This window comes from Mizuhopecten yessoensis, unplaced genomic scaffold (genome assembly GCF_002113885.1).
Source record: "Mizuhopecten yessoensis strain PY_sf001 unplaced genomic scaffold, ASM211388v2 scaffold917, whole genome shotgun sequence".
Taxonomy (NCBI): Eukaryota; Metazoa; Mollusca; class Bivalvia; order Pectinida; family Pectinidae; genus Mizuhopecten; species Mizuhopecten yessoensis.
In genome coordinates, this window is record NW_018403786.1 from 730,776 (window position 1) to 874,924 (window position 144,149).

Consider the following 144,149-nt stretch of genomic DNA (forward strand, 5'->3'; position numbering starts at 1 on the left):
GGGGGGGAGGGGGCTATAACTTTGCAGAAAAAAGTAATAAAAGATTGTCAGGGTGTGACAAATATCTCTGGGTTAGGAGGGGTCTACTGGCTTAAAGACCCCTTTGGATTTTATAGAAATAACAGAGATAACTAATAGAATGGAATAAACTTATAACGCAGACTAACACGTTAAAGCGGGAAACAAATAAGGCATTTAAGAATTATGCCGAGATTGTGACAGACGAGTTATCTCTTCCTCAAGAACGAGTATCCTTTCATACGGATAGTAAGGTCGTACTTGGCTACGTCACCGACACAACTCGACGCTTTTACGTCTACTTAGCGAACAGAGTGTGCAGGATTCATACAAACCAGATCAGTGGTTCTACATCTCTACTGAGAACAACCCCGCAGACATTGGTACTCGATAGATTGCTCCCGCTATCTTGGAAGAGAGCACGTGGATTCAAGGACCTAAGTCAGGTTTTCTGGAAATTGTATCATCAGCTGGATGCTCAAGCTTCCCCTTGGTTGCACCGGACGAGGATACGGAAATTCGACCAGAAGTCGTCAATGTGGCCGAAACAGACGTAGTGGACGTTGACAAACCTCCTCGGACTTGGTCAGATCCATTTGAGAAATTCTCAAGTTGGAAAAAACTACTGCTGTCCATATCTCTTATCAGACACCTCACTAAGTAATTCAAGTCAAAACACGGTGAATGCTTTGGATGGCACAAACGTGACACTTATCGGTCGGTTAATAGTTGTGCAGTGGCAGAAGCGTTCATAATCAGAGAACTACAAATGGGGTTCTATGGGGACATCAGGAAGTGTCCAAAGGAACTGTCGCCCTACCTGGATGAAAAGGGCATAATTTGTGTTGGAGGAAGGCTACAAAGGTCAGAGTAACCGAGAGGTGAAAAAAAGCTATTTTGAACCCCGGCCGACATCATGTCGCAACGCTGCTAGCTCGCCATTTCCATAACTCTGTCCAACATCAAGGAACCCATCTAACAGAAGGCGTCAAAAGATCTGCAGGCTTTTGGGCCACTGGGGGCAAAAGACTGGTGTCATTCGTGATTCCTCAATGCGTGAGGTGTCGTAAACTTAGAGGAACGTGTTCTCAGCAGAAGATGGCAGATCTTCCAATGGATCGTGTGTCACCTATCACACCATTTACGCATGTCGGTGTCGACGTATTCGAGCATTGGGACATTGTTAACCGCAGGACCAGGGCCGGTACAGCTGGAAGCAAGCGCTGGACGGTGCTATTTACTTGCCAGTCATGTAGGGCTATCCACATCAAGTTGCTTGAGGAAATGAGTTCCTCATCGTTTATAAACGCAGTTAGAAGGTTCTATGCTATTCGAGGGAAAGCTGCTTTTTGTTCCGACCGAAGGACTAATTTTGTTGGTGCCACCACAGATCTGGGAGTTACAGCAATCTTTATAGAGGACCGAAATGTCAAGGAATTTCTCCGTGAATCTGGCACCATCTGGGGATTTAACCCGCCTCATGCGTCACACTTTGGAGGCTCTTGGGAACGCATGATTGGTGTTGCAAGACGCATACTAGACTCAATGTTGCTCAACAACAATCGTAATCTAACGCACAGAGTTTTATCTACTTTCATTGCCGAAGTTATAGCAATAATCAACGCACGACCATTGGTTCCTGTTTCGACAGATGCAGATGACCCATTTGTCCCGTCTCCAGTGACCATTTTGACACAGAAAACAGGAAGTCGGGTTGAGTCTTTCGGACACTTGGACCAGAAGAACATAATTTGATCACAGTGGAAACACGTACAAGTGTTGGCTGAGAAATTTTGGAGTCGATGGCGGGAGGATGTCGGGAGGATGTCGAACCGTGAATCCTGCAACCTACAGGAAGGATATATTGTCCTTATGAAGTACGAACAGGCAGCGCACAATGATTGGCCCCTCGGCGTAATCACTCGTACCTTTCCAATTGAGGATGTACTTGTGAGGAAAGGTGAAATTCAAATATCCCGAGAAAGAAAAAAGTAAAAATTCGTCCGCTCAGTCACTCAGGTTGTGGTTCTTTTTTCCAGAGATTAGGACTCTTAGTGATAGAGACTATGTTGTGCATACGTTGTAACTGTGCATGTGATATGAACATCACCTCATCCATGGACATCAGATCGAACATACTCAATTTGACATGTGTCTTCTTCGTAGCCAAAGGAACTAGCAAATTTGAACATACGTTTTATTTCATACTTAATTTGTGTGTATCGATATTAAGACCTTTGAGTTTTGCTAGGAAATTTAGTTAGGGATATTATTCATATCAGGCGGGGAGTGTAATGGATCCAGGAAATCTCTCCCTTTACACATGTGATCGGCACTAGTTAGCGTTATAATAGAGTTACCGGCCTTTGTTATTGTTTTATTTCCCTCCGAAAGCAGCATGGTTTTCTGCGATTGCGGTATTTGTAAATTGTAGCTATGATATGGCCCAACACGTTGTAAGTGAATATTTTCATGTTCTATGTAAATACTCTAGAACTGTGGTGAAGCTATTTGCACGGGTTGTGTTCGTTATTTTAGGTATATAAACAAAAAATAGACGTAATTATGATTTGAATGGTCATTTCACTACTGCATTGATTAATTTTATGCTCTTGTTTAATTGTCGAGCTTTTATACAAATTGCTAATTATTTGTGTTAGTGCAATACAACTTTATTTACCAGGTATAAGTAGATAATTCAGTGAGTAGAATAAATATCTATTTTGTAACAAACAAAACCAGAACACCAAATTAATTTTGTTTGTTATTTCAGGATTTACTATATACTTACATCTGTCAATAAACAACTGTGGAATCAGAACGATGTACTTTGCTGTGTTTGTACAACTTAAGGCGGAACATGAATATCGGCGTCGCGTGCCGAGTGGACAATTCAGAATGGGTAATTACGCATATAATGATTATCTTATCAGATGAAATTGAGAAAATGAATTCATCAGCTAAACTCAGAAGACTATCTCATCGGACAGCAACACAGACGTTTTTCACAGTAAATGGTTTCAAATTATTATTCTCTTGTCTTATATTTCTTAGCTGTTTGCAACAAAATTGAACGTGCATCAAATTAGTACACGTTTCCTTTGAGCATTGCCCTTGTTTCTGGTTAGCTCTGTCTCGTCAATGACAGGCGGGGTTTGGTTCGCTACAAGTGGTAAGGCATTGCTGTAATTGTTTTTCTTCTTTATTTCCGAATAAATTTGAACAAAGTAGTGTCACAAATTATTTCAACTTACCGTAAAAGTTAAACGTTGATGCAAGTATCCATTCACATGATAAATTATTAATCATCTTGAAAAATCTACGCCAAGTCAACGACAGCTAATCGAAGTACAACGTTGCTCATCGCAGTCAGTTGCACATATTTTTAGAATCTTTATCAATAAAAAAACCCTTATCCAATCAAGTCTGGAGAAAAATCAGTAATGACATCATAATTCACCTAAATAGGCAAAACCCGGGACTTACATACATGTTGTTGTAATATTTTATGTTGGGAATTAGATATTACTCCTGCACGGGATTGGATAAAGTTGACTTCCTACTTAACAGCAGGAATGCGTCATTTTGAATCAGCTTCGGATTGCAGTTGTACACTTTTTCTGTTAGTTATTGAAGGTCTCGTAAGACTAGTTTACAATGTATTACCCGTTGTATAGCTAAATACAAAATATCATTGTGTGACCGCTCCATGCACCATAAAATAGCGTGCGCACATCGTGCATACATCGTGCGCACATGGTGCGAACAACTGTGCGATTTTACAATCGTTTGCATACCGTGCGCACATCGGTCGCACACCATACATCGTTACGCTGTGCGACCCCACAACTGTACATGCAAATATTTCCATTACACCGCATGGTATTTGCTGTATCATATCCAGCACAGAGACATAATTACCGTGAAGTGTGTACATCCGGATGCTATTAAGCATACTTCCGGTACAACGCATATACACAAAGGGCGGCCAAACCGTGTGCAAGCCGCGAGAAGACATACGGCTATATATTACTTTAGTGGTTATATGTCACTGTCCTCCATGAACCCCTATTAAATTTGCTACATGTTTCACGGTGTTTCCAATTATGTTGTAATTACGAGAAATAAGTAACTCTTAGTTTCGAGATAACTGATTCGTTACTAAGATATATGACAAGGTAAATACAAATTTGTCGCAATTACAATATAACTCTGTCATGATTATGAGGCGATTTACACGTAATTACGAAAACGTTTACATGTAATTACGAGAAAACAAACGTATTTACGAGAATTGATTATTGCTCTTGTGAAACTTTCGTAGAGTACACATTTATACAGGCATTTTCTTTTAAGGCTAGTTTCCATTAATGGTCTAGTGTTATTTGGAATATACAGTTTGGAGCAAACAGAACTTGGTAGCCTAGTGTACCGGAGTTAACAAGAAAAGTGAATTCTAGTTCAGTAGCCTGTGCATTGGAGTTCACATCCCTGTGCACTGGAGTTAACTCTGAAGTGAACTGAGTTCACATCGATATGCACTGGACATCATCATATTATGTCTGGCCTTTTCATCGTTTATACATACCATGATTTTCTCCACTCCCGTCTGCTCAATAAATCAATAGATAAACAAAATATTAGATGTTACCTATTTACATACTTAAAATGATTTAAGTAGTATCTTTTCATAAAAATATATATAATAACTATGAAGTATGATGCCCTATTAAATTATTAGTGCAAGCATTAACTTGGATCCGTGGTACATGTATATATATAAGTTTTCAATACTTTGTCTTAGTGACATAATCACCATTAAAGTTCATTTATATTGATATATGTATAACGTCTTCATAAACTATATAAATATATCGTTTTATTAATTAGTACGTCAATCATAGGTCCTGCAGGAAACTACGTGTATTGTGACTAAGAAAAGATTATTTATAATTTGATGAAAATATTTATTATGGTACCTTTTGTGATGTGTTAGAATAAATAATTCAAGTGGCTAGAATACTAACTTACACTGTTAGGTTAAAGTCACTGTTTTGAAGTAGAATTGTTCCCGAGGCTGTTATTTCCTGACAAAGGGACAACCACAGTATCTTACTTGTAAACGTGTACTGATTTACATGTGTATTAACTGGACAAACAATGGGCTGGATTAATTGACAGGATCGAATGCCTTCACACAAGGTGTTCAAGATTAGGTACAGTCCATAAAAATACCATGTGACCATAAGTGAATGGTCAGTGGGTGATTACTGCCCATAAACTCTCAGATAGATATCGTATTGAACATGAAAATATGTGTCAGGGAGTGGTTACATTGTCCTCGCATCTTTCAATCTCCCACTGAAGTGAAGTTGTAGCTGTATGATTAAAACTTGAGGTTCACTATGATGTAACAAACACGCTATCTACAGTGATCTGTACTTTAACTTAGGTACACGAAGGGGAAATTAACATGAATCAAAACATCGTTACACTATCAATGACGGCATAGGTGATGAGGACAAAACAGTTCATTTTCAGATAAATAGGTCTGTCAGGGGAACATTATTATCAAAAACAGATTTATAATCTGCCTTCAGAATTGTACCTGCGCGACCTTATGACTATGAATAGTTATGGATGAAAATAGGGGATCCTATTATTATGATAAGTGTCTACATATTGGATGTTCAATTTCTTGTCAGCTCTTCAAAATGGCTCTGCTCTCCACTGGGTTATGCAAAATTATTTTCAAGCTCCAGGGGTCTTTCAGGTGCTAGATGATTTTTCATTTATAGATCCAGCCAGTACTTACCAGTGACAAGTAGCTTTAAAAAAAATTCCTGAACACGTGTAAGCTGGTGGGGGTCCCTATCAAGCAGCAATAACTGTTACACCTACCACATGCCTTATCGTTTTGGGTATATAACTCGACACACAGGACATGGTGGCTAGATTGCCAAGTGACATTGCGGAAAAGATATCTGCAGCTTTGTCAGAATTTTTACAAAGGCAAAAGGTTACCCTTAAAGAGCTCCAATCTTTTCAACTTTGCTTGTCGGGTTCTAGTTCCGGGGAGGACCTGGTTAAGGCGACTGATTGATTTAACAAGAGGGCTGACAAAGCCTCACCATCATGTCACCATCCCACTTTATAGACGACAACTTAATCTACACGGACACGTGGGAGGAGCGCTTGGAAATTGTTCACAAGTTGTTTGACCGTCTCAGGAAGGCAGGACTGACAGCAGGACCCAGTAAGTGTTCTATTGGATGCAAGAGTCTTTCTTGTTTGGGACATATAGTGGGAGATTAGAAACTTCAATTGGAAAACTCAAATATGAAAGCCGTTGGGAATGCGCCTATGCCGTCAACGAAGAAGCAAGTGAGGTCTTTTCTTGGTTTGGCAAGTTTTTATAGAAAGTTCATTCCCAACTTCTCTGCAATAGCTGTCCCGCTTACCGACCTTAACAAGAACGTGTGTACTAACAAAGTTGTTTGGGAAGATGTTCACACCAGAGCATTATCTACGTTGAAGAAGTTGTTGACGGCAAGACCAGATTTAAAACTTCAATCTAATAAAATTAGATTTAATAAAATCTTCAAAGGAATTCATTTTGCATACGGATGCATCTGACACATGATTGGGAGCAGTTCTTCAGAAATTTGAGCCATACTTTTATTGAAGAGAATTTGTGCTGGAGACGGATCATCACCCACTCACATACCTACACAAATCCAAGACAATCAACGCAAGACTCATGAAATGGGCGTTGCTTCTACAACCTAACAGATTGAAGATTTGTGCCATTAAGGATGTAGAGAACGTCGGAGCAGATTACCTTAGCAGAATTTAGAACACATTTGCTCCATAAATTGTACAACGTGTACCACGTTCTTCGGAAGCGGGGGGATTGTGTCACGTACGCATAGATATATTTGATATTTTGTTAGGAATTTTCTTATAGTATTTATCTTTAAAAGTAAAAACCTGTAAACCACTACCAAACACACATCTCGCTAAGAAATACATCAGGTTTAGTCATCACACAGGCTTGTGTCTCGGAAGTCGACGATGTGTGAAACTACCGTTCGTGCTTCGGGAGAACATCTGTACCTCATTCGTAATCAGAGGTGCAGTGTTGTGGACACTACGGTACTACTGTACCTCATTCTTTGCTTGGTATAGAAAAGAGTACTTCATGTAACGTTTTGCTTGAGGTGGATAGCTTGTGTAGCTTTTGTGTAGCTCTGGATTGAGCTGTGTCACATTGTTAGTAACCTCTTACAGAACTTTTATATAGACAAAATACAAATGAAAGCAAAAACCTGGTATACACGCAGTAACTTGTTCAAACAACTAATGTTTTCAAACTTCATTGCTGTGGTTATACTTTCAGTTAATGTACCGGTCCTGAAAGGCTGCAGATTGACACAGGCCTTATGTCAGAACAACTTTGGGCCAACATCCATAGGTTGACCAAATACTTGGAGGAATATTATTTTAACGTTAGAAAGACATCATTGACATCAGACAAATGTACTTGCCCATATCAGGCCGACACCGAAACGTGTTGCAAACGGAAGTTGGCCCGATGTCGGCCAGCCGTTTAAACTAACATTGGGCAGATATTGAAGACTGCAGATTTGATATCGAGCCTACAATGTATGTCGGGCCAACACAGATTGTCCGAATACTGGGAGATATATGGATAGACGTCGGATAGATATCGGGCCGACATCAAAACGTGCTGCAAATGGAGCTGGCTTGATGTCGTTCTGCCTTTAAAACCAACATTGGGACGATATGGATTTCGAAATCGGCCCGATATGTGTGTGCTGGCTGGGAAACTAACTCGTTATTACAAAACAACAGATGCGTATTAACAATATAATTTTGTTGATATTTATATTTTTTCTTATTGGACTTCACGGCTTTCGTATTAATACACAACCTGACCGAAAGTATTTGCACGAATTTCTCATGCTTCCGGCTTTCCGGGATTTCGCCTACACAGTCAGTGACTGTTATACTAAACTGAAATCTGTATATCATCATTACTTGTGTGGCTCTTAGTTAAACGAAGATCATCTCTCAGCTCAAACATGAAGGTGGGGTGTAGTTTAGCATGGTCAGTTTTGCTAGTCACTGTTCTGTCTGCACAGTGTTGCCTTGTAGAAAAAGACTGGACAAGGAGGTCTACTTACGACCTACTGGACATGGCAGATGTCGTAGTGTACGGCCGAGACACTGGTCACGTTGAGCGGTCAGGTGTTCACTTTCAAACACGTGTTATCAACGTAACAGACTGTCTATTCAACGTGTATTGTGTTCTGAAAGGCAACGTCACTATGAAGAATATCACCATTGAACACATCAACCCACTATCAAGCTGTTCTGGGTCGAGAAACAAGCTCAATGTGGGAATGGAAATGATTGTTACTCTAAAAATGACAGAATCTGGGAATTTTAAATACTACGAAGGAAACGCTTTGCAATCTTCAGTTTACGAAAGCAGCGCCGAAAATTTCAGAACGATGGATAACGTCACTAAGACTAGCGAATGGCAAGTTCCATCAGATGTGGATGAAGATACATGTCAATCTGCGCTAGAAAAAGTGACCACGACAACAAAAGGCATCTCTGAACTTCCTAACAATACCACTTTTATACCGTCAACTCAAGCAAAGGACACTGGGACCAAAGTTGGAGCCAACCAGGAAAACCAAGAAAACAGCGCCGGGACGGCAGAACCACCTAACAATACCACTCTTACACCGTCAACTCAAGCAAAGGACACTGGGGCCAAAGTTGGAGCCAACTTGGAAAACCAAGAAAACAGCGCCGGGACGGTAGAACTTCCTAGGCATTCGTTCTTTCTGACTCTAACGGTTTTGCCAATATGCTACATGTGTTTGTGCTAAATGTAGCGTTTGCCAAATTTGAGTTATCAAATGTTAGTCTGCACAAACTGCTCAGTGTTCCTTGTTACCTCCGTTTCATTTGATGTGAATGATGGAGATTGAGTAGAATACATCAACTACAAGCTGTGTTTCCGTTATTCCGTGACTTTACTTCGGTAACAAAACATGACTATATAGCGATAATTTGGAAAACTTGTTTTCCTTGGCATTTTTCACCATTCAAACATAATTTTCGTAACAGATACGGCTGTTGGTCGCACAACGTTACACGATATGCTGTGTGCGCACGAGTGAAAACTGTGTGATAGCTATTGCAAGTTGTTTTCGGTAGGTATCGTGGTTGATATATATTGAGGAATGGACTGTGAATTAATACAATTTCGAAAGCAAGTTTATATCTTTCCTCCTTTAAGTATGTTGCCAATGTTCACCAAGATTTGTATGGTTATCTATTTATCTAACAGAAATGAACACATCGCGTATTAAAATTGTTTTAAACGACCTTAGTCGTGAGTATTGTAGATATACGGTCAAAAACATGTACGTACTGTAAACGCAGATGAAATGTAAATATGTTGCTAGTTACCTGTTAAGGACCAGGTTACAAGTAACATGTTTCGTATCACGAGACAACCATGAAGGAGGTGTGACATTTCCACACAAAGCGTAACAGACACAATTAACATGGTATGTTCAATTGTGTTTTGATAATTGTCAATAATCGATTAACCCTCATCTGCTCGTTAAATTCATTCCATATTTGTTCTAAAACTGTGTCTTACAGTACAACCCCATTATTAGTAATGGACAGTCATTTTAATAATATGTAACGAAGAGTAAGATAAAGTACCAAATATACCGATCGGATAACAAACACGTATAAAATGTACTAATTTTGGTCGAGTCTACCAATCTTCTCATATCGCACACACGTGTCCGTTTTATCGCACAGCGGGGCGATCGTTCGTTAAATTGTGCAAGGTGCACGCTGTGCGCACTGTAATTTCGGGGCGTTGTTTGGTCCTACAACTGTATCTTACGTCACAGTATACTTTCTACCAATCAAAAGATAGCTTTATTAAGTTTAGCTTCACCTTGTCTTTAGCATTGTAAATAGCTATGATTTGTGGTTGTACATGAGCATGGAGATTAAAACATCGTTCTGGAATTGTTATTGTTGTTGTATTATCGAAGCATGATGCTACATTCTGCATTTAGAATCAATGACCTAACTTTGAATATATTCAACAGAATAAATCTGACCCATGCAATCGTTTTGCAGTTAATTGTTTATTCGGTAAGGATGGAAATATTTTTACATTTTGATTTTTTTTACGATGATTTCATAGTTACTTGCTTAACACACTAAGATCAACGTACCTATTAATTAGGCTTCTAGATTAATTTCTATAGGGGTCATTCAGATATATTATCTAACAGTTTACGGAAGCCTCTTTTCTTTTATAAAAGCGTGCAATTACACGTTTCCGGTTGAGCTCATATTGCATATAATTCAAAAGGCTAGGGATAAGGGGCCTTTAATTAATAAACAAAAAATGTAACGATCAAGTGAAATATATTACCATTTGCTTCTACTTGCAACTCGTGTAACTAAAATATGTTCCTATCATCAAAAGCTAGGAAAAATTTGAACTTATGTGAAAACAAAAGAAATTATTACCTATAAAAGACAACCAACATTTTGAAAGGTGGTTGTGCACTTCCATGCTTATTGTTCCAAATAGGATGCACATGTGTCAAAATGTAATAAATCCAAGATGTGGTGCTTGTAGTTTTAATTGTGGGTTGAGAAGAATTTATATTAAAAATGAACTAAAGTTTAAGTGAAAGTAAATATAAAGTGTAAATCTTGGAATATTGTTTATGCAATGATCTGTGCTAATTGTTCTTAATTTCCCATCTCACAAACTGGTTGTGAATTAAGAAAACATATTACATGTCCATTGAAATTTCAACTGTACATTTACATTCTTGTTCAATTGGTATTTTAAAACCTGTTCAAAACATATGATTATTTGTGTATTAAGAAGGCATTTTTGTTCATATTTATTCGTCATTGACAAGAATGCATAGGCTACAGAAAATTTAGCATGAAGAAATGGCTGCAAACATTCAAGGGTGAAACATATGCTGTGGAAAAAATAATTTATTTGCATTACTATTCAATGTTGATGATTTAGGTACGGGAATGTTCATATAAACGAGATGTATGCATTACAATGTTAGGGACCTCTTGACTACACAGGTCGATACTGTAAGGACACATCGGACGTATAATGTTGCTGCTAAGCAACGTGTCTTTCTGACTTAGATATATACAGTGCATAATGTAGTCACAGCCTCTTCGTTTTGGTTTCCGCTCAACAAGGATTATGAAATCAAAGTAAACTCTGCCACTTGACTTGTTTAATATGTAATGCATTTCAGAATGTGTCATGTTAGATTTAGTTATACGATCAGTACATCGCCGGTGTAACGTGGAAATATGATCCCTGTGGAAAATGTTCCACAGGTTAAAATTTTAATTTTTCTTTTCATAATGGGCTGCAGTTAAGAGCTAAGAGCTCAGGCATGTTTTTATTCCATTAAAATCAATAGATTAAATAAAATTAAAAAACAAAAATAAAAAATAAATTCTTCGATAAATTTCAAGATGGACAGTAATTGTTACTTATATATTGTGATAAACTTACATTTGGTTCAAGTTTGCAGTATAAATAACTGAGTGAGATAAATTATGAAGAATTTGAAATTGTCCCCTTTCCCAGTCCGGCAAATCTGACCTTCGATAAGCTTACTACTCCTAGATTATAGCATACGGCATCAGCACGTGCTGCAGCACATGGTAAGGATAAACACATACAGAACGTCTCACTTACCTTATAAAATAAACAGCAATTCGTCAAAGAAAATATTCCAAAATGTGCACTTTAACTTAAAACACAAATCTTTTTCATTTAGTATATTATAAGTTTAGGAGCCAATATATGTGTATGCAGCCTCATATCATATGGTTTACTGATCGATGTGTCTCAAACCCATTTATGGCTCATGTATAATTTTTTATCAAGATTTGGCTAAGCAAGGTACATGTATTCTCTGATCTAACCATGCCCTTCACCATGGAACAGTCCTTTTTATATATTTGTACTTGTGTAATCCTGAGTTTCTGACATGTTGGCTGCCACCAGGAGTTAGCCATGATTGTGTGGAATTGATAACTCAAAGTGTTCAAAAACAATGCACACATTTACCGAGTCCTAAACCTCCGTAGGATCCACCAAAGGGCTAACATCATTAGCACTTGCTGCCAAACCCTCAAAAATCGGAGTGACAGTTTCACTGTCCAGAGTTGTGAGTATAATCTGACCTGTTGTGGAGAGGGATGGTGTTGTCTAGCACAATCAGGAATTTAAAGTGTCTTTTTTTTATAAATATTTACTATAAAATAAAATAAAATGCAACTAAGTTATACGAATGCGTGCAAATACATGATAATACAAAATAATGTTAAGGTGTATTTGTCCTTATGTAAGAAATTATGAGAGACAAAAGGACCACCCTTATGGAACTGGTTCCATTGGCTTTAACTTAGAATCGACGACAAAACTGCAGTTTTTGATAAGATAGACTCAGATAAGCGTCTGTTGAAGATTTCCAGCACAAGCAACAGGAAACTATTAGATGAAGTACTTTAACAGCACCAGCAACAGGAAACTATTAGATGAAGTACTTTAACAGCACCAGCAACAGGAAACTATAAGATGAAGTATTTGACATCTACGTCCATACTCATCAATCAACAGAGGGTAATGCTGACAATAACCCAGTCACATATTCACCATTTGCGTATTGTACCAACGATGACGCACGGGCAAAACAAACCGTTAAACGTAGCACAATCTCTGGTTTGAGAAATATGTGTTGTGCTATACAAACACAGCGACAGCGCCGTGACAATTTTCTTGGTCTCAGTGACATCAAACATGTAGCACATGCCGGTAAAATCACTTTAATGTGTGTAAGTAATCATACCTGGAAATGAGACACCTCTCCTCACATGACAGGGGATTAAATGCTGGTGAATTTAAAGATGATACCTGCTTTGATCTCAATGGGTACTCGCCATGGTCAATATGACATGATTTATCATGCTGCGAAGATCGGTCCTTGTGCAGAATGCCATCATTGATAAGATTACAGCAGCGCACTTTGAGGCTGCCGAGGAAACGGAGGAGGAGATGGAGAGGGAAAATGAAGAGGAGTTAAACAAAAAGTGACATCATTGCATTAGAACTGAAAACCCACAAGGTTGTTGGTTCTGTGACAGTTACCCGTATGAACAGTATTTGGCTGAGCAGCATGTATACAATGTCTGGCAATCATGCAGACCATATTTTTAGTAAACTGTATACAAAATTTCTTAAGTAAAAATGATCCTTCAAAGAGTAGCTCGTGTATTCTTAAAGACAATTTTTGAAAAGACTACTTATATGTGTTTGTGTTTAAAAAATAATATGAAAAGGCAAAGCCTAAAAAGAGCGTTGCTTTTGAAATGAGATATTTAAAGTCGGAAAGTCGACGAATAACAATAAAACAAAAGCTAATGAGATGTTTGGACCGACATAACAATTAGGGGAGACCGGAGCAAGTTTGGCCCATTTTTTAACGTCCGTTCTGGAAGGTTTGACAGCACGCCCGGTTTTGAAGAATTATTGAACTTTTCCTGTTGAAAGATTGGATGGCTATTTGAGCAGGAAGGCTTATACAAAAAACGTGGAAAGGGATCATCTGTATGTCGTCCGTGTTTGACACATCTTCCAACCTTAATGATTTCATCTCGCAAACAATTGATTAACATGTGGTTTATAGATTCGCATAAAACGTCCATGAAATAACGAAAACATTGATGTTTAATGGAATGCTTAGAAACCCGTACATAGTTTTAGAAGATTATTTCCACGTCCATGAAAAATTGTATGACTTTTTTTGTTATACAATCCCGAAAGCGTCCCGATTCTCCCGAACGCGATCCGACAGAGACCAGATAGTGACCTGACGGTGAACCGATGCATTCGGCAAGATCTGGACGCAATCTGGACGTAATCGGAAAGAAACGGCAATGAAAAATGTCACCAAATCTTGCCCGTTCATCAAGACAGCGTCCCGATCCACAGGACACCGTCAAGACACCGTCCAGACGACACAGGATATTGTTCCGATTTTGATCCGATACAGTAGATTCTGTCATTGTAATCCGACTAGACAAAATCGGCTGAGTTTCCCGAATGTTACGGGACGCACCTAACTGTCGGGAGTGCTTGGCCGACCTCTTAGGACCTTTCCCGATCCGTAGGACTCTTCAGACAATGGTAGGACATTACAGATCATTGAGGATAGCAATCCGACTTTTTTACTTTTCGTGTCGTAGCGGTGTCTGATCTCAAACGGGAGTCATAATCGGCACTGTGTGAACGCCGCATTACTTGAAAGAAACAATTTACTGACAAAGATAAACATGCCATCTTGAAATTATGTATTATATTATAATGTAGGGAAAGGGCTTAGTATAAGTTGTATAACCTTACAATAAATATGTTTAAGTAAAAATGTAGTGGGCAGAAAAATTAAGCTTATCTATACCATAATGAAAAGCGAAAATGCCAATTGGAATACATAAGGAAAACATTGGTATGCTCATTTGATGACAAATACTTTGTATGTAAAATGTCCGATACAAGAAATCTAGTTTTGTCAAAAATTTCAGAATTTTATAAATCCATCATATGTAGCTGTATGGTCAGAGTTAAAACATTGAGTCGGCCAACGACCAAAAGTGAAATTTTTCAGCAGTTCCTTTTCGGAAACCACTTATTTCAGTTTGATAAAAAGCCAAATTTCTTTTGTTCATTTACGAATAATCAAGAAGGTCAGTTAATGTTATTTAACTTCATGATAGTGCTCAACATTATCATATGGAAAAATGGTGGTCACTTTGCTAATTTGCATAATCTGCAATCTTTTATAAAATGGCGGACATTTCGCCTATTGGGCTAACACTATGGGACGAAATGTCAAATTTCCCTTCACACCGTCTTAATATGGAATAAAGTTATTTTGCGCGATCCATTAAAAACTCCGGTTTAGATCAGGAGAATTTGTAACAACAATACAGGACCAGTAAGTCGAATATTTTAATAGAATGTATTGTTTTTAAACGACAACTTTTATGTACAAAGTGTATACATGGGGATAGAATCTTGATTTTTCCAATGTTCATTCAAAACATAAACGGGTTTTGTTCTTATTTACGTATCGCATGAGCGGTCGTAACGATGCGTTTGGTTTATGCAAATGTCAATGGGAAACAAGCAACACGACAATGGTTTATTGAAAACGAGGATTTGGAAAATCTTTAAAGAAGTTCCATGAAAAAAACCAGCCGTTCTGTCATCAGCTGTTTTTATGGATTAATATAATGAAAAACTAATGATCAAAAGGCAGAATATTTTTCATTTTATCCTTATATTCTAAAATGAAATATAACGTGTATAAAACAACATTTAACCACATCTAGACAATACATTAGTTTCAGCCTATTTTTAACACACTCTTTAAAAGTTATTTGGCTTAAACCTGAGTGTATTTTGCAGATATTAACACAGCCATTAACACAAAAACGTCGAAATACAAGCATTAATCCATTCCAAGCTCCAATGCGTCTTCACATTAACATGTTGTTATCTTGACAAATAATTATAACGAGAAAAAAGTATCTTAAAAGAAAATAACGTCAACAGTAACGGTCACGATACGTTTTTAACGTTATGACCACATTCGGAAGATCCAACAGGAGAATCCCTCCGAATATCACGGCCAGAAGAGCTATACCCAGGTACCCTACATAGGCCGAGGAGAGACGAGGGTCACTGGCACTGGTTTTCGCCCTAATCGTCGACGATAACATCTCTTCATTTACTTCAGTTTCCTTTTTCAGAGTGTCAAGTTTAGCCTGTAGCTCCTCATTGATGTTGACAGGGTAGATGACTATACTGCTGCTAGCATCACAATAACAATAACACGTAGTAGTGTTTGTGACGTTGACAGCATCAACGGTGACGTCAGTAGTGACGTCATTAATGCTGTCTGTAGACCAATAATTGTTGGTATCGGTAGAGACTTCTGTTGTGATTTCTGTTGTTATAAAAAACAGAAAATATCAAATAGTTTGTTTATAAAGCATGCATGCTGCAACTTATAAAGATGCTGGAAAACAATAAAAACTCATAGATGAAATCGTGAACGTAACAAGATTAATTACTTAAGCTTTTTATTTCTCTCAGAATATATTTCAGTGTTATTTCAACTGATACCAAAAATGTCATGCATGTTAACATTGCTGAATCTTTTTTTTTATTTCATTCCTCATTTTCGAAATAAAATGAAATTAAAAAGCATAATACAATGTCTATTTCATCGCGTTAATGAATAAATTAGCAACACTTTAGGTATGTATAGGAACATGGCTACTATCCTTACGCTTAAGGAAAGCGCAAAACAAACATACTATTTTACCTTTAGTTTCTCTTAGAATTTAAAAGTCATGTGTTAATATACAATGCCTCTGAATTAAATTGAACATGGCACATATCCTGTTTTATACCTACTTTTAAGTAAGATAGATATATGAAAACAGCACATTACATTTTCCATATCAAATTTTATTTTTAGAAAATATCCCTCCGATTTTTTTGATATTTGTTTTACAGATGATGACAAATGTTAAACAATTCACCATTTATTAATTCGATGTCGCGCTGTGTAAGGCATTTCAAAATATAAATTGAAAGGATTTAACAGGTGCATTAGATGATATTCTGCCTATATAATTATGTACCTGGTTTATATTGTGTCGAGCACAGTGCGTAGAGGTCATCCGAGCAGTTGGTACCATATAACTTCCCTGTTAAAGCGTAAATCGCAATACATTCCTCATGGCCGTTTGGTTGTCCATAAGCTGTATCCCAAGGTACCCACGTTTGTTCTGTCCCCTGTATTGTGACACCTCCCTGCGCGGTTTGTGTGTATCCCACATATGAATAACTCTCACTGGAAGGAAATAACGCAACAACTTCTAGAACATCGACTCCAGCATATACAGTCTGTTACTGCGTTTTGATAAAGGAAAATACATTTATTAGTTTTTTAATCAGTTCATTTACATTCAGATCTATTAATAATATTCTGAACTTCAAAAAAATGAAATGATCTCATTTGTCGAAGATTAATTGAAATAAAATACACAGACTCTTTACATGACAACGCAACTGATAACAAACTATTAAGGTAAGTTTTCGGAAAACCTAAAAAAATATTTTTATTCCGATTACCGAAATAATATTTACTGCGTATACCTGCAAACCATGTCTTGGTATCGTTATAGTTATTTATCTAGTATGCCATTTTACCTTCATATTCTAAATTACAATTTTTCTCATGTTGTTGAATGCATTAAAATAAATGTCTTACATAAATTGATAGGGACTTTTATTATTATTTTAATATTATTTTATGAGATATTAAATTAGCAAGGCAAAGTAATTTCATAAACTTAGAATGTCAAACTCTACGGTCAAATATACTGCATCAAGATTTGTCAAAATTTGTAATTTAAAAATTCCACAATACAATTCATTTAGGTCAGTTATATATTGAGTTTTATCAACTTAATAAAACTGGTATCTTTCCACTGCGACAAGTATCAACAGTGATATTTGTCACAGTGTGAAAATAACACTACAGTTATCGATCAATCAAAACTGTTCTCCTTGTTCACTGCATACAAGATTAAAGCCACATATATTCTGGTCGAATGCCGATGAAGCGTGTTTTCACTTCGTCTATGATACATATATTAAACTGTTTATCTTACTGCACAATTGACAATAATAATCAAATGTTATCAATATTAACCGAAAACGGTAGGATTGTGTCGAGCAGTCCATCCAAAATGTCGTTCAGCCTTTTAGTCAAGTATGATATCATTTGAATATGGCACAAATTATTACGATATTAGATCCAAAACCGTTTAATGCAGGTATTGACGTGAACATAGCCTGTCAGTAGAACTAACATAATAGTTATCTAACGATGAGAGTGGCATAACAGTATCAAGACTTATTTGGAATAATCGTTTTGTAAACAAATATTTGTTTCCTTAGATACCGTCAATACAATGCAAAAACAATACCAACACATACCTACACAAATTCTGGACAATAGCTAGACGATTGAAGTGACGATATCTAGCTTCCATATATATTATTATATTATGAGTTTATACACAAATATAAGATATACGATACATACGTTCCAAGCTGTTGTTTTACAAACGCCGTGGTCCTCGAGAGCACATCCTCGTTAGGAATGTACGCCAATCTACCGTCATCTAGATTGCATTTCGCTTCGCTAGATGTTGCGTCTTGTTGTGTGGGTACTAACCAGTAGCAGACATTTGTACCACTAACGTCGACAGACACAACACATAGAGGATCGGGAACTTCAGCTTAGCAATCAAGAAAAGAATATAACACATCAAAAATATACTTAATAAGATATCGGCCAATGAATGAAAATAAATTCATATGCCAACTGAATGCTTTTTGTTTTTGTTTCTCAATGTTGTAAGTTGGTTAAAAAATACTTGAAAATTAAAATTTGTCAATATTATAGTGCAATCATTTAAACATAGGTGTATTACTCTAGGTGTATGCCAAATATATTCGGACAATATTACAAATTCTTTTGAGGTCTTCATTATTTACCTGAATGGCCTATGCACACACTTGGAAACTGCATACCACACCATACCAAGAGAAGTGGTATCAAAATCATGACGTCTCCTTCTTTCAAAAATGACGGCCTGTCTGTCTATATGTCGGGGGTAGCTCTGTCATAAATTACATTTTTCTTTTAAAATGGTCCCTAAGGTTAACATGTTTTTAACATATTTGTTTACGTACAAATTACACATCCTGCTTCACTGCCAGTAATGATGAATCATTTATACTTTGCATCGGTTATCTATAATTTACAAACAAATGACAATGGCCAATACCCCGAACAGCACTTAATTTCGCTTTTACTATTTAAGTATTAAAGATGACAAAGTAATTCGTTGTATTGCTTTTATCGCTTTGCAAATTGATCAATTTAAACATACTGCTGGTTTTTGTTCCCAAGAGTAGTGTAAACATAATCTAACGGAAACTGGTGGGAAAGTTCTTACTGTAAACACAGTAAAAAATGGTCTGATATATTTTTTTCAAATTAAATCAATTTCACGTGAAAGGTTACACATGCACGCTGTGTTGAAATCTGCCTTACAGCAAACCAGATTTAAAAAAAGGTTTCCTTCAGCCTAATTGTACTTTTGATGAGATTTATACCAAATACAGTATTGTTGTTTTCATTTGTTTATCAAGTGTGTCTTTCAGTTAATGACTTATTATACTATGGGATCGGCAAAGAAGGAAAAATATGAATTTGAAATGATCTTCGTTCACATTTTAAACAGCATCGTCCGATGAAGGTTCTTTTTAAATAAACATTTTCCAGCTGTACAGAAATACTTTTTTTTCTAGCTGATTAACACTTGAACTGAGGCAATAGTTTTGTCAGGTTTCGTCACGAAATTTTATTTTCATACATATACTAGCGAAAAACAGAAACTGTGCATGCCTAAAATGTGTTATAAAAAATAAATTTGTATGACGTAGACAACAAGGTTTTCAGGGACAATTTATTTGCTATTTATTAACAGTTGCATTCCATTTTCCACGTTATGGAATCAATAAGTTCCGCTCATGAGTGACGTAAACACAGCAGGGGTCAATACTGAGTTCACAAAGTTAATAACTCGTATGTCCACCGTTTGCCTGAATGCAAGCCTGGCATTCCAGATCTGTACCAACGCTGCAGCCAAATCAGCCAACGTCAACGGTTGATTAGGTAATGACCGTAATCTGCACTTCATTTCATCGTTCTCCCGTTGGCTGTGATGCCGCCCCAAATCATAACGCTGCCTCCGCCGAAAGAACGTCGTTGTACCACACACGCGTCACGGAAACGTTCTCCAACGCGACGATACACTCTGGAACGGCCGTCACTGCTATCCAGGTGGACTCGCGACTCGTCCGTAAACAAAATGCCTGCCCAATCCCCTTGAGTAAATCGCAGATGCCTTCTGCATCAGTCAAGACGTGCTACACGATGACGTGGCAGAAGAACTGGGCGGATTGCAGAACGTCGCGGACGGATAGCTCGTTCACGCAATCGGTTCCATACAGTTCTCGGGCTTATTGTTAGCAACCCAGGGATTGTCCGTGCAGTCAAACTTGCCGTTTGGAAGCGACTTCTCAAATGGACAAGCCGAATATGGTTGTCCTTTTGACGTGACGTCACACGTGGACGTCCCGCACGAGGTCGATCGCCGACGTGATCAAACTGTTGATGTCGTCTCCACAAATCCCGGATTGTGTTTCGATGGACATGAAAACGTGTAGAGACAACGGCTTGGCTCATAACACCTTGAAGCATACCAATAATCCGGAGGCGGTCATTTTCATTTAGCCTCGGCATAGCATTAATCACAAATTATAACGTTATAATGCTGTTTTTACTGTTTACTGGTCTCAACAGAGTGACCCAACAGTTGAAAAATAAACTTTCATTGTCGAATTGGATGACTGGACGAGAAAAATGTGCAAACTGGTCAACGCCTATAGTGAGCAAACTGCACGGGAAAAACTGTCAATGACACACGGAAAGTGTGTATGTGTCATACTCGGTAATGTGTGTTAATTTTCATGTATATACAGTTAGTAATACATGTTCTATAACACTTCTCCGCATGCACAGTTTCATTTTTCCGCTAGTACATTTTATATGTTGAAACACATTCCATACGATTGCACAATAGAAAAAAATACATCACGTTCTACGTATGGTTCCTTATCCTTTTCTTTTTTTATAATTGCCCTGATTTTATCTATTTTGAGTAATAATTATGGTTTTGTTGACACTTCGGTATTCTCTTGTTTTGTTGTGGTTATGCAGTGTGTTATTTATTCATTTAAATACTGCTATTATCAAGCTCAATTTATTAGCTTATTAGTGAATACAAAATGATACGGCATAACGGTCAGGATTAGAATTACCATACATACCTCCAATTACTCTATGACTATTTTTTTGCCTATTTCTTACCAATATGGAACAAGTATATGTTAAATAGTTTAAGAGAAAATGTTATTGACTTCATAAACAAATACGACGTACACACCAATTGACATGAAAATCACAGAAAGCTTAAATGTTATATCACCAATGACAAAAATCATGCTACATTGTATATGATTGTTACTAGCGCTATTGCCTGCATCATAGTAATTGCATACTGCCTCATATCGAACTTCAAATTTTAGATTATTTTAAATGAATTTGTAATGCTGACCATTCGAGTTTTAACATTTTAACATTTTTAGTTTTATCGAAGTTAACTGAATCTGTCCGTGGTGAACACACATAAAAAAATGATTTTATGTTTTTGTAATAAGACATTGCTGGTCATAATTATATCTCGAAAAAGGATTGGGTTTGTGATGGTTATAAAAATGAAAAAATGGAAATATTTGGATATTGCTAATAAGAAATTAAGACCAGAAAAATGTGAATTCTTCGATTCATTGTTTATTTTATTTTTCAAATGTTTCTTGATTCTAAATATGTACAAAAGGCAAAAGTAGTGACTATCAATCGTTAGTTTGATACATTCGAGAGTTACTTTAGGCAAATAATTATATTTATGCATACGTTATTTTATTATGTTGAATTATGTTTGCATAAATTTATGAAATTAATGTAAACGTATAAACAAAAGCACCTTTATTACATCATTTTGATATAAAAGTAAAGACAAGTCACACGTACAGGTATTTTTAATGAAAATTTGCTGATAAGAAGTTATTGACAATACCAACTCTATCAAAAGAAGAACATATATAAAACATTTTGAAACTAACAACCTCCAGCAAAACAAACGTTCCCAAAATGTGTTTTTTGATACATATGTATTTGTCAAAAATGTCAGATCGTATATCTATTTTCTGGCTTATAAACGTAAGTATTTTATTTTACTATCTCGTGGTCTCAACAAATACTTCCCGATCAATAAAATATGTTTGACTATTATCTGTCATAGAGTTTCATTGGTTTCGTCATCAATATTATTTTAGTGTAGCATACTCTTAATTACTCCTAAGAAAGCATACTTATTTCAACCCATGTTTTCGCTCTCATAGTTTCTGTCAAGATTCGCTTCTTATAATATATAAATGTGTGTGAAATATTTGCATAAACATTGTCTTTTATGTTGCCTTTAACACTGACCTCGATACATCTGTACATTTATTAGACATTTCGAAATGTTTGATCTCGATTTTAGCACATCTATGTTTGTTTTAACTGTCTATAAACCCCTTATAGTGGAAATATTCAAAAAAATAAAGGGTTCATGCGTTTCGAAATCATGCGTTTCGAAATCAATGTCAATATTATCAACCATAGGAACATTGATTAGGAAAACATAAAACAAAAACAAAATAGACACAGACACGTTATCAAGGGAGACAATAAATGATGATTATTCAAGAAATAAAAGGTATATGTGTTTCGAAATCAATGTCAATATTATCAACCATAGGAACATTGATTAGGAAACATAAAACAAACACAAAATAGACAGAGACACGTTATCAAGGGAGACAATAAATGATGAGCATTCAAGAAATAAAAGGTATATGTGTTTCGAAATCAATGTCAATATTATCAACCATAGGAACATTGATTAGGAAAACATAAAACAAAAACAAAATAGACACAGACACGTTATCAAGGGAGACAATGAATAACAAGATCACACGCCAATAGACACAACATAACCGTTGTATATACTGGCCCCCAAAAAGGTAAATTACTTAAAATATGTCATGTTCATTTTATTTGAAATGATGAAGACATAATTACCTCTTTAAAATTCAACCGTGTTATTTGCTTGAGGTAAGTCAAGCGTAGCATTGTGCTCGATTTATGCGCAGCAGGTTTGCACCTGTACCGTGTATATTCGTTTTTTCTATCGGGTCACATAATAAGTCAGTACAAGGAAAAGTGTATCGTTATTTTGATTTAGCATGATTCAAGGTGCTTAGGTCGCCCGGCGATTTGGTGTGGTCAGATAAGCGATATCAAGGCTTCGAAGAAGGTTGACAGCCAGGAATTCGACGATCGATTGTCCAAGGTCGGGGAGGTCAAACATTACGCCACGGGTTCTTGCCGACCGTCTTATGAACCTGACGTCAGTGTTGGCACGGCAACATACGATGGTCTCTATGACAGCAAGGTCTATTCACGGACTTGTGAATGGTCCCGATATCTACTCTGTCGCTCAGAAGGCAGAACGCGAGTTTATCGTATGCGTGGTGATCGTAATCAGGACGCCTGCATGTTATTTCAGGATTTGTTTTGCGATGAAAGCGTTATGTTGTTAGGTGAGATATAGTGCAATGGGCGTACAGACCTAGTGACATTAGCCTTACCGCTCAACGTTATAGGGAGCAGACTTTTGTTACACATGTTTTTCCATTCATTGTGACAAATGGAGGCACGTTTCATAAAGTAACGCACGTGCTCAAGTTGCACGCGTCAACATGGACTTTCTTCTTTAACAGAATATCAATGTGCTTGATTGGCCATGCCTTCTCCAGATTAGCACCTCATGGATCATTTGAAAAGAAGAGTGAGAAATCGACGTCAGCGGTCTCAAACGTAGGACCAGTTGCGGACGGCCTTACAGGAAAATTGCATATCATTCGATATTGATTCTGCGAACTTGATTTTTAAGACCGATGGCTAAACACTAGTGACGTCGTTTCACAGAGATAATTCAATGAAACTGAATTTAATTAATTGATACATAACTTATTAACATATTTCGATAGTGTGAATTTACATCATTTCCAATACATTAATGAAATACTATCAATACAAATTGTATCTTATCTTTAAGGGCCAGTATATAACTTATTGTTAGTTTTGCCATCTATCTATTAAAAAATCAATTGGCTTAAACTACAATTTTGCAGACAATATACCTGCAACTTAACTGGAAAAAATGTCTAAGCATGACCATTAGGTTGTTTTTGTTGCAATGCATCTTATTGAAATACACATAGGAGTATAGCTTTAACGTGCATTTTTTTCAATGGTCTCAATGTGAATCTTTCCTATGTTATTATCTTACGTCAGTTATATCGATTTTGAAAAATTATTTGACACTTCGTCCAATATCTGAGCAAAGCAAAATCCGTTTACCTCCTTTAATGATAATATAAGGAGATCATATTAACAATAGCGTTAACAAAACGTTTTAAATGTCATGATCACTCTCGGTAAGTCCGCCAGGAGAATTCCCCCGAATATCACGGTCAGAAGAGTTATCCCCAGGTACCCGACGTAAGTCGAGGAGAGGCGAGGGTCACTGGCACTGGTCTTCGTTCTTATCGTCGACGATAACATCTCTTCATTTACTTAGTTTCCTTCTTTATAGTGTCAAGTTTGGCCTGAAGCTCTTTAATGATGTTGACGACAGGAGAGATGAATACACTACGTCTGGCATAACAATCACAATGACATGCAGTCTTGTTTGTAACATTGACATCATCATTGTTGTCAACGGTGACATCAGTCGTGACGTCAGTGGTGATTTCTGTTGTCGAATAATTTTTGGTGTCAGAAGAAACAGCTGTTGTGTTTTCTGTTGTAATAAAACACAACAAGATGAAATGTTTATATCACATGGTTTTTTTCCCGAATGATTAAGTCCCTGGAGTTTAATAAAGACTTGATTTTGAAAAGAGTGAGAGTAAAACTCCAAAAATTCAATGTGATACTTGGCTTCGTAAGCCATTGATAATATAATATCTTCAGACGTATAATAAAATTTACCAATATGCCATACATGTTTTTATTGCTTATTCTGATTATCGCTTTTATTCTAAATTTGCAAAAGAGATACAAACAATGGATATGTGAAGTAAAATTGATATGTGAAGTAAAATTGATATGTGAAGTAAAATTGATATGTGCATTAAAATGTATTATATACACCATGAGGAATATAAAGCAACATTCGACGAATATATCAGAGCTAGCCCCCTGCCGTGATCAGGGGAACCCATATCATTGACGATTTACACTAGTAACATGTTAATATGCAAAACACTTAAATAAAACAGAACCGGGTATTTGTACTGAAATTATGGCCTTAATGTGTTGTTTTTTCCAATCTCGAAGCGTATTGATTTGAAGTGAAGTAGGTTTATAAAAACAGATCATTTTACATTAAATCTGCTCTATTTAAGAAGTTAAAAAGTGTATGATATTGACCCATGAATAGATATCCCATATAATGGGTTGACATTTGTATCCGTGGATAGTTACTCAGTGTGCTTACCTGTGCTATTTAGTGTCGAACATAATGCATAGAATTTCTCTGTGCAAAGGATATCATGGAATTTCCCTGTTTCCGTGAATATCGCTACGCATTCCCCACCGTTGTTTTGGCTGTCCAAAAGCTGCATCCCATGCTACCCAAGATTGTAGGTGGTATGTTCCACGTATTTTGAAAAGTGTCAGGATAGTTCTAGTGTATCCAATATAAACAAATTTTCCACTGGAAGGAAATAACATAATTTCCAGTATATACAGTCTAAAATGTGTAGTCTAATCATAAACGATTTATTAAAGAAAAGAAGATTAAGTTTGACGATTTATTAATTTCATATTCAGATTTGTTTATGAGAATTTGACCGTAAATAACAAAGACTTTTGGGATGTCCTTTCATCTCACATATCACAACTTGAAATTAGATCTCACTAGCTGAGCATACGACTTAGTGAATCCTGATGTACGTTATACACAAAAATTATCAGATTATATATGTTTCGTAAAACAGAAATAAATTCCTATACCACGATCGTCGAAATACATATTTTTATTATATTAATACATTCTCATATCATGTCTTGAATACTGAATTGTATCGTCCTAGTTAATCACGTTGTTTTACTTTCATATTGTGAATTACAAGTTTTCTCATCATGCAGATTGTTGACAACAAAGGAAATGTCCTTAAAAATTGCTAAGAACGAAATTAGTATATACTGAAGGGAAAAAGAAACAAAGGGTAAATATTTGTGTATGATTTTAAAAAAGGTATAGGGTATACACGACGTCAACCGTCGGGAGAAAAAAGCATGGACCAGTTCTCATCTGTGACAAAATCGTATCCGCAGTCTCATTTGCAATGTTCCATGTTACCAATCAAGCCATACGATAGTTTTGGGATGAATGGGAAATTATGAGTGCCTACTTTGTAACGAGCGGTTTCAGCTACAGTTAGATGACGATAACGCAAATGCACGAGACGACTGGTCATGTCGAAGGTTTAAGACGTCACATGCGGACGTCCAGTTCCGGGTCGGTCGGTAATGCTTCCCAACTCCTGGAACTTTAGTCAAAGCACTCTATGGTGTAAACGTTTGCACGAAAAATCCTGACAATCTCTTGTTGCCTTTAGCCATGACCCCTCCGATCTTCTTTCAGTCGAAACCATAATTAAAAGACAAAAGAATTGATTGCAATAGCGAAGAGCGATGTGTATCTTTCAATACAAGTGGTGTGACGAGATGTATTGGCGTAGTTTCAACAATGTTCTGCAATAAAAACTGGATTTAGTGCACACTGATCAAGATAGTCGTCTGACACAGTTATTTAAATGTTGTCCATTGCCGACAAAGAGCATTTATTTTACCTAGCGTTTCTTTTCCCCTTCAGTATATGTTGAAATAGAATAAAACAACTATACAAAGACATTGCATTCAATTTGGATCACAGTCTTTTCAAACAAAGTGAAACTAATGTATTGCATTAAGTCTAGTCAATATATTTGTAAGTTGAAAGCAATAAAAAAAAAATCCATTACCTTTTTTTTCTTTTCTTTTTATTAATCTCTGTTTTTGACCACTGGGACAAATAACAAAATTCAGATTTATCCTCATAACAACCGCAACAAGTAATGATAAATGATAATTGTTTTTATTCTATTTATAAAGCAATCATTTGGCTTCAGTTAAAAGCTTGTAATAACTTTGAAGATGCACTTTTCTATAAATCCGTAAACGCAACAACAATAGAAACAAATACCAAAGCAACACTGGACACAAGCTTGGCAATCAATGGAATGAAATCGACTCGTAATATTTCATTGTCTAGCTAATAGTGCATGAAATGTCATTTCTATATCCATTAGGACAACGGTATATCTAATATAGAATATGAGTTTATTGAAAAAAACAATGTGATACTTACATTCCAAGTTGTTGTGTTACAAAAGCCGAAGCCTCCAAGAGGACATCCTCGTTTGGATTGTACGCCAGTGAACCATTATCTAGCTTACATTTCGCCTCGCTAGATGTTGCGTCTTGTTGTGTGAGTATTACCCAGTAGCAGATATGTGTACCGTTAACGTCGACAGACAATTCACATAGAGCATTGGAACCTTCAAATAAATGAATATGATCATACATCATATATGCCAATAAAATTTCTATTTTGAAAAATAAATTGTCTCAATTTTACTATTGAACTCAGATGTAACTTTAAATTTAAATATTGAATATTGTCATGAATTTAACCATTTGTTTTATTCCATTAAACAAAAATAGTTTTTACCCGAGGGTTGTGCCACGGTTACGCGATTTTCGTATAAGTATTTCTTATCTTTTTATCATAGAGCTCATATGAGCTCAAATAATCTAGCACATATGTGAAGAAAGATGGGCAAGAAACAACAGCCACTGCCGCAGGAAAGGGATATTTTCACAAATATCAACAACGTAGATTCCACATACAGCATCAAATTCACATGTGAATATAAATCAACGGCACGATGCCCTTTCTTGACAACCTATCGGTAAAGAACGATGACAGAACCATGAGGGTCATGGTTTATAGGTAAACGAAGCATACGGAACAACGATGGTCACAGAAGAGTGGGACAAAATACTTAGATACTGATAATTGTGTGTTTAACGTATCCTTAATATATCCATCTTTTGCCACATCTGACTTCCAACGGCCATGGGCCTTCAACAGACGTACAGAAACCGCTTGATTCTTCGACGCCTCGCTAACGCGTCGGGTATCTCAGATATGCCGGCCAGCTTTAAATTTTAAATACCTAGACATCCACAGTACTGGACAAGTTACCTCCCCTGTCCTAGCAATAACAATACTATTCCCCCTTCTGTAAATGTCAGTTTTGCTACGCTCAATGTCTATCTTCATGTAATCCTTAAACATATTTACATGCTTCACCTTCAATTGTGCTATCTCATTGTATCTATGGAAACCTGCAAATCCTGTCAAAAACATGTTACACAAAACTCAAGTTTGACAAATTGGAAATGTCCGATCCATATTTGTGAATTATTTTCTTAATAATATCCGAAGAAATTGGTTCTTTCCTTTTGAATTTCCTTGTACATCATACGCCTGGCGCCTTCCATCAACATCACGAATAGTTTGTCCTCACACGGGTTACACAACAAGTTCACATCGTGATATCTTTTTATAGTGTAATAATAGGCGTTTACAACCGATTCAGACACATTCATTTGAACTTGAGCACTGATGAAGACTGCTACTGTAGAAACTGCGGCAGGTAAGAAAGTTAAATGCTTTGATACGCACCAATTCTTGAAATTCTTGAAATACGTGTCGTACTTGGTATTAGTATTGTCACTTCTGCCTTTCCGTATTATCGAGGGAATCTGTTCGACCGCCGCTCTGAATACCGGAACTCCCAACCTAATCCCATATCGCACACCTCTGCGAGCGGATTCATTATGGCCCTCTGTAATAAACAATTAGTATCTTTCAAGGTTTGTAACAAAACCTAACCTTTTATAAAATTAGTATGCGTAACCATATTTCCCATACAGCATGGCTGTTAGTTAATTAACCAATTACATGATTAATTAGCCATTTACATGACACTCGATACCAGCATGGCTGTATGTTACCTATTTCAGTAACGTGACCGTTAACGTTTTTACCAACCTCCTCGAAATATTATATCCGAAAACATGTAAATCTATGTTTGTATTAAGTGTATTAAAATCCTTCATAGTATTAATATTTAATTAATAAAAGTACCAACGTTTCGAATCATTTACAACATTATGAATCATTGGGATAAAGCTGGTAAACAAATAAAAAATAAAAACAACAGCAAAAAACAAAAACAAAGACACCGCCGTACCAAGGTGACATTTCATAACAAGATCACACGCTAGTAGACACAACATTACCAGTTAATATAACGGGATAAGTACCTGCGGATTTTGACAATCCAAACCACATAACTTTGACTATGATATCGTATGTATATAACATGACAAAATAATTAACAGCAGAAATGATATTTTACGTTTTATACGAACAGCACAAGATAATGTATATAATATCGTAACACACCATTAAAAAATTCTTTTCCATATATAAGTAATTGTTTACCATTTTTTTCTTTCTATTTATTGAAAAGTCTGTAATCTTAACCTATATCACTTATTTAACACTATAGCGGCAGCTGAATTAGCTTGCACATAGACTGCCCTGCAGGTAGGGCGTAAGAATTGTACCTGCTGCCCCCAATTGCATGATCGTAAGAGGCGACTAAATTTGGGACCTTATATCTCTTCTCTCCTTTCTAAATAACTTTCTTTTTCCTAATGTCTCCCTTGACAATGCCTCACTTTTGGCCATTTGTTGAGCGTTCGCCCCTGTGAGGAAGGCTTTGGGTTCTGTCCCCTGGCCGAGACATACCAAAGTCTTTAAAAATGGCAGTTTCTACTCCTGCTTAACGCTCAGCAAATTAGGAGTGGGACGACTGGTTCGCCCGTTGTCAGTATAATGTGACCGGGTGGGGCGTCCTGCTGGGTGTCTTCGGCAGTATGTTTCAGTGAGGTAGCACTATAAAGTCGGCATCAGTTCCGCGCTATTACAAGAAGACAAACACGAACATATCGCAGCCTCCCAAAATACACACACATACACTACACGCATGCATCTTGCACACAGNTAGATGTCTAAGCTTGAATTTTAGATTTTTTCAGTGCATTTTAATGTTAAATGTTGCTAGCTCTTCCGAAACACCTGTTTCATATTGTTCAATGGTCTACATGAAACGTTTTCCTTTCTTTATTGTATAAACCCCCGCAACCCTCACGGTTTTAATTATCAATATTTAATGCAATAGTTGACAATAAAAGGGGGGACATATCAATTACCGATAACAAAACGGTTTTAATATCATGATCACTCTTGGCAAGTCCATCAGGAAAACTCCCCGAATATCACGGTCAGAAGAAATATCCCCAGGTACCCGACGTAAGCCGACGAGAGACGAGGGTCACTGGCACAGGTCTTCGTTCTTATCTTCGACGATAACATCTCTTCATTTACTTTGGTTTCCTTCTTTAGGGTGTCGAGTTTGGCCTGTAGCTCTTTAGTGATTTTGACGTTAGGATAGATGACTATACTACTACTAGCAGCACAATTGCAATGACAGGTATTGTTGTTGGTAGTGACGTCAGTGGTGACGTCATTGGTGATGTCTGTAGGCAAATACTTGATTGCATTAGTAGATACATCTGTTGTGATCTCTGTTGTTATAAAACAAACAAACAAATAAAAAAGTTATTCCACTAAATATGTTTTTTAATATGAAAACTTTTGGAAGTAATGTTATATTATAAACTGAAAAAGAGTGAGAGTAAAAATCCAAATATTCAATATATGCCTAACCTTCGTACAGTATTTCATATCTTTTGCCAGAAAAAGCCATTCATTTTTACATTGCTTATTCTGATCTTTTTGGCTCCAAACTTTTTAAAAGAAATAAAAACAATTTATGAGCAAAGTAAAACGTCTTACTTATAGCATCGAAAAACAGAGGAATATTCGACTACTATATCCGGACATCCTTCCAGACGTTAATTGTTCATGGAAATACATATCAAGTAGGATTTTGATCCTGATGTTTCTAAAATAATTTCAAAGCCATGTTTGAAACTGTTCTTACTTTGAACAATTGAACAGGGTTATACTCTCTCAATTAACTTTTTTCATTGACGTTGAATAGCAGTAAAACGTATAAATAAACAAACCAAGACGGTTATTAAAACGGCTTTTGAGAACATTACTATATGTAAAAGTATCCTATGGAAAAATAATCTAGAAAAACGGAAGTGTGAATTCTTTGTTAAAACTATTTTATAGACAATGAAAACGTGCCATGGTTTTTGGTGAATATCCGACTGTGGGAAAGGCAGTTTTGAATGGGAACTGAATGTATTTAACGAGTTTATTCATATTCTACCTGTATGCATACCTGTTATATATGATGTCGAACACAGTGCATACATTTCCAAATAACAAAGTGCATCATGGAATTTCCCTGTGAGAGTAAATAGTCCAACACATTTCCCTACGTACTGTGGCTGTCCGTCTACTGTATCCCATGGTACCCACGACTGTACATGATCTGTTCCCTGTGTTGTGATACCTCCCTGTGGGGTTCTGGTGTATCCCACGTATGAATAACTCCAGCTTAAAAGAAATAACAATTTACAATATGTTTTTTAGAAGTTGCAGCCTGATTATATTTTGTCGATTTATTCAACTCAAATTTAGATGTATGCGTGGATGACAACTTTTCTCGCATTAATGTTTGTTATATAACGGAAGAGTGTAAGCTAAATTTCATTTAATAAAGTAATAAGATAAAATTTGAGAAACCTCAATATCAAACTTCACTGTATAAAAACTCCATCTTACTCAAAACGTTTGCAATTAAAAACCATACACAGATGTATTCTGTCCTGTAGCATAGTTTGATGTATGCCGTTACTATGTATACTATTGTGGATTTTGTATTGGAAGACAATTGGCAAAGCATTGCTATTATTAAGATATATTTATACATCACACATATAAGGTGTGACACGGAATATCGACCCGCAATGGGAGTGACGTCACAACAGCAAAACATGTTTGGTTTGGCCATGTTAAAGTTTTATTTTCTCCAATGATGCCGTCAACTCAACAAAGTTAAATGAAGAATTTCCAAAGCGATGTTTGGACATTAGCTTGCCAATCATGATGATGAATACGAAGATAAATATTAGTTTGTCTTGGTAATCGTACATGTAATGCTTTAATCCGAACTTTTCTTCGCCCAAATATCCTTTAGCATAGAAAAGTCGTCACAGACATCAACATAATATCCAATATTCATATGTTTTATAAGTTGATATGGAAATTTAAGATAATAAGATACTTACGTATCGGGAAGTTGCTGTGTTACCAAAGCCGTGGTCTTCAAAAGTGCATCCTCGTTTGGAATGTACGCCAGTGTACCATTGTCTAGCTTACATTTGGCTTCGCTAGATGCTGCGTTTTGTCGTGTGTGTATTACCCAGTAGCAGAAATGTGTACCATTAACGTTGACAGGCAGCTCACATAGAGGATTTGAACCTTCAGTTAAGTAGTAAAAATTATGTAACCATACAGAACCAAAAATACAGAAAAGCACTTTTTAACAAATCACAATGAATTCATATACAAACTGAATGTTTATTTTGAAAATCTTTCTTAATATTGCTAGCGGAATAAAAGGTTTCTTGGAATAGATGTTTTGAATAGAGTGAAACATTTAAACTTAAACTTATGTATTCCACTTTTCAGAAAGACATTTTATTACTTCAAGTTTGTGTTACAAAAACGCTGATTACATTGCTATTTATGATGAAGTACATTGTATATATAGAATATTTAAAAGCTTCACGTTGCAAACCATATATATTTTACTCGTATGGAAGAAAAGCGATATTTTTACTCCTGATGATCACGTATGAAAATATCCCTATACTCTGCCATAGTAGTAAAATATAAATGATATACAAGGGAACAACTGTTTTTTTTCTAATTTTTACATTTTCAAACTACCTACAATGACATAAAGGTTACTGCATTAAAACAGTTTGAATTTAATAAAGTAACACTCAGCGCCATATTCTAATGACATCACGCTTGAAAATTAGGTTACGAACCATTTTGAATGGGCTATGTAATTCTACCGTGCTCTGCTAGTATTCGTTAGGACTTGTCGACGTAAATATATACAATGTTGTATTTTGCTAATTTCTTTATTGTTTGCAAGTAGCAAAGACTTACTTAAACAATTACGTATTCTCAAGTCGCCATAATTCATTATTTACGTTTGAGACATAAAACATTTGGCTTCAAATGATGCGATTAGAAAATTCCGTCCCGGATGTCAATATAAGAAGTGATATTTTCACACTGTAAATGATCATTTTTAATATCTGTCACATTGTGAAAGACGTCAGTTTTATCACGTTAACAGAATGGGATATCTCAAAACGGTTAAATGTGATAAAACGTACTTACCTGAATGGCATATAGACAAAAAAATAGATTTATACCACACCATACTGGAAATTGTATCATCAACTCCATAACGTCTCCTCTAAATTGGCGGCCTGTTTGACTACATGTTGGGTGTGCCTGGGTCTTAAATTAGCCTTTTGAAATGGTCCAAGACATAAATGTCTTTTCTACGTTATTAGTCTTACTTGCAAATAACTAAGTCTACTTTCCTGACTGTAGTGTTAACTCACGTGCAATTTTTATCTGTTATCTGTTTTATTTTTTGTCAAAATTAATGGCCCTGGCCCTGACCAACACTTTCGTATGCTTCTATGACCTATATGTATATATCAAATTAGGCATCAGCACTCATTCTAATGTTCTCCTCGCTAGGCAAGGAGATACACTTATCTATAACGCTTGGTTTTGTTCTCTGAAGTACAATATATTATACCAGAACAAAATGGTATGTGTTTACCTTACACAAACCGAAACAGTGGTATGATTCTCTTCACAAGGTAACAATGTTAATGGTACATAAACATGCTGCATTGAAATATGAACAACAGCAAAGGAAATTGATATCAAAGGGTATTCTTTCATTGTAAATGTATTTTTCGTTTGACTAACACCAAAGGAAATTGATATCAAAGGGTATTATTTCATTGTAAATGTAATTTCCGTTGAGACTAACACCAAAGGAAATATATCAAAGGGTATTCTTTCATTGTAAATGTAATTTTCGTTGAGACTAACACCAAAGGAAATTTATATTAAAGGGTATTCTTTCATTCTTAATGTATTTTTCGTTGAGACTATCACCAAATATACTTTTGTCGTTTTCGTTTGATAATCAAGTGTTTCATTCAGTTGATGGTTTATTTCCCATGTTAAAAAGCAAATATGATGAAAAAAGAAGTATATTCTGGCGAGCAAAAAGGAAATAAGGAAAATAAATATGTTTTAAAGATTACGTCAGCTTAAATAGAATGGTTTTCGAGTTTTCTTACCAATTTTTAATTGTCACATGAAAATGGGAATACTTTATATGTGTTGTATAGTTTCTATTTGATACCGTTTTCTCCTTCTGTTTTCTACAACGGGAAAATTATATTAAATCCGATCAGACCGCTCAATACATGTATTATCTCATGTGTTGCAATAAAATTAATATAGACATTTTGCCTGATAAAGATTATTAGAAAATTAGAAAACAAATTATATGATATTTTGATTATGATCTACTTATCCAAAGGATAAGTTATTTATAACAAATGAATGTTAAAATAAAAGGCATAACGATTCAGATTAGAATTGCCATACCTCCCATACATCCATGGTTATCATATGTCTTACCAATATGAGACATGTGTGTGCAAATTATTTATTATGCATATGCAGCGATAAAGAGCAAATGATATTTACTCGTGACATACGAGGTTCATTGTGTATGCTATTTCAGTGGCTACTGTGTTTGGTTGGAACATTTATTTCTTTCAATTAAAATGAAACATGTGTGAAATATGCCGATCAGCATTCAGTTCAAAAAAAATAATTTACACGGTAGTACGAACACCAATACCAAATGATTAGAGGCTGGTATTTTTTTTATTTTTTTTTTTAGAAAGTTTTAGTATCTTTTTCAGTTTTTTTAGTGGGTTTTACTCATTTCTGAGTTGAGTTCAGATATTTTCCTGATGTACTGATGCTATAAAACATTTTTTTGCTTGAGATTCCTAAAACTTTATAAAAAAAAAAAATAAAAAAAAAATAGCGAAGTTACAACAAACCCACAATTCTTCTTCATCGATGACAAAATCGAAACCAAATAATGTCACGTCATTGCTTCGAGAACGCGGATAGTAACAACAAAACCCACAGGCACTCTAGTAAACATAATTTAATACAACGACCTTATATAACTCAAAACAATTGTATAAATCGCTGAGGTAAAACACATTATACCCTAAAGACTTACGCTTACATGTTCATACCCAAGTTAGAAATTAATCAATAATAAAATTTCTCTATGAAGCTTTGCATGAAAAACTGGAGTACTTATTGATTTCGCCAATAGAATTTGTCTAATTGGAGTAACCTCATAATTAAAACAGGCTCTGTACTAGCGAAACAACTGAAATATATATATATATTATACGTGTTCACTATAAATCCTGAAACTTAAAACGGATTCCTATGTCAGTGGAACAAAAGCAGTATCAAAAAATAAATCTGAGACTTAAAACGGATACTGGAGTAGCAACAAACTGCAAAATATTAACCCTAAACGTCCTGATATTTAAAAGGTGATGAAGTCGCACAACAACTGCGATATATAAACCATACAAGTCTTGATGCTTAAAGGGCTACGGAGTAGAACAACAACTGCGATATATAAGCCATACACGTCTTGAAACTTAAAGGGTTTTGGAGTATATTGATAATGTACTCAAGGGACAAAAACCAGCATTATGTTTAATATATCTCTTTGTCTAGCATGGAAAACATAACAACGAAAACTGCTGTCTCTTTTGATATTTAGGTCATAAAGTGTTGAGGTAGGCCAGGATCATTGATGCTTATTTGCTAAGGAAGGAAAATAGATAGGAACCATACAAAATATATTATTGTAGGCAGTTAAACAGGATTTTTGTTTATTCAGGAAAGCAAATATTGTGTGACATATAAAAGGCATGGATAATTTCAATAAGGTAGATAATGACATAAAAACATCGAACTTGTCGTAAAAAAGCCGGCATTTTAATGGAAACGTCATGATTGTGATTATACTTCTTCGAGTATTCTGAATACCATTCAGGTATTTACTTTCAGTCTCATGCAAAGTCATAATATATTTAATGGACATGTCATGGATTCGTTCACACTAATTTCAGTATTGTTTGGTACATAGTTTATGAAGTTCGATCTTTACCCACAATATTACCAACATGTATGGCTTACTATTAATCTGTACGATAAGCGAGAAGATTTCGACTTTCCGAGCGTGAACGTTCCCTTTCTTTATAGCATACTTCATCCTTCCCCTACAAAGGTGTGTACTTGTCTCAGTTGTTTTAGTACTTAAAGAGATTGCTTAGAATAAAGTAACCTCCATGATAGATGACGACTGCTGACGGACTAGCTAGCATACAACACATTATGTAGGTTGATGAAGGTTATTGACAAAGTTTACAATCGCCATTAATAGTAGAAAAATATGCTTATTCTTTGTGGAATATGACGGTCATTGAGGTTTTATCGTTGTCACTTGATGTATCTACAGGTTACGATCCGATATGAGAATTATCTATCGAGTTTGCTGGAACAAAAATATGCTACTGGTTAAAAACACACTACAAGACTTAGCTAGCGAAGCCAAATGACGGCTAGATAACGGTACACTGGCGTACATTCCTAACGAGGATGCTCTTTTGGAAACAACGGCATTGGTTACAGAAAACTTGAAGCGTATGCTTCGTATTTTCGTATTTTTTTGTATGAAAAACAGAATAGGAAGTGTTAACGTAAATGAATTTTTCGGTAAACTTGTACATTACACTGAATATAACAGGTTCTAAAGCATATACGCAGCAAGGGAACAAATGAGATATTTGGAATTTTGCTCCCGCTATATGTGTGTTAACATTTGCTTACCCTCCAAAATTTATTAAGATTCAAACCTTTTTTTTTCTCCAACAAATGTGCTTCTGAAAGACTAAGCACTGACATTTTTTCCTGTAAAACGATTAAATGTATATGTATTTAATCCCATATAAATTATTTTGCAGTGTTAGTCTGAAATGAAAAAATATGTGTTGAACAATGAATTGTCTTTATATATGTATAAGTTATTAAAGGCGAGATTATGACACTAAAATCGAAACAAGTAAGTTTCGATTCGTAAAAATCTGGAATTGATCGTAATATGTACTTAGCACCTTATATAAACTAGTCATGATAGTGTTTAAAAGCGTGTTAACTTCAATGCCTCCCTTGTTACTGTACAGTTCGGTCTCATTTTGGGTTTCATTGAATCGATGTCCTTTTGGTTTAGAATGCTTTGTACCAATTTTGAAGAGACCGTACTTTTAATTACTTGGACGTTGCTACTATTGATAATTTATAAACGAGTTAACGAACATGGATGTACAGAAATCGATTGTGAGATAAAACATTATGAAGAGGCTAGGTAATTTAACAATGGTAGAGTTTTCGGTCAATATCTAGCCCTCATTTCGCTTTAGTGGAGGATGTGCCTTCCGATGGTGTCATTGATGTTAAACCTAAGCCATTAAGATTGTCAATGTATACTCAAACGTTCAACACAATTTAACACAAAGGAATATGACTTGTTTGTGTCAGATTAAAATCGAAAACTAAATCTTTAAAAACGTTAAGGGAACATTGGTGGTTTTAATATCGTTTCTGTCTGAGGTTTCTTTTAGGATTATTTATAATATGCTACCCTGAAATGTATTTAATAAAGAACATCAGAATGATATAATTAAAACGATATAGCATGCTATCCACCTAGTTTCGGGAGGTGTGGCAATCGAAATTTAAATTGCTCTGCTCACCTCCACTTTTGCTCTTTAAACTAGTAAATCGAACGTGCAAACGAGGGTCCACATTAAGACCCTCTTAGCATTATCATCCACACAAAAAATTGATATCAGTAAGAAACCTTGCCTCTTAATGCTTGTAAAAAACAAAGTTTACATTCATAAAACGTGCAAACAATAGCATATGTGTGCATTGGTGACCATTTGGATTGGTAAGCGATATGTTGAAGGTCATATAATTGTTCTATCATGCCATCAAATTAGTTTTTGAAACAAAACGAATGTTTTAATTTTGTTCCAACAAATGTGTCAATGTTTGAAACTATCGATCTTATCATTTTTTGCATCATTTTTATGCATTGTGAAGTAAAAGAGGAGAAGATGCTCTTAAATTCAAATGGGAGATCGCATATAACGTATTCCATTAGGACAACTTGACAGTATAATGTCTTCAGTTTAAGGGGTTGTTTTTAACAAAGACTGATGAATTTCGTTATTTTCTTTCCATTTATTAAACCAGAATCTTCTTAAAACGAAATTTACACTTACATGCGGACTCATAGTATATCTAATAGTTCTGCTTGGTTACCAAATAAAGAGGGGAGAAATATTTTGTGCAAGTATCGCTGGAAATCAGTTAGGATGAAAGAATACCATTTTCTATGCACTTGCTTGCTGAATCCAATGTTGCATGTACCCTTAAAAGTGAAGCTTTTTGAAAGAAGTTAGGACAGTATTTGATGTTTGTAAGGTAAACACATTCAATAGCTGCTATTTCGATGGACTATTGACAATATACTTCAGGCATCAAAACCAAAAAGTATGTTTCAAATTCGTCTGTTTACACAGCAAAGAGAATATTTCAACAAACACTTATGTTTTCTCTCCTATATTGCATGTAACACAATGAGTCAGATTTGTTCAGCTCCAGGACAGTTGAAGTATGTTTGCAAAAAAAAAACAAAAAAAACCCAGATATAAATCATACCAGATTTACCAATTCAGGTAATAGAGCAGGATGCGTTTTTTGTAAAGAAAATCTGTAAATGACGTATACACATATAAAGGCAATGAATAATTTTAATTTATGACAGACGTACAGCAGAAATGTGGTCAGAACGGTCTTCATTTTAGAGGAAACAACATGGATGTGACGACACTGCTTCTATTATGGTGTGGAATACAGTTACTCAGTTTGTCCATTTGCCATTTAGGTAGGTAAAATATACATGTATTTTACGAAACATTATATAGTTCTAGTATACATAGCACAAACCGTACAAAACTTCGAATGATGACTTGCTACAATATTCAATATTTACATTTCTCTCAAAATTTTGGGACAAAATATCAAACTCATAAATCAGTTGGCATTAGAATTGCTTTCTTTTTGACGGCCTTTGCTTTTTTGGTGTTAACAATCTTTTTGAACATAAATATTTCCTCCCGTTAACATAATTGTAGGTACTGTTCCTCTGTGTGAAGTGTCTGTCGACGTTGGCGGTACAAAAATATGCTACTGGTTAAAAAGCACACGACAAGATGCTACATCTAGTGAAGCCAAATGCAAGCTAGATAATGGTGCACTGGCGTACATTCCGAACGAGAATGCTCTCTTGGTGGCCTCGGATTTTCTAAAACAACAGCTTGGGGAGTATGTATTTTATTATCTCATATTCTTGTTTAGTATCACAATATAAATAGGGGATAACCCTTAAGTATTTGAAGATTTGCGGATAAATACATCTTGATTATTCTGTCGTAAAGAGTTTTGCTATCGACGCGTTGCGGAGCCAGTAAAACTGATTTTGACGGTTATATAATCACAGTATACAGACTCAAACATCAAAATACAATAGGATTATCCCAATACTCATTCATATCAGTTGTAAATAATAACCATCGAACGAAGCAATGACTTTCAGATAGTTTTGTGCCTTTTCTCAAGAACTCAGTCATGGATTGGTGACGTCAGTAATATTCAAAATGAGGCGGAATTACACTAATTCTTTTAATAATCAAACGCTTACACGTACGGTCGCATTACATGTTACGTCACTCTTATTCGGGTTCGCTTCTTACATAATATGTTTACGTCAGACCTATCATGTATGATAAATGATAGATTTTTGGCTGATTTGTCATTATTTTCCTAATCAATTAATATTAATGGAACACATCTAATTATAATGCATGCATGGCAACAATTGAATTACCGCTCTATCTGTTAAGAGATATAATGTATTCGAATAAGGAAAATATTTAGAAGGTTTGAGAGAGGATGAGCTATAAAGACCATTAAGATTGGTATTCACTTCACTGTTCTTCGTAGTTCAAGATATACAATGTTAATAAAGTTCATATCATTTTATGTAGGGCATTTTCTTTGTTGCCAAAGTGTAAGATAGAGCTGTCCAGGGTAAGAAAGGGGTGTAGGAAATTTCTATCGTACACCCCATTTCACATGACGTGACGTCACAATGGTTCAACAATGACGTGACGTCATCAATTTAGAACTCTCCGGTGCCACAATGCGGAAAAGGCGACGTGATGAAAATACAACCTGTTATTATATATTTACCGTACGTTAGAGACATGTGATTATTTTTTCTGCGCAAACACTATTTGCAAATATGGGGTATGCTTAATATGGCTGGCTAATTCGTTTTCGTCTAAAAAGCTTTAGGGAAAAATTGATATTTTCAAAATAGTGGCCAGTCCATACGCATTTTCATGGTTTCTGAGCTTATTCTGGTGATTGGAATGAGAGAAAAATACTCTTTCATGCCCAAGGGTGTAGGATTGGGAAATTACACCCTCGGGATTATCAAATTTGACAAAAAACCTCGGTACAGCCTCGGGTTTTACCAAATTTGAAAATCCCTCTGGTGGAACTTCCCTATCGTACACCCGTGGGCATGAAGGAGTCTTATAATATTGTATAGTTTATAATCTATTAAACACATTTGTATGACGTATTTCAATATTCATAAGAACGTACATGTATGAAGATTGATAAGAGGAGTCTGTGTTGTCTTTAACATATTAAATTTGTTGTTTTTCAGAGACAAAAACTCTTTAATAGATCTCTAAGTGAAACGAAAAGATCCGAAAGCAAATTATCATCTTTTACTTGAATAACAATGCATACATGTATGTTTATACTGCATATTATAAAATATGTAATTCCAATTGCTCATTCCTTTAAGTTGGATGTTTGCATATGTCGGATACACGATAACTTCACAAGGAGATATCACAATACAGGGAACAGGTAGCGTACAATCCTGGGTAGAATGGGATACTGAACACCAGCAGCCAAATAACAATGAAGAATGCATGGCGATATTCACTGACACAGGAAAATTCCATAATAGTCTTTGCTCAGTGGAGTTGCACGCACTGTGTTCGACACCCTATATACCAGGTACATACATAGAATAAAATATCAAATGCATAGTTGATGCATTCCATTTACTTTTTAAAAATTCCTTACACAGCGTAGCATTTTAATATTCAAAGATGGAGATTCAAGTCAAACATTTTTATTGTTTTTGAACGTTGATAAATAATAGTATCTGAATTTTTAACTATTAGTTACTTGAATAAAGATAGATTGACTAAGGATTTTTTATTTACATCAGAGCAGATATATATAATATTAATCTTGCTTTGTAGTGTTTTCATTAACATTTTGTGAATTTGGAATGGATTCAATTGTTTTAAAAGACTGAAAAAGAGCATTAAGACCAGAATTTCATTTAAGATTGCCTGCTTTATATGGACAAAAATATCACCTTTCAAACCATGATGATAAAACTCACACAGGACACTACAGGATAATTAATTGACTTGTTATGCGTCACTCGGTACAAGTAACGGTGGCTGACCAGCCCATATTCCATCTTTGCGTATTGCAGAGTTATCTTCTCTTGGGAGCAGGTATTGATTGTTACGTCATTGTTCTGTATGAGAAAATTACGTCGTTTTCTCAAACATTGATGACGTTTCTCTCACAAACAAGTGACGTACCTATCAATACCTGCTCCCAAGAGAAGATAACTCTGCAATACGCAAAGACGGAATACATTCCAGGAATGTAGCTTTATTCTTCATCCGACAAAAGATACAATTTTTTTCGTGCGTGCTTGAATTTTTTGTATTTCTTTCGAAAATATAGACTAAAAAATTGTAGAATGAGTAATGTAAACAATGAAGTGCAGTATTCGTTCGATTTAACATATGACCGAAGAAAATAAAATTTGAATGAAATACAAAACTCATCCGAAGATACATATTAAAATATAACCATTTGGCTTTTTAATCTCACATTATCGTTTCTATTGAGTTTCAGCAACTTTATAAATCGATGTTTTTTTGGTGAATAACATATTTTCTGGTGTTTTAAAATAACAGAAACCACAACAAGTGTTCCTACAACAGAAATCACTACAGATGTCTCAGCTGATGCCATCAATTTGCGGACAACAGACATCACCGGAGACACCACTACATGTCCTTGTGATTGTGATGTCAGCCGTACTGAAGTTATATACCCTATCGTCAACATCACTAAGGAACTCCAGGCCAAACTGGACAACCTAAAAAAGGAAACCGAAGTAAATGAAGAGACGTTATCCTCGACGATAAGAGCGAGGACAAGTGCCAGTGATCCTCGTCCCTCCTCGGCTTACGTTGGGTATCTAGGAGTAACGTTTCTGACCGTGATACTCGGCGGAATTCTCCTGATGGACCTGCCGAGATTGATCATGACGTTAAAACCTTATTTCTGTAGCAACAGTTGATATTATCGCAGTTTCATACTTTTTTTTATGTGACAGGTGATAATTCACTTTCGTTTTATTCTATAATAAATACTTAATTCTGTTGAGAAATTATGAATATTTGTTTGCACTGAAATTAAAACAAAATGGTAGTTGAAATGTTTCAACATTTTATGCAAGTAAAGTTGCTGTGATGGTGTCTCATTTACTTAGATTGAAGCAAAAATAATTTTTTTAATAGATGTGTCGCAAAAAAACTTAAAGTTGACAAATGGTGAAACGAGTTACAAATTATCAATTTCACAATTGACCAAATGAACACATCAGATACTATTGCAAGAGAGTTAAAAGAGAACATGTTTATTAAAATTCTAAAACCGGGCTTGAACGCGGGAAATTTCGAGCACCTCTTATAAATTTTAAATTTACAAATACCGTATGTTTAATATGTTCGGATGAACTAAGTATTGTGCTTTGAAATTCATTTTTACTATCAGATGTTTTTTCACTTTTACTATTGAACAATGTTTTCATTTGAGCATTTGTAATATGCTCCGTTTCTTTTTCCATATATTTCATTGACGCATTTAATGCAAGTACATTCATGTAATCTTTTTAAAACGTCGCAATTTCTAGACATCCGCATTATGTGTACTTTGTTTATGATGTCATTATTTTTGACGTCTTAAGTATGTGTACTCCATTTATGACGTCACAAAAAAAAACAATCGCCTGAAGAGTCCCAAGATGGGCGAAAGCGCTAGCTGATTATGCTAGTCTTCGTGTTTTGCTTTGTTTATATTTTTACCGTCACATGGACATTTAAAACTACTTATCGCAAAGAATGATAGGTATGAATGTATGTTTATGTAAATACAGAAAAATATAAATAGTCAGCTGAGATATGAATACACGTACACAGAGATTAAGTATTAGTATACAGATATTTTAACAGAGCGGGTCCAGTGTTTGGTTAGAGGCACACCAAAGTCACTGTCACTACACACAGTGTCATTCTAACCGATTACATCAGATATGACACACCAAAGACACTGTCACTACACAGTGTCATTCTAACCGATTACATCAGATATGACACACCAAAGTCACTGTCACTACACACAGTGTCATTCTAACCGATTACATCAGATCTGTATAATAAAATAGTAAATACAAATGAGATGATTTGCAGTATAGTTTAATTCCCAGATGTTTAAATATATTCCAGGGCACAAGAGATAATATGTTTATGAGATTCAATGCTAATCCTCATATCTCCCATGGTATTAGTATCGTATATGATATTATCAATTTCGTTAGATAATAAATAAAATAAACTTGCCTATTGAGGCCTACTTAGGCGATTGGTGAACTTGTTAGATGATCCTTCTATTAATCTGAGTTCAGATGACTGGTGGTATTCCAGTTGACACAATATAATATTCAATATCCAGGAGCTACCATATTTAAAAATATTTGTAGAGGCAAATGGTTGTAATATGCATGTGCTTTGCTTAAATAATATCCTGATATAACTGTCTCAGTGAAATGAGTTGTGGAAAAACCGGCATCAGTTGTAATATATACACTGATGTGTATAAAATAACTGTTATACTATGGTATATATAACTCCAAAACATTACGGATACTCGTACGGCCGAATATACCGATATTTTACTCGCGCTCGCAATCGTGAAATATATATTGTATTTTACAGGAAACCATTAGACATTTATCCTATTTACACTGAGTAAAATAAATACCCCTGTTACATGTACATGTATCTCAACTGAACGTGCTTGACTGAACATTACTGATGGAAGTTTCTATATACGTAGATTGCTATCTGAAATAAACATTCAGCTGGTTACAATTGTAACTGGTATTTCATGCTCGTATTACGGTCTTCAATGTTTATAAATACTTCAAAGTTATGTTAATTTGTAACACGCAGTAAGTGCAATTTCAAGGTATGTTTGTGAAATGTGTAAGTTATTCCCTGGGGTTTTTTTTTCAGGAAGTTTGCCAAAACGTAGGAAATAAAAAATAACCATTCACATAAGTGGTAATGGAGGATGGCTGTGTGATTACATAAATTATACGGTTAGGTATGTCAAACATATTTTTTTTCAAATCAACAAATTGTATTGACAGGTGTAATAGTAAAATGGATTGAATAATAGAAAAACCTATATAAATTATTTCCATGAGTGGCTCTAAACTCTATCTAACATATTAACAATGTTGTTTCAATATTGATATAGTAATTTAAGGGTACTTTGAAATGAAAAATTATATACAGAGAGTAATACTATTTTAAAGGATCAGGGGTGATAACTCCAACATGATAAACACCGTTGGGATGAACTCACTGGATATCACGCAATCAACGTACAACCATACATCTAACACACGTACAGTTATATGGTAAATAAGTATGAAATTGAATAATGTGACAGAAGTGTAATAGTACATATTATTATGTTTATTTTATTGGTTATAGTATACACATTAATCATTCTTTTTCATAAGCAAGGAAAAACAAGTCTTATTTCTACTTTCTATTGCAATCTGCACTCCATCACTTAAAATAGAATACATAACTGATTGTTTTTCGGCTCTTCATGGTGACGTTAACCTTAAGAAGGGCATCATGGTCACCTCATCACCAAACGTTACTTTATTTTCCTTCCTACGTAAAAACAATTGAATTTACATTTCATAGTCGTTCATGTTGTTGTCTGTTGGTTTTGAGAGCTTTTTTGTGCTTGAAAGTTGACAGGTAAAATGAGGTGTACTATAGAAATTTCCTACACCCTCTTAAAACAACTATTTTCTTTCTTTATTCTTCTTTAGTCCTAGATGTATAACCCCCTATGTATCACAAGTGCGTTTTCAATCTCTCCTCAGGGGCTACCCGTGTCATTTTTTCTAATATTTTCAGGCATCCTGTTATTAAAAGTAAGACGGAAGTACTTCACCTTTGACCATGTGATCGTAGTCATTCTCAGAACTGTTCACACCTATGTTGTTAGGTTTGTGAGACAACCTATCATAGTCATCGTTGTTCTCTCCCAGTGTACCCTCCTCCATTGAACTCTCTTGTAGACTGTTGACCACTCTGGCGTGAGCGTAGTCGTCAGTGTTTTCATCCTCTGCCATGTTGTGTAATGTGTTGTATGTATCATCACCAGTATCATCACCAGGGGTATGGTCGTTCCTCTCCGTATCTACCTGTCTGTCAATGAAGATGGCGTTGTCGTATTCGCAGCGCCTTCCTGAACTACCTTCGTCGATACGATTGTAAATGTTGTCAGTGTTATCATTTTCCTGACATGAAGAATACTCCACTTCAGAGTGGTTCCCAATGCACTTACCAGAATTAAATTCATCCATATCGGAATATTTGTTTTCCAAACTTCCACTGAGATTTTGGATTTGTACAGGTGGCTGGAAATGTAATAAAGATTCATTTGTAAGGTGTATTTGAGTGCACATTCGGATAGTAATCTTGTTTATTTTTTATTTATTATTTAAGACATGATTTGTTTGTAGGAATGAGAGTATGTTACTTATTGTTTATATTATGGTTTACGGATATGCATTTAGAAGCAGTTACACATTGTCTTATTATCCTTGGTCCTTTCAGGGTAAATGTTTCTTTATTCGTGTGATATGAAGGTTGATTATACTTATTAGTGTGTTTTGTTGTTTCTCTGTCACTAGCGAAGTTCTCAATATGAGGACGTGACATTACTTGGACTTGACCTGAGGTTCGAATTATGGTTTCATTGACACTTCGGTAATCTCTTGTTGTTTTTCATAGGTTACCCGAATGTCATCATTACTGTTTTGTTTTTACTCTTAATAAATGATAAAGGAAAAAAACCAGCTACGCTCTAACCATATTTCAAAAAGCGTGTACAACTGTTTACTGTCATATATCTTTATTATTATAGTTTCGATATCTGCACTTACAAAGGAACATCCCATTTCACATAACTTTAACATTCCCAACACTCACCTCCAAGTTCGTCTTTGGTTTCTGTGTTCTGTGTAAATAGACAATGAAGATTTATAATTTTTCATTTATTGTATACAGTAATATTCAAGGTTTTCATCAATACAATGTCGAACCCAATTAATCGAGCCATTTTCTTATCCAGTTACGATACTGACCAGTCAATGTTTAAAGGATCTATTGGTCATTTTTTTCCGAATTCGTCTAGGTTTTCTTAGCTTTTTATAATGCAAATCAATTGTAGTGGCAGAATAATTTATATTAACTGGGAACAAATATGAATGGAATTTCGAAGCGGCATTGTGAACTATTCTTTATGCAGACTTCAGTGTAATACGTGCATTTAATTCGATCTTTTTTACATGTTGATATATCAAGATCAACAATTTTAGATATTACTCTAAACTTATTAACAAGTGTTTGAATAATAGTTTGTCAGCTTAAATATAGAGATAAATAAAATAGCACGTCGGATGGTTGACTTGTGAATAAATATTGGCGTTCATTAAATATCCATTGTACCTCATACGTCGATAAATGATAATTCCGAGGACGACAGCTAACAACAGAATACCAATGACCGCTACAACACCAAGGGCGATAACTGTTGCATTGACACCATTCGGCTGAGGTGTAGTTTGTTGTTCATTAGAACTAGAAAGAGAAAGGAAAACGTATTTTCATTTTCAATTCTAACCTTTAAATAGCAATGGATGGTGAAAACAACAGACTCCGATGTGTATTTTATTGAATAAGAATGAATGAGATCATCATTCTTATCTCGAATTGTGATGAATGCACCCGAGACTTACTTATGAATATAGTTCTATTGCTGTATTTAGAGATAATTCGTTCTTTATCAATTACATTTACATTTTAATTGACGGTGATCCTTATAAAAAGTTATTGTGACAATGTTACACAGTTAAGACGTTTAACTTACCATGCACTATCGATAGGTATATTTTATAGACAGAACAGTATTAAATTATAATCCTGTATATACATGGGACATATTTTTTAAACGATATGCAAGATGTTAGTGATACCTTGGTTTGGTAGACGTTCTTGGACACCGTTTGCGCGAATCTGTAATAATATAATATATGTATTAGTTCCGTTCCAGGTTTATTAGTTAATGTGTAATTGTCATGAAACATTTCCACTGTCGTTCTGATAAACGACATGATATCTGAATATTAAAGGTGGCGTAAGCCTAATGTAGAATCCAGTTCAGTACATTGTGGTATTTAGGTATGCATATATTTCTATTTAATGCATATTTTTTTAATTTGTTAATTCAGTAATATTTCACAAAATATAATTTAGATTGATTAATTTCCATGGAACATCATCGAACTAATACCATTACAACATTTCATGAACTTAACCAAATTTTAATTTGACCCGTATAAGTCCAGTTAATATATATGACTTCTGTAAAGTAAAACAAATTAAATCTTTCAAAACCAGTGAAAGATCTCTTCCACTGATAGCAAAAATAAATGATTTTGACGTTTTTCCTAACTCATTTCCATTAAGTCATCACAATGGCAAAAACAGCTTTCCAAAATTAATACCATTTATAGGGTTACATTAATGTGCTATTTAGTACTACTTAAGAGGGAATTTTCCCAAAATGCCACGTATAATGTCTTTCATTTCTGAACTTGGACTACGTGTGTCAATCAAACGCAGTATTGCATAACACATACTATATAACGGAGAAATGTAGTTACTAGTAAACTGGTTATGCTGATTTTTAAGCGTATCACATCGGTCTACTGGGATTTGAAGGTCATTTATAGTTTCTAAAAAGTCCAATACACATTTTATCAAGTGCATTAAAAAGGGAAAATCGTTCGTAGATAAAACAATTGGGCTGGAAGATTTATATCCACCCCCACCCAACCCCCCATACCCAAACTTGTATACAGTCTGGGTGTTTGCCCTACATAAATCACAAAATTTTCCGAACACAATATCTACTCACGGTCTCTGCAGTCGAACATCCTTCAGGTATATCCTCGTGAAGAGATTAAACAAACCGTCCTGGAATGAGCTAGTTAGTGGATATTAAATCACATAAACGTCCGAGTACCTATATCTCATATGATGTCGAAGGGGTATATGGTTATGATACGGAAGTATCCTCGTTGGCTAGTGGTGTGTATTCAGTCGAGGTCACGAGTGCCGATCCAGTTTAAGTTCAGGGAGTAAACTTAGAATGTTATCGTTTCATTAGTTCTCACTGTAAGCTGTCTTCTGTTTTTAAATGCTTCTACTTAGCAATTAGATGTATGCCTTGTACAACTGCAATATCTTCTGATCAAATACACTTGGAATGTCAAGAGAACAAACAGAAAGACTGTCAGACCAAACACGAACAACACGTATTAGCAATAGCATCAAACTTTCAAATCGTGACAAAACGTGTATAAATAGATCGGGAAGTGTCTGTGTAAATGTGTGCTAGGCTTTATGCATTTTTTCACGGTCTATGAGTCAATATCATGTTTATGAAATCAAAAACTACATATGTTTGATCTAAATTTTTATTTTGTTAAACAGGTCGTGTTGATTCGGTCAGACACGATCATTCAAGGTATAAACCATTGTACAATTGCTTGTTAACATTTTACAGTCTGATCTTTTTACAATGAAATATAATTCTCGTATGTTATCATTGATCTGTATTTATAAACAAACTTACATCACTACAAATTACACTTTAAATGAATTTGTATAACGTCAAACATCAATGCAATACAACATACAGAGTCCCCCATGATAATCCCCTACGTCACAAACTTATACACAGGTAAATTAACCTTACAAAGTACTAAAATAGTCAACCGGTATGCTATATAACACACAACTACCGCTGTAAGGTGAAATATAAACCCAGTCTTTTCCGTGATTACAGTTTCTTCAGGTGATTATGCAATCGGTTTTATTTGTTATGTCACATCAACATCACGACTATATCTACACACGGGGTTTACTTCCGAAGATGTTTTAAATATAAACTGCCTTTTCCCGTACCATAGCTTATTTAGCTTCATATCTTCATATGACAATATTGGCTACCACATTCCAAAACTTCTACTTCTATTTCTAAATGGTACTGACCATCTTCAACAATTTGAAGATAAAATGTCAGACGAGGAGTGAAACATGGAAAGAGATTGCTTTTGAAAGATACGAGATGGTCTAATTTGCGTTTGAAAGGTGACGGTAGAGGGCTGATTTGAATAGTTCCGTTGTGGGGCTCGAAATAATGTCAGGTGGAAGTTTATTCCACTCGGGTATAGTTCGAGGGAAGAATGATGCCTTTCTGGTCTGGGTTTTTGAGTGGGGAATTTGATACGAAAACTGGTGGTTTGTTCGGGATTTTCTAACTGTAGGGATTAATCTGTCTGATTTTACAATAGCGACTCTCTGGTTTACAATGTTATGAAGCATGGTCAGACGAGCATCTCTACGTCTATCTGCTAGAGGGCGCAGCTTTAGGTGGTCCAACATTTCTGGCACACTGGAGGTACGATGGTTGTACCAGTGCTTATTGAGCACATTGCGCGCTGCCCTTCGCTGGACCATTTCCAACTTGTCAATATTTGTTTAACTGTAAGACAATTTAATTTCATCATTTTTAACTTTATTTCACTCGACAGCGTTCTACCTATCTCCCCTGCTTATGATATAGCTCAGCTGATTCTATGCATAGTTTCCTGTTAAAACTATTCAAATTGTATGTACATATAACATTGCCTTATACGATATGTTGTATTGAACATTAACATAATCAGATTGAATATGACATATGCTAGTTAAACCTAATTTCAGAGGAAATCTATACCAATTCATTGTCCTTTTCATATTTAGATTAAGCTGTACCTATTTGTACTGATGAATAACATCACAGCAATTTAAATTATGCTATCGATATACCTGTGATTTTGTGCATTATGTTACATTCGATACATCGTCACCATAATAGCCGGTATGTACCTTTGCTGTTTAACGTATTTCATGATTCAAACATGAATTAACAATAAATAAAACTTGAAGTTTAAAGATCTATTCATGTTAACGGGAAATATTACCTTTTTTGTATAGCTAGCATAAGACGATTTCCTTAAGGAATTATCAACAGGAAGTTAAGATATTTGAAGAAATAAAGAAAGACATCAAGCCACTCTTATACGAACAAAGTTAACTAGTATCCGATTCCCGCACATATGCCACTTAGCATAATGCTTTATACGTCTGTATATACACATTTGAAAGACAGCATGTGAAAATTATTTATATATCTAGATTACATTGCATAATATAGGTGTGTGGGAACCTATGTATTTCTATTACGTTTTAAGTGGCACAATATAAATGTATATGCAACGCGTTTGTATGTTATCCAGGGAAAATATTGGCACCTGAGATGCTAAATGAGTATCAGGTTACGGACAACGATACCACAAGACACACAATAAGCACGATGTCAGTAAAATACAAACTTCAAATGAATTGTGTGAGAGACGAATCTCAAAAGCGCCATAATGAATTGTTACGTCAATCTTTGAGGAATATATCGTAGCACGTGCGTTTATAACAGAGTGGCGTGTATCTGTATTTGATGTCTGAGCGATTAACCAAAAATATATTATATTTTATTTTGCAATGTGACGACTTACATTATGTTTGACCAGTGTACGTAGATATCATCGTTCAAGGGAAACATTGTGTGACTTATCTTTTATTAGACGGATATACAGATTCCCTCAACAAAGGAAATAGCAAAGCCTATTTTCCATCAGAGACAAATGACTATGTCAAAAACCAAGTCTTTTACATGAATGTTGTTAGCATCCATTTGAGGGCCATTTTTGTACTAAAGAAATCGGCTGAATATTTCAAACAACTCCTGAGTTATTGACACCATGGTTATGATGTTTTTGACGGACAGTGCTTGCATCAAATATGACTTCATCGAAATTAACTCTTGGTGATGTTTCCAAGTCATCACTCTCACCCGAACTAAGGTGAATCAGGTCAATACGTTCAACTTCATTTCCTTCCGTGTCGCTGATATCGTCATCTAAGGGGACGTCCGAAAACATGGGGTCACCATTAGCTGTTAATGTAGCTGGTTGAACCCTCTGCAAACATAAAATTTACATGTTTAGAACAAAAAAATAACACAAATGTGTTCGTAATATGACCTGTGAAAGATGATTGAGAGAGAAACAGTTCCTATGAGCGGATTATAATCAATCAACACAAAATATAAGATATTCTGTCATTACATGTCTGTATATTATGACGGACACTAGAATCATGAGTGATTTGAGCCAGTTGATAACTCTATCGACAATATAACAAACTCTATCAACAGATAATAACAGTAAGATAACAGCAGACAATATATAGTGGTCAATCAATAATATATAATGATGATTTGGTATTCAATAGCCTGCTCCGAATATCAGTATTGCCTTGAGAGGTAGCGACTGCTGATAAACAAACCTACAACACATGGTTCAAAAAGATGCATGTTAATGAAGAAAGGATTTATATATTTTTTTTCTAATTCCACCTGATTTTTATTAATCAAATGCTAATGAAATGAAATATTATTGTCAAAATCATTGAAAGGTTATGTTTCTCCTATTAAACTACTGAGTGTATTTACGATAAATAATATCATTGTTTATCCTTCTAGATCTACAACTGAAAGTATATGTTATGTACCTGTGTGTCGATAATTTCGAACGGATGAACGTCAAAACTGATGCCACTATCAGGATGCAAATGCTGTCTCTCCTCCGAACTGTTAACAAAGACACAAGTGCATTAAAAAAAATTCTCAATCAATCAATAAATCGATCAATCAATCATAAGTACGAAATTATATTCATATAACTAGATATCATAATTAAACCGCATAAAATCCTACATATTTATTACATGATAATCAGAGTTGATCATGGACATGGAAATCAGTGAGATAAATTTCACAATAATGAAATTGTATAAGTATCATATAAATATAAATCAACTATAAGTAGGTTTTTCATAGAAGAATTGTATATGAGGTGTAATATCTAAAGCAGGACATATACATGTTTCTTAAAGTTTCGGGTAACATAATTCTGTAAACAAGTGTTTTGTCATATAGAAGACATATAAAAAGGGCGGTATAAATATAGAACAGAATAATTTCCCCCAAAAATCGAACCCTGCAATAAATTGTTTTATGAACTTGTCTTAAAATCTTAAATTTGACCAAAAAAATCACCTTTATTCCCTCAAGCCAATTTATCATGTATACAAAACAATTAATGCATTTTTTTATCTTAATTTGTCATACCAAAGTACGAGGATTACATATAGGTAAAATGTCAGTGAAACGTCATGTGAAAAGTAATAAAAGTGATGTTAACAAACATGTCGCGGAACAAAAGCGAGTGGAGAGGGAACTACTTAATCAGTCCTGTTTTATATATGGTAATAAATCACCAAATTCGTTAATGCTGCAACACAATCTAAGAGATATTATCAGGGAGTACATGTTGACATGTTAACATTACTGATGTTCGTTGGTAAAATACCCTCCAAACGAAAAAGGCCATTATTTTAATAAAAATAAAATAGAAAAATCATTTTTGAAGTTTGAAGAAAAACTATATATCAGCGAGTCAGTGATATGTAGAAACCGCCACGGTATAGTCGTTATGTTTACAGCTGAATTATATTTTTAATATAAGACATTTGATGGGGCACTGAGTGACCTTCATTATACTTTATACAATTGCGGTCATAAATTAGTTTCAATAACTATTGAATTTTAAGAATTGAGTTAGCATATACTTTAGTCTTTTCTCATTCAAGCCAGTTTATACATCCAAGGTACAATACTATTTAATAATGGTAATTTATTTAAGCTTACATACCTTCGCCTGCGGTTTCTATGCCGACGTATAACACTAATACTGACGAAGAGGAGGACTATTACACAACCCACAACCGAACACGGTATGTAGATTGACTTTCCACCAGCAGAGTCACCTGGCAGATGTGACGTCCCTTTGTGAGGCATTGGAGGATCTGGCAGTCGACTGTTGTTGGCAGTGGTTGTAACGCTCACACTAGTCGTTACTGTATGTGGTAAGGTCCCAGTGGTCAAAGTTGATATAGAACTTTTTGGTGTAGTCACAACTGTAGGTTTCTGAGAAGATGGGTTTGCCAAAGTTGGTATCTCTGTAGGTACTGTCGTCGTAGATGATCTACCTGGAGATGGTTTTGGTTCAGGTGTAATTGGTGTAGATATAGATGTCAAAGCCGTTGCTGTGCGATGTGATGTCGATAATGGCGCAAGCTGGGTAGTTGGTGTAGGTGTCGTCGTTTTCGAGTACTTTGGGTCGGTAGTACTACAGTTCGAGCTGCCTTCGTCATTGAAAGTACAGTCAAAGGAGAAGCACAAAACATCCATGTTGACTTAATAAATGATTTAACACGGTGTTACCCTGTTAATGACATACCAGTAATAAATATTTCAAAAATATTAACATTTCCAAAATAAACAGACACATTATTCTAGATATCACTGGTCTATAACTTGTCTAAATTTACAATTGTATACATATTCTCAAAAACAAAGTCTATAGGTATTCTCAACAACACAGTTTTATATGTAGTATCAACACCACAGTCTATAGTTATACTAAACAACACAGTTATATAAGTTTTCTCAACAACAAAGTCAGTAGGTATTCTCGACACTACAGTTTATTGATATTCTCAACAACACATTCGGTATGTATTCTAAACAACATAGTTATGTATGTATTCTAAATAAAAAGACATAGTCTATAGATAGTGTCAACAACACAGTCTATAGGTTTTCTAAACACACAGTAATAGAAGAATTCTCAACAACACGGTCTACATGTATTCTAAACATCACAGTCAATAGGTATTCTAAACAACACAGTATATAGGTATTCTAAGCATCACAGTTATATAAGTATTCTCAACAACTGATTTCTTTACGGATTATTAACAACATGTCTCTGTTATCATTAAAAACATGTTTCTATATTGATGTTAAAAAAACTAAGACCAAAACAATAGATGTAATTAACATTACCTTGTGGACTGACGTTGTTGGCTAGGGGTATAAAACTCCACTAAGGCGGCTACCAGGAAGTTGAGGACGAAACTCAATTGGAAGACTTCCAAGTACTATTAATAACATCCGATACACACTATTCAATACGGTCCAATTCTTCATGGGTTTTATAACTGTTTTAACAGCTTTAAAAGTAAGCTCGGTACACCTGTATAAATAGAGGTTCCCCAACGAGTGATGGTTGGTTATCATATTAATCTAACTCGGGTTAGTTAATCTTCAAATTGTATAAAGACACGAGGTTTACCGAGTGTCTTTAACAATTTGAAAATTAACTAACCAAACGAGAGTTAGATAAACGTGATAATAATCATCACGAATTTGGGGACCTGTTTCTCCTAAAATGTTCCTATTTTATATTAAAAACCACATGTTTCCCTTGTGTGTTCTATGAGGAGACAATTACCATGGAGCATGACGTCACAATAGAAAATTACGTAAAAAAGCATTGTTTCGTGACGTCACCAATCAAAGATTGATCAATGGAATCACGTCCAGGGTGTTACCCACTAATGCGAAACTAAAAATGTTTACCAACTACTAGCAGGTTTATTCAATGAGTCATGAGTGAGAAAACCTACAGTGGTTGTTGGAGAAATATATTCCTCAATAAATTCATTATAACGTCCATATGCACAGTTACGTAGTTTAGTATGGCATCAACTCTATGATTATACTGATACCTTAGGTGTGTGTTGTCAGTCTACTTGTTATATTGATATTACTATACCAGAAGTTACTGGTGTGACTTTCTAAAAAAGCTCATAGTACATTGTACCATAATGTAGTCACAATGTGATGAAGTCATAATAATGGATTAACCAAGAGAATCTCGTCTAATGTGTTTTCCACATTTTGGGTAATGTAATAGTTTCAACAAACAAATTAAGGTAACGTGTTCCACAGAATTAGAAGAAAGTGATGAATTGTACAGTTATTTTAGCAAAAATGTCAAAGTGAAAGTTTTAGGATTTCGGTCTTTCTACTAGCCGTTGCTGACACAGTATACGTTCGGCTGCATTTCCTTTTTAAGTCGAATTATTGCATTGAAGTAGATCAGAACGGCCTTCGTTAATTATTTTTTCAGCATTGTCTTAAACTCATTATAAAAACAACCGTAAGAAACGCACATGTGCTGTTTGTTTCTTAAATTATAGCTTACGGATTGAAATACAGAAAGGTTAAGTCTATAATGTTGTAACAATAATTAACATATTTGAATACTGATCATTTGTATAAAAGTAACTTTGACTGTGAAGGAGATGTGAATACTAAATGTATTGTCGCTCAATCATTATCATACAATGAAGACAATTGTCATGCTATTTAAACGGCAGACGTCATGTTTGATCTCGAAACTTTAACATACTTTCTAATCATGACATGTATGTCTATCTCGACATCATGTCTATGAAATATTTTATATGTACTTTGATTTTTTATTATTATCCTCATTTTGATCAAACATTACCTCACACTGTATAACACGAAATGTTCGTGGGTACTTTTCTTCGTAATTTGAAGCCATTTAGTTAGTTTCGTGGTACAAACGTTCGTGGATATATTACGTTTTCAAACAGTAGGCACGTACATCTTTCAAATTCGTTGTATTTGTTTTCGTGGTTCAATAGCAACCACGAAAACAACGAATGTTTATACACAACGAACATTTCACGTTATACAGTAGTGTAAATACGTAAATGATTTTAACAAATATCTGGTTAAAGTTCAGTGTTGTTTTTTATTTGATTGATTTTTTGTTATCTAATTCATTTTTTTCAACTTTTATTAGCATGCTATTTTTCCTGCATTTTTCTAGCTTTGGATATATATACTGTTTGTTTCAAATTTGATGTACGTCTTGTTTCTTATTGCATGTTTTGTTAAATATTTGCCCCCTGTACTTCTTTTCACATGTTCTGTCGTAAGAATAGCTCTTCGCAGCTAATGTTTCATGTAATAAATATACGACAACAAATACAGTTTTCTTGTTTATTGCATCTAGTATGACATTTAGAAAGTCAAAATATTTTGAATCATCTTAAAGAATATGACTTCATGTCTTGTGTCCTTGTTAAATTGTCTCTATGGATGATATTTGATATGGAGCGATATGCAACAATATGATATTGATGCGTTCACGTAAATTAACGAAAAGACATGCATTCAGTTATAATACTTTAATTAATAAATATTTCTTTGATAAAAAAACCTTACAAATGTAAAATTAGTTGCATCAATAACAGAACAGAAGCACTTGGTTAGTATTTGGAGTTAATAATGACGACCATAACGTAGTCTTCACCAACCTATTAAGTCAAATATTTTTAATAAAAGAAAATCAAAATACATAATGTACAAACTTCAATTCAATGGTGTGAGAACGTGTTCTAATTTGCAATGGGATAAACACATTATATCTAGCAAATGTACACAGGTTTCGTCCCAGACAAACGTAGCAAGATCCATAAAACGATTCCATCAAGTAGTTAGCATCGGCTATATTTCCCATCAGAAACAAACATCAAGCTCACGAGTCCTGATCTGATTATATTACCATCTCTTTGCGAGCCAACTTCTGTACTACATAATCGTCTGAGTATTTCAAACAAGCCCTGAGTTATTGCCACCATGTTTTCGTTGTTTTTGACGGACAGTGCTTGCATTAAATTTGACTTCATCGACATCAACTCTTGGTGATGTTTTCAAATCATCACTATCGTTCGAACCTTGCAGACCAAGACGTTCTGAGTCATTGTCTTCTGTGACACTGCTATCGTCGATTGAAAATCTTTGGTCATCGTGTCCTGTAATGGGTTGGACATATCTCGTCTACAAATATAAAAATTAAATGATAAAGAAGAACTAGTGGGTTTTTGTATGATAATTGTGGAAGGTAAAATTTATTGAGCAGGTTACCATCAATCAACAAATTATCAGATAACTTATCGAAAATAAGTCAAACGAACATAATATGTATGGTCATGATATATCATGGAAAATTAAATAAAAAGTGAGGGATAATCGGACGTTATACTAGTGTTGAATTATTTTCTATCCTATTAAACGAATGCGTGTATCTATAACGAATACAATTATATAAGAATTCCGTTTTCATGTCTACTGAAAGCACATGTTACGTACCTGTACGTTAAATTGGAATGAAGCATCTTCAAGAATAAGGTCCCTTTCAGCTTCAGAAAGTAATGGTTGTGTGTCCTCCGAACTGTTACAAAGAAACAAGAACGGGTTTTTTTATTTTGAAATAAATTCAATCAATCAAACAATCAAACAACCTAAAGAAGGTTATGATATGCATTTATCAGTTATAAAACACATGACATCATACATGAGTTGACAATACAAGCCGGTAATATGGTCTAATACAACCCGGTAATATGGTCAAATACAACCCGGAAACAGGGTCCAATACAAGCCGGTAACATGGTCCAATACAAGCCGGTAATATGGTCCAATACAACCCGGTTATATGGTCCAATACAACCCGGCAATATGGTCCAATACAAGCCGTAATATGAGCCAATACAAGCCAGTAATATGGTCCAATACAAGCCGGTAATATGGTCCAATACAAGCCAGTAATATGGTCCAATACAACCCGGTAATATGGTCCGATACAAGCCGGAAACATGGTCCAATACAGGCTGGTAACATGGTCCAATACAAGCCGGTAATATGGTCCAATACAACCCGGTAATATGGTCCAATACAAGCCAGTAATATGGTCCAATACAAGCCAGTAATATGGTCCAATACAAGCCTATCATAGTGTCCATTATAAGGAAGATTATAAATGTAGGACATCCCATATTCAGCTGCAGTATTCCATACCAAGTTCAGGGGGATCTGATCAAGGACGACAAGTTCTCATAACTTCCCCAACTTTTTCTTATGTTAATCGGTAAAATGGTTTATAAATAAATAGAAATACCATCTAAGATAAAAAAAAAAAATCATATAGATAATAAAAAACAAGTATTTTCAACTTTGAGTGTTCAATTCGTATATCAACCATGAGTCACCAGGGTTTAGTCGTTTGGTGACAGGGGAATGTTATTAATTTGCAAATCTGATTATAGTTCATACACATATTTCCGTTATTCATTTATGATTGATATTAATTCTGATGATATTTTTTTTTTATAAGTATGCTTATAAAGTCAAAGTACCATACTAGTTGGTACTAGTTATGTAGTTATGTAGGCTTACTTACCTTCGCCTGCGGTTTCTATGCCGACGTATAACACCAATACTGACGAAGAGGAAGACTACTACACAACCCACCACCAAACACGGTATGTAGATTGACTTTCCACCAGCAGAGTCACCTGGCAGATGTGACGTCCCTTTGTGAGGCAGTGGAGGATCTGGCAGTCGACTGTTGTTGGCAGTGGTTGTAATGATCACAGTAGTAGCCACTGTGGGTTTCGGAGAAGATGTGTGTGACGAAGGGGGTCTCCCTGTAGATAATGGCGTCGAAGATGGTTTACCAGGAGATGGTTTTGGTACTGATGTAATTACAACCGAAGGTTTCTGTGAAGTGACAACCGAAGGTTTCTGTGAAGTGACAACCGAAGGTTTCTGTGAAGTAACAACCGGGTGTGATGTTTGACGTGTTGGTAATGGAGTAGGCTGGGTAGTTGGTGTAGATGTCGTTGATTTCGTTGTTTTCAAATACTTTGGGTCGGTAGTACTACAGTTCGAACTTCCATCGACATTAAAGGTACAGTCAAAGGAGAAACACACAACATCCATGTCGACTTTATAAGGTGATTTAACACGACGTTATCCTGCAAATGGCATACCAGTAATGATTATTGGGATGTTTCAAAGATAATCACATTTACAAAATAAACAGACACATTGTGTCATAATCATAAGTTTTAGAAAACACGGTTTGATAAATAGGCTACGCACACGACACACTTCTAAAATTATACTCAACAATACAATTTTGTAAGTTTTATCGGCAAACACAATTCTGTAGGTAGAACTACCACAGTTCTATAAGTATTATCCCAACACAGTTATGCAAGTATTATCACAACACAGTTCTACAAGTATTATCAACAACACAGTTGTACAAGTATTATTACCCCTTTGAGAAAAATCTAGGAATCTGATTGGTTAAAAACTACAGTGTACCAAACCGCATTCGTAAATCTCAGGGGGTATACGAAAATATCAGGGGGTATACGGTCATGTCACGTGATTCTCAGCAGTAATACGGTGGAATCACGTGATTTTACAAGGGGTATACGGGTCACATGTCTTTGAATCTTGCGACCGGGCTTCGGGAGACAACTCGCATTCGTCGTCTGCTTCGTGTTAACAAAATGGCAAAACGTTTCGCTTCGCATACTGATGAGGAAATACTCGCCAAAAGGCCTAACTATGTGCCACATAACACACAAAAGTCGAACAGACGAGCGGCAAACATGCTAAAGACGTATTTAAAAGAAAAGAAACAGGAAGAACAGTTCGAGGAATTTGATAAAACGAAACTAAATGAGGTACTGTGCCTTTCTTTGTTTTTATTATAAAAGACTCAAAGGGGTAATAAATTCGTTACACGGATTTTTGGCAGGGTATACGGGATGGTATGACCCTACAGGATTTCGTATTTCCTTCGGCCTATCGGCCTCAGGAAATACGAAACCCTTTAGGGTCATACCATCCTGTATACCCTGCCAAAAATCCGTGTAACTAATATTATCACAACACAGTTTTACAAATATTATCACAACACAGTTTTACAAGCATTATTAATAACACAGTTCGACAAGTTTTATCAACAACACAGTTTAACACGTATTATCACAACACAGTTTTACGAGCATTATTAACAACACAGTTTGACAAGTTTTATAAACAACACAATTTTACAAGTAGTAGCAACAACACAGTTCAACACGTATTATCCTAACACAGTTCTACAAGTATTATCACAACACAGTTTGACAAGTTTTATTAACAACACAGTTTTACAAGTAGTATCAACAACACAGTTCATCATGTATTACCAACAACACAGTTATATAAGTTCTACATGAACAGAGTTCTATAAGTATTATCAACAATTACAGTGTAGGAACTATATATTTACAATAAATGATAATTACATTACCTTATTGAATCTCTTCCTTAGTTTGGTCATTACAACTTCACACCAAAGGCAAACAGGAAGTGTTATACGCAACAGAGGTGGAAGGAGGAAAACCCACCAAATGCTATTTATGACAACCAATACACACCATAGTATACGCTTGGTTTAATAGCTGTTTGAATTGGTTCAAATGTTTGTTCGGTACACCTTTATCTATAACCCACAATGAATGTACTTTTACATAGGACTGAAGCTACAATATGTGTTATAGGTTTGCCTTCTTTCACTTCTATCGCGTGAAAATCACACAAAAGTATATGCTTACTATATAGCCAAGTAAATTATATACTATCGTATATGATTTACTTGGCTACATTGCCAAAGTTTAGAAGCAAGATGTTCCTGCTGCTGACATTGTATGTCAGAAAGCAGTTGAAAGAGGTTCCTAGCTGAAAATGATCATATAAAACGGTATTAAAAGATGGTAAATAAATCATATAAAACGGTAAATAGTCATACCAAACTGTTAATAACCATACCAAACTATTATGGTTTGAGAAATAATTATACCAACGGAAAATGAACATACCAAAAGGTAAAATAAGTTTACCAAACGGTAAATAATAATTCCAAACGGCAAAAAATCATACCACATTTATAAATAAGCATTTCAAACTGTACAATAATAAACCAAACGGTAAATATACATACCAGTGGTAAATAATCATCTAAAACGGTAAAAATCATATGAAACTTTAAATAGTCATACCAAACGGCAAATAATCATACAAAACGGTTAATAAACATATAAAACAGTAAATATATAGAGCACATCAAATCTGTAAAGAAGTTTAAAGGGTGCATAGTGTTTATAAACTTAGAAAGTCAAACCTATTCATGAATATAGAAAATCAAAGTTGTAAATTAACAATACCAGTTCAGGCAATAAGAATTATGCAGACTACAGGCGGTTTATTGATAAACATGTAAAAAGCTGTAAATAACCGAGAGCAAAGCTGTAAATAAATATACAGCTGTTAATATATAGTCATCCAACCCGTAAAAAAACCTTGGAACTCAAATATGTGCATGTGTTAATGTAATCCCAGATGTAAAAAAATTAATTCAAGTTTGATTTTTTTTATAGAGAAATCAAGTTGAAAAAGAATATAAAGTGGCCAAGCTGTGAATAGATAAGGAATGCCAAGCTGTAAACAAGTTCACGCAGGCCAAGCTGTTATTAAATAAAGCTCAAGCTGTAAATAAATGTAGAGAGGGGTCAAGCTGTAAATAAATGTAGAGAGGTCAAGCTGTAAATAAAGGTAGAGATGGTAAGCTGTAAATAAATGTAAAGAGGTCAAGCTGTAAATATATATAGAGAGAAACACACTTATACATGTATTTAAAGTATATTTGTGTATGGATACAGAAGGACTAATTCATTTCGACCTTTAAATATGGAAGGTCCAAGTCTTAATAAAATACAGTCCTAGCTGGAGGATTCAGGCGGTAGAGACGTGTGGTTTCAGAGAGGCGTACATATTTCTAAGGCGAAATAAGAGTATCTAGTGAATAAATCGAAATGCTACACAAAGCCCCGAAAGCTACTCAAATGGGTAATGTTGCATTTATAAATGTATAAACCATGGCCGATGTTTTTGTACTTTATCGTTAGAAATTATTTTGTGGTATTTTCCTTCAAATTATTTCAAACGTGATTAGATAAGCCTAGTTGCTATGTTTACCTAATTATTGCTGTGCAATATCAATATGATATGCTTGGTTGATTCTCCCTTTACATCGAGCCCTCATCTATAGCGAGCTCACGTTATGTTAAAGCTTTGTTACCTTACTTATTTCTTTCCTCTAATTATGTTTATAAAGTTTGTTTTCATTAATTAACATCTATATGTATATTTATAGAGCTATAGTCTTGTTTTCAGTAAAGGTTGACATTACGTGCGTGTATTTCAATGTTTTCTTTAATGGTAACATCACATTTGGTTTGTAGGTAACCTAAATAGGCTTATGGAAACACGAGACTGATCGATGTCCCACTCCTCCCCGTTGCGTTGTAACATTGTATGTTTGAGCACAATTCTTTTGTATCGGTCGTGTGGAACCTCACAAAAGTGTAGTAACTGAAGGATAACTTCAGTTACAATGTACCATTGCTCCTGTCGTGATAACAGATGAAAACATGGAGAACTAAAACAACATCCACCGAAAACCAAGGTAAGATAAAATGAGATGATGTATCAAACATCCTTTCATTTGTAATTATCCCCAATACGATAAAGGTCTTACATAGACACATTGCACCGGTTGCTATTTCGACTTTACGATGCATTTTCAATAAAGTTAATGAGCCTGACGTTGTCTAAAAAATAAAACAAAACATGATGTATTTAGAATACATAATACAATACCAACATGGCCGCACATACCTCGATAAATAGTTTAAATCTTGGTTTAATGAAGGGCGTGTTGCTGTGTTTTTGCCGTAACAATTGTTTTTTATCAGGAAAAATTCGATTTTTGAGATAAATTATTAAGCCGGGTTCTCTGTTAAGAATCTTTCAAAATATTCAACAGATCGTTAAAGAATGCCAAATGCATGTGTTGCAAGTCCGATGAGTTAATGTATGATGTCGAGACTTTAGCTTTTGTGTATTGTCAGACAAAAATAGTACAAGTAGATCTGACCTAGTTTCACATCTTGATACACATAGTACATGACTATAACTATAGTCTCACCACTGTCAATTCAACATGAACCCTGTCCGGGTAGTTACAACGAAGAATAGAGCTTTTGTGTTATATGCCGGTTATACCTCGAAGTAAAGTAACCTTACCTTCCATTGTATTTTAGCGTTCATTCGAGAGGTATACGATTCAAGGTACTCCTTTTATTACTGTCCATTAAATCTATACAATTGAGAAATACAGAAACGATCAGGTATCCCTAATTATTTGCACTTTTGACACTCTGATTTATATAACCATGTAAATGGGCGACAACTCGGGTATTATCACCACTAACGATATGACCACGAAACAAGACGAAAATAGACTACAAGGTAAAGTATATATTGTAATGGAACCGTTCACTGTGACTGCAGAACTGTCATGACACACGCTAATGTGTACACGTCATTGCCGTCATATATAAAGACGATAATGTATCTATAATCATCAAACTTTAAAGGTACAATCATCAGTTTGTGTTAAGTTCATTTTTTCAAGACATGAGGTCGTACACTCTGCAGTAACCGTAACATTGATAGCCACAATAATCTCTTCTTTTAGGTAGCGACACGTGTCTCTTTACTTATTAATTTAAAATTAAACAGAGATCGTTTATATTTTGAAATTCATCAATTAAGGGGTTTACGCTCCCCTTCCTTCTGATTCAGCAATGAATTTGACCAATTTGGATTTAAAACTTTTTGGTTCTAGCATCAACATAGCCCTAGAAGGAGGAAACAGCTGTATAATGTAATGTAATTAAAGTTTGGCTTTTGTATCTATTACCAAATTCTAAAGGTGCTTTCACCTGTGTATGTGTATGTGTGGGTGTGTGTGTGTTACGTCTATCTCTCACACATATACATGCAAACGCACACACATGTGAAATAACAGCTAATATCTATTTGACGCCATTTTATATTTGGACACAAATCAAGTTGACGTGCGTATTAAGGTGTTTGCGAACCTACGTTGTGATCCCGCATATAAAAAAAAGATTTATGATATAACCATATAATAATATTAAATTTGCAGTTATCAACGTCACCAATACATACTCCTGATTCAAACCTTACCTTTCTGTCGGACCATGCGACTCCTCCGTTCATTAATTAATTAATCCATTCATTCATTTATTCATCATTCATAGTGATATATATCTTGTTTTGTCTCCTTGATTGGCAAGGTGTTGTCTTCTTGTATCATTATTAAGTAATATTTCCTTGTGCGTCGACAATGTGTTACTTTCTTTCTAGTGTTTTTCCGTTCCAATTATGATCTACCATTGCTTTATGTTAACTTCAATATCGATATTAAAGAATCTGTGTATTCCATCAGATTCCATTAAAGTTTCTTTGTATTTCATCAGATTCCATTAAAGTATCTGTGTATTCCATCAGATTCCATTAAAGTATCTGTGTATTCCATCAGATTCCATTAAAGTATCTGTGTATTCCATCAGATTCCATTTAAGTATCTGTGTATTCCATCAGATTCCATTAAAGTATCTGTGTATTCCATCAGATTCCATTAAAGTATCTGTGTATTTCATCAGACTCCATTTTAAAGTATCTGTGTATTCCATCAGATTCCATTGAAGTATCTGTGTATTTCATCAGAGTCCATTAAAGTATTTGTGTATTCCATCATTTAGAAAATATTTTATAAAAACAAGTTTTAATTCAAGTCTGTCATATTACAGTGACTCGTCATGGATGTGACCCGCATATTATTTTGCATGCTATTGACTTGGACAAACACTGCTACCATACAGGGTAAGTAACTGTTTGGTAACAATACCCTGTATGCTATCAAATCACAATACACATATAAAAATCAAAATATTTACCGAAGAAGGATGGAGATTGGAATACATTGTGTTTTTATTGTACTATTATATCAAAAGAAAATACGACCTTCAGATCGTAAATAATATATTTTGGGAAAAAACACACTCTAATAATAAAATATCCTTAACAATTAACTTAAATAAAATGCCTCATTTCTTCCATAATCCCACAACAAAGGGAAAATGGAACAGCGTGCGATTATTTCACTTTTTCATGTTAAACCAAATTTTATCTTTTATCCCTTGCAAGAAATATTTCTTTTCAGCGGTTTCCATACCTAGCCACCCATCTTCAAATGGCAATGGCTGTAGCAAGAACGTTAAAACCTTTACAAGAATTCAAAATTAACATTGAACAAACATACTATGATTTTCTCAATGTGTATTATAATTAACCTTTTAATAAAATTTCACTGTGTGGTATTATTTTACTGACTGATTTTCTTTGCTTCGTGATATAATATCACATTGTTGTGTTATTCACTGTGTGACGTTTTTTGCTCTGTGATATTATTTCATACTTTGGTGTTACTGTAGAATTGTGCTGTTTTTTAAAATGAGATATTACATCTAACGGGCGTTCGTTGTCAAAGTTTCCTTCCGTTTGAAACAAAATGATATATGATAGAAAAAAAATAAGTCAATTGTTCTGCTATAGATTTATTTATTACCTTTAAATATGTTTGATATTTATGAAATTTTCTACTTGCTATTTTTTGATGGTCATTAATTCATATTACCAATAGTTTATAAAAATGCTCACCTTAATATTATAATACAATTTTGTTTCCCCCTCATTGTTACTGTTTTTCAGGTTATACGATAACCTAAATCACGGAAAACAAAAAAAGTCATGATGTCGTTTAGTTGTAGTTGCTTCGCCATGAAATAACTGCGCATTGTTGTGTTTTGTGCAAAATGATTTACTTTTTAATAAACGAGTTTTCTTTTGCTATCGACTAATGAAATGTTGTGTGTCTGCTAAATTAATTTGTTTTTAGATTATACGGTATGTACTGAAAAACCTGTGTGCACTTTGCAGAAGTCCGCGTAACGGTTTATGAACAAAATAGCACACGGATTTTTCGGTATATACAACATAATCCTAAATATATCCCGGTTATTCCTTAATATCCATAATAATTCACGATTTTGTTCACAGCTCGGGAGGGGCCACCAGTTATTCTTTCCCAGTCTTTTCGCGAGGTCTACTACACGTTCTACACATCAAGCGTCAATCTCTCATGTACAGCAGACGGCTCATTTCCACTGACGTAAGTGAGGTGTAGGATTGATGTTACTGTTTTGTCGTCCTGATAAAAAGGTAGCTACATCCTGGCGATTTGGCTAGGGCGAAAATCTTGGAGCTAAGGTACCAAATGGCAGTTGTTACAATATTGTTAAACACGCTCTCTTGTACATAGTATGTATGCTACTTTATCCAGCAGGATCAATACCCCTTTTGTATATTGTGTAAATGAGCACCTGGTGTATATTCAGTAATGGTAATACATATCAAACCTTGCCTTATCTTCTTATTGTGTATACATTCAATATAGTGTGTATGTTCAATTTTACCACATCATTTTTGCTTTCTCCAGAACAAGTTTAATATATGGTAATGTGACTATATATTTATAAACTCTCTCCAAAACAGGTGGAACTTATGTTAAATGTAACCATATCTTTATTAGTTCTCTCTCAAACAAATGGAATGTATGTAAAATATAAATGTAATTTGTTAAAGCATACATGTATCTTAATACGGTGCGGATGGTTCATAAATTGTGAACATGTATTTATGTGTAGCTATAACGATTGGTAAAAGCTTTCTTCTCTCACAACTCTTTTGGTTGTTTTATTTTGTTTTATTGCAGCTTTGTTTGGGAACATTATGGAGCGGTAATCCAGAATATCACCGTATATAATTATGTATCAAATTTAACACTGAAACCTCAAGAAACATCATGGGTCGCAGGCACATACACTTGCATTGTGGGAAATAGGTATGGCCGTACGTCGAGTGACAGTATGGAGTTAACGGAAGTTACGCTATACCCAAGCACCACTCCTAGTGACGTAGTGTACGAATATCCTCCTCTGAACATGCCATATACGTTACGGTGTGACCATCCGAACAGTAACATAAAACCGGAAGTACAATGGATCAAGACCACAAAAACCGGAAACACGCCACGACGGATACAATATAATGAACGGATCACATACGACACAACTGGTATGTCTTGATGATTACAAATTTCTATAATTTCATAAATATCAACAATCGGTTTCATATTCAAAATGTGGGTGTAAGAGCTTATTTAGTTCGATGTCGTCATTTGCATGATTAATACATTGCAATTGCATACATGACGTCATTATTCCTCCGCCGACTACGTTTTCTTAAAATTAATACGGGGTAAAAAATGAATTGCAGGTAACGCATATGCTGATGCGGAGAACGAATATGTCTGCTATGTCTCACTACATTATTGTATAGGACGACTGATGTGGCCCATCGAAGCATCAGGGGTTTTCTGCTGCTTCTTCTACTCAACATAATTGCCACTGAAACACTAAGGACGCCCATATTTCTTTCTTCTTCCACATTTTTTCTTTTCGGTGTATATGGCAGCGTTTTGTATATTTTCGGTGTATATGTCAAAATAATATAACCGATTGAGGTGACATTCTTAAGTCAATGTTTCAGTGAGATAGCACTTAACTATAGCCCTTGAGCTGCCCTATCATCTTAAGCCGCCGTCTGTGACCTATAAGAGGACACAAAACCCCAAAGCAACGCCTTGTTTACCTTGTTTGCCTTGTGGACCTATTCTTCCGCACAAATCCTCTTGATACCTTACATGTCATATACAGGCTTAAGAATGGTATTGATTGTACATTTATATAAAAACAAAAGTTTAAATTTGATGTATACAAAGACATCGGTTCAATCACTTGTCTAACTGTTTTATTTTTCAACAGGCAGTTTACATTTTGTGTACATCGTTACATCAGACAGAGGAGGGTACATGTGCAACATTTCCTACCCTGTCCTACAGTATTATATGCTTGGACCGACCGTCATTCTTGAACCAGAAGGTAAAGAAAATTAGTTTTTCTATAATCGCCAAATCCGCGAATGATAGTCCCAGCGAAAGCATCCTGTTTTCTAATAATGTAAATGCTTTATTTCGAAACATTATTGCCATATCAAGTTCAAATTAGCATGATTTAGACGCATTTGTATTAACGAGTTTTAAGTTGCTAAAACTATTGATTTTAATGTTCAATGGTAAACCACTGCCTTGACACAATATAGTATAGTTTTTATGATAATACAGTTTGAGCAAGCATACAAAACAGCAAGGTCTGTTGATTTTGATGTCCAATGGTTAACCACTGCCGTGTCACAATATAGTATAGTTTTTATGATAATACAGTTTGAGCAAGCATACAAAACAGCAAGGTCTGTATTTTTTCATCACTTCCATGACCTAGTTAAGTGACATATCCTGTAATATAACAATAAGGATGTGCTGTTAACTGTCCTTGATGATTATTACCCTAGATAAATGATGACACACGTTCACGAACTGTTTGTCACTTGTAGACATGTAACATGGCAGTATAAAACTTATCTATTCGACAAGTGAAGACTAATTTAACTTTCATTGTTATTACATTAGATACTGGATTCCAGCTGTCGACTGAATATCCTATGTGGAATTCCGAGGAGTTCCCCACCGCACTGCGAGGTCAAAACCTAACGCTTAGATGTGTTTCTGGTGGAAAGTAAGCTAAACATGTACATTCACTACCTTAGGCTATTCCCTACCTTACTGTGGCGTGCATTACCTCATAAAGAAATCCTTTAAAAGATGTTATGAATTGCTAATCAAATAATGGCCTGAAAGATACACAGGTGTGTATGCCTTCACAACAATCCTATACTTTACATTGTATAACAAATGCATCAACACTAGAGTCTTATCGAACTGATATATCATAAATCAAGTATGTATATAAATTTACTTACTAGATACTTCTCTAACTAATAAACCAGTAATAAAACATTAGGTTTTCAGCAAACAGTGCTTGTCATAGGTTACCCCGAGTGTTCACATGGGCTTGTCATAAGTTACCCCGAATGTTCACGTGGGCTTGTCATAGGTTACCCCGAGTGTTCACATGGGCTTGTCATAAGTTATCCCGAGTGTCCACATGGGCTTGTCATAGGTAACCCCGTGTGTTTACGTGGGCTTGTCATAGGCTACCCCGAGTGGTAGCATGGGCTTGTCATAGGTTACCCCGAGTGTCCACGTGGGCTTGTCATAGGTTACCCCGGGTGTTAACGTGGGATAGTCATATGTTACCCCGAGTGTTTACGTGGGCTTGTCATAGGTTACCCTGAGTGTTTACGTGGGCTTGTCATAGGCTACCCCGAGTGTTAACGTGGGCTTGTCATAGGTTATCCCGAGTGTTAACGTGGCTTGTCATAGGTCACCCCGAGTGTTCACGTGGACTTGTCATAGGCTATCCTGAGTGTTAACGTGGGCTTGCCAAAGGTTACCCCGAGTGTTTACGTGGGCTTGTCATAGGTTACCCCGAGTGTTTACGTGGGCTTGTCATAGGTTACGTGGTCATGTTAATTTTTATTTCCACTGGTTTCTATTTCACCTTTGTTCCTTTCGTTTATAAATCAAAATACTGATAATCGTATGTTGAAACTCCGTAGGCAAACAAAACCTCTCATTATTATTTCAGCCCGATTCCACAAATTAGATGGCAGAAGATTGAGGAAGATGGTACCGTTTTACCAGCGTTAAATCAGAATATTCAGGACCACGGTCGAAGTCTGACATTTCAGAACCTTAAATTTACAGATCGTGGGGAATATGAATGTACCACGGAAACACAAACTATCCGGTTTGATGTGACAGTAGAGAGTGAGTGGTCTTATTTGCTCTGCTAGAATTTCAATATTATTTATTCAAACGTACGACAGCCCAGATCGTCCGTGAGGTGTAGAACGTGTGAAGCTCCAGTACCCATGAGGTCTATAGTGCGCGATAGAGCAGGTCGGCAATGATATCATCAGTGTGTGAAGTCTCGTTCAACCAGACGCTTGATCACCTGTTTGGCGTTGCTTGTGCAGACAACAAGAGTCTGGTTGAACGAGACTACATTGTGTGACAAGCCTTGCTCGCTGTGAGGTCAAGTTCGTTTGAATGACCTCCAGATTTTGAGTGTTTGACACTCACGATCAATCGTGAGGTTCAGATTCGAGGACAACGTGGTCGGCAATGAAGTATAAAGCATTTGATAATCCTCGGTTGGTTTCAATATAAAAAGTATATATGTGACAGACGACCTTGAGATAAGGAAAATGCAATAACCCCAGTTGCATCAAGAGCATGTGACCGTCCCCGGTCAGCCGTGAATATTAAGAAGTTCTGAACGTACGCCCCGTTTGAACATTTTAAAAGACACTTACCCTTCCAGAACACCTTGCATTATCATTGACTTTTTCAGGGTTTCTTTGTAAATGTTTGATTATTCTGCATTTAGCCTAGATTTAATGTATTAAGTTCGGGTAGTAGTTTTGTTTACATTGAGCGTTTTTCACTGCAATACTGTTTGATTTGCAGAATACGAAAGGGGATTTCACCGATATATGTTGTTATTCGTATAAAAAATCGTTTAAAAGCAAGTACATTTTAGAACTCGCATAATACGAAAACGTTATCATAAGAAACAATTATGTGATTGTCATAAAACATTCCACACCTTCAACGATCTTGATGTAGCGTCTGTCATTTAGACATGTAGCCCTCTTAAGCTGAACTGTTGTTGTGCTATGTAAACATCAAGATGTCCTTATAGATGTCAAATGATATTTTGTTTTCAAAGGTACACCATTTTGGATAGAAAAACCTAAACCAATCATCACTTCAGCAGGTACTGCAAATCCTCTCCCGTTTTTCTGTAGAGCGTACGGGGAACCTGTACCTGATATCTCGTGGTATATCAACACTGTGTCAGCGGCTGGTACGTATGTTCATACCGGAAGGAACATAAGGACTTAACTACATAAAGACTATGATTACAAATGGTTCATAGACAGATGTTAATTGTCTTCAAGCAGATTTCCAAAAGTACAATTTATACTTAAAAACTGAAGAGTTACATTTTTTATTATTCAAACACATACATCAACAGTGTGACATTTTTTATTCAGGAAATACCTCCTCACCTATTTGGAGTGTGGGGGGTGGGGAGTATTAACTGTACATACTACGATGTATATGTTTTTATGACAATATTGCAATAGAACATAAAGATACATTCTGATTTCATCTACAAATATGCCTTCTATCATTCCAGATCAAAATAATAACTTGGCGATTTATCATGTCAACTCTACGCAAACCATCGACATGGCTTATAGTGTACTATACGTTACTACAAACGTCTCATTCTCCCTCAAATGTGTGTGTCACAATAACCACGGAAGTATTTCCTCCTACAGCTACCTATACATAACAGGTAAGCCTACGTGAGCATAACAAGTAAGCCTGCGTAAATATAACAGGTACGCTTACCTATCCATAACATGTAAGCCTACATAAACTAAACAGGTAAGCCTTCTTAAACACAACAAGTTAGCCTACCTTTCCGTAACGGGTAAGCCTATTTAAACAAAACAGGTACACTTACCTGTTCATGTAACAAGCTCGCCTACCTTTACGTAACAGGTAAGCATTTTAAGATAAAACAGGTACACTTATCTGTTCATGTAACAAGCTCGCCTACCTTTTCGTAACAGGTAAGCCTATTTAGATAAAACAGGTACACTTACCTGTTCATGTAACAAGCTCGCCTACCTTTTCGTAATGGGTAAGCCGATTTAGATAAAACATGTACACTTACCTGTTCATGTAACAAGCTCGCCTACCTTTTCGTAACAGGTAAGCATTTTAAGATAAAACAGGCACACTTACCTATTCATGTAACAACATATCAGTAAACCTACTTATACATCACAGATATGATTTTCGGTAAATAACATATATGCATCGTAGTATCGTTCCTTGCTCATTGCACGAATACAAAGAAACAGTACCTTCATGTAATTCTTATATTCCAGAACGGGTTACTCATCCACCAACAATTATACCAACCATTAAAACAACTCATATACCGTCCTCAAAGACAACTCCAGCATCAACCACGGCATCAACCACGGCTTCAACCACGGCATCAACAACGGCATCAACTACGACATCAACCCCATCTCCAACTACACGACCAACTCCGGCACCAACCTCTAAGCAACCTGCAGTGCCAACTCAAGCACCGAGTGAAGTGTCTGACAGCTCAAACACCGCCGTGATAGGTGGGGCGGCGGGAGCTGGTGTTGGTGTCGTCATCATTATAATCGCTGTGGTCTACTGTATCTGGTCTAAACGAAGGTACACTTGATTTTCGGTTATATACTGACATGTTATTTTTCTGTAATTATACAATAGTGTATTCAGAATACGACAACGAGTGATCATGATCAAACTAATAAAAACAAGAATACATGACATATGTTTAATGCTGAATGAATCTTACTATATATTCATCATGACCAAAAGGAATATACATTTTAGCTATATGAAATATATACACCAAAAGTTATAATATATGTATCTATATATTTCCGATAAACTAATTAGTTACTGCATAGACTGTATCAGTAACTGGTAATATGTATTAGTGCGCTCTTTTGACTGTAAACTACTTACCCGGGTGTTGATTTTACCTGTGTGGTTTACAGATTCTCTGATGGAATTTTACGTTCGTCATCGCTTGATTACCAGTTAAGATACTAAAACATTATTTATTAGATATTAATCAGTACTCTAGTTTTTCACATTCAAATTAAATTTTTTTACGAACCCACCACCTCCCGTTTCACAAGTATTTTTTTCTCAATTGGGTTTTCCACCTTTCTGGCCCTTGGCATTATCATGGAGTCCCAGATGGACGAAACAGTTCCATAATGCAGTGTAATGTTTTTGGCATACACTAGTGTACTGTATATTTAAATACATTTTACATGTACAATTATCTGTGTCTTACGTTGCTCTTTCTGTTATGATTTCTGCTGAGTTTACTGATGTCGTTACCGTATCTACACCTGCTATGTCCTCTCGTATCTCTTCTGATGATGTCCTTTTATGATGGCACTTTGATATGTTAAATTTCGTAGATGATAACCATCAAAACCATTCAGGAAGTAACCTAACATTTTATTCCATATCGCCGGCTAGGCAAAGCATGGACCCAGTACAGAAGTATGATGCTAGAATGGGCTATGGTAACAGAGGATACAGCGACGTAGAAATGGACCGTGTGCAAAAACGCGATCATAGGAGGGTGCATAAAAGCGAAATCCTACAAAAGGTATGGCACGATTTCATGTAAAGTAGTAAGATAGGTTATGTCAATAGGATGGACATTTCGTTTAAATTCAAGTAACGACAAAACGTATTTAGTGTGTACGGCATTGGAGCAACCGATGACTTGGAAAATTGAAGTTTTATATAGCCATGTTTTTAGGTTTTTAATCTTGCAACGACTACCTTCAGAGTATTGTGTAACATCGGATTCTTGTTAAGTTAATTGTTTTAAATAGAAAACACATTGGCTCGAGGCTTCCTGTTTAAACTTCATTCAATATGTATAACATACTTATAACAACATAAACGTTGGAGGGATGGGGAAACAAGCGTATAGCTCTGGTTTGATCTTTTCTCAAATATTCGTCAAGAATGAATGTGCAATTTAACAGACATGAGATTTATTATTATTTCATTGAAATTTCACATATTGTATTTACATTTTCAATTGTTTAGCCACACAAGGAAGGAAAGGGAGAGACCTATACTGGTTTAACTAATGAGAGGGAGAACAAAAAGGGAAATGTGTATGAGCAACTTGGTGGTACCAATAATCCAGCCAATGTAGAAAACAAGCCAGAGGAGGCAGAATACTGCTATATTAGTGATGCAGACATTTTGAAGCCTCAGAGACAGTCCCACATTCCTACCTCTGAATCAGCAGCCCCGACAGGCGTTTTCAATAAAGAGGTGCCAAATTCTACCAAAACAAAGACACCGGGTGTTAAAGAAGACCCACGAACATCCATGACGAGACCGAACTCTAAACCCCTACCCGAGGTGCCTCCGACTCAGAATCCGCCATACGGTAAAATTGGTCGTTTCTCCAGTGGCAAGTACTCTGCAGTTGGTAACCCGGCGTATAGCAGTCGGGTCCCTCAACTCACACAACCAAAACAATTTTCCGCCCTTCCAACGTACATGGAACCTATCACAACAAAACTGTCCGGTCCAACTACCAACCAGGAACCTGTACCAATAACGCCTGACGATGGTTATTTTAAACTGGAACTCAGGCACGTGAAGATGTGAGGTACAATGAACATGTTTCACATACAGTGATTACGACAATATAATTACTTAACCTTATATAAGATATATAATTGTTTTCAAAATTACTGGTTATGGTAAACGGTTGGATAATAACCGTGTGTGCGATGTCGCAAGTTTTATTGGACAGATCGGTAGCTGATGCTATCAATTTAATGTGTTTGTATATGTATCCTTAGTGAAAACTGTTCTTAAGATGATTGCTATCGCAAAACTTGTGTATTAGGTAATACTAAATAAAGTGTGGAGGCGAGTACCCCTGAATAGAGACAATTTTTATTGTAATCAATTTATTCCAAATATATAACTGTATGCTTTGTATCGTATTTAAGAAATCAAACACATGTATTGTCTTGGTATCTGTTAACAGCTTTACATAACGTCATTCACAAGACACACTGAATGAATATATAGGCATATGAGTAGGATAACTATTATTACAAGGTGATCCTACGACACTAGATAACACTATAAAAATGTTCCTCTCGTTGTTTTCTCTGTAACAGTTATATTATTATAATTGTGAAGTGGAAGCATATGTCACATACTCGATACTTCAAACAGTACTTAATGAGTATTATTTTGTTCAATGCATTTGTCCTGTTTGTTATTAAATCTGTTTGTACTCTGAATATTGTGTCATTGTTTGATCTATGTTAGAAAATATGTAAGTATGTGAGATGGGTACCGGTTATTAAAACCATGTGATATGATCAATGTTTTATATGAATGTGATTAACTTTAGAAAATATTGTTTCTTCAAAGCCAAAGGCAATTTATATAAAAATATATTTTGAAATATAGGTTGTATACGTTTTTTTCTTCACTGTGTTAAAAAGTTGAAGAAATATTTCGCATGTGTTAACTTTGCAAATCAAAATTAAGATATAATTTGCATATAAATTACTATATAAGTGTCGTTGTTCTAATTAGGTTTAAATAGTTTGATTTGTCTGTGCTTTACGTTCAATTAACAGTTTTGGTCATCTAAGGGACGGGCTTTTACGGTGGATGGAAAAAACACCCACCTTCGGCGGGTACCTAACAAGGTAGCCAACAATCACTCATTATGAAATCTTTATTACTGGAATTATAACTATTTATCAAAAAATGTTAATGTATCAGACAAAGTAATGTTGACCTGAAAGAACAATAGACACTACTCGTCTCGGTCAACAGAGTTGGGTTTTTTAACTGGTACAAAATTATTATTTGGTTTTAGTTTGGACTGAATGCATAACGGCTTTGGAAACATTATGGACGACAAACCCTTTAATAGTTAGCTATAGAGGTACCGTTATCATGCAATCATAGAACGCTAACCATTGGAATATATTTGTATGTACCTGACACATAGTCTTTTCATCTTCACAGTCCTGCCCTTATATAATTGAGCATCTCCTGCAAATTACCAACACGACGGGTGTATTTCGCCTGGTTTTATTTTGTTATGAAACTATGATAGATTCATGATGACACCAAGCTAAGTGTGCTAAGCGAAAATGTTGAAATATGAACGAAACATATTTTTGAATATTGACAACACAAAGGGGGTTATTTAAATTCAAATTGTTGTAAAATGCAAAAAAAAAAAAAAAAAAAAAAAAAAAAGNAAAAAAAAAAAAAAAAAAAACCAACGTGTGTACGGAAACATCTAATTTTTTAAACTGAAAGAGATTACGATGTATTACCTTGCAGTTATCTAAGAGTTGTGTCCCTTACTTTCAAAACTATAAATGCTTGATTAACCTGCGAACAATATATTTGGAGTTTAAAAAGATATCAAACATGTGCATTGCTGGAAATATGTTATAACTTTTTAAAATTGCACTTCAGACAGGTTTTATATTTTGCTTGTATTCATTGATAGACTTCTCAAAAGTAGTACATGAATATAACAAATCTGTTAATTATGCACGCTAAAATGGTATTTCATAGATGTGTATATCTATATTGACCGTGTTAAACTGTGCAGGTGTCTAGTTTCGTGACTTGAATATGGATTAGCTTTGACAATAGTTCGTACCTGTACTAAACGTTCAGCATTGTGATTGTTTACCTGTGAGCTTGGCTATTTAGAGTCATATACGCTTCATTAAACATGCATTATTTCTCCAATAATGAGTTCACGCTGTTCCGAACGACCCAGGGTGCTGGAACCTATCGTGTCGTGACCATTGGGTATACATACAATCTATTTCTGTCTTTTTCTTTATACTTTATATGACCCTGGTAGGCGTGTACAGGTGGTTGTGTAAATACATGTGTAAACTGACAAATATGAGACGGAATAACCAGTGGTGAAGGAAAGTTGGTGAATCTAAGGTAAGATTATATAACCGTTTCATGAAATTTATAGAATATTGTCTTCTATCCACCTTGCTGGTAACATACGGCTCTAATGAGTCTACATCAACTTAACCAACAGTTCTTCAAACAACAGGACAAACATTTCAATAATATTAAACTATAAACAAACTAGAACAGTAATTCAAAGCTTCAATCTGTGGACATTGATTGGTTTCAGAACAGAAAGGGGGAAAACTCGAAGCAAAGTGAAATCAATATGCAATATACAACATCATACCGATATATAATTGTTGAGGTGAACAGATGTTTTAATTTCATAAGCTGATGTCAATTTCACAATTTCAGTCTATGTGATATTAATTTATATAACAATAAGAACATCATCAAATCTTGATCTCCTGTCATTTCAGTATCAAGTGTATTTCCTTAAAATAATCTGTGGTTAACCGGATTCTGTTCCATAGATGTTAGCATGAAGAATACTCATGGTCATATTTTGGTTTTACGTTTCTTTGTACATCTACAGTATTAGCATTAATGGACATCTTTTAAAGGCACTTCGTACGTTGTACGTAATGAATACCATTCGTGTACTTAAACTGCATCTCCATTATTCCATTTCAGCACCATGACAATGCTACACACGGCCTGTAACCTGATCGTAATGTGGGCGATATTTGATATCAATCAAGGTAATATCTCAATAACTTAAACGTTCATTTATTTGCTCAACCTGCATTCCTTAAATAGGCAGGCTTTATAGGATCAGTTGTAATTGTGTATTTGTTTCCATTTATGTACATGAAACATTGTCCTTATGATACCTATGATGTCATAGAGATCTGGATTTCCTTGATTTCACGGAGATTACGTTTACGATTGTCACATGTGTAACAGAAAACCTTTTCAGATCACTTGGTTTTACTATGTTTGAGAGTTAAATCCTTTTCATTTGGTTTTATTCAAGTCAAATTTCTTCGTTCTTATAAATGCTTTTATAAGTGTAAAACTCTTTTAGTAGGGTTCAGATCTTGTCACAATACGTTGACATTGTTGTTGCTTTACACTTTACCTTCCCGCTATTTTAATCCGTATATTATTGATTTCAAAACTGCAATAATATCTTTTGATATAATCAATCACTTGTGGTCAATTATGATAAGTTCTTTTTACACAACCAATTAAATTTTCTATGTGACGATTTGATGGCTAGTACGATATGTACACTGTCACCTTCATCAGACAAATGACCAATGAGGCGTATGTACACAAATGTGTCAAATGTGTACGAGTTGTCCACGAAATCGATGTTGATTTCGGCTACGCTGTAAGCGCATATACAAAAGTTGTTACATATGTACCGAAATGACTCGATTCAGCTACGCTTTGTTTAAATATTTGAAATATAAATAAAGGTCAAATATTTTAAAAAAATAATCGATTTGACTAAGAACTAATATAGATTAATTCTAAAGACAATGAAGCCATGGAAACATCAAATTAAATAATTTCAAGCCATATTTTATGCATTTGCCTATCACAAAAAAAAAGGTTTTTAAACAAATATCGTGCAAATTGACTGCATCATTCATGGACTGCCTCGCTTACCAGTTACAGCAAAACAATCGCCGCCTCCACCTAAACCTACACAAGCTTCTCAAAACGAGCCGGATTCAAACTCGTCAAACTCCGCAGTGATAGGAGGGTCTGTGGGAGGGTGTATCGCGCTAATCATCATAGTCATCGTCGTAGTCTACTGTGTCTGGTCCAGACGAAGGTAGGTTATACATTGGCTGGTTTCATATATTATAAACTTGATTTCATATGTAGTTAATTGTTTTGTATCTATAGGATTGATTCTTTACTGCCTGGTATTGAAGCTTATATGATATTATTAATCATGAGGTATGCTAACTAAGTAGTTAGATTATGCTTCTAGTAAACTCGGTATGCATTATTATTCAATATCTTCGAAGTCATAATCATAATGTGTCCTTGTATTACAATAAAATGTATTATGATATGGGTGAGAATCTAAGTATGTTTGGAAAGACAAAATCAACTACAGAATGCCAGTAGAGGGCAGTGTTAATTATTTTCCCAACGTTTTGTGTCTGTTAACGCTGTGGTACGGAACTGTTTTTCTCTTCAAGATTTTGCTTTGTTATTACTTATATGACAATACAATGTCAGCGTGTAAGACTATTAAAATGTAATATTACTTATTTGTACAAATTTAGAAGCTGTCTATCACCAGCTTATACAATTTTTAGGATTGTATCCCATTAAAACTTAATTTGATCGTATGATTGTCTCCCTTTCAAAGAAAATTCAATCTCAAGTTTGAATTAACATTTTTATGAAAGGTGCAATACGCAAGTAGTAGATTCATGCTAAAACTGTACCAAAACTCAAACATGTACATTGCGTATGTAATAAACTTAAGTTAGATAGATGTAAAAAAAAAAAAAGGAGAGAGAAAAAAACACTTGGTTTTTAAAGTAAATCCACATTAACATTGTATTACAGGAACCGAGGCCAATCAGACACCAAACCAAATGCCAGCATGGTCTTCAAAAATCATAGTAACAATGATGTAAAACAGGTTAGTAGCTTCAAGAAATTTGATCTTTAGATATTGTTCAGTAGCATAAAATCCAAAGATGATTTAGCAACTAAAATATTGTCCATTTGATCCTAAAGTTGTTTGGTCGCATTGCTTTGCATTCATTATTATTCGCTTCATAGATGCTTTGATGTATTCGCATGTAATGATATTATCGAACTGATATAATCAATAAAGTATTGTAGAAAAAATACTTATTTACCAGAAACAATTCTACCTAAACAGTGTAAATAATCACACCTTTTTACTTTCCCAACAAGCCCCGGGCATCAGAAGACAAGAGGGAACCTTATTCTGTTCTCTCCAACGCCAGCGAGAATGCAGCACAAAGAAATGTTTATGACGAGTTGGGTGGTGTCAGTAATGGGAACGGAACCCCAACTACAAACGAGGAAGCAGAGTACTGCTATATCAGTGACAGTGATATAAAAGCGGCACAAAGACAGTCGGGGAATCCAATCCCATCAGTTAGAAATAACATGTCACTAGGTGATCAAACTTACAGTGGTCAGACCGGAAATCAACACATCTCGACCTCTCCAGTTAACGGAGAACCTCATGAATATTTGGTACTGGAACCAGAACACACAAGCTTGTAGATGGAATATTCTATCATCTAGTCGTGCTATTTTCAGTGACATGCTTTTAGAACAATAACACTAACATGGGAAAGGTTCTTTGAGTGACCAAAGTTCTAACTGTTGATCGGAATAGAGTTTCTAGCATTAACATGAACTGAGGAGTACAATTTTATGTGATGTAAAGAGTTCTAGTGAAGAGAGTGTTCAATAGGATGGTCTTATGTTCTCGCCTTGATTGGCAATGACATATGAGAAGCAATAATAGGAAATCACAGAGCAAAGTTAGAATTAATTACCAGTTCAATAAAACAAGTGCTTGAAATTATTGTTTTATCTTTATACCGTGTGTTCTGATACAATTACATTTTCGTCATTCGGATATATAACTTGATTCCTTGTGCTACAAATCATTATCCACGTGATCATGAATTATTCTTCCAACCCATACCTCATCATTGACAAAGACGTAGGAAAAACGACTAGAAATGATGTTCTGTATTAGACGATTAAACTTAATGGTATTGAGGTTTATGAGTTTGTCTTTGTATTTATTCATGTACATGTATTTTAAGTATATAAATAAGTGTTATGTTTACATGGAATATATGCATCTTCTTAATAGTAAATCAATTCGAAATCTTTATTGTGGTCGTTTATATGAACCTATATGATGAAGTTTAATCGTATGTTAGCAGTGCAGCCTCAAGTAAGTTTCTTGTAGAATAGATATAAAGTTTTGGTTTTGTCTTTGTTAATCGTTGAGAAAACATCGTAAAACAAACAATGCAAATTTGTGACCAGTCTAAAAGAACATAAGAAAGACGTTGAAGCCATGAAACAGCAAGTCTACACTAGAAATACAAGGATGGCATCGGAGAAACAATACAATAAATCAGCCATTACATACCATGCTAACACATACAACCACGTCATAGACTGGAACAACTCGAAAGTGCTTGAAAGGAAGGACAACTGGAAAGTCAGGAAAAATAATGGATCCATCTGGTTAAGGAGGAAGGGGGATTCGATGAAGAAAGAAGAAGGGGGCCACCAACTGAATCATGTTTATGACCCCATTTTACCATCCAATAAGAGGAAGAATGGGTAACGTGTTACCCGTCCCCCTGACTGCCTGCAGTATTAGAGTGCAATCGGGCGAAATGTCTTTATGATTTGTGACAGCTGGCTTTACTGATTCGGCATACTGGCTTAGTGAGTTGTTTTCAGCGGTATAAAGTCGAGACACCGGTCATTTGCACTATTTGCTTGACAAAGGAAACAGACGTTTTCAAAAGCTCGCAACATAATACTTCAATTCCTGTTTGTGTCCAAAACAAACTTAGCCTTTCATTTCGAGTCTCGGTCAAAACGTTTTAAAAGTGTAAAAATACAAAAGAAATTTTGACCAAAATGTTTGAGAAATTAAGCATAAATAGCAATGTGACTGTATTGAATACACACTTAAAACTCTTGCTTCAAATATACCCTATGAATCAATTCAAAAGTACAGGTATCTTTAGGACTGTTCAATGTCGAACAACAATACGTTGTTACTATGTTAGAGTTATGTCCCTTCAACAAAACACCACTCTTACGAAATATTTAACAATGTTTAAATAGGACATATCATAGTATGTTTAAGCGTCCTTATTAAATTGTAATATTGTACAATATATTTACAATATAAAAAAAACTATTAATATTTTTTATGGAAATCGCATACCAATGTCTATGGTAATAAATACAGGTTTTCCATACTAGTATTTTAAGTTAATCCATTTTTTTAAATCAATTTAAACGACAATGCTGTTATTTCAAAGAAAACTTGGCTCCAATCACCTGCTTTTATATCTTGTCATATAACTAAAATAATACAGAAAAGTAAGTATTACCTGACAGTACTCCATGAACCGTGACGTCAGCTTTTGTTATTGTTTTTTTTTACCTGTAAACTTGTTCATACTGAGTTTTCACGCTCCAGTTGCTTTGCACTATTTCGCTCACAAAGGTTTTGCTCTGTGTTAGAGCTAAGTGCCCCAAGCCATTTAACTGTTCACGGGTGTTTTTACCTGTAATTTTCTCATTCGTGACGTTAGGGTTTGTACGAACTGTATATATATGATTCTGTATGGGGCTAATAATGGAATCAACAGAAGGTAGGCGTGAACACAGGTGTGGTTTCTGAATGTAAACACATGTGTTAGCTGACCTATATGGGACGGATGTACCCGGTCGCGAGGACAGGTTTCGGAAATAATATTAGCATAGACCACACACCTTTAAGGTAAGATGTTTTATTTGTTTATTTGTCATATAATGTGGATCATTGCTGTTGGTCGATGTTTGTTTAACGAATATGAATCTGATAGACGTGTTGTGATATACGTAAATGATGTGTCCTTGTGAATCCCTCTCCCGATCGGAGGGTTTGTAGTTCGGATTTTGATGTGTCTCAATGGTTATTATTCACCTGTCTAATGCAGCATGAAGCAATATGACTCACAAAAAGAGTTATTGACCTTAAATTATTACATATTTAAAGTTTTAAAGCAACTCAAAGCTATATATGTGGAAGAGTGGTTATCGGAAACTATGGACAATCAACGATGGCAAAACGTGTTACCATGGAGTAAGGTTTATACCGCTAGTGTCTGGAGCAGTAAAGTAATTAACACTAGAACAGAGGTATTCATATCGTTTATCAATATAACTGGATAGTATTTATACATATTTGAAATACCTTTTTAATATACAAAAGATATTATATTCTACATTATCACTGGAAATTTTTCACGTGACTGCTACAAAGAGTATAAAAACACGAGGTTTAACGAGTGTCTTTTACAAATTGAAAATTAACTAACGAGCATTTGGGACTTTTTTTCTCCCAAAAGATTAAGAAATTATGTATAGAAAATCATCTGTTTCCCTGAATACGTTATTCGTGTTTCCGATCTGGGAATCAATTGTTATGTACTATGATGTGACAATGGAAGCTGACGTCGTAAGGCATTGTTTCGTGACGTAACAATTAAAAGCTTTACCAATGAAATCACGCTCAGGGTGTTACTCACTATTTAGCAACTTAAACTGTTTACCAACTCCTAGTTGGTTTATTCATTGCGTTGGGAGTGAGGAAACCTATAGTGGTTGTGGGAGAAGTAAGTTTGGTTGATATGTATTTAATTTATTATTTCTGTAACTCTATTATGTAGATGTTTTGTTTCCTATGAATATATCCGTGTTTCTACTGTTGCCTAAATATTGAATTAGTTTATTATAGTAACATTAATATACGTTATATTAACAAAGTGATTCATTGTTGTGTTGGGATGATTTTATTCTGTATATTATTACTCATATCCGACCCTTTTAATAACAAAAGACGTGACACATCTAAGTGACACACCTATCTTCAGTGGCAATCCATATATTCTCTATTTAATTCTGAACAAAAGGTCACATTACGCGTGATACGATCTGTATGGTAACATTAGCGGTGTGTTTAAACATCCATGCCAGTTCTACGTCTTGTTTGAGTTAGACACTGTTAATAGGTGGAAGAGTTATTTTAGATTCTTTTTCAATTTTAAGGTCAGACTACACGTACAATGTATATGTACATAACAAGAGGTCAAATATAACAGGGTATACATTGATGAACATAGTATAAACATAATACGACATATAATACAATATTTAATATTACAACCTATTTCAATAATTCTTGTAGATAAAGTTATTTTAGATATTAAGAAGCTTCATTACCTTTTGTATAAATCTTCTTACTATTGTTAAAAGTACAGTGTTACACATTGAGAACATTCCTTCATTTTGATATGAGTTGGGTTGACATAATAATAATTTGGTATATAGAGTTGTCTTAAAGCTACAACAGATACATTAGTAAATTGGTATAAATATTGGTATTCGTCCCCAACACAGTCATTACCGAAACATTGTCTACCGTAGCTACCAAACATCACCTGTGTTTGTTGGTACCATCCTTGATGATTTTGAATGACATCAACTCTACCTAACAAGCACATAATCTCATTACAACAACAATAATCTTATGGTTAACGACAAATTCAAATCTTATAATAGTATTAACAAGTTATTTATGCTTTATACAGATTACACAAAATCAAACATGATGCAGTCATGTCTATCTGAGTTCTGATGATTATCTAATAAATAAGCAGGTCTGATTAATTAATATTATCTGATGAACATGTATTGACAAAATGTCTTTGATAATTCAATGCAGGATTTATCAAAATTATTAATAAGAGAAAAGTATTTGTAAGTAGCACTTTCATTTAAAGAACACGGTTAAAACAATATACCTTCTAATACATTTAAAGTTTTACAGTTTGTATATCCTTGTAATGTGTAAGGTACACATGGTTTCGGGGGATGCAGGTTAATGATTTGTTGTTTTTTTTAATTATTAACATAGCTTGGTTAAGGTAACATGTCTACATCAGATTCTACATAGCATGCTCGGAGGAGGGTAAACTAAGCGATGACTCACTAATGGTAAACAAATTCTGAATGACTGTAAAAACTTGATAGTATCTCATCATGACCGAAACGAATGGTTCGAAAAGTCTGAAAACATGTCTGAAAACAAGTTTGTGAAGTGAAAGTATGGGACGGTGAAATAAAGGTCATGCGTTACAACTCGTTCCGCCTGATATGTTTTTCTCCCAAACACAAGTCACACTCGTGTGCATACGATGAGCCAACGGTATCTAAGTACCCTACTATATCTTTTTTACATGTTTCACAGTAATATGAAATAACTTTTTGACGCAATTTATTACTCTCGTGTAATGATTTGGTGTCACATTGTCTACAGACGGGATTGATTTCTAATTTCAATCTCCATCTGTACATCTCAACGGTGATACCTTATGCAAATGTTAATATAACACAGAGTTTCTAATCAATCTAGATACAACCCATAGGAAATGTTAAGGCAGATTTCAAATGTCCAAAGAGCCTCTTAAGAATGTACTGTTAAGTAAAAAGTAACCTTCCTTTAAATATCGTCTGGAAGGAAGTTATAACACAGTGTGACCAAGGGTCTTCCGTTGACCAGGTAACTCAATTAGGATAGTAGAACAACCCGATGTCACAGTACTAGAACTCTGGTCTAGCCCTACTGATCTTTTACCCTCCCAGAACACCCTTTTCATCTGTATTATTCCTTATGAAAACCCTGAAATGCATGATTTTCTTTTCAGAAATGATTTATCAAATCCTAAGTCTTGCCAGAAAAAATATTCTAACAGTTAGTTACAGTTTTTGGTATTAGTAAGGTGATCCTTCAGTGATTTTAATTATACATGTACAACAATGTTAGCACAAATGTGAGATATGTTTCGTAGCCCGTATTACCACAGGGTATTAAACATGTCTGCACCAAAACACACTCGAACATTTGATTTATTCTAAGTCTGCCCAAAAGACCGTATCCCACTTTTAACTGATCTGGCTTGGTGATAATAGAAGTTAAACGAACTAAAAGAAGTTAAAACTTGATATGCCCCCAGGAAAACTATATAATGTACTTTTAAATGCGTTTGTCGTATCATTCCTGCAATCGTTTTCAAATGTATTAGGATAGATGGGGGATGTATCCTAAGTAGCTACTACATACCTGTATTCAATGAATTATATCAATATGTGCTGACAAACTACTCACATCATGTTTCTCCTCACTCACCATCATTGTTGTGTATATTCAAACATTATGTTCACTTATGTGTGTACTAACGGGCTAGTATTGACATATGTAACCTCAGTATACCTATTAAAATAATATTTACAGACAACTTTTAACATATGTGCATTTGTAAATGCATGTGTTTATATTATGTGTATCATGGTATGGCATTTCCACCGTATAACTCTGCATCCATCAGTCATTACCCGATTGTTGACGTAAACAATATTATGACGTAATAATTGTAACATTGCATGGAGACCAAGAACTCTCTCTGATGACCGTATTTTGATAAATTGATAACATACATTTACATGTACGATACGTGCGCTAATTTGAACTAAATAAGTAAATTTTAAATATAATTATTTATCAACTTTTGGTTGGCACCCATGGTAAATAGGAATGGCAACTGAAAAAAGCAAGTTTAACATGAAGCACGGGTATTATTACTTTGTAGGAACTATATGAATGTAATATATAGAATATGTATTTTTCACGTTCAATACTACATATATTTCCCACGTTTGATAGATTATCATCTATATACTACTTTGTACTACCTACCGGTAGCATGATGAATTAATCATCATTGGTTGTCAGTATGAGAAGAAGTTGAGAACGACTTGAGAACGGGTTTTCCCATTTCCCAGCAATTGGGAACGTATTTTCTCAAAAAGGAATGTCTGCTCGCGCCAGATGACGTCCGAAACCGGAAATAGTGTCCACACAAAAGTGATCCGCGTAAGAAAATAGTCAGTCATAAACATATCAATACAAAGTTATGGAAAAAGATTGTTAGAATAACAACACCATTTCAGGTGTAAATGTGTATATGGAAAAGCCAATGACGAAAGGATTGTTTAAAAAACATCTCCGTAGTTTTAAGGTTCATTGTATTCCTCCTCGCAAAACTTCTATTTGTTTACGTTTGTCACAGGCGATCGTTGACCATTGCACATAGAAGTGATTTTGAAAACATGGTGTTTAGTTGAGCTTTTTAAATGGAGAAATGTATAAGGTATTGATTTAAAGATGATAAATAGTTTACCATACAGTATTTTCAGTATGTGTCGTTCGAACAATTTTCTCATCGCTCGCACGTAGATAAAATCTCGAGTCCACCTGCGGTAGCCTCTTGATTTTATCCACGTGCTCGCGATGAGAAAATTGTTCTCACGACAAACCCTGAAAATACAGTGTGATAATCTATAAATATTCAAATATGTTTCACTCTTGCTTTGTACTTGTGAAACATATCGTTTTCTGTCGTACTCATGAACTAAAAATAGTACTCAGTGGGAAACCCTTAAACATCCTCTATTCCTTTACTAGGAACCCTTAAAAATCCTCTATTCCTTCAATGGGAAACTCTTAAATATCATTTATTCTTTCACTGGGAAACCCTTAAATATCCCCCAATTCCTTCACTGGGAAATTCTTGATTATCATCTATTCCTTCACTGGGAAACCCCTTAACTATTCTCCATTTCTTTACTGGGAAACCGCTTATAAATCCTCTATTCCTTCACTGGGAAACCCTTTAGTTTCCTCTATTCCTTCACTGGAAAACATTTACATTTATTCGTTCACATAGAATCCCTTGAATAGCCTCCATCCATTCCTAGAAAACCTTAGATATCCTCTATAACTTCACTTGGAAACCCATCAATATCATTTGTTCCTATAAGCTATAACCCCCTGCCTTTATGAGAGCAAACATTTATGTTATATGTAATCATTCCCCGATATCTGCCTCTGTACAAGTGATTCCATGCTTATAAAATATTTCTTGGTTAAGATTCGATTTTCCTTATTAATGTTTTTACACATAAACTGCCCTTTTTTTATTTCAGAATAATGACAATGTTGCAAACTGTCTGTAGAATGATTGTTATGTGGGCCATCTTTGATATTGGTCATGGTAAGTGTATTTCAAACCGAAATTACTATCTATCATATTTTTCATACTCTTTCATATTTAGTTTACACTTTCTATATATTCAATCTCAGAGTCGGTATGTATTGCCCACATCAAACATAAACAAAATTCGGCAAACGGTTTTTACAAATAGATCGCCATAACATGCACTTTGTAGAATACTAGCCATGTACAAAAAAAAAGCCATACAGGCTTTACTTGAGGTAGATCATTACCGTTTTACCATCGATCCAGATGGATACTGAGGGTTTCTGCTGAAGATTTTGGGTTTGTTTTCAATTGCAGTGTCATCTTCTCATGTTGATCTACGTATACAAAATGATTTAAAAACCAAAACTGTTAAATGATAATGCTTATCACAGAAATAGTCAACGTACTCGTCAATTGGAAGTATATTTTAAGCATTCACAGTAAAAAAAACCACCTTATATTTCCAGCGTTATGCCGTCCAACTTGCTCACGTAAACTAAAGCATCAATTGAATAGTCAGTCTTAAAAAATGTTTCAGTTACATTTTCGTATCATTCAATAATTTACCTTTATATTAATGATAAATAGCAACAAATCTAAATCGTAGAAAAATGAATCATTGAATAATTTACTTTATTATTTGATATTTAAATGTAGCAAATCTGAACGTCAGAACTATTCGATACAAATCGATTACTGAATAGATTAAATGCTATTATCTTTTAACAGCACGGAACGGTCCCCCAAAGATACTGCTCCAGCCTCAACAGTCATTGTACTACTCGGCTGTCTCTAACTCTAGTATAATGTTAACGTGTGGCGCGGACGGGTCTACCCCTATTAGGTAAGTCATAATAAACATAATAATTTATCATAACCTAGTTCGTAGGTCGTCTCAAAGCGGTTCACAAATAAGTATCCGTGGTTATAGGGCCTTTGCAACCAGCCGACATCTTTCTCGACTCCCTGGGCAGCATACAACCGGTGCTGCCATGTCGGCGCTCACAGGTAGCATTCAACAATTCTAGCACTGCCCAACCACGTACTCATTTACAGCTGAGTAGACTGGAACAAGCGGAGTAAAGTATCTTGCTCAATGATACAACACAGTGCCGTGCCGTGACTCGAACCCGCAATCCTTCGGTCACGAGCCCGGCGTCCTACCGCTGGACTACCGTGCCTCCTAACATGTGTTGTTGACGTCTGGTATCTAGCCATGGGTTATATCATTGTGGTGTCTGCGCGTGTTTGGTCAATCATGAATCATCTTTGGCGTCACTGTGTTGAAATGCCTTACAAAGGAATTTGGGGTATATCTTAACTTGGTCAAGTTACTGTAATAATGGCACATATTTGTTTTGGTGTTCACTGACCTTGACCTACTTTTCAGTTTTGCAACAACTTTGACATTTGTTGAACATATCAAACATACATTTTATACCTAGAAATTTGCGCTTGGCTGTTTACATTCAAAATATCTAAATTTGTTCAAAACAGTTTTACTTATCTTGTCTTTGGACCCCAAGTACACAAGCGTCTGTTATATTTGACTTGCAGCTGATGTTTCCACTTCATGCCATGTTGTCGGACCGCATAACAGTAACCGATATTAAACCAAACAAATTATTTACATTTTTTCTAATACAAAAATGCTATCGTTATATAGTCTATGAATAAGAAATGAGAATCGACCTTGATAAAATCTCAAGTTAGAGACAGTATAATCAACAAGGTAGCATAAATGATCAAACGTCTTTATTGTGTGGTCGACGAAGTTGAACAGAGAATAAATTTATCAAGTAATGCTAAGTCCTCAATGTGGGAACTCAGATAGTGGCAAAGAACCAAACGGTGTAATTACGAGATAAATCAAAATACATGACGTCCTTATCGCACAAAGCTGTTTTCCAAAGATTGTCCATGTGAGATCTTAATGATCATCATCACCATCTCCATCGCTCGAAACCTTGTGTTTAATGATAATGATTATATATTTATTTAACCAGGGTTACATATGGCCCTGCATCAATATATATATATATATATATATATATATATACAAGCATGACAACAATTTAAGATAACAGTATAAAAATGCAGTACATGGTATCATCACAGTCAATGTAACTTAAAATTTAGTAATCCTAAAGTATAATTCAATATTGAATATAATTCAATATAGCACACAAGTGTCACTGAATGATATGGTTAAAGCACTATCATTGTCAAATATACATGTAATGCTTATATAGCAAAGGGTGAAAAATGACAAGATATACACTAATATAGTGTGTATCAAAATGAGACAATGAAGTCGGTGTTGCAAGTGTTGTCAGTTGTCGACATTTGTCACGATTGTTTTTTATGTTGGACTTGATAAAAGGCTAATTGAAGAAATGCATACAATTCATTTTTTTCCCAGCCTCTGGAATAATCTTTTACATAATCCATCAGTATCCTGTACTATTCGTTCAATTTGAACGCGTGATTGTTTTTTGAATTTTGCAGATTATCATGGGAAAGGAATGGAGTCCCTGTAAAGTTTGAAAAATTCGAAAACGGTGGCGGCGTTTTTGATTTAAATCATGCAATAAATAACCCCGCCCAGACCGACGAGGGAGAATATATTTGCTACGTCAGCAATGACCTCGGCCACACCATGACGTACCCAATTCAGCTAACACAGGCAGTGTTAGATGATCATTCTAAACAGAATATCGTTTACGATGAGACAGCTGAACAGGGCAGTCCTTTTACACTACCATGTGAAATCCCTTACAGCGTACCGGAACCGGAAGTATACTGGGTGAAGATTACTACCACCAGTAGTGTAACACCGCAGAACCGAATTCAATATGACGAACGAATTACATCAGATATCAACGGTAACTTTGATATTTTGATTACATTTGTTAACATTTCATTTGATAACAGTATTATATTGCTTATCTATTGCATCAAGTCAAATATTTATAGAGTATTATTCGTAGCGTCTCATATCTGTGAATGATAACTTTATTAATTAGTTTTTAAACCTGTATCTCTCGTTTATTGTTATCATTGTTTCTCGCATCTCCGACAGAGATAGTCCACATAATACCCCATGCTAGATTTTTCTATCTCGTCCTATCTGTCTGGTACCTTTACGTGATATTTCGCGGAATTTTGACACTGCAGTGTATTCATCCACGCGTTAACGGCTTGAAATCGACAATATGCATTATAAATATTCTGTTTATCGTTATTTGTATTATTCTAATGTTGTTGGATATTTGATGTTGTAGATAGAAAATATTCTACATTGAGAAATACCTAGTCTTTTTTGTAAGGACGGACTAGATTTTACGCGGGATCATTCAACTGTAGCTTTAGTAATAAAGAGGCTAATTTTGTATGGCCCCAGACGGGATACTTATAGTCTTTAGCAAAGTTTAATAGGGTTTTTTTCGAACGAAAAGGTGCAAAAAAAAATCAATTACCTATAACTGAGCCAGTCGAGTTATCTTAGTCTCGGGCTAGGATTCTGTAACATCCTAACCTCGGCTTACGCCTCGAATCTTAACCCTCGACAGAGATAACCCGAACTCACTCAGTTACAGGTTATAGGTTTTATTAAAGACTCTGGTAAGTTGTCACAGATATACTCATTTTAATAAACATTTTTATAAACTATACTTTATTAATGTATTAAGTTATTAGTTTACACACATTTCAATTAAGGATATTCATTATTTGTTAACACCTACAATAATCACTGGAAAAGGGACGTTAGGCAGTTTCATGTAAGTCCATGAAGTATGCTAAAAAGTAAACATTTCATACAAAATATTACCCTTTCCTTTATTAAGAATTCACTAGTGGAACTACAATCTTGTTTAGCTCAGAAGAAGTGAAAATATATGTCAAAAGTGTCAGTACGAAAAAAATGTTTCTAAATGGAACAATACAAATTGAAGTTCTGCAAATTTATTTTGTATTGTATACCCACCAAATCCCGGTATTATGAGGCTGGTTCAGCTAAGAGCTAGTTTGTGCATTCTGACATCTATTGGTGTGATGTAAAATAGATACCATGGTATTTGAATGGCACTTTTATAGCTGATTTCACAGTTACAAAAGGCTTTACATACGCGTGCTTCCAAATAAAAGAGTATAGGCAATAGACACGGGCTAACGGGAAAACTGCATGAAGCACAACTATCTTAAACCTTCCTTTTCTAAAAGGTTTTGTAGTTTGGCTTAAAAAAATGAAGATATTAAAGGGAAGATGAAATTCAGTTTATCATTATTTGATATATAATAACAAGATCTAGTTTTATCAAAGGTTACCATTTTGACGTAATGAAGACTGTTGAATTCTTTATTTCGGTTTAGGTAACCTTCACGCCCTCTTCATTGAGAACTCAGATACTGGAAGGTACAGATGTGTCATCTACAATTCATTGCTCCAAAAAACAACCTATGGCCCGATCTTCAACTTACAGACCACAGGTAAAATACACAGTTATTGACGTATGTTGAGATAGATCCTATATTTCGGTAGCCAATACGTAAGTAGTTTTATATCAATTCTACAACTTACTATAGTAAAAAATGACGCCACAAAATATCACGAATGAGTTAAGCTATTGTAAAATGAAGTTTTACTTTTTTTTTGCACACTATCATATTTAAAAAAAAAAGTTTCCTGGTAACCCTCTACAAGTAAAATCGATATTTCACATTGGAAAAAAAAAATCAGAATATATTTAAGATTAACCTAAACGGAAGGGTTTTGATATATACACGGTTTTATTTCCCCGTCACATTTCTTCGTTCAATTTTATTAAATACTTCTGAATTAAATATGATATATTGAGCTCATTGCGCTTTAAACATTTATTATTCATAAAAGGTACCTATAAATACATTTACTTCAGTTGGAAGTCAAACCACTGATCCCGAACTGATATGGAACTCGGACGAGTTCCCGGTAGCGTTACACGGAAGTGACGTCATGATCAGATGTATCGTTGGAGGCAGGTGAGAACGTTATGCATGTTTATAGGCGTGTGCATGTCTTTTTAAAGGGCAACAAATACATTAACTTCAATGATTAGATAAAAGAAATTAATCAATAATGTTATAATTTACATGTAAAATGGACTAAATTTCTTGATACATACAAAATCATTTCTCACATTGATTAGTTAATGATGATGTTTCATTGGCTCTTTCGAATCACTTGGTTTTTGTCTGTTATTGCAGTGAGTGTTACGTCTATCTTATTTGTTTGTTTGTTTGTTTGTGTATTCCCGCTGTTCCTAGTGTTAATTTTTCGTATCAACTTCGATTCTTAAGATTTATATGTGTTGACGCTCTGGTATTTCTTCTTCTATTTCAACTTAATTTAAATGGATATGTTTCAAATAACAAATTCAATCGAGTTGATATATTTTGTCGCTACACCAGACCGCTACCTCAAGTCGAATGGTACGACGACACGGGAGCCCCGATGAGATTGAATCAGGTGACAGATTACGGCAGAACCCTGATGTTGAGGAATGTCCGGTTTACTGACGCTAGGTGGTATCAGTGTAGCGTTCCTGGAACAACTTTTACTGGCGGCGTCAATTTTCAACTTACTGTCGAAAGTAAGTTTCATACACGCCTAATGCATAAAGTGGTATGATACATATTTAATTAAACGTTGTAATCATTATCGCAGAGCACGTTACATTTACAAATCACTTTTTGCACCGATGTATGATTAAACAACGTATTCACGATAATTGACCATAATGAATAATATTATAAAGATTGTTGTTTTAATTGGCGATTGTCTCCCTTTGTAAATAACAGTGAAAACATTGATTTCGCGTGGAGAAATTTATGTGGAGACAATATTTCATAAAGCAAAATATGAAATGGTTCAAAGGTTGAAAGACTGACAATGAAGAGAAAACCACTGACGTGATGTAATCTTTGTCCGCTAGAGTTACTAATACCTGTATCTTTACACAGAGAGCCCCTCTTGGATCAGAAAACCTAATCCAATCAAAGCAAATGTTGGGGAACAGGTTAGCTTCAACTGCAGTGCTTCCGGTGTACCCGAACCTACTATCACGTGGTACATTGACACGACTCCAGTCGCAGGTATTTACAAACTGTACTCAGCCAATCATATGGCCCATGTTCCTTACCTCATTGGTGCTGTTACGTATGGAGTTGTCTGTTGGGATCTGCTTTATTCCCTGTGACGCCGTATATGATTAAATAATGTCATAAAAACTAATATTTGCATTAATTTCTACAACATTTGCAATTTTCAGAATTAAAGAATAATTAACACCAGTTTTATAAAAATATGTTTAATCGAGTAAATAATAATTTATGTTATAAACTGTAAAATAAAACTCTATTACTAATGTCATCATTTTAAAAATGGCAAAGCACAAAAAGGAAATGAGCTAGAATACAGAATGTGGGATTGACATAAACTGATATGTGCAATCAACTGTTCAACAACTTTGAAAAATTAAAAACTATATTAAGAATATTTACATATTTCTAATATTATGTTATATGTCCATAAATGGTAACGTTAATAATTCCGATTAATAACACGCAATTGTTCATATCAAAACTTATAATATAGGACACGTACTTGGTTATGAGCACTGCTGACATTTGATCCATACTACACTTGCTTGTTTATATTAATAATTACGATATATGACACGTAATTGTTTATATTAATGATAAAGATACATTGTATATGACCATTCTCAGTTTGTATCACCAGGTGACCTTCATTCCGGTATCTGACTATAGCCCAGGTTCCGGTATCTGACTATAGCCCAGGTTTCGGTATCTGACTATAGCCCAGGTGTCTCCTTTGTCATTATAGACGTTCCGGCCAATAAAAAACCTTCCCGAATAGAGAACACACAATTAACAGGTTCCACAACGAGCATTCTCCACTTCATGGCAACTTCGTCCTTTACTGTCATCTGTGAGGCCTCCAACAGCCATGACTATATATGGGATGGGACCTTCCTATACGCCGAAGGCAAAAACTTTGATTCTTCAATATAACCGATGATGTTGAAATAATGTCCAAATACATTTTCCATTGTTAATATCCCAGATGTGATCATTTTAGTATTATGATAAGCTTTTTAACATCGTTTTGTGGATTCTTTTATTTCGATGTAAACTGTATTTTTGTAATGATTTACTTATACAAATCTTATATCGAAGGTATTTAATAAATTTCTGTAAGCATATTGTGTAATTCCTGATCAACCTTACTTAATGTTTACAGGACTACCACCGACTACGTCTACACAAGCTCCTACACAAGCCCCGACCACGCCTAAGCCGGCTGGTCAGTCGTCTAACTCCGCCGCGATCGGCGGGTCGGTGGGAGGAATCATCGCTGTTGTCGTCGCCATCGTCGTTGTCTTCTGTGCCTGGTCTAAACGAAGGTGTTTATAAGATGTTGAACCTTTTCTTCTCAGGTTTTATCCTGTTTATAAATATAAGTTCATAATATAAAATCATCAATAGAATATATACTGTGTCATGATCATCATATAGCAAGAGTATTATTATGATCTTCCTTATAAAGGATCTATGATAACCCATATGATTGATATATGATACCCATAACTAGGATATATGATAACCCATAAGATTTATATTTGATAACACATAAGATTGATATATGATAACCCATATGATTGATATATGATACCCATAACTAGGATATATGATAACCCATAAGACTTATATATGATAACCCATAAGATTGATATATGATAACCCATTAGATTGATATATGATACCCCATAATATTGATATATGATAACCCATTAGATTGATATATGATACCCCATAAGATTGATATATGATAACCCATAAGATGGATATATGATAACCCATAATATTGATATATGATAACCCATAAAATTGATATATGATAACCCATAATATTGATATATGATAACCCATAAGATTAATATATGATAACCCATAAGATTGATATATGATAGCCCATAAGATTGATATATGATAACCCATAAGATTGATATAAGATATCCATAAGATGGATATATGATAACCTATAAGATTTATATATGATAACCCATAAGATTGATATATGATTACCCATAAGATTGATATATGATAATCCATTAGATTGATATATGATACCCAATAAGATTAATATATGATAACCCATAAAATTGATATATGATAACCCATTATATTGATATATGATAACCCATAAGGTTAATATATGATAACCCATAAGATTGATATATGATAACCCATAATATTGATATATGATAACCCATAGTATTGATATATGATAACCCATAAAATTGATACATGATAACCCATAATATTGATATATGATGACCCATAAGGTTGATATATGATAACCCATAAGATTGATATATGATAACCCATAATATTGATATTTGATAACACATAAGATTGATATATGATAACCCATATGATTGATATATGATACCCAATAAGATTAATGTATGATAACCCATAAGATTAATATATGATAACCCATAAGATTAATATATAATAACCCATAATATAGATATATGATAACCCATAAGATTGATATATGATAACCCATAATATTGATATTTGATAACACATAAGATTGATATATGATAACCCATATGATTGATATATGATACCCAATAAGATTAATGTATGATAACCCATAAGATTAATATATGATAACCCATAAGATTAATATATGATAACCCATAATATAGATATATGATAACCCATAAGATTGATATATGATAACCCATAAAATTGATATATGATAACCCATATGATTGATATATGATACCCAATAAGATTAATGTATGATAACCCATAAGATTAATATATGATAACCCATAAGATTAATATATGATAACCTATAAGATTAATATATGATAACCCATAATATAGATATATGATAACCCATAATATTGATATATGATAACCCATAATATTGATATTTGATAACACATAATATTGATATATGATAACCCATATGATTGATATATGATAACCCATAATATTGATATATGATAACCCATAATATTGATATTTGATAACACATAATATTGATATATGATAACCCATAGGATTGATATATGATACACAATAAGATTAATATATGATAACCCATTAAATTTATAAAGGATATCCCAAAGGATTGATATATGAAACCCGTAAGATGGATATATGATACTCCATAAGATTAATATATGATATCCCATAAGATTGATATATGATACCCCATCAAATTGATTTTTGATAACTCATAAAATTGATATATGATTACCCATAAGACTGATATTTGATAACCCATAGAATTGATATATGTTAACCCATAAGAGTGATAAATGATAACCCATACGATTGATAACTGATCGCATTATTTTTCATCCATATAAAGATATCATTAACAGTAATAGATCGTTTAAACTGGCATAAATGAAAACTCGAGTAAAAATGAAACCATTAAAATAATATATATTACAGGAACAGAGGCCAACCAGAAACCAAACCAAACGTCACCATGGCCTATAGAAACCGTGGTTGTATTGATGTGGAACAGGTTTGTAAATATAAAATATATCTTTATTCTGGGGTTTTTTGGGTTTTTTTAATAATTGATCATTGTAATTTCAATAAATGGAAAACAACATGAATTATTCTATTGACATATTTCGTGTTTAATAATCAATTATGGTGTTATTAATAGTTTCGTTATTCGATGGATGAAATAAATGCACTGAATAACACGAACAAGGTATACTATCAGACAAATTCACAAGTACAGTAAGTAAATGGACCTTAGAACCATTCCTAATCATATTTCCATTTCAGCCGACGGCATCTGGAGGCAAAGGGGAGCCCTACTCCGGTCTTTCCAATGCCAGGGATAAAGCGCCACAAGGAAACGTGTATGACGAGTTGGACGCTGCAAGTAATGGCGCAAGAGCCTTAGATAAGAACGAGGAAGCAGAATACTGCTACATCAGCGATAGTGATATAAAAGCGGCACAAAGACAGTCGAAAAACCCCATCCCATCAGTTAGAAACAACAAGTCTCCAGGAGCATCCAACTCAGAATCCAGTCCCGTATCAACTTCTGTTGGATACAATTCCTCCAGTGGGAAAAAGCTGAGTCACTTCCCAAGTGGTAAATACTCATCAATGAATGACCCTATGTACCAAGGGCAGACCGGAAATCAAGATTCCCCGTCATCACCAGAGTACTTGGAACCGAGAACCCACGAGTATTTCGTGCTGGAACCAGAACATACCAGCCTGTAGAGCAGAGTGGTCGAGTACCAAAGGGTTCCGAAAATTTGAACCAGAACACACCAGCCTGTAGAGCAGAGTGGTCGAGTACCAAAAGGTTCCGAATGTTGGCGTGATTCATTAATTTCTACTTAGCTGTTCCATGCGTTAAGGAATGTAACAGCACGTAGGACAATATATCTAGGTGCCCTGTAAACCAAGCATTGGCCTGGTTTATTAATTTTCTACTTTGCAGTTTCATGGATTAAGTAAGATAACAGCACGTAGGATAATATATCTCGATGACCTGTATACCAAATATTGGCCCGATTTATTATTTATTTACTTAACAATACCATACGTTAAGGAGTATAACAACAGAAAAGGACAATACATTCTGGTGACCTGTATACCAAATACTAGTCTGATTCACTAAAGTTCCTTGCAGTGACATGTAATGAAAGAACACAGTTGTGTTCACCGTAACACGTTCTGGTGACGAGTTGTTTACAGGTCAGATACATATGACTGAAGAAACATGTTGTAATTAATTCTCGAAAATATAGTTTGCAAGGCGTTTTTTAGCTTACTGCAATACAGTCAACGATAATCGAACAAATCCCCGAAAGAGCAGAAGGTCTCAAATGGTACTTAACACCATTTTTGAAAGTTTTCCTTCTATAGGATTTATGGTGAAGTAAGTATTAGTGTGATGTCGTGTATGGGAAACAATGTACATGTAAGATAAACGGAACAAAGAAATCATTAAAATACTGTAAAGGGGGGAATTTCGCGGTGTGGAAATATTCGCGTATTTTGCGTGGATATTCACGTATATTTGCGCTAGAAAATCCACGCGAGAATATTTATTTATGGATCACATATATTAAAGATATATATACTTTTTATAGATTTCAATGATATTGCCAACGCGAACATTTCTGAATACATCTAGCGTAAATAAGATACATGCGATGTAATTTATTTTCCGTTTTTCTCCGGTTCTACAGCTGGATTCTAGGGCATTGTACTAACTTTAACATATATGTTGATCGTGCACGAGTTGGTGCAGAATATCAGGTATGCTTATTAAGATGACGTATACGTATATATATATTTAACAAAAGAAATTGAAATCCATTATGTAATCTCCATTATGTTTCAAACATAATAGAAATCCGTATACATACATATCTGTCAGGTTTTTATGTTTTCATGGATGGATAATGTTTTGTACAGTTTTATCATCTGGGTTTTTTTTATATCATCAAATATATGTGTGACTTTATTGTTCTGCAGATTAGTTAATTTAGTAAGTTTATATTTATATTTCATCACAGGTCGGATGAGAAATTTCTTACAATAAACACGCAAGCTGTTGAAGTCTGCTATTGCATTTGTATAATACCCTGATATGAATATACCCCATTGGTCGGGCAATTCATTGTATCGTCTCAACAAGTTAAACCAACCTGCCAACTGATCCTAAGCTCGATGAACTTTTCGGAACAAATTATAATTAGGTGAATGCATCCCGGCAAATATCAATGGTTCAGTCTATATCCGACCATATAAAACCGTATGAACCTTCGATGTTAGAAGTTATATTCTATTGTTTGTGTTATCATAGAGACTTAATACCATTTTTTTTTTTATATATATTTTAACAATATAATTGCTAAAGTGTTTTATTACTTTACAATGTTATGGGCAATTATATGTAACTCATTTAACTTTACATTGATTTTTAATGACCAACAAATAATTTTAATTTTAACAAAAGACGTCACGAATATTCTATCAAGTAGCATTTACATGTTATGTATGAGGTGATATTCGTGACACGACTATTTGAAGGACACTCCTCCGATTTGTAAGTGTATTTATTATTCATTTTACACTGCCATTTTCTTACAATGAAGTTGATAAACTGATAGTGTTACGTTATATTTCTGTATTTTAAATTATTCAAAATACATAATGCCGCAAACAGGTTAAGTATTTTTACTTGTACCTCTCTCTCTCTCTCTCTCTCTCTCTCTCTCTCTCTCTCTCTCTCTCTCTCTCTCTCTCTCTCTCTCTCTCTCTCTCTCTCTCTCTCTCTCTCTCTCTCTCTCTCTCTCTCTCTCTCTCTCTCTCTCTCTCTCTCTCTCTCTCTCTCTCTCTCTCTCTCTCTCTCTCTCTCTCTCTCTCTCTCTCTCTCTCTCTCTCTCTCTCTCTCTCTCTCTCTCTCTCTCTCTCTCTCTCTCTCTCTCTCTCTCTCTCTCTCTCTCTCTCTCTCTCTCTCTCTCTCTCTCTCTCTCTCTCTCTCTCTCTCTCTCTCTCTCTCTCTCTCTCTCTCTCTCTCTCTCTCTCTCTCTCTCTCTCTCTCTCTCTCTCTCTCTCTCTCTCTCTCTCTCTCTCTCTCTCTCTCTCTCTCTCTCTCTCTCTCTCTCTCTCTCTCTCTCTATATATTTATATATCAGAAAAAAAACATTCAAAGTCCTTGTGATGATTAAATATTGAAAAAATAAATGACAAGCGCTTTTACTTCGTATAGTATATTTATACGCGAATATTTGATAAATAAAATTATTGCATTAAGTAAAAAACAAAGAGACATACAAGCTTAAGAAGACCGACTCGAAAGTGAAAGGTCTGTGTACATATGTTTTGTCTCATGTTTTATTCGTCTACAAGGTCAAGGACGAAAACGTGAAAAAAATCCATATTACTTTATAAGTAAACATATAGTATATTTTATGTTTTATAATGGGATTTAATGTTTTTCAGCATGACTGCTGTAAATTAATACATGGTGTATTAACCTGTATATAGTCATTGTATCGAAAATACATCACTGTTCTTAGCTTTACTTTTATGTGTCTCCTTCGACGTTTTATCGTTTTGCGTATTTTGTTAACTTCATACCATAAAGTAAATTAAGACTTGAACCAGTCCTTGCATCAAGAACCGTGCCTTTTAAAAGAGAAAAAAATACTATATATAGATTACGAATTAAAGCAGTATTAAATACGGAATGGAATTGCAGGGAATTATTACTGTATTTTTTACATACAAATGTATGTATTTTTGATATTGGTGCTTTGTATACATATGTATAATGGTTAGTAAATAGTATCTTTACTTATGTTGTCCTATAAAATAAAATAAACTTCTTTGGAATTGTGTTTTATGTTAATATAAGATCAGTTAAGACTGCAATTTTGACATTTTCGAAAATATTTCCAATTAATAGACTCATTTTTAAGGATACCCTTTTCTTTGTATAACGTTCTGTTTTAAATGTGTATACATACCTAAGTTTTATCAATAAAATTGATACACCCTTGAATACATTGTTTTATACACCTGTATATAGTCTTTCGCCGATATTTAAAATGCAATTATATTAATATTGAAATAGAAGGTTTATTATAAGGGACTTGTGACTATAAACAATTGTGAGGTTTTGTTACAAGGATCAAATAAATTACAGGGTATACTGAACATGTCACTAGTAACGCTAAACGAGATCCAAGACTTTCGACCTTACTCCGGATCTCTGATTGATACAGTTACACGGGGCATTAGACTGAAAATGTTGCACGGGACATCAAACTGATAATGTTACACGGGACACCAAACTGATAACGTTACACGGGACATCAGATTGATAACTTTACACGGGACATCAGACTGATAACATTACAGGGGACATCAGACTGATAACGTTACACGGGACATCAGACTGATAACGTTACACCAAACCTCAGACTGATAACATTACAGGGGACATCAGACTGGTAACGTTACACGGGAAATCAGACTGATAACGTTACACGGGACATCAGACGGATAACGTTACACCAAACCTCAGACTGATAACATTACACGGGACATCAGACAGATAACGTTACACGGGACGTCAGACAGATAACATTACACGGGACACCAAACTGATAACGTTACACGGGACATCAGGCTGATAACATTACAGGGGACATCAGACTGATAACGTTACACGGGACATCAGACTGATAACGTTACACGGGACATCATACTGATAACGTTACACCAAACCTCAGACTGATAACATTACACGGGACATCAGACAGATAACGTTACACGGGACATCAGACAGATAACATTACACGGGACACCAAACTGATAACGTTACACGGGACATCAGACTGATAACATTACAGGGGACATCAGACTGGTAACGATACACGGGACATCAGACTGATAACGTTACACGGGACATTAGACTGATAACATTACACGGGACATCAGACTGATAACGTTACACGGGACATTAGACTGATAACATTACACGGGACATCAGACTGATAACGTTACACGGGACATCAGACTGATAACATTACACGGGACATCAGACTGATAACGTTACACGGGACATTAGACTGATAACATTACACGGGACATCAGACTGATAACGTTACACGGGACATCAGACAGATAACGTTACACGGGACATCAGACAGATAACATTACACGGGATCTAAGACTGATAACGTTACACCAAACCTCAGACTGATAACGTTATCCCGGACCTCAGACTGACAACGTTACACGGGATTTTAGACAGATAACGTTACACGGAATCTCAGACTGATAACGTTACACCAAACATTTACACGGGACCTCAGACTGATACAGTTTCACGGGATATCAGACTGATAACGCGATCATTGAATGAAGTTATTTGTAAAAAGCCTTAATTACAATTATTATGACTGTACAGAGACAACTAAACAATGGTGTTTTTTTTTGTGAAAGTATGGCGCCCGAGCCATTAGACATAGCATATTTATATCGGCCAAAGGGAAATGGTGCATTTAATGCTGACAAGGTCTTGAATTATCTAGACGAATAAACCTAAAAAACAAACAACATTGTTTTAGGGTAAATAAGACTGTACCATTTTGAATAGTGAAATTCGTCTTCCACCACACCTGGCTGTTACATTGTGTGATCTATGAAAAATGTATGGACATCTATGATGACTCCAGTCTTGTTCAGTTGCTACCGGAGCCGACAAGGTATGAACACATATTGGATCTTTTTCTTACATCAATCACACGCTCATCCGTGATGTTTAGGTTGAGGCTTATGTCTGCTCATGCATTGTGGCCTTTCATTTCAACGCATTACCTTGACCCAAGAGGTGCAAACACGACAAGGTTACTCGATAGTCAATGGGAAACCCCAATAGATAAACAACTAGAAAATTCTAAAATGAGATCAGTTCAGGAAATTTAGAATAAGGTCCATTCGGAGATCAAGAAAGGTATTATCAATTATATATTCCATCTGTCATCATAGTGTAAAAGTAAATCTAATATAAATATAACACCAAAGTATACAATGTTGCGTTCAAACCCAACCCGAAGTTAAGCTAGGGACAAAGAAGACATTCAAACTCCAAAAAAAGGTTAGAGAACAAAATAGCTCGCAAAGACTACCACCTGCAAGACATATTTTGATGTGAACTACAAGGGATCGGTTAATGAATGTCGCCAGAACAGGTTAGTTTTCAATTAAAAATATGTTTTCTATAATAAAAAAAACCCACTCCTGTCAACATTTCAATTGAATAGTTTTCTTACAAGATCAGTCCTCTAAAGCGTAACTGACAGGGAACAAAAGAATAAAATAAGGCTTTATCATTAATTACTGGAGTAATGTCAATTGATATAACACGTTGGAATTTTGCCGTTTCTGAATGCTATATTTGGACTTCGGGAAACCCTATTTATCTCAATGATTGGCAGGTATCCACGTTTGAGCGTGGAGTCATTTTAACATTTATATTGTGCACAAAACGACCTGGCAAACTCACCTCCTCCGAGATATGGGCCTTACATTGAAGTTAAGCAGATCGGCCAAGGGACTTTACAGAAGAGTACACAGTATAGAAGGAACAACAATCCGGTGGGATAATCCGGTGGGATCTCAAGCGGACAGGTAACATTGTTTTATTAAGTTTAGTCTTTAGAATGATATTTTTTAAACTTCCTGGTTGTTGACGACATGTTAACACTGTGCTGTTTGAGATATTGTAATTTCATAGCTCTCACTGTTCGTATTCATTTGTATTGTGAGCTTCATAAAACATACTTTTAAATATAATACATATAGTTGTAACTAAGATAAAATATTTTGGAAATCCGAGGTCATGTTTGCTATAAGCAACACATGCCAAATTTAGCCCCCCTTTTTTTTTCACTATGAAGGGACTAATTGATCTAGGTGATAACGGAATTCCATACTTCATTTCTATGGAAAACAATATTGTTAATGCTACCTGAATTTATCATATACAAAATCCTATGCTTTTATCCTGGAAATATGCACAGACGCGCGGCTTCAGATAAAACCCATTATTGTATTAAGTAATTATGTAACTGTTATGTTACAGGTATGTCATTTGATAGTAATATACAACAGTAATTCAATTCACATGTACATATATACGTAAACTCTAGGTTGTGACGGAACTCCACCATTATGCGTTGATATCGTAGCGACATTTCTATATCCTTATTAATTGACGAATGAATAACGGTAGATTAAATCGATGCATAAGAACATTCTGACAATTAAAATTAGAATTAAAAAAAAAACCTCTGAAACTTGTGTAGTTTTCCGTTGGAATTTTACCGCTTCTCAGTGCTATATTTAGACTTTGGGAAAATACGTTTAACCAGATAATGATTCGATTGTCGTTGCTAAGGATTACATGACTTGGCCGGTATCCATGTTTGAACGGCTGTCAGTTTAACACTTATACTGTACACAGAACAACATGGCGGCATCACTTCGACGGAGATACGGTCCCTACGTTGAATATGAGCAGATCGGCCAAGGGACTTTCGGAGTAGTGTACAAGGTGACTAAGGAGCAACAATCTGGCGCGACCTCAAGCGGACAGGTATAATTCTCTATTGTCATTCAATGTTCTTTTTTAAACTTCCTGGTTAAGAACGACATGCTAACACTGTGCTATTTGATGTATTGGTATTTCAGTGTTCAAACTATTCGTCATCATTTGTATATAGAAAATGTGACTATCCAATAATTTCATTCAACTAAAAGTGTTCATGATAATGCTTTTTTACTGTTAAGTTCGTTTAACTAACTTTTAGCTGAATGATTTCGTGAGCTCGTGTATAGAGCATGCACGCTATTGATAACTCCGGGTATTCAGCACGAGCGATAACAATACAGGTAGATATAGATTTCTTTCTGAATACCTTTCTTGCCAAACGTCATTCCGATATCTATATCAATATACCGTTGATTTGGTGTTTGTATTTCATGTCTCGATACTAATATAAATAAATCATTTGCTTGTATGTGCCTATAACAATGCAATCGGGATAGTTTTAACCGAAGCAAAGCAGAGGTCGGCTAAAGGTTTGTGCCTGTGTTTTATAACCGTCTCCTCCAAAGTGTAATTTAAATTCCAGGTATTAAGTTCAAAATACGGGTCACTGTTTTATATATTTATACACGCATTTCATCAGTAAGGCACGTGACTCTTTTTTTGTAATGTAAATAAGATTGAAAATATAACCCTTTGATATTGTGTATAGACTCTTTAATTACTAATATTTCTTCACAAACACCGCATCTTATCTCAGTATAAATACCCTCCCTTTTTAATACAATAACCCCTCAAATTGCAGTACTAGAATACCTCCCTTTCGGTACTATTACCCCTCCCCTTTCCGTACAAGTACTCCTCCCCTTTCATTACTATTATCCTTCGCCTTTCAGAACTATTTTATCCCCCTTTCGTTACTATTACACCTCTTCTTTCAGTACTATTACCCCTACCCTTTCAGTACTATTACCCCTACCCTTTCAGTACTACCCCCTCTCTTTTAGTACTAGTACTCATATCCTCTCAATTATATAATTCCGCCCTTTCAGTACTGTCATTCTTTACTTTTAGTACTAGTACTCATCCCCTCTCAGTACTATTACCATTCCCCTCTCAGTACTATTACCATTACCCTCTCAGTACTATTACCATTCCCCTCTCATTACTATTACCATTCCCCTCTCATGACTATTACCATTCCCCTCTCAGTACTATTACCATACCCCTCTCAGTACTATTACCATTCCCCTCTCAGTACTATTACCATTCCCCTTTCATTACTATCACCCCTCCGATTTCAGTACTATTCTACTCCCCTTGTAGTACTAGTATACCTCCCCTTTCGGTACTATTACCCCTCCCCTTTCAGTACAAGTAATGCTGCCTTTCATTACTATAATCCCCCTTCAGTAATATAACCCCCCCCCCCCCCCCCCCCCCCNCCTCCCCTCTCAGTAATAGTATCCCTCCCCTTTCATTACTATTACCCCTCCCCATTCATTACTATTACCTCTCCCCTTTCATTACTATTACCCCTCCCCTTTCATTACTATTACCCTCCCCTCTCAGTAATAGTATCCCTCCCCTTTCATTACTATTACCCCTCCCCATTCATTACTATTACCTCTCCCCTTTCATTACTATTACCCCTCCCCTTTCATTACTATTACCCTCCCCTCTCAGTAATAGTATCCCTCCCCTTTCATTACTATTACCCCTCCCCATTCATTACTATTACCTCTCCCCTTTCATTACTATTACCCCTCCCCTTTCATTACTATTACCCTCCCCTCTCAGTAATAGTATCCCTCCCCTTTCATTACTATTACCCCTCCCCATTCATTACTATTACCTCTCCCCTTTCATTACTATTACCCCTCCCCTTTCATTACTATTACCCTCCCCTCTCAGTAATAGTATCCCTCCCCTTTCATTACTATTACCCCTCCCCATTCATTACTATTACCTCTCCCCTTTCATTACTATTACCCCTCCCCTTTCATTACTATTACCCTCCCCTCTCAGTAATAGTATCCCTCCCCTTTCATTACTATTACCCCTCCCCATTCATTACTATTACCTCTCCCCTTTCATTACTATTACCCCTCCCCTTTCATTACTATTACCCTCCCCTCTCAGTAATATTATCCCTCCCCTTTCATTACTATTACCCTCCCCTCTCAGTAATATTATCCCTCCCCTTTCATTACTATTACCCCTTCCCTATCAGTAATATTACCCCTCCCCTTTTAGTACTATTACTTCTCCGGTCCCCTCTCAGTAATATAACTCCCCCCTTTCATTACTATAACCCCTCCAATTTCAGTACGTTAGCCTCTGCCCTTTCATTATTATTACCACCACCTTTGATCAGTAATATTACCCTTCCCTTTTCGGTACTATAACCCCTCCCCTTTCAGTATTTATTTTCCATCTCCACTCAGGTAGTTAGGAAGACTCGCAACAACGAATTATAAAGTAATTTAATGAATATTGTAGTAATAAACGTTTTTCTCAGTAGGGTTATTCTTACAAAGCGTATAGTAATGTTTATCTTGTGTCTGGGATATCGGCAATGTGATGAAGTCTATTTATTTCATGATTAATTCGCATAGTAAAAAAAACCCACAAAACAAAATGTTTAATGTAAACCTCAGTATATGGTGGGCAGGCTAACCAAATAGTCCTCCAGGGTAGTCCTCGGGCGGACATTATTCCAAGGACACGCAAGAGTAAGACAGGCACCGGCCATAAAGCCACCTGTTCTCTGACCTAGCAGAGTTTGCACGAACTCGTACCATACCGATAACCGCTCCTGCCCATCGCGAGAGTGACCAACATCTCCAACCAGCTGGAGAACCAAAACCTCCATCCAATCATACCTTTAGCCCACAGGAATTCACATGATAAGCATAAGTGGACTGGTAACCATTAAAATGCATCTTCCTACCACAAACTCGTACGGTACCTCCATAGCGAGTTTTCAATAATCTGCTAGTGTCACTCCTAGCAACACTATTGACAGGCCAGCACAATACCATATGATATTACAATAACATGTATAATTGTATGCATGTCCGCCATATCCTGCCACTCGGGACTGTCAATGCAGTTCCGCCCTGTCTAGGATATCAGCCATATACATGAAGGCTATATAATGATATTATCAGAGTGTGGTTTGAGTGCAATATTGTGTGTGATTTTAGGAATACATAAGCAGTGTATACACATCTGAACAATGAACAATACTCAAGGTTATAGAAATACACAAGACTATTCACATCCAAACCGTGAACAATACGTAAAGCTTTGAGTAAGAACTGTATCGTTATATCCTAGTGTATGTGTTGTAGTAACAAAACAGTACTGTATCTGTACTGTGACTCCACCAGTCAGCTAGATAAATACATGTTGATAATTGATACCGGTGAAATGCTTTTCTGTAGTATTTTAACAACCACACTCATGTTTGCATAGACATTCGTTAATTTTGACTTGATGTCTCACTTCTATGAGTTAATTGTTTTACTTATTCCATCAGATATAAATAATTTGTCTAAAATATCCAATGTTACACTTTATCCTAGCTCGAGTTTTCTGTGGCCCTGAAACAAGACTAAACAATTTGACAGACAGATGTCCGGTTGAGTCTAGCCCGAGTTTCCTGTGTTCCTGACACCAGACTTAGACAATTCGACAGACAGACGTCTGGTGGAGTATAGCCCGGGTTTCCTGTGGCCCTGACACCAGACTTAGACAATTCGACAGACAGACGTCTGGTGGAGTATAGCCCGGTTTTCCTGTGGCCCTGACACCAGACTTAGACAGTTTGATAGACAGATGACTGATGGAGTCTAGCCCGGGTTTCCTGTGTTCCTGACACCAGACTTAGACAGTTCGACAGACAGACGTCTGGCGGAGTATAGCCCGGGTTTCCTGTGGCCCTGACACCAGACTTAGACAGTTTGACAGACAGGTGTCCGGTTGAGTATAGCCCGGGTTTCCTGTGTTCCTGACACCAGACTTAGACAGTTTGATAGACAGATGTCTGATGGTGTCTAGCCCAAGTTGCCTTTGGCCCAGACACAAGACTGGAACAGTTTGACAGACAGATGTCCCACACCTGACATCCATCTCTCAAAATGTCTAAAGCTAGTGTCAGGGCCAGATTAATCCCGGGCTAACTTTGTCCTAATAGAGGTTCCCGGTGTAGGTGATTATGTTATCAAAGTCTCTAATTGATTAATGTGATAATGCATACCTCATAAAGTTATTAACAATGTCAGATAGAATATAAATTAGTGAGCTAATAAACAGTACCAGTTAAAAACAAATATAATTTGAAAAAAAAAACAACACAATTATCCGGTAAAATGTATGACATAAACAACAACTTAACAGCTTTAATTAAATATCCTTATAAAAATTGAAGGAATTTTCAGGTCCTGATCGTAAAAAATGTCTCAACACTTACCTTTACTGTATCACGGTGGTGCATATAAAGCCAGAGTGTGTGATAGTAAAGATATTAAGCATCAATGCAAAAAACATATTGTAATGTGTCGATAAACCTCAAGTTCATTAATTTCTACAATTCGTTCCTTTATCACAGTAAATACAAACAATGTTTTTTTTTCTATATCCAGTTTTACGCCTTAAAAATCGTTGAGCTAGCGGTAGGTCAAGAGAGTCGGGAACGAGAACTGGTCAACAGAGAGGAAGAAATTCTGAAATCAGCAAAACATCATAATGTTGTTCGCTTTGTGGACTCTTTCATAGATGGGAAACGGGTATGTCTGATTATGGAATACTGCTCAGAAGGAACCCTATATGCGTACATCAGGAAGCGAGAATCTAAGATGTCAGAGGATATGTTCGTCAACTTTCTCAAACAAATAGCTGACGGTTTGAAGGTACGGCTAGCTGTTATTTTAAGATATCTTTATAGCATCATTAAAATAGCTCTTTCTAAGCATGTGTCACAAGTAAGTTAGTAACCTAATGTAGACAGGAAAAGCTTGAGGTCTTGATGTTGTTGCTGTGTTTTAAGAAAACTACATAGTGTATTTTAACTTTAGTCACCAAAATGTGTCAATACAAACTGCGGTAATGAGTAGAAAATGTTACTTATCATTTATTTATTTTTTCAATTTTCTTCTGATAATGGAACAAATCTAATAGGGGTTGTTTCATATGTTTTTGAAAGCATTATACATAGTTTAGACAAATTCGCTATTATATTCAAATTCAAAGACAGTTTCACAATCTGAGTTTATACTATTGACAAATTTACAATCTTATAAATGTATTCATATATTCATATCTTATCAGTTACAATATCCTTAATTGGAATACTGATATCATTACAGTACCTTCACCGGAAAAAAGTTCTACATCGTGATATCAAGACAAAAAACATTTTGTTGACAGCGGGACACATAATCAAAATAAGCGACTTCGGCATATCAAGGTAGGTATTCAAGGCAGACACAGTACCTACTGACTACAATAAGACAATGCCAGCACGCGTTCATCTATCCGTAAACTGAACAGGGTATGAAAGAAAAAATGCAAGATGAACCTTTCAATAATCATGGAACGTGGGTATATGGACTACATCAGGGTTGTATTTGTACGACCATGATATTCAGAGTTCACTTGTACATAGACTACATCAGGGGGTGTATTTGTACGACCATGATATTCAGTGTTCACTTGTATATAGACTACATCAGGGGGTGTATTTGTACGACCATGATATTCAGAGTTCACTTGTACATAGACTACATCAGGGTTGTATTTGTACGACCATGATATTCAGAGTTCACTTGTACATCGACTACATCAGGGGGTGTATTTGTACGACCATGATATTCAGAGTTCACTTGTACAAAGACTACATCAGGGGTGTATTTGTACGACCATGATATTCAGAGTTCACTTGTACATAGACTACATCAGGGGGTGTATTTGTAGGAACATTGATTGTCACATTTACTACATAATTGGGTGTGTTTGTACGAACATTGATATCCATAGTGCATTGGTACATGGGTAACACCATGGGGTGTTTTTACGGAGATTGGATGTTTGGCTTACATAAACATTATTAGTAGCAGTTAAGTTTGATAATTATGTATTTAGTATCTATTTCATAACTATCTAATTATTCATTAAAGTGATTTGGATAAAAAAGTTGGTGTTCTTTTCAAATCAAGGATTATTTGATGCATGAAGAATAGAATGCAAATATAACTCCTTGAAGACCAAGACCCTTAAACTGCATATTGTACACTCATGTTTGTTTTAAATTATTTCTTGTTATAGCAGACAGGTCGAGTTATCTCCCATGTGGCGTACATCATAGATGTCTCCACATATATATTCAGTGTCTGATACGATGATTTATTATATATCATATCTTGTATATGGATGATTTGTTGAAGGCAGCCTCGGTTTCAGAATAAAGGCATCATTACTTTTTACATATATCGTTGTGTCTGCTTATGAAAATATATACATAATGTAAGTATATACTCATACTTTCTTTTATTGCAGAGGATTGTTTTAATGAATCGTGATTTTACAAAATGAATATGAATTAGTATGTATTTTGCAGGATTACCGACTTCGTCGACCCGTCAAAACACTCAATAAGAATAGGAACACCACGGTATATGAGTCCAGAAGTACTGAAGAAAGAGGAATATGGACAGAAGGTACAAAGAATATGTATATGTAATAACAATATAGTATTGACAAAGTACTTACATGCAACAAGCATCTATACTTACTACTAGTTGGTAGTAGGCATGGCTTTCAGTTGACCTTTGACCTTCACCAACTTTAGAAGTCCAAAACAATTTTTATTAAATTTTCGAGGGTCTATAAGAGTACCCAAGAGTCAAAGTTGATTTTAGAGCGTCAGAATACTCTCAGTGGTCTACTTAAAGCTCTGGTCTTAAAGAAGGAAATAAGTTGAAAGAAGGTATTGTCCGGCTTAGAAATTCGTACTTACGTTTTAGAGTAATGGAAGCGGGAGCAGGAACAAGACGTATTTTTACTTGCCACCTGGACACAATTCTTATGAAATATTGACAAAGGAAGAGTAATAATAGAAAGTATATACCATGTAGAATTGAAAAAGAAAAGAGAATTGTATTTTAAGGTGAATACCACCAAAATATACAAAAACTAACTATGAAGCACAAATCGTAAATAAATATTTCCAAATCTACAAATAATTATTAGTTTCGCCATGATTAGTTCTCGTAGTATGTCCTTCTGTATTGACTTCGTATGGTGTCTGTCTATACCTTGACCTCGACTAGTGCTTATTCTATCAGAACAATAGAATCGGTTATATAACTTAGAATATGAATATAGGGCATCAGTGTTGATTTTGATGCATCAAGCAAAACAATAGAGTAATTATATTTTGTGTTTGAAATTGTTTACAATTGTATTTTCAAATTTAAAAGTTTTGTCATTTCTTTTAAGTTTTCACACATATTCAAGCAAGAACTCGTAAATGTAATCACAAGGGACGCTGTGTTTCATTGCTCGTATTGTCGACACCTAGTTTCTAATTAACCTATTTATTGTTGGCTATTATTGCAGACAGATATTTGGAGTCTCGGATGTACTGCTTATGAGATGGCTGAAATGCACTTTGCGTTTTCTTCTGACAGAGAAAGAAAAGCCGTCAATAATATAAAGAACCACAAGGTATGTTATCAGTTGTGAGATATCTTGTCTTAATAAATAAGGCTGCGTTTAAAGTTATCGTTGTTGTAATATCTGTTAAAGTATGACTATGTTCAACGTTATTGTACAATGCGGTATGATATCTTATCTGTATCAGTAGTAACTACGAGATAGTCAATAAGAATAAAAAATGTATTTCCAAAAGTTATCGTAATGATCTGCGGTTTCTTAATGCTGTTAAATTGACCTAGCCTATGGAGTTTAATATACGTGATGCGTTTTGTTTAATGATACAAAATATCACCATAATTCGCCATTCACCATAAGTGTTAGCCTGTAGAGTATTAATGATTTATTAATATTTTATCAGATTTGCTGCCAAAATAGTAACAATTGTGATGTTATGTCGTGTATTGTGGTTTAGATGGCATGGATAGATCAGAGAACACATGTGTATCAGCCATGACACTACTCTGTATGTATTCTCACTTCCGGTTTCATACATATTACGGATTGACATAATCTATAGGAATTCCAGTAACGGAACGATACTACAACAATTTTCAATGATTATGGTACTTCTTTTAGCTGCCAAATTTTGATGGAATCAAGTACTGCAGTCGCATAATAGATCTGATGAAATCCATGTTCAACATAGATCCTGATGACAGACCATCTGCAAAAAAGATACTGAAAACACTGTCAGGCCATGAATGTACCGACCTGTCACTGCCGGCATCACTAACCAAGATGGGAGCTGAACCCGCAAAGAAAGATCAAACTCCGGAGGACAATGCCACTACAGAATATTATTTTCTACAGGCAGCGAGGAAGGGTAAGGCTTTATTGGAAAGAGAGAATATTATCAAATACAACTAAAGGTCACAGGTAAAACATCGTGATGCGTTGTAACGACGTTTGTTTAATATATATATATAATAAAAAGGAATTAAATGTCCATGTGAAGGAAGTAAATATAGAAAAAATAAGATTAACGACCGACTAAAAACTAGCTGCTTTCACCCTTCACAGGGCTCTTCAGGTTTATTCAAAAGAACAACGTCGTGACGTCACAATAACATGTCATCACACTACAATAGTAACATGACGTCACGAAGTACACAAGATTGGTGGACAATTTAGCGTAAAGTTTTACTTTGGCCTGTTGAGACTTGGATTTAATATTTTGATTAGTTAGTATATATATATATATATATAGCGATAAACAGTTTTAAATGTCCATGTGACGGTAAAAACTTAAATAAAACAAAACACGAAGACTAGTATAATCGATATAATAGAATATACTAGTCTTCGGGTGGTTTTTTTTCAACAGTACATTAAACATAACACATCATATTTCAGTCTCACATTCTTAATTTTCACACAAGTTTTTTGTTTGTCTTGACATTTTTTTAACATTCTTATATTATTACATCGATTTGGGTACCAATGCAGAAAAACAATTATTTTCTTTATAAGTTTGAAACAAGATACATAGAATAATATTGTATGCATTGTAGTTGAGAAGCACACAAATACAAAAAAAAAGAAAAAACAAACAGTTTGACTATTTTCACATGCTGAAACCAGGATACATTTATAGGAAAGAAAAGAGTATTAAAGAGAGAGAGGGACAAGAAAGAAAAAGGAAGGTTGGAGAGGTGTCAAAGGATTTGACAAGGGCTTATTGTTCAATATTGTGTACATTTTTGTACATAGGCTACTTTTAACAGGAATTACATTGGTACTATGTTATTATAATTAATTTACATTTCAGTTATATGGCCTGCAGTAATCTTTCCCATTTTTTCCATTCCCTTTTAAAATTAGTGAGATAATTTTCACCATTACCTACAGCAATGTATTTTTGAGTATTGTAAATATCTTTAATTAAGTTTTTCAAAGCTAAAACTGATAGACCAGTTTGCAGACATCTAGCCTTATAAATATATAGTTTAATGATAAGAAGTACTAAATTATCAACATTGTTTTTTCTATCATAGAAACCAAAGATAAAAGATTCTTTATTAAAAGCAAATGGAATTAATAACACATCTAGTAATGATTCAAAATCTGTTAAAAACACTTGTACTTCTTACATAATGCATGAACTATAGTTTCTGTGTCAGTTTTACAATGAAAACAATATGGACTTTTAACAAGACCTATTTTATAAAGATATGAATTAGTAGTTAAAATCTGTTGATTGATTCTAAATTGAAGCCACTGTAGTTTTGTGTTTTTACTAATTTTAAAGGGAATGGTATATATTTTCTTCCATATCTCTGTGTTAAATTCAAATATTTCCTCACACTTCTTTCTACCGGTAGATATTGTATTATTTTGGCATAGCACATGGTGAAAGTCTTTAGTTCCTTTTTTGTGTTCAAGAAAAATTTCCATATTAATTGGGATATATGGATGATCTACATTCAAATTAGAAACATCCTCATGTGAAATGGATTTCTTTGTGGAATTAATGACACCTTGATAAGTGAGAAAATTTGTATGAATGTCAAATTTCTCTGTAAACTCTTGATGGCTTTAAAACAATTTATTTCCTCTTTCTTTAATTAAGTCATAAACTATTGTTACCCCTTTCCTATACCATTCCGTATAAAATATACTCTTGTTTTGTATTTTTATTGATTTATTATACCAAATGGGTGATTTGAGAATATTTACCTTTTTGTTTCCAAAATTTGCAACTTTTTCAGCTAGCTTGCACCAACTTAATAGCACATCTTTCCAAAATAATTTTTTACAACTCTTCTGGCATTTTAGCATATAATCAGTACCACAATCAGCTATAATATTTCTATTTTCGTATAACTTAAAAAAAATATGCCACTTTCCTTTTGTTGTATATAGTCTCCTAATCCAGCTTAATTTTAAAGATTCTATAAATGATTGTAAATGTAGCATTTTGAGTCCCCCTTCCAGATAATTCTTAATAACAATGTCTCTTTTTATTTTATCTGATTTGCTGTTCCATAAAAAAATATGAAGTTCAGTATTCAGTTTTTTAATAAAGCATTCTTCTGGATTTGGTAAAGAAATAAAAATATGATTAAACTGTGATATAAGAAGGGACTTTATAATATTATTTTTTCCTATTGGTGTTAAAATCCTTCCATTCCATATTTTAATTAATGCCTTGAGCTTTACTATTTTTTTTATCATAGTTTAGTTTTTGAATTTGGTGCAAGTCCACATTAAATTCAATGCCTAAAACTGTAAATTTTGTAATTCCCCATTGTAAGTTCCACTCTGGAAAGTAAGTATCATTATTATCTTTTATTTACTTTTAATCCAGAAATTTTGCAAAACTGTTTAATTCATTAAATGATTCTTTCATAGATCTTTTTGTACCATCTACTATAATTGAGGTATCGTCTGCATACTGAGATAATAAAATAGGAACATTATCTACATTAATACCTTTACTATTCTTATTAAGTCTTAATCTTATAGCAAGTACTTCTACACATAGAATAAATATATAAGGTCCGATTGGATCGCCCTGCTGACAGCCCCTCTTTATTTCGAAAAAAACTTGAAAGATTTCCTCCCTGATTAATAGAAGAGATTGCATTAGTATGTAAAAAAAGATTGGTGGTCAATTTAGCGTAAAATTTTACTGTGGCCTGTTGAGACTTGGTTTTAATATTTTGATTAGTTGGTATATATATGTATATAGCGATAAACAGTTTTAAATGTCCATGTGACGGTAAAAACTTAAATAAAACAAAACACGAAGACTAGTATAATCGATATAATAGATTATACTAGTCTTCCTGTTTTGTTTTATTTATATTTTTACCGTCACATGGACATTTAAACCTATTTATAGCTATTTAATACATGTGAAACGGGACGAAGAGCCGATTATACTAGTCTTCGTGCTTTGTATTATTTATATATAAATAAGGATCATTTTTCTGCTTTTATAATATTTATATGTATATTTATTGATGCAATTTAACATTATATGATCACACTTATTTACACAATCCTTATGAGAAAAATAACTCTCCTCTGACATGTAGCAACAGTTTTGTAAATACATTGTTATCGTTCTGCCTTAATACCAATGCATCACGTAAAGCCGGCATTTTCTAGTAATATGCCTATTTTACATTTTCAAACTGATCAACCGCGGTTAATGTGAGATACTTATCTTATCAATTTGAATTACTGTTTTTTTTTTGTTTTTGTTTATCAAAGTTGAATAAAAAATCAATTGATCAGTGTATATCTTATATTTATTAGTGTGAAAAATATAGGCATTCATATTTTATCATTTTAATTATGATGATATATTACAGGTAAACGCATTAGTTAGATATACTTGTCTTTTTTCAGAATCTACCAGCACACCGTATCAGCAACCTAGAGATAACCTTGAAGCAGCTTCAACCGAAATTCAAAAGTAAGTTAACGAAGCAAAAGTGTTAGTCTTAATCCATCATAAAGTATGGCAAAGTAATTACAGTGTAAGTATTAATCCATCATAAAGTATGTCAAAGTAATTACAGTGTAAGTGTTAATCCATCATAAAGTATGTCAAAGTAATTACAGTGTTAGTGTTAATCCATCATAAAGTATGTCAAAATAATTACAGTGTTAGTGTTAATCCATCATAAAGTATGTCAAAGTAATTACAGTTTTAGTGTTAATTTATCACAAAGTATGTCAAAGTAATTACAGTGTTAGTGTTAATCCATCATAAAGTATGTCAAAGTAATTACAGAATTAGTGTCAATCCATCATAAAGTATGTCGAAGTAATTACAGTGTAAGTGTTAATCCATCATAAAGTATGTCAAAGTAATTACAGTGTAAGTGTTCATCCATCATGAAGTATGTCAACGAACCTCCAGCGTTAGTGTTAATCCATCATAAAGTATGTAAGAGAAATTGAAGAGTTAGTGTAAATCCATCATGAAGTATGATAAAGATATTACAGTGTCAGTGTAATACTCTATTAACTTATTTGTTATTCCCTCTCAATTTACAATTCTAACTTTGCACTTGTGTGTTGACACTGTGGTATAATTTGTTCTTGTGAGTTGACGCTGAAGTATGTTTTCACCTTGTGAGTTGACGCTGAAGTATGGTTTCACCTTGTGTGTTGACACTGCTTCATCCTTATTTTTACTTATTCTGTAGACTTCTCGTCATGAAACTTAACTGTCCTAAAGCTGTCGATATTGTGGCAAAAGTGAAGAAAAACTTCAAGGAGGGAATGGCACAGAAGGACATACTGGTATGTATATTCTTTATGAATTACTGTATAGCACTACAAATTGCTCGAAGACATTTTTTTGTGTTATTTTGTTTTTGCTGAAACAAATCTTTAGAAAGATTTAATTTCAACATTGCAAAACCGCGAAGGCTTGTTCTTGCAAAAACAACTATATTTTGAAGGTAGTGCAGGGGACGCATTTTCCACTCATTGTGAGAAGTCAAGGTTTTATTTTCTTATGGAGTAATGTTTGAATATCCATGTTCCTTTTGGTGTTAGCTCTGTAGGTTCTTTCGGATGAGAGGATACATTTTGGAGATCCCTGTATTAGTCAGTGCGAGCGCTCCGGTTCCTGTTGCATCTGAGTTAATGTTGAGAGACTCGTGTTCCAGTAAGTGTGAGCGGTCCAAGTTCTGTTGGTGGCCAGGGGATGTTAGAGATATCGATGTTCCTGTCAGTGGTATCTGTCTAGGGTCTACACGATGTAAGGGGAATGTTCGGAAACCCTTGTGCTAAACAGTATGAGCTGTCCAGATTTTGTTTGATGTAAGGGAATTTCGACCAGATTCCATTTATACCGAGGAATACCCTATTACATGTAGTCAGGGTTGGTTGTTCAGGTTCTATTTAACGTAAGGAATATCCATGTAGTCATGAATGTAGCCAGGGTGGTTTGTCCAGGATCCATTTACTGCCAGGAATATTCATGTACATGTAGTCAGGGTGGGTTGTCCAGATTATATATACTGTGAGGAATATTCATGTACATGTAGTCAGGGTGGGTTGTCCAGGTTTTATATACTGTGAGGAATATTCATTTACATGTAGTCAGAGTGGGTTGTCCAGGTTTTATTTACTGTGAGGAATATTCATGTACATGCAGTCAGGGCGGGTTGTCCAGGTTATATTTACTGTGAGGAATATTCATTTACATGTAGTCAGAGTGGGTTGTCCAGGGTTTATTTACTGTGAGGAATATACAAGTACATGCAGTCAGGGTGGGGTGTCCATGTTTTATTTACTGTGAGGAATATACAAGTACATGCAGTCAGGGTGGGTTGTCCATGTTTTATTTACTGAGAGGAATATTCATGTACATGTAGTCAGAGTGGGTTGTCCAGGGTTTATTTACTGTGAGGAATATACAAGTACATGCAGTCAGGGTGGGGTGTCCATGTTTTATTTACTGAGAGGAATATTCATGTACATGAAGTCAGGGTGGGTTGTCCAGGTTTTATATACTGTGAGGAATATTCATTTACATGTAGTCCGAGAGGGTTGTCCAGGTTTTATATACTGTGAGGAATATTCATGTACATGTAGTCAGGGTGGGTTGTCCAGGTTCTATTTACTGCGAAAAATATGAATGTACATGTAGTCAGGGTGGGTTGTCCATGTTTTATTTACTGTGAGGAATATTCATGTACATGTAGTCAGGGTGGGTTGTCCAGGTTCTACTTACTGCGAGGAATATTCATGTACATGTTGTCAGGGTGGGTTGTCCAGGTTATATTTACTGTGAGGAATATTCATGTACATGTAGTCAGGGTGGTTTGTCCAGGTTATATTTACTATGAGGAATATTCATGTACCTGTAGTCAGGGCGGGTTGTCCAGGTTATATTTACTGCGAGGAATATTCATGTACATGTAGTCAGGGCGGGTTGTCCAGGTTATATTTACTGCGAGGAATATTCATGTACATGTAGTCAGGGCGGGTTGTCCAGGTTATATTTACTGCGAGGAATATGCATGTACATGTAGTCAGGGTGGGTCGTCCAGGTTCTATTTTTTAAAGTTTAATAGATTTTAAAGGAGTAGATATGATTCATGTTACATTATGGTTAGATTTAGTTGCTGTATCAGTAATAAACGGGTTTTTGATACATTATTCTGGTAAATCATGTGTAAATTAGTGCGTTTCTACGTAAAAACCGTATGGATTTCGTCGCAATGTTAATTAATTCGGGTTTTATTTCAAACGTTACGATGTCCAAAACAAAAGTCATATGGATTAATAATGTGTTTTGTCGCTTTTTCTGGTGTCTCCCAATGTCCTATCGTATGAGTTTTGTATCGAGTTTTAATTTGTTGCTGGTATATTGACGAAGTGTATCTTTTTTTCAAAAATATCTAATCATTGTAATGTTTTACAGACAAAACATCAAGGAAACATTGCAAGTGACAAAATGGAGATAATTCGGTCCCTGTGTGTGGCCTTACAGGGAACAGAACAGGCGCTTGATGCCCTTAAGGAAGCAAAGGAAAACGCTGAATCCTCCCTTACTGGGTCCACCGATTAATATGATTGACAACGATGAGGGCGCTCTTACTGGGTCCATCTATCAACTTACATGACAACGATAAGGGCTCCCTTAATTGGTTTATTGATGAGCATGAATGACAACGATGAGGGTGTCCTTACAAGGTAAAATGATAACTTGAATGACAATACCGTGGGCACCCTTACACGGTCTATTGACGAACTTGAATGAATATGCTGAGAACGCCCTTACCCGGTTATTATGGCAATGCTGATGGCGCCTTTGCAAAGTATATTAATGAACTTAAGTTGTATTGTTGAAGGCGCCCTTACTCAGTCTATTTATGAATTTGAATACCAATGGTGATGGCGCACTGACAGTATCTATTGATGAACTAACATGACAATGCTGAGGGCACCCTTACTTGGTATATTTATGAATTAGAATGACAATGCTGAGGGCGCCCTTACTTGGTATATTTATGAATTAGAATGACAATGCTGAGGGTGCCCTTACTGGGTCTTTTGATGAACCCGAATGACATTGCTGAGGGCGCCCGTGATAAAATTTAACTGACAGCCCCGATACATTCCGATCTTAGTCCTCCAATTAATTTAAAGCGTTGAGGTGTCACATACATGGAACACTGATATTAAATGTAATGATAGCATAACTTTACAATGTTAAGGCAACTACACATCATTTCTATTAGTTCCCGTTATAGATTTAAATCAGACGATTTAATGGTGTGGAATTTGTTTGTTATTGTTGTGTGATCTTTAACAAAGATTCCAATATGTTTGAGAAACTTACATAAAATATTACGCTTATCAAATAATTCCTTTTGAAAAAATATATAACCTAATATAAGATAGTTGCTACCTAGAGGCGAACGCTTAATCAAATTATACTGAATACATTTCAATATATTGATTAAAATAGTGTAACCACCTGATAAAGCCGCTTGTACATCATATAAATCAATGGAATAGACATGTACATGTATCCCTATGCAATGTAGTATGGACCATACTTTTAATTCGTACCATAATAACTATATGCGTTACGGTATGTAATGTTAAAGAGGACGTTAGCCGATTTAATCATATATACCAATGTAACAGGAAAGGAAAAAATGCACGGCGACACCGGGGTTCGAACCCGGGACTCTCCGAACTCTAGACGGACGCTCTGCAAATTGAGCTATCTAGTCGCCGACGATCGACCCAGTCCTGTTTCGCTACATTCCTCACTCCTTTTTCTAAGTCTTACATTAGAGTTATTTGATTAGTACAATACATATACGATATAGATCAATTTGACTTTTCATGATATTCGCGGGATTGCCAGTTCGAATCCGAGTTTGTAGACTTTACGAAAATGGGAAAAAAATACAACCTTCAACCCTACTCCTGACATATAAGTATCTTGCGTAATGTTGCTCTTTTACATGGACCCAAGACTGGATTTCTTACACACAAACAATATGATACTTTTCTATGATAATAGTGTTGTTATTGTTACAACCTGATCTTATTCTGAATTTGATGGAAAAAAAAGACTTAATGATTTGAATTTTCCTATTTGACTGTGTAAAAGAAACTACATGTATTTCATATGTAACAATACACATAATGTAGCCTACAGCAGAATCACAAAACAAAGATGCCTGACATATTTCTTTATAACATGTACCGTCTTACTTGACCACACCGCTAATCATCAGTATAAAAATTGTACGTAGGTTTTATCTGTGTGTGCGGGGTTTGGTCTCGATATTTAGAAATGGGCCAGGAAATCGTCGTTATGTCATAGAAATCGTTAAAATTGAAAAAGAAAAGAAACGTTATCCGAGACCGTATGTTTCTGTATTGAAATAGATTAATTTTATTTGAAATTATTCTACATCCGGTGGATCCAAAATAGCGGCTTCCATAAACGAAATTTGTGCACGCGCGATTTTCCAAATGATGCAAGTGTTACCGATGAAGCTCACTTCGTTAGCCCGCTTCGCGGGCTCACGCAAGAGCGTTCGCTGTCACTTGTAGGTTGGTAAAGAATTTTTCTTTTTACGTTTTGTTACCTTCTTAATAGATTGTATTCATGTGTAATTTAGTATATTTGTGCTTATGTAAACATGTAACCCGGTGTACTATCATTGAATTAGTGGGCATTATCAGTTCTTATTCTTCTCTGGCATATTAAACTGTGTCCAGTTTTGTCTGCACCAGATAATGATGATCATACTAAATAATGTTAAGAACAACCATTAACTACAATTTTAACAAGTGGCATTCTTGTCTGTATACGCTTCGTAGGACAGCTACCTGGTGTGCAACTTATGGTAGGTTTTCCCCCGATGATTTGTATGAGAAACATCCATTTCAATCTTTAGATCATTAAGATAATATACAAGAGGCAAGTAAAGTCTATAAAAAGCTCAATTTATTTAGGATTGATTCAATATTTATGGATAAAACATCCATTTGTATTTATTTCTTCAATAATTAAACAAATGTACTTGACATAACACATACACGGTTTACCTCCAAGTTTGTAGGGTATCTAAACAACACATGGTTCTCTTTTGATCCGAAAAAAGTCAAGGAATTATTTCTGATAGAAAGGAATTCCTTGTAAATCGAACGTAGTAAAAAAACTGTTCTCCAGACCTTAACGTAACATGAAGATGGTTTTCTCCAGACTTTAACGTTACATGAAGATGGTTTTCTCCAGACTTTAACGTAACACGAAGATGGTTTTCTCCAGACTTTAACGTAACACGAAGATGGTTTTCTCCAGACTTTAACGTAACACGAAGATGGTATTATCCAGACTTAAACATAACACGAAGATGTTTTTTCTCCAGACTTTAATGTAACACGAAGATGGTTTTCTCCAGACTTTAACGTAACACGAAGATGGTTTTCTCCAGACTTTAACGTAACACGAAGATGGTTTCTCCAGAATTTAACGTGACATGAAGATGGTTCTTCTTTTAATCTCAGCGAATATTTATCAGATATCACCGTTATATATCTGGTTATTCTCTCAAATCTTTTATAATGATTCATTTGAACACCTTATCAATGAATTTATTTTTTTTGCGTATAGCTCGTATGAATAGCAGAAGGAATATAATTCATGTGAACAGATATTGTATGTTTTTTTATTGTAAGTATACACAACTTAAATGCAACACGAAATAATATTTATGCCTTTTTTGTTATTTTGAAAGCATGACTGTGATTTACGTGAAAAGTATGTGGTGTTTTATTCATGGTTAATGTTTTTAGTGTTTTATTTTCCTGTTAGAAAAGGTGACTTGCATTCTAATAAAAATATTCCGTATGGTTAAAACTGTCAGACTTTTGTTATATTTGAAGCGACATTATTGTCTGATAAAATTGAATCGACCTATATCTTGAATGTATCTCCTTCGATAAACTGTCATGTGGCCATATAGTCAAAGAAATTATGTATACTATTGGTTGTTATGCAAATAATCGCATTCGTTTATCAGAGACTTCTAAAAACCGCTGTATTGTTCCATAGCCTGTTAGTAAGAAGTATCATGAGTGTTGTTGGTAAATAAAATTATGATATCCGCGTGCTAAATTGCGTTATTGAATTTCAAATAAGATATTCTAAAGGATCATTTAACTATTATTTAAAATGATGCAATGATCATATCTTTACTAGATCGTTCCTATCATCATTAACTAGCTTTTTCGTATTATCATTTACCAAATTGCATATAGCATCTTTACTACATTGCTCATATTACCCTTAACGTTGTTGCTCTTATCATAATTTAATAGAGACTTTGTATTTTGATTTACTAGATTGTTCATTTCGTCATTCACTGTATCACTCAAATAATCATTTACTAGAAATTTCATATCACCGATGACTAGGTTGTTTAAATATGAATATAAATACATTTGTGATGACACACAAAATTTATTTGCAACGAATTATGACAACGTTAAAGTCGACGATCTCCATTGACAAAATTACATTACTTGTACTCTAAGCTAAGAGTTTTTTTGTAAGTGTTCTATGGTAAACATCTCGTGAATCAAGTTAGTTTAGTTTGGAACGTAAGGGTAACGTCACGAATGTGAAATCTTTAGATAAAACAAAAGGCATTGTCTGCACTATTCATAATGCCTACGGTCAGATCCAACATATTATTCGGTGAATATCTGCTGTTTAAAACACGTTATTGTATTTGAATACAGGATGAATACATAACTTGTGGAGATTAATGACGATGCATTCTGTTTGCATTAAAGTATTTTGTTTGTTCATATGCTTTACCCATAAAATTGACCACCTCGGTAACTAGACACAACATTGATTTCTTTTCATTATAATTTATTGTTTATCAATATACAGCTTGATTGGATAATTGGCTGAGCATCTATTAACCTTTTTAGGATGTACATTTTCTATAGTCTGTACACCTTCTAAAAAAAACAAATCTTTCAAAAAATCACAGGTAGCATCATATCAATTTTAAAGGTTTTAATCAAAGATTATATTTCAATGAAGAATGATAAAAACACATGTTTGTATGTTATGCTAATATAGACTAGTATGTTTGCAAAATATCGCAAACTTTTACTGGCTTGTTAGATAGAACTACATACCACATATCCAAAGGCATTTGAATCTGAGGTTTTAACATGGGTAGTTATAATGTATTACTTTTACATGAGGTTTATTGTGAAATACCCACATATATTACAGTACCGTTTACAGAAACACATTATGAGATGAAGACAGTCATTAGAGATAAGAGGACATAAAACAATCAAGCTAAATGTTGTATTATCTGTTTCGACAACAATAAAACAATGATATCACAGCGGTAAATTGGACCCGTAAGGACACAGCGAAAGAAAGAAACATAATAAACATGCATAAATCACCGAAATTGAAAGAAAAAATGAAAAAAAAATGTTTAAAACCATTTTGCATCATTTTCAAAAGTATGTCTCAACAAAATATGGGAACTACGTTCATTTGTGGATTATAAGATATTACATAGAATTTACTTATAGGCTTAACTCGAACACATTGAATAATTACCCTTTAGATGAGTCGGCTCGTATTGCTAAAATGGCTTGAAATACAGAGATTTTCTTTTCAATACTAGTACGTGTTTTTATAAGGGCTGCATCTTGATAGCTTCTAATAAATGGTCCAAATTATCATATCATATATATATATATATATATATATATATATATATAGGATAAAAATATACATATGTCATTTGGGCTGTAAATAACAAAAGAAACCCTATAAGCGGAGCTCCTTTCGATCAATACGAAAAACACATATAATTGATGCTGGGACAGATATGTCATGTGACTATTATTTATAGTAATTTGTTTAAGTAATAGTTGAGGGGGAGGTGGGTGGGTGGGATTTTACAATAAATAATAGCTATTCGTACTATGTATTAGCACTGTATCTGAAATACAAATATTAGCAACAAGAGACATATCCTTGACACCTATGTCAGGGCACTGTTGTTTTAGAGCAGTCGATCTTGTTTGTGTCTTCTGATACTATGACTGTTGATGGAAAGACGGGATAAGATTTTACTGAATAAAAGATTGAAACATGAAATGATATTATTATATTAACTGATTTTGTAAGCAAGATAAGTCTCGATCACATACGGGTAAACTGACCTCTAATAAATGCTTAAAATGTGAAGGGGATTTATATATTAAAAAAAGTTATGTCTCTACAATTGACCTGACGGCAGCAGAAATGATGCAAACGGATAGAAACAGCACGTTCATTGTCTAAACAAAGCTACATATGTAGGGCGTCATATGTTTGTTTATCATTAAAACTAAGACATTTGTTCCTAAAAATGTAAATAAAATGTCTATGATGCCATAATGTAATGCGAACCCTGTTACACACCCTCCGTACCGCGATGGAACCAGTAGAGAATACGTTAACATAGCTGAATATATACAATCTACACAGGGCAGTATCATACCGTAGTTACTAAGGCAACGACGAGATCCTGACATCACTACATCAATAGAGCGCATTATAATATGAAACCAGGGATGACAATCATCTACACATTAAAATGACGTCACTACAATAACATAATATCACCGGATAAACATGTAAAATGTGTAATCAAATTAAGCAGTACAATGATAAAATAACAATGGGAGGAAACTTACGTAATATTGTCAAACTACTACAGGACAATACAAGGATATAAAAACAATGGACGGAAATTTAAAAAAACGATCTCCCTCTATTCGAAGAATTCTTCTTCTGTCATCCTTAGGGTAGCATTTCTCTGCCACCCATAGGTGTGTCAGATAACAATAGGGTGCTATCATGGTATACAAATATAGGCGGAATCTTACACACGTGGAATTCTCAAATAAAAAGAGGGTATTTTTCACCTGTATATACGTATATAAAATGCCCGTGAAACGCATTTCCTCAATAAACTTTCAAAAGATCAGCATATATGATTGGATACAGTAAAAACTAGTTACATACCAATAGATCAGATATTTCTACAATAATTACTGCCCGAATGGAAACTATGGAAGAGTTTTCTATTCTTGGATACAAGAAATTAAGAAAAAAAATATAAATTTTGGAATGCTAATATTGATTGTATGTGAAACCTGTTAGGCGGTACTTTTCCTTGGACATCTTATTAGAAAATAAAATATTTCTTCATCATGCTAAGCATACACAACATTTCTTGTAACATATACTGTGGTTGTTAACCCATCAAGTTTACAGTTCACTTCACTCCATAAATTATGGAAAAGTAGAACTTAACTTTACCAATAAATGGCGCTTTGTAAGAGACTTTTGTCTTTCTCTACAGAGAAGGATTTTAAGTTGAATAAATGTCGCAAAATATTTGCCTTTAACATACTTTTATATACTTGCATTCTAATTATTTTCTCATTCAAATTACCGTCATAACGTTTGGATTTATAGTGCACGGGTCACGTGATTATAATACTCACTTATTATATTTGATAACAGATATCCATCTATCGTTTGAACAATCATTGTCATAATTGCAGTAAATTATACAGTATTAAGTTGTAAAGATATGCAGGTGACTGATGCTGAAGACATACATCACATTGCACACAAAACCGTGGTAATATTCTGGTCAGGTATTCCTACTCCTAGTTCGAGACCGTGACGGGGTCGAAGAAAAGGTGGAAAAGGTTTGAGATTCCAAAGACGAAAATGTAGTATCAATGTCTTCAAGACGATGGATTTCTCTCTCAGTGTTGTAGAGAGATTCTATTATTTGCATAATGTCGCTGAATTTCTTAGTAACCCTTGTATTTTGATTCCTCTTCAGAATTTGCTGTTACAAAAACAAATAACAAACCAGGTTCAGTTTTTCAACAAACAAAATTCGTCTTGTTTTGAATTTATCCTCAGAAAATAGCGTTCAAAAATGAAACTTCATTTACTCAATATATAGCAAGATATTTTATAATCACTTAAACATAAAAAGAACATCTTACAACCAAACATTTATTTATATATACTTCAAACTTTACTTGATGTAACATCAAGTGATGTAACCTGTTAACGTGGTTACATTCTAAAACATCGATGCTAGTCATGTATATCAATGTATCTTAAATTGATCAAATTATTTGTGCTTTAATGAGAACCTAAATGTGGAAGAGATTGAAATTATTTATATGGGTTTATATACTAACCTCAGCTTCCTTTAAAGAACTTGCTGATTTAATTTCCTTGACTATGTCAACACCGTTCCGGGAGTGGATGATTTCTACCAACATGCTGTAAAAGATGTAATCGTGTTTTTTTTTACTATTTCTTTATTTATTCAAAACACCCAAATTAATAAATATATATAAACATTTATATCTTTATGTTGTATGCTTTCTCCGCAACATTACAGTGATGTTCGAAAGAAGAAGATATTGAAGCCGAATTATTAACAGCAATAAAGGGAGGTAACTTACAGATTCCTAAACGTACAGTTTAACTTCTACTTTCTTTTGCAATGGAGTAACACAAATCCGCATTTCTTCCGTATTATTGAAATAATTTCCAATCGAGTTAAAAGGAATACCATTTTCTTAAATACTATGTTTAGCCATGATGCTTTTGACAGTTTCTTTTCAAAAAAGACTTGCATGACGTAACTATACAGACAGTATAGCTATCTGAGAAGCATACCAAGAAGAGTTAGGATGACTGTCTCTAACTACTCGTGGAACGCTCCATTCTTCATAGGTAATGGAGAGCTTGAGCAAAACAGGGCAATCACAGGCGCTGTTATATATGAATTTAGACAAAAAATAGCCGACAAAATTAAACCATTACTTTTTTCCATGGTTCAATTGAGCATTGTTTTAAAATTCAAAGTGCTAGTTCTAAATGAAAGAGAATTTAGAATTCATAAAACAGCTTACAACGGAATAATGATATTAATATTGTGAGCAGTGTACTTACGACTGTAACTCGGTGGATGCCCCTTCTAAATATCTTTTGGCTTTTGTAGAGGAATGTTTTAATTTTGCTGTAAATACAATAGAAAATTATCGTGAATGCCTATATTAATATGAAGAGTACGAAAATTGAAACTATAATTTGGTATTGTGTTAGGTTCAATATCTGTTTAGTATTTTGGTAAAATTTGGTATCATAATGATAATATTGAGTATTTTGTCAAGTAAAATGCTGCAATTTAGTATTATGTATATAAATCGCAATTAAGATATAAATATGTATCGTAAAAAACTTGTTTTCTATGACTGAATCTGTAAAAGATATTTTAAAGATTCAATTTCACCATTCATTTGAATTTCTTAACACACACATAAAACACAATGCAATATGAACAAAGCAAAATAAGTGTCTGTGTCCTCGCACATATAATAAATATTCGCATATAGTATATACATGTAGATATTACCCGTTCATAATTGTTTATTTAATTATTTGATATATTATAACATATACAATAGTCATAACAAATGTTACTCACAGCTAACACCTAATCCCGAGTCTCCCGTGGTGCCAAAGGCTAAAGATTGGAATGGTAGTGGTTAGTCATGCTCATCAGACAACAAATGTGTTTTTATTAAGGATCACTATCCCAATACCAAGAACTGTAACTAATATTATAAACTGGGATTTTTCCGAAATCACTATTTTTCTAAAAAGACATCCCCCCATACCGTGCGGGACATTTAGACCAGTTGAAATATAATCTATAACAGTGTTCCGAGTAAAAGAAAAATCAGCGGGGCTAGACGGAATTCGACCACTCGACTTCACATTGTTATATCTCGTTGTAACCAATTGAGCTACCTATTCAAAGGAAGTATCCTGACCCAACTGTGCTACAGCTATATCCAAGCATAAAGCCTGTATTTATAAGCATCAGTTAAAGGGAGGTTATAGTGTATTCGAAAACCCATAGAGCATGGGAACAGGGATCCTTAAAATGTTACAATTATCCAAAAGAGCTAAGTATGTAAAAATGAATGTCATAATAAAATTATGTTTTTATCATAATATATTTGCAGCATTAAAAAGCACATCGCGAAAATATATTTTACAGCATGTTACCTCAAAGACAAACGTTATCACATTGAAATCTTATTATATGCAAACATAATGATATAAACACATTTTTATATGCAAACATTATGATATACATGTTTAAACGTTATTACATTCAAACACGATTACATACCAACATCACGATACGTACCTGCCTGTGTATGTGGCAACGACCCTGTGGGTGAAATAACATGTCATACAATTAATGAACGGTTTGTTTTTTTATTTTTCGAAATTGAACGATTAACAGTTTAAGTTGTGCTCGTGACCTGGTTAGGTTATGATTGTCTTGACTAACTTATTTTTTCTGTTTAATGTAACCTGTCAGGTATATCAGGTTTTTTTACATTGTATCTACCGGTACCGTACGTATGTTGTATAAATAGTTCTTATCACTAAAATTTAAGGCAACGGTGCCTTTACTCTTTACTCTCCTCTCTCGTTTTTGTTCCCCTTAACCTTTCTCCACCTCTTCCCCTTCGCCTCAAGCATCTCCCTCTTCCCTACTTCGTCTTTTATAAGTGCAATAGCATGCATGTGTCTTACATTAATATTTCTTATCCCATCGAATATAAGTATATTGCAATATTACAGCAACATCCCAGTCTAAAACCTCTCTAGACGCTACCGCTATTCACGCTATTGCCCTGGCAATCGTCACATTCGTTCTTCTCCTTATCACTTTTTTTATAGGTTTATGTGTTTAAAGGTCATGCTTATTTCTCCCTGTGCATTCCCCATTTTAAGCATATACTTATTTTACTCGTGCGAATGCGTTTCAGTGCTAACACGTATTTCAAAGATTTTAAGTGTCTCTTCCTGATCATGATATACTGCACATAAAATGATGTATCAACAACCAACCTTCCCGCCTCTGTAAGAACAATACTCACTCTCAGTAGTACTGGCTAGAGTTGACTGTTCACTGTCCTCATCGCCCTCTGTCTTCCGGCTCGCCTTAGCTGATGGAGTTATCGGCACTGTACACTCGTGTTCAGCAATGATCTTCAAGACGTCCTTAGCACTTGGTCTCTTTCCTTGTGTGACTTCTAACATGTTTCTGATTAGTGTTTTGATATCGTCACAGTAAGGAATTCCAGACAAATCTGGAACCTAAACATGAAAGACAATTAGTTATATTTGTATCCGAGATATTGTATAATATGATAACATATAGGATATATGTAGCTATCGGGTATATATCATGATAAAGATATAATATAAAAACATTATTTTTGCACTGCAGCGTAAAATATAATAACTTTATATATCACTTGTGAAAAGGTTTACTTTCTCGGATTTAAACCCTTGAAGATATAGATGACAAAACGAATTTTCGGCATTATCCTTGATTATGACGTCAGAGAAATCCGACGCCGTATAAACCTCATTGTTATTGTCCCTATATAACTTATGATTACTTGCTTATTCAATACAAAGTACACTCTATTTTTATACTCTACATTAAGTTGTTATCTAATTATTACACCTTAGCATTTATGGTTATCTACGTAAAAAGCAAACTGTATACCATGCTGTTCCCTATAAAGAAAACGGTTATACCTGATGTTCCCTACAAACATCATTATCATTCATCATTGTCCACTTTGGATAAAATTTATATACAGAAGTGTTACTTATGCAATGCATGTCAACTTTATACCTCATTCTAACTTATGTTATTGAAAAACCAACTAAACATATATCATTTTTAAATATATACAATAAATTATTTTGTAGCAAAATCTGGCTAAAAACGTGATTGTAACTTATTAAGAAAAATATACCTTATTTTAACTAGTATAGTAAAAAGAGCTTTATACCTTATTGTAACTTGTACAAAAAAGTAATATACCGTATTGACACTTATGTCCTTGAATATTTTCGCCAGACTTTCGGCTGAAAATGCATACTCCGACATTGCCATCTCGTAAGCTGTACATCCGAGGCTCCATATATCGGTCTGTATCATCAAATAAAAATCATAGATATGTCTGTATCGTCACATAAATATCATATATATGTCTGTATCGACCCATAAATATCATACATATGTCTGTCTGTATCGTCATATAAATATCATATATATATATGTATGTATCGACACATAAATATCATATATCTGTCTGTATCATCAAATAAATATCATATTTCTGTCTGTATCATCACATAAATATCATATATATGTCTGTCTGTATCATCACATAACTATCATATACCTGTCTGTATCATCACATAACTATCATATACCTGTCTGTATCATCACATAAATATCATATATATGTCTGTATCATCAAATTAATATGATATATCTGTCTGTATTTTCAAATAAATATCATATATCTGTCTGCATCATCAAATACAAATCATATAACTGTCTGCATCATCAAATAATACCATATATCTGTTATTATAATTAGATAAATATCCTATATATGTCTGTATCATCAAATTAATATCATATATCTGTCTGTATCATCAAATAAATATCATATTTCTGTCTGCATCGCCACACAAATATCATGCATATGTCTGTATCGTCACATAAATATCATATATATGTCTGTATCATCAAATTAATATCATATATCTGTCTGTATTTTCAAATAAATATCATATTTCTGTCTGCATCGCCACACAAATATCATGCATATGTCTGTATCGTCACATGTCTGTATCGTCACATTAATATCATATATCGGTCTGTATCAGCAAATAAATATCCTATATCTGTCTGTATCATCACATAAATATCATATATATGTCTGTATCATCAAATTAATATCATATATCTGTCTGTATCATCAAATTAATATCATATATCTGTCTGTATTTTCAAATAAATATCATATATCTGTCTGCATCATCAAATACAAATCATATAACTGTCTGCATCATCAAATAATACCATATATCTGTTATTATAATCAGATAAATATCATCATGTGAGGAATTGTATTAACAGACAAATTGTTTTATGAAATTATTATAGACCTATTTCAATTTACACGAACCCTTGGATAACTCTAGGATTTGTCATTTCTCACGATCCACAAGGGGAAGCTTTCACATGAGGTTATCCTCATTTTGGTATTCAGAGTGTACGTGATTTTATATACACACTGATGTATACCATCAGACATTTCCTGGTCAAGGTCAAGGTCAAGTGGCTCCTATCGTACTACTCTGAAAATGACCCATGTACAGCTGTTTTAAATTTACTTTCATATCCAATGTGCAGTTACATTTATATACAGTCAATCATATCATATAATATGAGTATGTTTTAATAAAGAAATACCAATCAAAAGCTCCATGAACTCTAATATGATCGTTCTGTATATTGAATAAGACAGTTTTGAATAACTAAAAGAACTAACCTTAAATGCATACGGTTCTTTCCGCACGACCTCCGGACTCATGTAACGTGGGGTACCCATCCAAACCGAGTTAGCAGCTGGTCCAGCATGTTCTACAACTCTATAAAAGCCAAATTTATAATAATCTTTAATTTCATTTTTTTAAAGCACAACATTTCGACCTCGATGTGAGGTTTGTTATGGTCAAATTCAGCAAAGGGGCGAGTTAATCCAACATAATATTATGCATACAATGTCCAGAAAATATGTTGTTATGCGTAAAACGTTTGTATGCAATGTATAGGCAATCTGATATTATCTATAATATGTTGATATACATGTAAAAGAGATATGTAGTCAGTAGACTATTATGAACGTTATGTGTATGAATATATGTAGCCAATATAATATTAGGTATTTTTTTAATTATGATATATGTAGTCATAAGAGATATCATTCATACACTGTATATATAACAATGAAGTCTATAGAATAGTATGCATACTACATAAATGAAATAAGTTGTGAGTAGAAATAACATGCATTTAAACAATAACTGGTTGTCTGGATGTAATTATTGTTGATATGATTACAAGCGGCCTTTGACAAAATCCATAAAAACCCGCTCGGGTTTTATGGTAGATTTGCCAGAGGCCAATTGTAATTATATCAATAATAATTACATCCAGACAACCAGGTATTTTTTATATTTACATATTTTTCTTTTTCAAGACATATTCCTACAAAAACCATTTGCCCTGCCCCAAAATACATTTCAGGCGGCCATTTTGTTTGTTTACATATTCCTACACCTGAAACAGGCAGTTGTAATTATAGTCGAGCAGTTGTAATTATAGCCTATATAATTACACTTGCCCTCTAACACTGTTGTAATGGGACGGCGCGGGGGCAAATGTAAATATAACAGTATAAATATAGCATGTAGTCAATGGAAATACTGTCTATAAAAAAGAAAACACAGTCAATATAAATGTAACATGTAGTCAATGGAGATACCATACACATACTGTATATAAAAAAGAAAACGCAATCAATATAATTGTATGCATACTATATATTTGAAATGAGTTGTCAGAAGAAATATCATGCATATAAAATTATAAATAAAATATGTAGTCAGTGGAGATATTGTGTATATCTTATACATATGAAACATGGCGTTGATACTTAGTATGCACCCTATGAACATCAGAATGATACCTTAGCTGTTAAAGATTAGAAGTATCTGTATCCGTCATTTATACATAGAATTGTTTCTCTATATGAAACGTACCACTATAGATATACAAGTGTGAAAGCAAATATCAAACTTACTTTGAAATGCCAAAGTCACATATCTTTAAAATGTTACCCCTGGACATCAGAATGTTTTTGGTTTTAATATCTCTGTGCATTATTTTCTTCTTATGGAGATACTGCAAATCACGTTAGAAAACATGGTTTGAGAATCATTGAATATCTCGGATTTCAACGGCAGACAAGCAAAACACTTGATACATATATGGATATGCTCCTTTTCAAATTAGTGTAAGCAGCATATTAAGCATGTTCTTGGTAAAAGATATATTTTAAATGTTCATAAACTCCATTAGTTCAAGTCTATATTATGAGATGAAATAATATCAGAAATTGCTTTAATTGTGACATGCATGCATGAATTGCAATAATAGTAAAACAACTATTATATTGTTGTTTAGTTATCATAAAGCTAAAACAATATTCACATCCCATTATGTATCTATAATCAATGTATTTAGTCTGTATATGTTACCGTTAGCCCGTGTGTATCTATTAGCAATATATTCAGTCTGTATATGTCGCCTTTAGCTTGTGTGTATCTATTATCAATATATTCAGTTTGTATATGTCGCCTTTAGCTTGTGTGTATCTATTATCAATATATTCTGTCTGTATATGTTACCTTTAGCCCTTGTGCAATTTGTTCTACGAAACACAAGAACATATCCTCCGGCATTCCCTCGTTCAGTTCACGAATATATGAATGCAGTGTTCCACCGTCACAGTACTCCATGACCATGAACACGGTGTCTTTGTCCCGGAACGAGTCCACATACCGGACCAGGTGACGGTGTTTGACAGTTTTAAGGATGTCCTCCTCGCGCTGCACGAGTTCCTCTTCTCGTTTACGGTTGGCAGCAGCGGGGAAAGGTATCTTCTTTAAGGCATATTTCTAGATAATAATAAAGAGTAATTCTTGTTATGAGCGCAAGTCAGTATTTATAAACGACCGGTAAAAGATAGCAACACTGGAAGTTCAAAATCTGCATTATCAAATAGTGATTCTGTCGGATAATACATAGGTCAGCAAATATATAAGAGTTCCGTAAATATTGTATCAAACTTTTGGTACAAATTAAAGGCATCGATAATGAACACAAGCTTTGTACATGGACAAAGTATATGATATGTAGCGAAAGAAAATTATATTCTTTGCAGGGTCATATACGGTAATTACTGAAAATAAACTAGCTTGTCAACGTTCAGAATGGAAATAAAGGATAATCTGTTTGGACTACATAAATAAGTTATGACGTATTTTTCTCATTTAAATGGCAATATCAATTAAAATGCGATCAGGAAAAATGGTGCTAACTTGCAAACCAGTCAACACAATATACGTACAATTTTATTCTGATGTATTATCTTGTTAAATATGTCATTATTATTCTGCGCAAGGTTAAACTCTTCGAAATCAACTATTTGTATATCACTTTCATATCATATCAAGACGTATCACGTTCTCACAGTGATAACCTGGGTAGGTACGATAATACGTAATAAAATAAGTGGTTCGTATTGCATTATTTGCGGGAAAACAACCTTACAACACAGGGTTTCCAAAGATGCAGGTTTTGTTGAAGGTACTGGACCAGTTTTTATGGTCACAGTCATGATCTCGCAGGGAAATATGTTTTCTTCTTTTCTATGCGAGATATGAAGATCGATGTTTTTGATTATGCTCATTAGTGAATAGTAGTTTTATTATCAATACCATCAGAACGTGACATTACTTGGATCAAACCTAAATTTTCATGGCGGGTGTCGTCAATAAAACATAAGACGCTTACCCTTCCGGGATAGCTGGTCTTTGTTCACATTTTGCCCTAGTTTTATTGAGTTTGTTCACATTTTGCCCTAGTTTTATTGAGTTTGAGATCACTTTGCCCTAGTTTTATAGAGTTTGAGATCAAATTTTAGACGTGACTAATTAGCTGCAATGCACCAAATATGTTACCTAGCTGTTTCACATGAACATGAACGTCAATAAGAAGAAAATTATCTCATGTGTGATTCCCTCAATAATATCGCATGAGGTAATGTCTAAATTAACATTGTTCGTAACATAAGGCGAACAAGTATAACTAGCTATAAAATGTACCAAAATAATCTAAAAGATAAACATGAAGCGAGGTGTTAATCTGTAAAACCTATACAAAATTCAATTTGAAATAGATATATAGTACTAACATTAAGAATGTGCACAAGTATTAATACATTTTAAAACATTCCAATCTAACACTTTTCTGTGCAGCGCAGAATTATCTCCCTTACACTGTCAAAACTAAACCTGATGAGCACGTATACCATAATCTCTATACGACACATATAAATAATCAATAAACCTTTATAGACTTTGCTCCTTTTTGTGTATTAGTACATTTTATATACGTTTTAGATAACTTGGCCTGGAACAACGGTATGACACTCTAAATGATAAACCATATAATACCACTACATAATATTATGATAAATGACAATCAAAGCAGACTCAAGAAATAAAACATTGTCCATAAGATATGTAATTAATAGTTTGTAATTCGCAACATTATTGCTTTATAGTATACATTATATATTTTAAATCCTATTATATGATTGTTCTTGTTCAATTAAATGTACACGGGTAGGTAACAAAGGACTAACCAAGGTATTACTAGTATAACCGTTATGTAGTCGGTGTAAATGGAAATATTAGCATTCACCTACCTGTATTCGAGACTCCTTCTGACCCTTCTCATCGGCCTTTTTAACAAGATACACTTGTCCAAATGTTCCTTTCCCTATCAGGTCAACCTCGACATAATCTCCAAAAGTCTTCTTCCTGGCTGCAAAACCTGCCATTTTGGTCGAGCTGATGGTATAGCGTGCGTCTACATACTATATAGACGTTTGGAAGTTAACAATTTACGTCGCACAGGTTGAAAATGATCTGTTTACAAGAACTCTGCACCAGTTTTCCACTTAGCACTGACGGACAACCAAGAGTTGCGTACGTAGAAGCAGCATGGAGTTGTTGACGAAAACTTCCATTGGTTTGTCTTACCTTACGTATTTAACTTCCTGAATCATTCAACCATGCAAGAATGTGTGCAATGTGTCTGGGTACGGGTCTACAATCAGGGTGCCTTATTGTGATTGATTCAGTGATTTGTTTGGTGTGTACGCCGTAATGTATGTATACACATGGTTTTTATGTTTTATTTGTGTATAAATAGTGTTGGCATGATCGCAAATGTGTCGGGATTTATAATTTTTATAAAAGGAGCTATCCGAAAAATCACACGATAATCGTTTAAATCACCTACAAATCGATGCGTGTCCTCTCCTACCTGTCCACATAGTTTAAACATAGCAATACATAGTTTCACATTCGCGGCAGGGGGTATCGTGTATTGATTACGTTGTGTAATTGTAGTCGTACCGGTCAGGTAGTGGGAGCTTTATAAAACAATGACAGTCGTCTTTATATTGAATCTGACGATTTTTTCTACATTGCCATTGTAAGTTAGATTCATGATTTATTAAACAAAGAAAAGCAAAGATCTTACAGAGCTTAGTTTCTAAATCGTTAAGCTGACAACTATATTACCAATATGGCATTGACAGTTTTATTGATCTGCCAGCTCAAACTCAGAAGTCAAATATTTATTTTAGAATTATATGTTATGACATGTTAGGCTCACAATTCTATCATCTGATACGGCCCTTTGCAGTTTTACAGTTTTGTCAGTTTAAACGCTTACGTCATATTTGTTTTCTATTAGTTACAATATATGGCTTGTTAAGCTGACATGGCAACACAAAAATTCAGTTTTGACAGCTTAACCATACATTTGTTAAACCTTATTTTACTTGATCTATGTAACTATTTAAATGATTTTGTAAATAATGCGAATGGAATTGTAAAACAAACTGCTTCGTCAATTATGACACGAACAAACCGCGATGTGTTCCTGTTTCTGGTGGGTTTTTTTATATGTAACATCTACCGTTAGGTAAATAAGATATTAGAATCTTGACAACTACTAGTAAACTTATTGAACAAGAAATACTCTGCACATGTGGCTATTGAAATATAAAACACATTTCACAGGCGTATGCAATATGAGCCAGATGCACTTTTAAGTTTAAGAGCGCCCCAAAATTGAAATACTTCATTACCATTGTCACAATTGTCAATGTCCTGCTCTATAATATGTTCTCCGTTGATATTGTTTCGCAGTAAATTTACAGAGACACACTTATTTGTAAAAAAAATAAATGATCAGTCAAGATAAAATCAAATAAACCTTAAGGGGTCGAACCCTTCATCTGTACAATGTCTATCTTACACTTAACTAATATTTTTTATCCGGGAATTATAATGCACAACATCAACATGAAGGATTAATATCTCGAAGCGCAACAAAAAATAAAACCCATCTTTTCTGTTGCTTCATCCTCGATAAATAAGAAAACAAACGCCTAAAAAAAACACTAAAGGGAATTTTATCTTCACTTAAAAACAGATACATTGGCACCGTTTGCCTTAAACCAGGGTTTTGAGTGTATGACCTATTCAAGTCAACCTCAGGAGATAACAAATTGTTGATGTAGAGTCGAAGGATTCGTAATTTATCACATAATGTACTGTGTTTTCCAGTGAATATACCCATGTCATATTGTTTTGCGTATTAAACCATGTAATATGACCTTTCAGCCCTGTGATTGGTTGTAAGTTTCAATTGTTTCAATTGTGACGCCACGCCTAGGACATTTACATGACGTCACAGAATTAAGCACTGGAGTCAAAATGGGGCTTTTTACATTTCAAGTTTGGATGAAAAATTGTCATTTTACACGAAAAAAAATGCCACTTACCTTGATTATGTGATAAAAAGGGATCTTACACTCGTTTTCATTTCATTTATGAAACTCGTCACGAATTTTCATTTTAGCTCGCCTAATCTCATATGTACTCATAAACACCAGATTAACTGACTTATGTCGCTTATTTGATTTCATAACCAACATATTATATTTAGATTTGTTTTCAACACGAGCGAGCTGGGGTATCAATATAGGGGAAATACATCAAAACTCCTTCTGATGTATATCAATGACACAGAATAACACAGTTATATTATGATTTGAAACACAGCATCCATGAAAAAGATCCATGATCCATACAACCTATAATAACATGTCAGAGTTTCTTTAAATAATACTTATGGGATGACCTCAGACCACATTTGATTTAAGTTACTTATATGAATGAGTTGCGCCTTTATTATTTATTTATTTGCTCATCTTTAGTCAGTGCTTCTCATTGAATGGTTCATTGTCATATTAAAAGGAAACATGTGAGAGTTCTTAGAAAATAGTCCAACTTCTCCAATCCTAGTTTGTTCAATACCAGCAAATACACTCGGTAGTGTTTGATTCTCCCGTTACAATTAAGGAAGTAATACAACTGTACTTAGATAAATCCTCGGTGATTCATTTCTAACATTTATCTTCACCTCCAACATACTGTGTTATTAACAGATAGGAAGTCCTTAACTAGAAAATCCCTAATGTAATCTAGTGAACATTCAAGTTCAATTCAATATATAAATGTTTTGTCATTGCATTGCACTCCAAAAGCATGTCTACTTGATTTGATGAATACACGCATGCTATTGTCGTGTGGTAGTTTATAAACGCGGAACATTTTCTAACAATATTCAATTATCTTGACGGTACCTTACCTGACGCATTCCGTTTGTAGAGGTTGTCGACACCACTTATGAGTGACGTTTAGGAACACAGTGTATATGAATACATGTGGCTATGCTATGTTCAGCCCGCTTTTAAAGTCTATATAAGTATGAACTTTCCCTAACAACATACATTGGAACCACAAGGCCGTGTAGTCCAACTACTAAGTATGACCATGGTGACGAACTATACCATATTTTACGAACACTGCCACTTCAAACTCCCAGCGTAAGAATATAACCTGTTGTCATGGACTGTATGCAGTCAGTCCAGTTAATGGTGATTAGGACTTGAAAGCCTACGATGACTTTCCTTTAATCTTTGTGTCACGTGGTTTGCTGTTCTTATTCTTTTGTCGATTATGTAGTTTTGTTTGTTAACGCTATGCTACTTTTTTCTATTTCAATATTAATCAAAATAATCCAATATGTCACTCTCAAGTGTTATGGAAGTTAAACTACATCTGTTTTCCAAAATCGAAATAATAAAAAATACTGTATTGCAACAAAATGATATACAACAACTAAAATTAAGCATTATTTCAATTCGATAGGTGAGCGTATTTAATCCAGCCACTACTTATTTCGTTTTATCAGCCACTGTTTCAGGGAACATATTGTTTCTTTTCTATACAAAAATTGTCCAGTCATTTTACTGCAAACGAAAATTGGCTAGACTATTGAGTAAACAGTTTAAATGGAACTATGTTAGGAAACCGCAATCATTAACTACAATGCTGTACTTTTATAAACAAAAAACAAGAGCTTATATAAAGTACATATTTTATTTGACATGTACCACATATTACAAAAGATCGTAATTGATTAATACAATTTGGACAACGGAAGGCAAGTTAAGAGACATTATAATAATAATATTCAGGCAATGAAAGTAAACGACCAATCGGGCAGGTAAGCTAAAGTACATGTTGCATTTCAGACTAATTTAACACACACAACAAATTTATTCTGCTTTAATATGTTAGTATATATGCAAATATATCACCATCTTTAACATGATATGTTTCAAGTAATAAAATGGACATTTTAAAAAAGTACACGAGAACCATGAAAAATCACTTTAGATCTGACTCTGGCCCCGGTTTCATAAACGCTCATGAGCCAGCAGACATTGGTTTCAAAACGTCACAACAAGGCGCACTGTATCAGTTAGACAGTCCAAAAAAAGCCTATATAATCACTTAATTATGATAGGTAATACATACAAAACATCAATAATGTGAAATGCTTACTTTAAGAATTATTACTAATTCGTAAAAAAAATACATTATATTTTTTGTATTTTTCGACACCTTTTTGCATAATGAGAAAATATTTTGTAGAACTTGATTGGTTTCTATGACATTATCCGTACAGAAAACGAAACAAGGTATATTGTACAACAAAGTCCGTGTAAATGAAAAGTTAAAATGCAAAATGAACAAAGTAAAAGACATTAGACTGATCAAATGTTTTTAAAATCAACTGGAAATTATTTCTACGTTTCCAAATGATAAACTGAGACAAATGCTTTTTAGTGATAGAATATTAGTTATATCTAATGATTATATTAAAATATCCATTCGTGTTGCTCCTCTTAATATTCTTTTGATCTGTGTCCTATTAATTATTAAATATTATTAACACCTTGTAATCAAATAAAAAATACCGATATTTTTCACATTTTCGTAAATTGGAAACATCGAAACATAATAAATCCGATTGCCTTGTACCATTGTATAGACAAATCTGCACGAAAATACATTTTTTTACACAATATGGCATCAGGAATTTCAGTTAACACAATTTCAGCTAATTTCATGAGAACGACTTGGTCAAATACAGAGGAGCATCTATTAGCTTTTATTTAAATATTTCACCAACACAACAATTTCCAACAACATGGCGCTTTTCACTACAAATTGCAAGTATAAAGGGATCATTTTCTAAATTTAAATGTCCTTGGATATGTTTCAACCTTTGAACGGCAGGGACGTTTTGAAATACCATATGGTAGTTAATATTTAAGAGTGTGTGTCGTTCCATTTACTGTACTCAATCTAATATGTACATACCGCAATATTACGGAAACATGAAAGGGATGGACACTTCAATATCAATATAAAAAATAACTCCAGTTCATTAGGCCTGCTTACATTCCATGGTTGTTAGCGACGTTAGAGCTGAATTGTTCCTATGTTTCACTGGTACAGAATTGTTGGTCAAAGATTGAGAATAATTTCTTCGTGATACAGAAGTAGGTGACGTTTGTTACAAAGTTTTTATAAGCGCAGTCGTCATTTTATAAAGACAAGGTGAGTATGCAGACAGCAAATTAGGTAATAGTAAGATATCAGAACATCCATTAATCTTAACCAATAAACTCATTCACCCCTGATATGTTCTAATGAGCTATTCCAACCTTTGAACTGGACTGGAAGAGTTCAAATGTGGCTTCAAGGGTGAATGAGTTAAAAGACTCAACTAAATCAATAGCACATAACACTCTTCAATATAATTTGTATTCTCATATCAAAAATAGAATCAGGATACTTTGTATCCTCATGTCTATAACTTAAATTTTTAATAGTTAACAACATAGCGATATTCAAGCATTACTGCGTCTACTGAAATAACAAATTTTCTTACAAATTTACATATATAAAAAATACTTATTTGTATAAAAATTCCTATTTGGTCCGTACTATTTTCACTGGAGGAGATTTAAACTACAACCTCTTTCATAGTTAAAAAAAAACAAGAGGCCCATGGGCCTTAACGGTCACCTGATATATTTATACAGAGAGTTGATTTTGTTTTTAACATGAACAGAAATATTATTCAAAGCGACAAAAAACAATAAAACCACCTTACTCAATATCTAGCATACAGATTTCAGACTAAAAAGGATTTGAAACTAACACCTCTGATTCTTAACAAGGAAAATGAAGAAATTTTAGCACACTGACTCCTTTGAGCCCCACCCTACAGCCCTTGGGGGTAGGGCTGGCTCAAAATTTTCAAAGTATCAAACTGTCAATTCAAGGTTATAATTCCAATCAAGTTATTAACATGTAATATTCAAAGTATCATTTGCCATTATAAACCATAATAAATTTTGCCCCCCC

The 144,149-nt window shown here is 34.7% G+C and overlaps 10 protein-coding genes across 11 annotated transcripts; 6 read left to right on the forward strand and 4 right to left on the reverse strand.

Moving 5' to 3' along the window:
- Nucleotides 1–1,116: 1,116 nt before the first annotated feature.
- On the forward strand, nt 1,117–1,773 carry LOC110454347. Its single transcript, XM_021503808.1, has one exon. The coding sequence runs from the start codon at nt 1,117–1,119 to the stop codon at nt 1,771–1,773; it is 657 nt and encodes a 218-aa protein (XP_021359483.1).
- A 42,270-nt stretch (nt 1,774–44,043) lies between these two features.
- On the reverse strand, nt 44,044–49,381 carry LOC110454683. Its single transcript, XM_021504334.1, has 5 exons — nt 48,955–49,381; nt 48,011–48,050; nt 47,484–47,615; nt 46,965–46,992; nt 44,044–46,390 (listed from the first exon to the last, which is right to left on the reverse strand). Exons 1-5 carry the CDS (start codon nt 48,971–48,973, stop codon nt 45,896–45,898), a joined length of 714 nt encoding a protein of 237 aa, XP_021360009.1. The 5' UTR covers nt 48,974–49,381; the 3' UTR covers nt 44,044–45,895.
- A 1,216-nt stretch (nt 49,382–50,597) lies between these two features.
- LOC110454691 (endochitinase A-like) lies at nt 50,598–55,205 on the reverse strand. The gene is made up of 4 exons (XM_021504346.1): nt 55,111–55,205; nt 53,915–54,487; nt 52,713–52,791; nt 50,598–52,120 (listed from the first exon to the last, which is right to left on the reverse strand). Exons 2-4 carry the CDS (start codon nt 54,451–54,453, stop codon nt 51,875–51,877), a joined length of 864 nt encoding a protein of 287 aa, XP_021360021.1. The 5' UTR covers nt 54,454–54,487; nt 55,111–55,205; the 3' UTR covers nt 50,598–51,874.
- Nucleotides 55,206–57,138: 1,933 nt separating this feature from the next.
- LOC110454702 (endochitinase A-like) lies at nt 57,139–61,399 on the reverse strand. The gene is made up of 4 exons (XM_021504358.1): nt 61,301–61,399; nt 59,387–59,963; nt 58,297–58,378; nt 57,139–57,984 (listed from the first exon to the last, which is right to left on the reverse strand). The coding sequence occupies exons 2-4, from the start codon at nt 59,926–59,928 to the stop codon at nt 57,757–57,759; spliced, it is 852 nt and encodes a 283-aa protein (XP_021360033.1). The 5' UTR covers nt 59,929–59,963; nt 61,301–61,399; the 3' UTR covers nt 57,139–57,756.
- A 6,508-nt stretch (nt 61,400–67,907) lies between these two features.
- On the forward strand, nt 67,908–75,553 carry LOC110454352 (neural cell adhesion molecule L1.1-like). The gene is made up of 9 exons (XM_021503822.1): nt 67,908–68,115; nt 68,865–68,981; nt 69,569–69,674; nt 70,647–70,828; nt 71,793–71,930; nt 72,267–72,428; nt 73,030–73,354; nt 74,201–74,333; nt 74,786–75,553. Exons 1-9 carry the CDS (start codon nt 67,908–67,910, stop codon nt 75,359–75,361), a joined length of 1,947 nt encoding a protein of 648 aa, XP_021359497.1. The 3' UTR covers nt 75,362–75,553.
- Nucleotides 75,554–77,525: 1,972 nt separating this feature from the next.
- On the forward strand, nt 77,526–81,491 carry LOC110454285. Its single transcript, XM_021503718.1, has 5 exons — nt 77,526–77,704; nt 78,314–78,381; nt 79,301–79,466; nt 80,219–80,294; nt 80,576–81,491. The coding sequence occupies exons 2-5, from the start codon at nt 78,318–78,320 to the stop codon at nt 80,912–80,914; spliced, it is 645 nt and encodes a 214-aa protein (XP_021359393.1). The 5' UTR covers nt 77,526–77,704; nt 78,314–78,317; the 3' UTR covers nt 80,915–81,491.
- Nucleotides 81,492–82,968: 1,477 nt separating this feature from the next.
- On the forward strand, nt 82,969–95,649 carry LOC110454290 (neural cell adhesion molecule L1-like). Its single transcript, XM_021503732.1, has 9 exons — nt 82,969–83,180; nt 88,487–88,554; nt 89,272–89,386; nt 91,051–91,427; nt 92,917–93,033; nt 93,462–93,564; nt 93,994–94,175; nt 94,546–94,677; nt 95,432–95,649. Exons 1-9 carry the CDS (start codon nt 83,110–83,112, stop codon nt 95,617–95,619), a joined length of 1,353 nt encoding a protein of 450 aa, XP_021359407.1. The 5' UTR covers nt 82,969–83,109; the 3' UTR covers nt 95,620–95,649.
- A 189-nt stretch (nt 95,650–95,838) lies between these two features.
- LOC110454361 lies at nt 95,839–100,906 on the forward strand. Its single transcript, XM_021503832.1, has 3 exons — nt 95,839–96,011; nt 98,089–98,164; nt 98,437–100,906. The coding sequence occupies exons 1-3, from the start codon at nt 95,839–95,841 to the stop codon at nt 98,884–98,886; spliced, it is 699 nt and encodes a 232-aa protein (XP_021359507.1). The 3' UTR covers nt 98,887–100,906.
- Nucleotides 100,907–104,622: 3,716 nt separating this feature from the next.
- LOC110454711 (serine/threonine-protein kinase Nek6-like) lies at nt 104,623–122,513 on the forward strand. 2 transcript variants are annotated; one of them, XM_021504381.1, is made up of 10 exons: nt 104,623–104,823; nt 105,659–105,790; nt 110,392–110,658; nt 111,115–111,215; nt 112,365–112,464; nt 113,366–113,473; nt 114,041–114,287; nt 117,821–117,887; nt 118,627–118,723; nt 120,858–122,513. In XM_021504381.1, the coding sequence occupies exons 2-10, from the start codon at nt 105,665–105,667 to the stop codon at nt 121,002–121,004; spliced, it is 1,260 nt and encodes a 419-aa protein (XP_021360056.1). In that variant the 5' UTR covers nt 104,623–104,823; nt 105,659–105,664; the 3' UTR covers nt 121,005–122,513. The 2 variants fall into 2 exon arrangements, with proteins under 2 accessions (XP_021360056.1, XP_021360045.1); XM_021504370.1 differs by lacking the exon at nt 104,623–104,823 and having other exon boundaries at nt 105,564–105,790.
- Nucleotides 122,514–126,210: 3,697 nt separating this feature from the next.
- LOC110454719 (serine/threonine-protein kinase nekl-2-like) lies at nt 126,211–138,347 on the reverse strand. Its single transcript, XM_021504393.1, has 11 exons — nt 137,990–138,347; nt 135,906–136,175; nt 135,299–135,399; nt 133,985–134,084; nt 132,460–132,567; nt 131,498–131,717; nt 130,756–130,779; nt 130,024–130,062; nt 129,489–129,555; nt 128,726–128,810; nt 126,211–128,361 (listed from the first exon to the last, which is right to left on the reverse strand). The coding sequence occupies exons 1-11, from the start codon at nt 138,122–138,124 to the stop codon at nt 128,158–128,160; spliced, it is 1,353 nt and encodes a 450-aa protein (XP_021360068.1). The 5' UTR covers nt 138,125–138,347; the 3' UTR covers nt 126,211–128,157.
- Between the last annotated feature and the right edge of the window lie 5,802 nt (nt 138,348–144,149).

Coding starts and splice junctions, on each gene's coding strand:
- LOC110454711 (XM_021504381.1), top strand. CDS start 105,665: ATGGCGGCATCACTTCGACGGAGATACGGTCCCTACGTTGAATATGAG. Junction 105,791..110,391: donor GCGCGACCTCAAGCGGACAG/GTATAATTCTCT, acceptor TTCTATATCCAG/TTTTACGCCTTAAAAATCGT. Junction 113,474..114,040: donor ATAATATAAAGAACCACAAG/GTATGTTATCAG, acceptor TACTTCTTTTAG/CTGCCAAATTTTGATGGAAT.
- LOC110454361 (XM_021503832.1), top strand. CDS start 95,839: ATGTTTACAGGACTACCACCGACTACGTCTACACAAGCTCCTACACAA. Junction 96,012..98,088: donor TGTGCCTGGTCTAAACGAAG/GTGTTTATAAGA, acceptor TATATATTACAG/GAACAGAGGCCAACCAGAAA. Junction 98,165..98,436: donor GTTGTATTGATGTGGAACAG/GTTTGTAAATAT, acceptor TTTCCATTTCAG/CCGACGGCATCTGGAGGCAA.
- LOC110454702 (XM_021504358.1), bottom strand. CDS start 59,928: ATGGATGTTGTGTGTTTCTCCTTTGACTGTACCTTTAATGTCGATGGA. Junction 58,379..59,386: donor CATAGAAACCGCAGGCGAAG/GTAAGTAAGCCT, acceptor TCTTTGTAACAG/TTCGGAGGACACACAACCAT. Junction 57,985..58,296: donor CATTCCAATTTAACGTACAG/GTACGTAACATG, acceptor TTATATTTGTAG/ACGAGATATGTCCAACCCAT.
- LOC110454352 (XM_021503822.1), top strand. CDS start 67,908: ATGGAGTTAACGGAAGTTACGCTATACCCAAGCACCACTCCTAGTGAC. Junction 72,429..73,029: donor CAGCTACCTATACATAACAG/GTAAGCCTACGT, acceptor CTTATATTCCAG/AACGGGTTACTCATCCACCA. Junction 73,355..74,200: donor TGTATCTGGTCTAAACGAAG/GTACACTTGATT, acceptor ATCGCCGGCTAG/GCAAAGCATGGACCCAGTAC.
- LOC110454290 (XM_021503732.1), top strand. CDS start 83,110: ATGGGACGGATGTACCCGGTCGCGAGGACAGGTTTCGGAAATAATATT. Junction 94,176..94,545: donor TTTTCAACTTACTGTCGAAA/GTAAGTTTCATA, acceptor ATCTTTACACAG/AGAGCCCCTCTTGGATCAGA. Junction 94,678..95,431: donor TGACACGACTCCAGTCGCAG/GTATTTACAAAC, acceptor TTGTCATTATAG/ACGTTCCGGCCAATAAAAAA.
- LOC110454719 (XM_021504393.1), bottom strand. CDS start 138,124: ATGGCAGGTTTTGCAGCCAGGAAGAAGACTTTTGGAGATTATGTCGAG. Junction 136,176..137,989: donor AGAAGGAGTCTCGAATACAG/GTAGGTGAATGC, acceptor ATTATTATCTAG/AAATATGCCTTAAAGAAGAT. Junction 129,556..130,023: donor CTCGGGATTAGGTGTTAGCT/GTGAGTAACATT, acceptor TTGTATTTACAG/CAAAATTAAAACATTCCTCT.
- LOC110454347 (XM_021503808.1), top strand. CDS start 1,117: ATGGCAGATCTTCCAATGGATCGTGTGTCACCTATCACACCATTTACG.
- LOC110454285 (XM_021503718.1), top strand. CDS start 78,318: ATGACAATGCTACACACGGCCTGTAACCTGATCGTAATGTGGGCGATA. Junction 78,382..79,300: donor GATATTTGATATCAATCAAG/GTAATATCTCAA, acceptor CTCGCTTACCAG/TTACAGCAAAACAATCGCCG. Junction 80,295..80,575: donor GTAACAATGATGTAAAACAG/GTTAGTAGCTTC, acceptor TTTCCCAACAAG/CCCCGGGCATCAGAAGACAA.
- LOC110454691 (XM_021504346.1), bottom strand. CDS start 54,453: ATGGATGTTTTGTGCTTCTCCTTTGACTGTACTTTCAATGACGAAGGC. Junction 52,792..53,914: donor CATAGAAACCGCAGGCGAAG/GTATGTAAGCTT, acceptor CTTTGTTAACAG/TTCGGAGGAGAGACAGCATT. Junction 52,121..52,712: donor TCGAAATTATCGACACACAG/GTACATAACATA, acceptor TTATGTTTGCAG/AGGGTTCAACCAGCTACATT.
- LOC110454683 (XM_021504334.1), bottom strand. Junction 47,616..48,010: donor AGAACGTCTACCAAACCAAG/GTATCACTAACA, acceptor TTCTCTTTCTAG/TTCTAATGAACAACAAACTA. Junction 46,993..47,483: donor ATCATTTATCGACGTATGAG/GTACAATGGATA, acceptor CTATTTACACAG/AACACAGAAACCAAAGACGA.